Below are 122,915 nucleotides of genomic sequence, written 5' to 3'. Positions count from 1 at the left end.
TTCTTAATGCAGCCCGGTCCAGCTTAGAGGATCATTTGCTAAGCATTAAGTACATGTGCTTGAAACAGATCACGGAAAAATGGAGTAAATAGATGTGTTTCCTTGACCTTTTTGCAGCCCCATCATGTGTTAGGTGGATAAAGCCCTGATAGGCTTGCCTTGATGTTTAAACTACCTGGTTGCCTTTTGTCCCGTGCGAATGACTGCCTCTTGGTCCACATACAGGTTCTACGTGAGCACAATGGAAGTGTTCTGGAGCTCTCTTTGCCCCCAATGTTCTCCACAGTGTGTTATGGTTTGTGCAGTTGAATGCCTTTGCGTCGTCAATAAAGTGCAGGCAAACATCTTTCTCTGGTATTCTCTGGGTTCAACCAAGATCCCCCGGACATCAGCAAGGATCTCTCCTCCTTCTTGTGAATCTGGCTTCAATTTCTAGCCATTTCCTGTGGATGTCCAATTGGAACTACTTTTGAATCATACTTTAACAAAATTTTACTGTGCTAATGATACTGCCCAATGCTTGTCTGCTCCTGTCAGGTCACTGCTCTTCGGGAAGGCGAGATATCACATGGTAAGATTCTGCCTGCTGGTCAAGTGAAAATGGCTTCCTCTAGCTGATAGGTGCAGTCCACATGGCACGTCAACAATTTAGTCCTTTCGTTCATTAAGTGTTAAATGCCCAAGTGAAACACCAAGGATTCAAAGACAGTTTAAACCATCGCCCCTAGTCTAGAGGGGACACGGAGATACGGCGGGTGATACAGCTTGGAGCAACCCAGCTCCAACCATCCTCTAAGGCTAGTGAGATTTTTGCCGCCATCGGCAGCTTCCTGAGTAACAAGCACCATTGCCCCCTGGCTTCTCAGTTGTCCAATGCTGGTTGGCACTGGGCTCCAGTCCCATCACAGTGTCGGAGTGGTTTCCTGTGGCGTCTTCTCGAGGTGAGAGTAACGGCAGGCAAGACAGGGTGGTGCTGCAAGCAGTACTATAGGCCTGAGCTGTGGGCTTGACAAGTCAACAAATAACCTGCACTACTTGCAGACACCTCAGGAGAGTATGTTCTGGAACTACTAGGGGACTTCTGATGGGCGGAGTCTTTCCTTCCCTTCATCTGAATATTGTAGTGCCTAGAGTCTGCCAGGCAATAGAATACAGTAACAGACAGGACTAAGTTCTTGGTGTAGGCCGTACTTGCCCTCTGGTCGTACTTGTTGTAGGGAAGATATGAAACACAAGTTAGCAGACTCGACAAAAGTTATACATTTGTGAGGTAGAATCATGTGAAATCCAGCCACCTTTGACCTATAAAACCAGCAGTTTCTTAACAACTTAATGCCACAAGAGCAACAAGGGACAAGTTGGGGAAAGCATACTTTGATGACTAAGGATAAAAACCACACCAAACTCAGCCATCAAGTTGATGGCAATCCCTAGAGGTCCTGTGGGGGCAAGGTAAAGCTGCCCGCACGAGTTCCCGAGTCTGTAACTACGGGAGGAGAAAGCCCAAGTTTCCTCTCGTGGAGGGGAAAAAACATCCCTGGTAAGAAAGTGGACTCCAAGTTGCCCCTTAATGGAAGAGCAGGCCAGCTTCCTTTCTGCCCTCTCCTTTTGATTTCCATGACACCAAGCTCACAGCTCCCCCTGCAGGGCAGAGTAGCACTGCTCATGAGTTTCTGAGACTTGATTGTTGAAAGCCTTCTGCAGTTAGCAGCCTACTATGCAATTCCTACTCCACCAGGGCTCCTTAAGTGGAGATGGTAACTGCAAATACTGAAGAGGCCAAATGTGTGCACTGGCCTTGGAAAGGGACTGGGCAACCAGCAGCTCCGGGGCACCTGCGCCCCAGCCGCAGCCGGTCCTGTGCTGCCATCTCCTCTAAAAGCCAGAATATGCTCTCTAAAAACCAGCCACCGAATAAAGCTGCAGGGAAGATAGATTTTTTTTTACATGAAACCCAAATTTTGTAGGTCGGCTATCTGAAATGTTATTAAAAATGCTCTGCAGCTAAACAGAATATGCCTGTATGGCCTGAAGGACTCCCTTGCATACCAGCTGCACACGCTTTGGCTGAAAGCCTTCAGCACAGAGACTTCATATGCAGAGGCCTTGGGGCCAGGGCTTGCCTTATCCCAGGAGTAACAAGGAGGCACCGGGTCCAGGACTCGGGATCCAGAGGCGAGGGCTATGTTCCATGGAGTCGGAATCGGAGCCACGGGAAGATGTGCTCAAATGTCCACTGAGCTGTTCGGTCCTGGCAGACAAGATCCATGCGGCCAGGAAAGTTCAGACAAGACAAATTCAGCAGTGGGAGGCTGTGGAAGAGGAGGCGGGCAGGTACCTATGGGTTGGTTCTGATTCATAGTGACCCTGTGTGACAGAACATAGCCTTTTGAGTATCCACCGCTGTCCAGGTCTATGGGAGTAAGATGTTGGTAGGACAGTGGTGTCTTTGGAGGATTTTCTCGTCGGCATACCTCAAAATCAACGCATCCATCCATGGATTTGTGGGAGTCTGCTCTGGCTCCTAGCTCCCACTCTGTGCGGCAGAAGGAAACACTGCCCGGTCCTGTGCCATCCTCCTCCTCCTCATGTCTGAGCCCATTGTGACCACCCTTTTCTGCTGCCCTGACCCTCTCCCCCACACTTTACTACAGATTTAGAGGCCAAAAAAGAATGCTTTACATGTTACATAGAAATTGAATAGAGTGGCCGTGATCTGGTGATCAAGCCCCATCAAAGGAAAAACCAGGCTCATTCCACATGTCTGTGTGTGTGAGCCTGTAAGTCTACCACCAGCCATCATTCCGTTTGTTATGCCCTGTGTTGCTGGAAGCCATGTCAGCAGTCTTAGAAACCAGCAGGACCATCCATTGTGGAGAGGTCTTAACACAGCTTGCAGGCTAAGGCAGATGAGGAAGAAGGTTCTTAACCAATCTACTTTCAAACATTAGCCGATGAAAACTTGATGGACCACAACGGAATATTTGCCTGATGGGCAGCTGGAACATAAATTGGACTCTGGATAATAGCCACAACAGTGGATTCACTGACCAACTCTTGTGAAGTTGGCATCCTAAGGCCACACTGGGAACCTGAGCCAATTGGACAGCAGCGAGCAAACCTACCCCCACCCTGCTGGAGTGCAGCGCTCCCAGTTTCCAGAGAAGGTGACTAGTTTAAAGATGGAAAGCGTGAAGGACAGAACTTACTTCTATGCAGGTGAGAACGCAGCCTTTTCTTTGTATTGATCCGAAGCCCTTGAACTCAAGAGAAGGGTCTGGAGTCTAGACTCAAGAGATCTTAGAAATAAGATGAAAGAAAACGAGAAGGTCAAGTCAGTGTGGAAGAAAACAGACTTTGGGGTGGGGAGGGGGGTGTCACAGAAAACGCCAAAGCCAAACTCCCTGCCTTCAAGTTAGTTCTCATTCATAGTAATCCTGTAGGACGGGAGAACTGCCCCTGTGGGCATCTCAGACTTTATAGGAGTAGAAAGCCTCCTTTTTTCTCCCTCGGAGCAGCTGGTGGTTTTGCATTTCAGTCTTGGGGTTAGGAGTCTAAGCAAGGTGTAACCCACTATGCTACCAGAGCTCCTTTGGAGGGCACGGAGGTGTTCAACGTTTCCGAAACTCCGTGAGCAGAGCCTCAGTGATGAGAACCAAACTCACCTGGCCAAAAGCAAAACAAAAACCATGAGGAAGTTGAGGACCAGAGATGGTTCTTGCCTGGTAAGTTTCAGCCGTGCTGGGAACAGAGTCAAGGACGAAGGCAGCACAGTGAGCGCCGCCTGAGAAGGACCTGCACAGACGCCTTGGGGGCATTCTTATCACGTGTGAACCACCAGATAGTGTCTGAGCAGCAGGCTGATACATTCGTTTTCAGAACTGCTTGTTCCGAGTGTTTCAGTAAAATTTCAACAGTCGCCAATACTTGTTACTTATTAGAAGATGTGGAGACAGCAGCATACTTCACATTTTACAGGTGTAGGTTATTTGATTGCGTTTTTAGGGGAATAAAAAGAAACAGATTAAACATTCTTAGTGATTCTTTGAGCTACTAGGGTTTGGGCTGTGGGGTTAAAATGAAACTTCCTTCTTCAGAATAGAAAATCAGTTTAATTGTCTTTATTTTGCTTCTGTGTTAGTAGAGTCTAATTATCAAAGTAAAGGTGGGCTTTGCAGACTTGTACAAAGACCCGAGTGTTAAATACTTCAGACTATGTCAGCCAAATTATCCATCACAGCTGCTCCGCGGCTGCAGCCCGCAAAGCCATAGTCAGTCGATAAGTGCAAGGGAGTGGCTGTGTTCCAAACACTGTTTATTTGTGGACAACCAGGCTGACGTGCAAGGGAATTGCATGTGGAATCATTTATTATCCATTTTGATTTTCCTTCCATCACTAAAAGTGAGGAAAACATTTCTCGACCATCAAACGTACAGACATAAGTGGCAAGCCGTTTCTGGTCCCCTCACCTTAGTTTTCTGACCCCTAGATTCAAAGCAAAACAAGAACAAGTGATCTTCTTCCTCAGGCCGTGGTCTGGTTCTCTCACATGTCTAGTATTAGGATGTGACCATAGAGAGATCTTCAGGGTTGTCGTCAGTTTCCTTAACTTGAAAGTCCGCAAAATCATAGAAAACCTGCAAAGAATCGCGAAGACGTGCAGCTGCTGTCAGTTGACGTAGCCTCCACCCGTGTCTGTGCTTCGGCCACCTCTCCCATGCTTCCCTGAGAATCCTGCTCTCTCCGATTGACTCCACATCAAATCAGCAGTCCGGGATTCAAATTCCTTTCTAATGTTATTTGATTTTTGAGAACAACAGCAACAAATCTGCAGGGGCAAGATCCGGGCTGCAGGATAAATGGGGTCAGGCTTCCCAAAGAAATTCTCACAGGACAGTGCTTGCTCTCCTTCTAGTGCCTCTTTTGTCTTCAAAGTATCCTAATCGCCTAGCACCACCTGGTGGCCAGTCTTGGAAATGTCTTGGCTGGATAGCTTCTCTCTTTGAGAACGATCAGTGGAGATCCTCTGTTGTCCCTGTTAAGCCCTCAGTTATTTCTGTTTCCTTCCTTGTGTTCTACACGTCGCTCTTCTGTTCCTCAGTTTCCCCCTGACTGCTTCAGATCTTCCCAACATGCCCGCTATGTTAGACAGGGTTCTCTAGAGAAACAAAACCAGGACGCTTACGGTTTTATACATAAGAAATAAATAGCGAATTAATCTATAGAACAGTACAAATGGCTCAGTGCAACTCACTCCCGTGAGACAGTTGTGAGACACTGGCAGTCCTGCAAGTCTTGAGGGTCGCCGGGTAGTCCTCTGTAGAGCAATTCAGGCAATCCGGGCACAGGCAGCAAACACCAACAGTCAGCCAGATGGCAGGGTCTGACAGTTCCCAGCTCAAGAGATGTAAACTCCAATGGTGTGGTGAAACAGGTCTTGAAGGAACCTCAAATTACAGCGACACAGTCCACGGGTTAGGTGTCCCACAGGCTGTATAACTCACAAGTTGAGCCAGAGAAGCAGCTAAGGCAGCCAGCCACACACTGGTCTGATCATCAGAGCACAAGAGACTAGAAAGGCGAGGCTTGCTGAGCCATTTATCTCTCCACTCTTCAATTAATCCCACATGTGCTCATTGGCCAGGTTGGCACAATCCATGATTTCTCTTCCTTTTCTCATCCCCCTTTGCACCTTTGTATGCTGTCAACAGCCCTCAGGCCGAGGGCGAGAACGGAGAGCAAGTGTCAGCTGCAGACTTTGAAACGAAATCAGTATAATACGTGCCCTCTCTTCTAACCTTCAAAGTCCTTGAACAAGAACACTTCTGATTCCCTTTCAAGGATCACTTAAACATCTCCCAATTCATCCCGCCCGGTGTACATCTTCATGAAAATGTAGAGGCGGTTAATATAAACCTCCTGGCTTCTTGGGTCGCTTACTGCTAGCTCGGTCAAGTCTCGAGTTTGCATTACCTCCCACTGCAGAGGCTGTTTTTCCTTAGGGGTGAAACTGCCTGCAAACGGAACCGCCATCAATAGCGCGGTTTCCATGGGAAACAGCCCACTCCAGATGCCCTTTTGGTGCGCAGCCTGTGTGTTCACTAGAGACTGCTGGTGACTACTTTGCGAGTTGCTTCACCCACCAGCACAGACCCCCACTGGAGGCAGTCTTCCCGTGGACGGGGAAGTGACACACTCGCATAGATGAGTGTGGCCGCTCCCGCATCTGCTTCCTTAGTCAATCCTGACGGTGAGTCACAATCGACTCAACGGGAGTGACTGAGTTGGGTTTGGGGTTGAAAGCACTCCCTCAAGGAGCTCGGGTGCCACGGTGGTTAAGTGAATGCCTGCTAACGGAAAGGTCAGTAGTTTGAACCCACGGGCCACTATTTGGAGGCAAAGATGTGGCACTCTGCTTCCATAAAGATGTACAGCACTGGAAGCACTGAGAATGACGTGAGTCAGCTGACCATGACAGAGCAGAGGAAGTGGAGCTAAACACCGATCTCTGTAACCGCTGCCAAGCTGATGTTGGCAGAGGGAGGCGTTCTTTCTGATCTGCTTGTTTGTCCCAAGCCACGCCAGTCCTTCCAGAGGTGGCTGCAGAAGGCCGGGGAGTCGTGTGGGCACTGTTAGAAAGGATTTGGTTTCTAGGAGGCACCGCAGCCTGCTTTGAGTCCAACAGCTGGTGCCTGCAAGAAATCAGGAGAGGACTTCAAATCGAAGACTCACCGGGTCTTCAGCTTATTCTGATGCGCAGCCAGCCTGATGTGTGTGGCTTCCAGGCCTTATTGGCTTTGTGAAATGGATTCATTGCCTCAAAGGGTGGCTGAACGGTAATTTTACTTCTGCATTCTAATCATGGCATTTCACAGGTGAATTAATGTCTATATTTTTTAAGTTGGAGGTTAAAGATCAGGGAGGAGACTAGTCTGGCAATCTGGCCACCCAACAGACGTCCACAGCACAGGCAGGTGGGGCAGGCAACCTGCTCCTCGCCTGCCGCTTCCTCCTGTCCTCTTCTGCGAAATGCTTTTCTAACCTCTTGGTGTCTCTTTTGAAAGGTGGGGACCCAAACTGTACGCACTGTTCCAGATGCGCTCATGCCAAAGCAGCATAAAGCAAATGTAACCTTTAGGAAGAAGGCTCCCTCCCTCGCTAGGTAAGTATGATGGGTAGCCGGGGCCAGGGCCCTGAGACCTGCCACACTTGCCGGGATGCTGCTGGGACCGCACCAAGTCCGAGGCTGTCCACCGCAGCCAGATCACAGCCCTCCATCTCATCCAGGGCATGGTGAGGCAAAGGAGCTGGCAGAGCAACCTCCTCTATCAGATCTTGAATGCCAGCCCCCGTGTCGATCATTTGTCAGCCAGCCAAGAACATGTTCCTGCAGCAGAGCAATTTGGAGGTCAGTCAGAGTTCACTGAAATGAGGTTCTCCTGTTCGTTTTGGTGAGCTGATGGGACCTGCCACGTCAGAACGTGGAGTGAGAATCCTAATCTTTTGGGGCAACCCCCACCTCGATACCAAACCCCCCCCCTTTTAAAGCCAGATAAGCATCACAGTGAAATGCCTCTCAGATAGGGTGAGCAGATTAATTGCAGAAGTGGCTCCTCAGCCAGCATAATCGAGTGGTACGCATTGGCATTGCTTTGGCAAGATCTCAAAAATCACTGAGCAACGTGACTCGCCAGGATAACATGTTTTGTTTTTGTTTTTAAAATTATTTTATTGGGGGCTTGTACAACTCTTAGCACAATCCATACATCCATCCATTGTGTCAAGCACATTTGTATATTTGTTGCCATCATCATTCTCAAAACATTTGCCTTCTACTTGAGCTCTTAATATCAGCTCCTCATTTCCCTCTCCCTCCCTTTCTGTTCCCCCCCTCTCTCATGACCTCTTGATAATTTATAAATTATTATAATTTTGTTATATCTTACACTGTCTGATGTCTCTCTTCACCCACTTTTCTATTGTCCATCCCCCTGGGAGGGGTTATATGTAGATCGATGTGATCAGTTCCCCCTTTCTCCCCCTTTCTTTCCCCTTCCCCTCCTGGTATTGCTACTCTCATTATTGGCCTTGAGGGGGTCATCTGTCTAGGATTCCCTGTGTTTCCAGTTGCTATCTGTACCAGTGTACATCCTCTGGTCTAGCTGGATTTATAAGGTAGAATTGGGATCATGATAGTGGAGTGGGGGGAGGAGGGGCGAGGAACATTAAAGAACTAGGGGAAAGTTGTGTGTTTCATTGATGCTACAGTGCACCCTGACTGGTTTGTAAATGCCCTTTGCCTCCTAGTTCTTTCCTCTGTTTCCTTTTACTTTTCTCTTGTCCCACTGTCATGTCCAGCCTTCATTTGGGTTTCAGTAATTCCTCTCAACATTGCCCTGGATCAAGCCCTACCAGGCCTCCCACACCCTCCTTGCCATTGGTTTTGAATCACTAGTTGTTCCCTTGTCCCTGGGTTTTGGTAACACCACTTCCTTTCCCCCACCTCCCCATCTCCCATGTCCTCCCTGCCCCTGCCATCCCCCCCAACCATCCCCATGTTTTCTTCTCCACATTGTTTATCCAGCCTATCTTATCTAGATAGACCTGCAGAGATAATAATATGCACATAAAAACAAGACAGCAACAAACAAAGTGACACAGAAAAACAAAACAATGACAGCGACAACAAAAAAAACCAATGACACAAAATCAAAAAGCAAAAAAAAAAAAACCAAAAACGACCCAAAACAAAAGCCTGTAAATAGTTCAAGGTCTGTTTGTTGCCTTTAGGAGTGTTTTCCGGTGGAGTGTGATGGGGTGCCACGCCCTGGCCCCAAAGTCTATTTTTGATACTACTTCAGGACTTCTTTGCTCTGCTCCCCTTGCTGTTCTTAGTGGATGTTGCACGTCCTTAGTGGATTTGTGCCTGAGCTGGCCCCACCCACCACACCAAGACAACATGTTGTTTTTAACCTCTTTAATTTCTCTGGCAGAAGCGGTTTGACCTGTCCCTGTTCTAAATAAATGAGTCCCTGGATGTTGCAAACGTTTCAGCCCTCCTCCGCCCGCCGAGAGCTTGGGGTTGGAAAGAAGGCACCCACCAGCCCATCTGCCTCCAGAAGGTCTTGCAAACCCTGCTTTGCACACAGGGGGGCGCCAATGGTTGGAATCGACTTAATGGAAATTAATAGCATTTCTAAATAAAACCAGAGCAAAGCAGCCCATTTTGTAGATCTTAAATGTACAACCAAGTTCCCCTGACTTGGGGATTAAGCCTCCCCCCACCCCCGCACCAAAAAAAAAAAAAAGCCCAAACTCACTTCTACCAGCTGGTCCATGCTGGCTCATAGCGACCCCATAGAACAGGGTAGCGCTGCCCCTGTGGACTTGGAGACCAGCTGTTGAAGGCACAAGAAAGCCCTGTCTCTCTCAAGCCCCTATGGTCTATGGAAACCCTAACCTGAGCTGTAGGTGGATATTTTAAGATGTGGAATGAATGTCCATCCTCACAATATTGTTTTTAAAGACAACACCACTGGCCCCGCCACCCGTCACCCCCCGTGGCATTAAAAGGTGTGTTCACTTCAGGTGGAGACTATTTAGAAAAGGTGTCCTTCGTTGGCTGTGCTTTCGATTGCTCTGAAATGAGTCTCAGCTCACGCACGCCCCACTCCGACGCCCCCTTCTGTGTCCCCAAAGCCAGTTGAAGCGCTTGTGACATGTCTGTCAGCATTTGAAAGAGGGCGACTGATGGTGAACCCACTGACGTCCGTTCGGGCAAAATCCTCCACTGCAGTGGGTTCTCCAGTTCGATGTGCTGTCACAGACACCGCCTTTCTGTCTGCTTCATCTGTCTGCTTCATTTTTTTTTAAATCATTTTATTGGGGGCTCATACAACTCATCACAATCCATCCATCTATCCATCCATTGTGTAAAGCACATTTGCACATTCGTTACCCCCATCATTCTCACAACATTTGCTCTTCACTTAAGCCCCTGGCATCAGCTCCTCATTTTTCCCTCTCCCTCCCCGCTCCCCGCTCCCTCATGAACCCTTGATAATTTATAAATTATTATTTTGTCATATCTTACACTGTCCACTATCTCCCTTCACCCACTTTTCTGTTGCCCATACCCCAGGGAGGAGGTTATATGTAGATCCCTGTAATCAGTTCCCTCTTCTACTTCATCTTTCAATCACTTCTCCCAATAAAGTGGACCCTGTACACAGATCTTTCCATTTTGTTTGCTGGCTTATGAAGTTCGCCAAATTAGAAATTTTCTGCATCGATTTCCCATTTGCTTTCCAGAACGAATCCTGGGAGGCAGTTTGGCTCCCGGCTACTGCTGTCCCGTGTAGGTAGGAAAAAGAACGTGCCTGCGAGACTGGCCAGCAAAGTCAAGCTCACATGACAGGCAGAGGCGAATGCATGGCGGGATCGAGGGAGCCGGCAAGTGCTGTGTCCCTCAGCTGGAAATGCCACTCCATTGGGAACACCGTGGCTGGTGTTTCAGGAGAGGGCTAGGCCTTTTCCAAGTCACCGCTGGGTGAGTAAGCCTATGGGCTTTCCGTGGTGAAGGATCAGTGCCACGGACAAAACAAAGCTGATTCCTTTTTCCTCCGATCTAACCCCTTCCTAGGCCTCAGGCGTCAGCTTGTGACCCAATTACTCATCAGCCCCAGAGGCCGCCAGCCCGAGCTGGTGTGTTCACACTCAACAGCCTCTCTGAGGCTCCAGGTCGATTTCCTCTGACCTGAAGACCCTCTCTTCCACCCACGTCGCCCTGCTGGCCTCAGGATGGAGACGTGGCCTAGATCATGGAGCCGCAGTAAATTAGGCAAACCTCGTTTCCTGGCCACACAAGGCCACTCACTCAGCGCACCAGGTGCCGTGTGATTCATTCACAAAGGTTTGCGTGGCTGCACCAGGACTCCGAGATCTTATGTCTACACTATAATTCGGGGCCTGCACATAGCAAGATGCTCTACGTTACACTGCTTTTGAGGCCAAAAGGAAGTCTGGCTTGGCTGACAATAGTGTTAAGTTTGTGGCCAAACTCCCCCCTCCCCACTTTTCTTTCTTCAACACTTTAGAATTGGGTAAAGCTGTACAGAGCAGATGATCAGTTTTGCATTCAACAGCTCATGCACATTTTGTTTCACCTCATCCACTGTCATCCCTCCAATGTAACATCACCTACCCCACTTCCTCCCTGGGCTTCCTGCTTCTGTTTTTCCATCTCGTTCCTGTCCCTTCTGAACTTGGTCCTTGGGAAATGCTGCGATGGTGATCTCAAATGGTTGGTTATTCTAAGTGAATGCACCCCACTCATCCACTGTATTATTGGACCCTGGAGAGAAGTGTTTGGCTGAGAAACAAGCCATGTGGGCGAGACCCAAATGGGGACCAAGGACTCTGGTCTCAGGAGTTCTGCCAGGTTCTCCAACCAGTAACCGGCTCTTTTATATGGTTTTGAGTTTTGTTCCATGTTCTTTCTGATCCCGTTCTTTCTGATCCATGTCCACTCTGATCCCGTTCAGAGCAGTTGGTAGTGGCAGCTGGGCACCATCTAGTTCTGATCTCAGGGTCATGGGGGTTGATGGTCACAGGTAGACCCACTTTTTTTTCTGCGTATAATCTGTCATTGCTTTTCCTCATCAGTCTTCCATTTTTTTCCTTAAACAGAAATAAACTCAACCACGACTAAATATTAATCGATGAAATATAGAAAAGTAGTCAGGTCGTGCCCTCCCCCCACCCCCTGTTATGGTAATGCTCAAATTTAGTTTTCTTCTGTTTTGCTTAACTGTCCTGTTCTCTTTCCATATCTTCACGCAGGTCCCTGGTCCCTGAAAGGTGGCGAACTTTAGGATAAAGACAGATGAACACATAGCTGGACTTCTGAATGTGTCTTTCCCCCAAAGTTATGACTTCCACCGCTGCTGGATGGAGTATTTCCTCAACCAGGGTTCTTGCTGATTGGTCTCTCTGTATCTCTGTTGACTGACTTTCTTGCTATCATACCCTCTCTAGACTGCTCCTCAATTGTCTTTCCTAGGGACAGCCCTCTGGAAGATGGCCTGGGCTTGGGATGCTGCCTTGCACATTCCCTTTCCAAGCCAGCATCCACTGTGCCCTGTCTCCAAAAGACCATCCCACCCCAAACAGATACTTGGAGGCATCAGCTTCTGAGAATCCACTTTTTTTTCCCCCTGCATGACTAGCTTATATGGAGGGACATATGGGGGAGAGAGTCCAGCAGTTTCCCACTTATTCGAAAACTGTATGTGACTTATTTTTGGCTTTGAACCAAGAGCAAACCCAGTGGTGCCCAGCTCTGCTGACCTGCACATCTCCGGTTGGAGTCTGGAAAGAATGTTGTGACACCCTCTTCTCTGGGCGGTTTGTATAATTGTATATAATGGGCAATAAATATATTCTGACATCGGGCTGGGGCAATGACTTCCCATTGGATTCCCCGTCCCTGGCAGTAGGCAGCAGACTAGAGCAGATTCTCAAGATATGGTCCTGCCAACCATGGGGGGAGGGGGGAAGCTTGCCTACCCCATCTCTGGTCCCAATCTCCTCTGGTTTCACAAGACAGTAGCGTGGTGTCGGCCAGTGTGTGAAGAGTCAGGCCATGAAGAGAAGCCGCATCATTAATTTAGCAGGCGGTACTATTCCTGGCACTCTGCGGTAGCTCGAAAGTCCCAGGGCTGTACCGTAGGGGACTGGGTGACAGCTTGCAACATGAGTAGTCACACTGACATCCTCCAAGAATGGATTGTTCTGCTTCTAAAGTAAGTGCCAGGCGTAAGACAAAACAGCAGCAGCTCACTGCTGCGGGGTCCGTTCAGACTCATAGCCACCCCGCAGGAGAGAGTAAAGCTGCCCCTCTGGGCTTCCAGAGGTCAATCTTTATGGGGGAGAAAGCCTTGTGGTCTCGCAGCCGGCATAGAGTCACCCCTTAGAGAATAACCACACACAACATACCACCACGAGCCTGCCTTTTCACGCGTCTGCCCCGGGCCGTTTTCAAGGGGACCTGATCCATCTAATTGCATTAGACAGGCTCTTCCAGGGGCTGCATAAGCAAGTGACCTTTTTGACTTGCCAGACGTGATGGCAGGTACCTGAAAAGCAAGCAATATGCCTTCCCAAACCAGTCTCCTGTAATGATTTGAAATATTTGTCTATCGGGCTTTTTTGTTTTCATAGCTCAACTGTAGATACATATTTTGTTGTAGCTCCTTTTCCACCTGCGTTTCTCAGGTCTTTTGTTGCTGGCTAACAGAAGTGGCGCTAAGACCCGGGGAGGCCATGGAGCCGGAAGTGGGCTCCCACGGCGAGGTTCGCCTCCCCTGGATACTGAGCAAATGTAGACTGGAGGCCTCTGCTGCAGAGCATTGGGTGTGCTGAGAGATCATTATCCAAACACGTGTGCCAGCTTGAGGTTTCCTTCCACCTTTTAATAGAACCAGCAGAGAACCTGATGCTCAAGGTCAAAAGATAAAGAAGGCACAGAGAGAGCTGTTGCCTTTGCCGGCAAGACCCCATGTGACCCTTCCTGCCAGGCTAAACCACATTGCCAGGTCTCTACCTCGTCCTTCCTGGCCAGGACTGGGCATAGATCAGAAAACCAGGCCCGCTACCAGGCAGTAGGTTCCAACCCGAAGCAAACCCTACAGGGCAGAGGAGAATTTCGGAATTCCGGGAGTCGCTGAAGTTGGAAATCTTAATGGAAGCAGATGACTTCTTCTCTCTCCCACCAAGTGGCCGGTGGATTCAAACTGTCTACCTTTTGGCTAGCAGCCACGCTGTGTCACCAGGGCTCCTAGGACTGGGAACAGGGGGAAGTTATTCGAAAAGATACAAGTGACCTGTTCTGTTTGTAATGGTGTTACAAGACCCCCAAATAAAAATAACCCCAATTCATGCAGGCGGGCTGATTCCAACCCACAGTGACCCAACAGGCCCGAGAACTGCCCCAGGGAGTCTCCATAGGAAATCTTTATGGGAGCAGGTGGCCGAATCTTCCTCTCACAGAGAAGAGAAAACTGAAAACCAACTTCACAGCCATTGATTCGAGGCTGACGCATAGCAACCCCATAGGATAGTGTAGAACGGGCCCTGTGAGTTTCTGAGACTGTGACTCTTTATGGGAAGAGAAAGCCCTGTCTCTCCCAAGGAGAGGCTGGCGGTTTCAAACTGCTCACAGCGTGTAACCACGCCACCACCAGGGCCCCTCTTGCTCAGGGGGGGTTAATCTCTGGGCCCCCCAAACTCCAGAAGAACAGAAGGTTCTCAAGGCTGTCTGAGTCAGTGGGGTGTCCTATGCCAAAGTGGGCCAGCCAACAGTCTTCTGTCAGGATGAGTAAGAAATCGACACCCTCTGGGAGCCCGAAGCCTCGGGAGAGACGCAAACAGCTCAGCACCACACTCTATTCTGCTCCAAGCAGAACACAGATGAATCAGCCCGAAATGCTGGCTTTAAAACAAACCCCAGGAAATGGGTGCCATTCTGCTTCATGTTGACAAAAATTTTGAAGCGCTGTTCGGAAGTAAACATCGAGGAGTAGCTTTAAAAAAATCATTTTATTAGGGGCTCGTACAACTCATCACAGTCCACGCACACATCAATTGTGTAAAGCATATTGGTACATCCATTGCCCTCATCATTCTCAAAACATTTGCTCTCCACTTAAGCCCCGGCATCAGCTGAGTAGCTTTTTTTAAAGAATGGTGAAGCTGATGAAGGGATCTTACAAACCTTTCTTTATAGCAGTATCAACCAGAGAACTCTGCGCGCATCCATGAACAGCGTGATGAATGTTCAGACCCGAAAGACACTGGGTTCGTAGTCGGCACCGTGGGAATTCCAGACCCGCTCCCCCACCAGCCTTCCTTTTCCGTCCCTAGACCCTCCCTGGAAGGTCCTGGGTGGTACAAGTGGTACTTTGAACCACAGGTGCCCCCCCCCCCCCAAAAAAAAAGAAAGAAAGGCTTGGGGATCTCCTTTTGAAAGCGCAGCCTTTGAAACCCATTGAAATACAGGGCTCTATTCTACACCGACCCACATGGGTTCATTCTGAAACAGAATGAACTGGCAGCAGGCATCGACCGTCCCGAGGGGTCTGCCTTTGGCCCTCAGCCACTTGGAGGTGACCTCTGCCCTTGTTTGGTGCTGTCAACTCCATTTGGACTCATTGTGGGGACGTCCCGCACAGCAGAATGAAATACCACCCTGCCCCTCCACATCCACCCGCCCCCCCATCCCCCGTGTTCCTATGTTGGAGTCTCCTGGCAGCCACGTGCCAGTCCATTCCCCTTGCGGGTCTCCTCTTCACTGGCCTCCACCAACAGGAAGCCCCCTTCCTGGGCAAAGTGAGCCCTCCTAGGTCACTGTCTTTGGCCTGGGGGCTTTGGCCACCGGACAGTCTAACTGTGATAGACGATGGGGGCCTTGGGTCGTGCCTTACCAGTTGTGACCTCTCGAGTCACTGGAGATGAAAAGTCAGGCCCGCGTGCAGGATGCGATCCAGCCAACTCGAGGGCATCCAGAGGCTCAGGGGCGGGGACGGCTCACCTGGCAATATTGTCACCGGGAGAAGGAAGTACTCCCTGCTCCAGGGGACGGGTCAACCAGAAGTTCTGTTTGAACCCCTCCCAGCCTTTGCCTCGTGGTCTCGCTTCGACTCGTTCTTTTCCATCCGACAACATGGCCCTAGACACGCGCTGCACTTCCCTGAGTTGGCTGTTGTCCTAGCAGATCATCAAAGCCGAGGGCGGGTGACGTCCGGGACCCCTGACGGAGGATGGACGGCTGGTCTGAAATGAGGGCAGACGGTTTGTCTAACTTGGGGGGTGGGGGGGGTGTGCCCCGGGGGGGGGGGTGTGCCCCGGCAGAGGACGCATGGGGGAGTGTCTGCAGCCGCACGCACTTTGACGAGGCCAGGGGTCCGGAGTCCGGTGAGTGTGGAGGGCAGCTAACGGCCTGACCACGCGAGTGGCTTGAGCGTTGCCGTAGTGAAGCCCGGTCTGATGTAAAGGCCCGGGCGTGCGTGTGCTAAGGCTTCTAAGAAGGGCGCCATTGGAGGGGTCACTCCAGTCGCGGGGGGGTGGAGTGGGACTTGAAGGAGGGGAGCTTGGTGGAAAGTGGCTGCGGAAGTAAGAACTGCAGGCCTGAGTCAGAGCAGCGCGCGGAGAGGTGGTGCTGAACGTGAACTCGATTCAGAGGGCCGCGTGGAGCGGAATTCTTGACTGCGAATGAGGACAGGGCTCCGCTCTCGTTGCAAGGGGAATTTGTTTTCTCGGTGCCTATTCCGGCCCAGGCTCTGGTGCTGGGTGTCTGACACAAAGACCGTATGTAATGACTGCTGGGGGTGGGGAGCCTTCCTCTGGCCATGGGCCACTTGGCTATTTGTCACATCATTCTCGGGCCGCACTGCTCACATTCCTCGCCCCTACCGTGATGGCTGGGTGAGGTGGGAGAAGTTCTCCGGCACTGATGATTCTGTGGGCTGTATCTAGTTGTGGCACCGGTATTCCTGTGAAGACTGACAACTCGGTGCCAGGGGACAAACAACTCACTCTCTCTCCTTAGAGGATGGGGCTGGGCGTCAAGTTTAGGAGACCCATCCAAGTCTGTGCAGTGTGGCAATGGGGCACTGTTCGGGCAGGTGGGTCTCCCAGCCCCCAGGGTTCACGACATCGAGTCGCATGCCCCAGGCTGGGCCAGAGAGCAGTCAGTGAGCACCTCACTGGCCCACCTGTCCATGAGGGGAGGTGGGAAACGAAAATTGTATCTTGGCCCATATTCCTCTCTACCTAAATCTCCCCAAGGTTAGCAATTCTGGTTTTGGTCGAAGGCACAGTTTTAGTATGAAATACCGGTTTGGTTTGGTTTTGTCTTTTTTTTTTTTTTTTTACAATTTGAAGTAGCTAGGCCTCTTTAAAATGTATTTCATATCTTCTGAGAGGAAACTGGATTTCTCAGAGGACTTGTTTGGGTCAGCCATGCATTGGCCGGCCAGTACTGGATGGTCTAAGTCACTCCGGTTCTCAACCTGTGGGTCACGACTCCTCTGGGGTGTCAAACAACCCTTTCACAGGGGTCGCCTAAGAACATCGGAAAACACTTATCTCCAATGGTCTTAGGAACCCAGACACCGCTCCTCTATCTGTGTCCAGGCGGGTCTGCTCACATGCAGATACGCCCACAGAGTACCTGGCGTGAAGACTGTTACCCATGCTACATCATGCTTCAAGACATTTCATGTATTTGTCTTTAGAAATACATATTTCACATGATATAATTACATATTGTTTTGTGATTAATCACTATGCTTTCATTAGGTTAAATTTGTAACAATGAAAATACATCCTGCCTATCAGATATTTACATTACGATTCATAACAGTAGCACAATGACAGTTATGAAGCAGCAATGAAAATAATTTTCTGGTTGGGGGGGCCACCACAACATGAGGAACTGTATGAAAGGGTCGCGGCATTAGGGAGGTTGAGAACCACTGGTCTAAAAGGAAAAGAAAGTGTCCTGGCCAGAGGCAGGCAAGAGCCAGCCAGTGGCTGTAAGGAGCTGGGACCACTTCCTTCAGGTTCCTGCAATGCGGGCTCCGAGAAAGAGCGCCGTGCTGTTGCTGGCTGTGTACGTGAAGAAACAGCAGCAAGACAGGCAACGAGCCAGGAAGTCACTGACCACCCTTGCCTCCCTCGGTTGAAGAGAACAAGGTGTGCCCCTGCTGTTCTAGAGCCTCCTCACATGGCTCATCCTTAGTATTAATCTCCCCCAACAGCCTCGCGAGAACTTGTGGCTGGCTTAGAGCATTTCCTACACCGCCCTGTATTAAGACAAAGAGAAGATATTAAGAACCACTTTCTTAGGGGGAACCGATCACAAGGATCTACATATAACCCCTTCACTGGGGGACGGACAACAGAAAAGGGGGTGAAGGGAGACATCAGACAGTGTAAGGCATGACAAAATAATAATAATTTATACATTATCAAGGGTTCATGAGGGAGGGGGAAAACGAGGAGCTGATACCAAGGGCTCAAGTAGAAAATAAATGTTTTGAGAATGATGATGGCAACAAATGTTCAAATGTGCTTGACACAATGGATGGATGGATGGATTGTGATAAGAGTTGTGCAAGCCCCCAATAAAATGATTTTTAAAAACCCACGTTCTTGACATCAGTCTGGATATGGTATCTGAAATCTCTATCAAGTCTTGTTAGTGGAGAATCGTTCAGTTTCCATCCTTGCCTTGCCAACTGGGTAAACGCAGCGTCCCCAGGTAGCCTCTGGCTGGGGTGGCTGAGGGGACAAAGGCAGAAGCCCTAAACCCTTGGGGATGACATAGAACCATCAGGGGATGCTGGGACTGGTAAGGGAGCGCTGCAGTCTGCATGGGGCTGAAGGGGCTGCGGACATTCTGGGGATGGAGATGGTGGGGGGCAGGGGTGGGGACCCAGACCTTCCTTGGGCCAATGAGTGAGCCCTGCAGCCTCCAGCCCCTAACCACCTCCCTTCCGCAGTCAGTTGCTTTCCAAAGCCTTATGAAGCTGAGCTTGCCCTAGAGCATGCCTTTTGCTCCTGCCCTCAGTTTATCATTTGCAGCGTTTTAATGTGCGCCTCGCTCACGCCTGGCGCAATGCGCTTTCTGCTACCATTATTGATTTGGTAACATGCACTGCAAACGCACACATCTCCTCCCGAGCTTATTGAACGGCTTTTCATGTGGTTAACGAATTGTGTTTGCCATCGCCTGGCATCCTTTCACATGCCTATTTGAAGCAATTATTTCAACGAACGATAATTGCGTCCTTGCGCACAGGGAGTGGCAGGGAGCAGGCAGGAGAGCTTCCCAGACTGAGATGAAGAAGCCGGGCCCGGAACTTGAACATCTGTGGTGCTGGCAGGACTCTGAGGTGCTGAGGGTGCCTGACCCGGGGTGCACTGCCAGATGCCGGCCCAGGGCTGGGGACAAGAGCAGGGGCGCCCCGCTCGGGCTCTGGCGAATGCGAGTTGTTGCAGTCAGCCATTGTCTCGCTCATTCTTCTGTCGTATTCTGTTTCTCACTGAGTTCTCCTGGGGAACCGGCAAGGGAATCTGTTTGACCATCTAATTAAACTGCTCTGTTTCTCATCTCAGGCTTGCGTGGGTGCAAAGGCAGCTGCCGGCATAAAAGGTGTTGTGCTTGCAGTGGGCATTGTGGAGAGAGTGAAAGCCTTTCCAGAGACACCCGGGAAGGCCCTCTGTGCGGGCTGGAAACGGTCGAAATCAAGGTGCTGCGGCGGCTTCCCAGAACCACAAAGCAGGCCAGGGAGCAAAGGCAGGCGCCCAGACTAAAATAGCTCCTTCCTGCACAAAATCCGCCAGCTTTTCTCACCAGAGGCGGCTGGGCTTTGAGCTCAAAGTCCTCTGCTGGCTGGGGGGCTGGGGCAGGGTCATCACCAGGAGCCTCAGACCAGGGAGCTGCTCAGGCCTAAGAAGAGTCCTCCTCTGGAGGCACAGGGAATCCAGGGCGGATGATACTTCCAGGACCAGGGGTGTGAGGGGCGATACGGGGCGAGTAGAGGGAAGGAGGGTTGGAAAGAAGAAACTGATTACAAGGATCTACATGTGACCTCCTCCCTGGGGGACGGACAACAGAGAAGGGGGTGAAGGGAGACGCCGGACAGGGCAAGATATGACAAAATAATAATTTATAAATTATCAAGGGCTCATGAGGGAGGGGGGAGGGGGGAGTGAGGAGGGAGGGGAAAAAAAGGAGGACCCGATGCAGAGGGCTTACGTGGAGAGCTAATGCTTTGAAATTGATGAGGTCAAAGAATGTACAGATGTGCTTTACACAATTGATGTATGTGTGGATTGTGATCAGAGTTTTATGAGTCCCTAATAAAATGTTTTTTAAAAAAAGAATATTCCTCCTAGGCAAGTGACCTCTTCCTCCTGCCTGTGCATGCCTGGAAGCAGGGTGAAGGCGTGGGTCTGCCTAAGGCTCAAGGCCAGGTCCAGATGCCTGGTTTTCCTAGTCAGCCCTAGCCGTTCCCTGGGGTGTGTGTGATAGGGTACAGCCCTGCGTGATGACAGTAGACTCTGCTCCCAGGCTGAGCAGAGACCGGTCCCTGGTGCTGTCCTGAAGCAGAGCAGGCTGGACACGAGAGGACCCTGGGCCAGAGCGCGCTTTAAGCCGCTGCGCTTTCTGCTAGCATCCTTGTTTCTAAACTAGGGGTGATGCGAACGCTTCTTTAATTCTTTAATTTATGCAAATGCACAGGCCTGGGCCCTCAAAGGGAGCTGGGAGGGGAGGGGGCGAGGAGAAATGACCAGTGGGTTTAACCGATTACCACACTATTGGCTGTTCAAACCCACTAGCGGCTCCTGGGGAGGAAGACGGGCTGTCTGTTCCGGTCAAGGTTTGCTCTCAGAAACCCTGTGGATCAGCCCTATTTTGCTTTAGAGCAGCGGTTCTCAGCCTGTGGGTCCCGGCCCCTTTGGGGGTTGACCGACCCTTTCACAGGGGCTGCCCAATTCATAACAGTAGCAAAATGACAGTGATGAAGTAGCAACAAAAATAATTTTGTAGTTGGGGGGTTCACCACAACATGAACTGTATGAAAGGGGTGGAGCAGGAGGAAGGTTGACAACCGCAGCTTTATGGAGTGGCTACAAGTCAGAATCCACGTGATGGCAGTGCGTGGGACGCTCCAAACTGTGAGAGACGGTCCCCCAAGCACTGTCACATGGAGGACAGCAGCTGTAAACTGGAAGGAGCTGTCCAAGGGGAAAGGCCACCCCACTTTCACTTGGCATCGCCTCAAAATGCCCGCTATCCACCTGGGGCTCCAGAGCTCCGACTGAGCTGGTCACACGGGCTCTGCAAGCTGTTTCCCTCATGTCAGGGGTGTGTGTGGGGGGGGGCAAGGGGTGCTGCAGGCTTGCTGAGTGTCACCCTCGGGAGTAAACTAGAGCTCAGAAGGACCCAGCAGTGCAGTCCATGAGCTACTCAAGCGAGATTCTGTAAAGCTTCCCGTCATCATTTTTGGTATCATTTCCTTCCCCATTATGATAGAGAAGCCTTTAGGCCCAGAAGGGCCTGCACTTTAGGGGCAGCAAGGGGATAGGGTGCCAAGTTCTTTCATACTTCAGTTAGCCCTGGGTGGGCAGAAGGCCCACGGAGGGAGTCTCTTAAGATCCTGAGGGAAAAAAGGAAGGGACTCCTACCTGAGGAAGGAACCCAACCGACCAGGCACCCAAGTGCATGCCTTTCTCTTCCTGAAACAAAAGACAAGGTACCGTTCACGTCCCCATAGCTCATTTGACAACACCTGTGGCGAGAGAAGGGCTGGCCACCATTCAGTCACTTTGCTACTTTGGCTTTATTTGGAAAACATTGATTTCTCTTCTCAAATGTAATGTGTGTCTTCCTTGGGACCTGGGAGAAAGGAATCTCTCCAGCCATCTGTTTCTCGGGTTAGAAATCCCAGTTGACAAGGACTCGGGGTCCTGTGAGAATGTTCCGGTTCTAGTGAAGAAATATCCAAGTGCCACACTCTGCTAGAGATGGCCCGGGGTATACGCTGGGCATGTCGTGAGCGCTCCCGAACATTGCAGCGTTCCCACGAGAGGATGGGTCTACGGCAGCATCAGCTTGATCCGGCAGGATGCTGGGGGCCACGTCACATTTGCGTGCATTTGTGTGGCTCTTTTACAGTGTGAGGGGCCGGCCTTCTACTTTACACAGCCAGTTTATTGCCAAGGGGATGACTTTCTCTTCAAGACCCCCACTGTCCCCCAAGCCCCTGCTCAGCTCTGCCTTGCTTTTATCCTGCCCTGAGGCCTGTGAGATGCTCCTCAGGTGGCATTTGTTTCTTCTGAAGCTAGGGAGTGCAGGGGTGGCTCTAGCAAGTATCTCCCCAGGAAGGGCTCTCCTTTGCTCTCCACTCGGGCCAGAGGCAGGTACTCATGAGAGTGGAAGTGATCCAGGTGCTCCCGGGCGTGCTCAGCCCAGGGTAGGCCTCTGACGAGCAACTTCCTGCTTTATTGTAAAATGCTGACGGCTTTATGCCCTTGGCAGTTAGGAGTGCTACCCAACAAAAGTGGGTATAAGCAATTGAGCGGGTCTATTAGAATCGCTTAGGCAACACACACACACACACACACACACAGGAATCCGGGGAGTGCTGTGGGGTAGGTGTCAGTCAGTTACCTACAGAGTGGATGGTTCGAGCCCGTGAGGTGCATCTTGGAAGAAAGATGAGACTCTGCACCGAGACACAGTCTCAGAAACCCTAGATTGAGTTGCTATGGGCAATGACTGACTTTAGAAGCTGTGATGGTTACAGAATAACACCAGTTACACAGTTGTGGGGCAGGGCAGGGCCAAGGCCCAGCCTATCAACTGGGTCACACCTGATGATGCCTCTTTGGTGTTTGGTGTCATAAGCCTTTTAATATGAGAGTGACACACTGGGACCTCTCTCTCGACCCCTTCGCCTTCCTCCTCGCCAGGACGCTGCCTGCCTCCAGGGGCGCTTCCGTGTGGGCTACTCAGCTCTGAGAGCCGTCTGTGCTTTAGCGTGTTTCCTTCAACCGTGGATCCACGTGACTCCGCACCCACCGGCCTGCGATTCAACTTACGGCATCATCAGCCCCAGCTATGTGAGCGTGAAGAGGCCTAGGCTTGGATCAGACTTACAGACTTGAATTGAACTCGGCTTGGCTGCCTTCTTGATATAAAGCTCTTCTTTATACACATACGAGTGTCATTGGATTTGTTTCTTTAGACAACGTGGGCTAACACAGAAGGTATCAGCATGTGCCAGTTTTACACACCTGGATTGCTTTATCTTAACAACCCGAGGAAATAGGGCCAATTAACAGAGTAGCTAAAGCTCATGGAAGAAAGAATGCAGTAAAGGAGTCCAGTGGACATCTTCAGAGGGCAGTCTGAGATACAGTGATACTCTATAACGCAGAGTATTATAATGAAATGTGTTAAGACCTAGACTTAGAAAGCCCAAGAGGGAGAAATGGAAGGGAAAAAAAATTCAAGCCTCAAAGATTCTACGGGCAAAATACTGAATGAGGCAGGAAGCATCCAAAGATGGAGGAAGACCCAGTCAGTACACAGAGAAAAAAAGATTTAGGTCCAACCATTCCAAGAGGTTGCATATGATCACGAACCAATGATATTAAAGAAGCCCAAGCTGCACTGCAAAAATAAATAAATAAAAATAAGGCGCACCAAGAATTGACGGAACACCAACAGAAACATTTCAAGAGCTGATGCAGAAGCACTCTTCTAGGCCAGGAAAACTGGAAGGCAGCTACTGACCAACCAACTGGAAGAGACTCTTACTTGTGCACATTTCAAGAAAGGTAACACAATAGAATGTAACACAATGTCATGAATTTCACATACAAATAGAGTGTGCCAACGACAATGCAAAACCAGTGCCAGCAGTCCACAGACAGGAGCTCCCAGGACCACCGCGTGGATTCAGAAAAGGCTGTGGCACAAGGGCTATCTTTGCTGACTCTGGATGGATCTTGGCCCAGAGCTGAGAATAGCAGGAAGATGTTTCAGGTACATTGACTAGGCAAAGGCATTTGTTTGACTGTGTGGATCATAAAACTGTCAATAACATTGAGAAGAATGGAAATTCAGAACACACACACACACACACGAGGCAGTCATTCGATCAGAACAAGAGGCTACTGCCTGGTTTAAAATCCAGAAAGGTGTGCAATCAGGATTGTAGCCTTTCACCATATTTATTCCACCTGCCTGTTGAGCAGATACGTCTATGGAACTGGATTTAGAAAAACATGGCCCCAGAACTGAAAGCATGAATGAAGCACTTGCTGATGGAGATCAAAGACTATTGCTTCCAATATGGATTGCAACTCAGTGTAAAGAAAACCCAAATCTCCCAACTGGACCAACAGATAATAATAAAAACTCATGATAAACAGAGATCAAAGTGGCCGGTGATTTCATTTTGCTTGGGTCCATCATCAGTGCTCAAGGAAGCAGCCATCAAGAGATCAAATGCCATATCCCACTGGACAAACCTCCTGCCCCTCTTTAAAGCGTTGAAGAGCAAAGGGCTTCCTTTGAGACTAAGGTGCACTTGACCCCAGTCATTTTCAATGGGCTCATAGGCATGTGCATGTTGGACAATGAAAAAGGAAGACTGAAGGGTTGATGCATTTGAACGATGGTGTTGAAGTACACCGAAATCACCCTGGCTTGACAGAAGACACACAAATCAGCCTAAGGGAAAAATACAGCGGAAATGCTCCTTAGAAGTGAGGGTGATGAGGCTTTGAATCACTTTGGACATGTTTTTAGGAGAGACCAGTCTCTGGAGGTTCACATAAAAAGGGGAGATCCTCACTCGGCAAGCTATCCATACACAGTGGCACCAACAATGGGCTCTCCAGTAAAAAGCAACTGGGAGGATGGTCCAGGACTGGACAGTGTTGTGTTTGGTTCTGGAGAGGGTTGCTTTTGAGCCCCGATCAACCCAATGGCACCTAACCACCACCACCACAACAGGAGACAGGGTCAACGTGTACCTCTACTTAGTCCCTGGAGAACATCACACTTGGCAGAGGGGCTGGGGGAAAAGAGCAAGGGACTCAATGAGATGGGACTGACACAGCGCTGCACCAATGGACTCAGACATTCGGACCACGGCGAGAGGCGCAGGAACGGGTGGGGTTTTGTTCTGTTGTCCACAGGGTCGCTCTGAGTAGACGGCACCTACCGAGACAACCAGAGATGAAAACAGGGAAGGGGAAACAAAATGAGCCGGATAAAGTCAAACACGCACCGATGTTAAGAATGGAACGTGTCCAGTTAAAATCCTAATCCCTGTAACCCGCCAAGGCTTTGTTCAGAAAGAGGGTTGTCGGTGCTTGTGTGGATGGGGTTCACAAACGACAGACCATTCCAAGTGTTTATTTCGAATTGGGTGAAGGTAGAGGTTTCCCACTCAGTAATTCACACACATCGTGTTTCATCTCAGTGATTGCTTGCCCCATCAGGTGACATCACTTTCGTTACCTGGACAACCACCCTACCTTCCCGTTCTCCTAACCCTCTTAGCGTTGTCATTGGGCAAACGATGCCCGTTTCATCCCAAGTAGTTGATTATTCCAAGGCGAGCGTCTCTTGTGTTAGTGCTCTGCTTACAGACCTATTATTGGGCTTGAATTTACACCAATGGGGTGAGTTCACTTCCAGACCTGAAGGGTGACTTAAGGCTGTTTGGAAGAACAGTCACGTGGGGTGGAGGGGGTTGGGAAGCAGTCGCTATGTGAGGATCCTAATCAGAGACTTGTCAATCACTGGCCACAGTCCCTGTGAATAACCCATGCCTATGCCAGGGGCTTGATGGGGCCCCAGACCACCAGGAGCAACTCAGTGGAACGAGAAGAACCCACTCTTCCATGAGTCAGGGCATGGCTGATGCTCTCGAGCACGTAGTTTGACTTTTCTGCAGATGACGCTTCATGGCTTCCACTCTCAGAGACTGAGCCGGTGCTTATTGGGCAGAAGACTCAGGAGGCTGGGAACCTCTGAGTGTGGACCAGGGTGGGCGAGAGAAGGTAGCCGCTTTCATTTCTCAGCACCCGCACTGCCGGAGGAAGGCCCGCCCTGCCCTTTCATGAAATAAATACAAGCCACCATAAGAAAAATGCATCTTTTATTGTTTCCCCTCTCAGTGGCAGAATCACACAGGTGCCTGGATGTGGATTTCCAGCAGGTGTCGGGGACTGCTTTTGGAGGCGCAGAGCTTCCACCACAGAGACACATACAACAGAGTTAAATACATGACATCACACCGGTTTACCAGATGGTCACTCTACACATATTATTTGCATTACTTTTCCTACAAATGCAAATTGAGAATCAGATCAGAAATCCGACGATCAGCATCCAAGGACGGTTTGGGAGAGGTTAACCTATAAGCATCAGCTGAAGTCTGACCCGGAACCCTCCCACGTGGGTGGTGGTCCCTATCAGGAGGGAAACGAACAATTTCGAAGAACCGAAGAGAATCTGAAACAAGTGCTCTATAAAAATTTTTCTTAAAGTCTTTTTTTTCCTTCTTCTACGTCTTCTCCCCCAACACAGACACTGCGTTAAGCAAGGGGGCAAAAGCTTTAAATGCGCGTTCTGCAGCTCATCTGAAATACCTGGACGGGAGATGGGCAAGGGGGGCACACGGTCAAAACCGCGAACCGCTCCCCAGTTTTGTGACACTGGATAAAAACTGGCCGTGCATGTTTTCCACTGCCACGCGGGGAAACCCTTCAATGAAGAGTAAGGATCTTGGGGGAAACCCCGCTTCTGAAATGTCACGGTGTGGCTTTACCAGAAATAGGTTAAGAGGCAGCATTCAAGGAAGAAAATAAACAACAAGCATCGTTTAAACGAAACACGTCAAAGAGGTTAAGAGTTGTGTTCCAGTTTTTCTTCCAAGGATTCCTGCTAACAGGAGATGGTAAGGTTCGGAATGATCCTTGTGCTCAGCACAAGGCTTTCCCTGTAACACGAGTTATAAAGCGCTGAGAACGAACACCTTCGCAGTGCGTCGTCCTGTACAAATTTCAAGCCACACGCGATCATCTTGAGCACATCGTGAACTAGTGTCTAGTCTGTACGAAAGAGCCGGGCACAGGAAGCCAGGCTACGCTTGGTTTCTTAGTCACAGCCAGATACTCACATTGTCACTACGATGAAGCGAGTCACAATTTTTAACCTTAGAAAGTTCCATTAGGTGCGGCTAAAATACATTCACCTTCCTCGGAACCGCTTTCAAAGAACGGGGGAGCTGTCATTTATTAAGGGGAAAAAAATCCCCCCAAAACAAAACAGCAGAAAACTGGAACTGATTGATACAGTTCCGGAAATATTTTGTGGCAAACTAACTATATGTTAATTTTCCCAAATGCAAGAGTTTTTGGTCCATGAGGCTGTGGAAAAAAACAAGGATAGGTTAGGGATTGCCACCTATCAATATAAATGTCAAGTTCATGAACAAAACATTTTCATACTTAACACTAAAACATTTTGTTTTAATAAGAATACTTTTGTGGGTATGTGTCATTAAATGCCAGAAACTGTCTCTCATAAATAAAAGGCAAGAGTAAGTAAAATCACACATAAAGTAAGATGCTTTAATACGTCAGTCTCACTGTTTCCTTTTGCAGGACACTGATTCTGTCTTTTCACGGCAACTGACACAAATTTTCTTCTGACACAAAGCAGGGTTGCCTGCTTCGTGCGACGGGGTTTCCTCCCGCTAGGGTAGGAGGCAGCAAACGCCAGCCTCGAAGAGCAAGCCCGGCGACAGCTTGTTTCCTCCGGCTTTGGCCGCTGCAGCCCAGGTCAGTGGAAGCCCGGCACTCCTACATCTGACTGCAGCTCGGAGGAAGCCCGCTCACCCTCGCTACAGAACGATCACAGATAATGCCGTGCTCCTTCACTTTCAATGCTTTGGCTTCTTGTGTGTAACCCATCTTTGTGTCACACGTCGCTTTATTTTTTGGTGTGCACTTTGGAAACGTAACGTCACCGCTGAGTTCACTTCTGAACGGAAGCCTGATCTCTGTCCATACATTTGCATTTCAGGCACCCAGAAGTTTCCCAGGGCTGACAGGATAATCCAGTGGGCCAAACACCACGAGAATGGTCAGAAAACCGTACTCCCCGGTTTATCTAGAATAAGGGTGCTGAGAAATGGTTAGGCAAGCGAAAAATGGAAAACCAAATATGTTTCAGTCAATGCCATTAAATTAGGGGTGGGGGGGACAGGGTGTGCGAGTTTTCAACACGCACACACATACACACACACACAAACTACCCTCCCACTGATCACAACTGAGAGCTACAACATACCCAAAGCATATCGTTTTATAAATATATTACTGTCTATATACATATAGATACATCCATAAGAGACAGGTTAAATAATTATCTGTATAATCAATACTACTTTAAGTTTTTTTTGTTTTAAATTACATATGCTATTATAATTATCAAAATAACTCTTTAAAAATAACCAGGAATAAAACCAGAAGAGTTGCAGTCCATTCACGTGTTCTAAATCTTTTCCTTGGTCGCCTGGATCCCAGACCCAGCTGTCTACATCTCAGAGAGACAGAGTTCCATCAGGGAAAAGTAGCCATCACAAGCAAGCCCCGCCCCCTCCCCACCGATTTTAATCCTTCATAGCAAATAGGTACGTATGTATGTCTCTCTCTATATGTGTGATAGATATAAAACACTCTTAGTTATATTATATATTCTCATAAATGAATTTTGGTAAAAAACACAAAGCTCAAGTTTCCACCAAATCTTTTTTACACTGGTGTGCATTTCTTTTAAATGGCTAGGTCAACAACGAACTGCATCAGGATATACAGATCATAAAAATGCGCTCTAAAATGTATGTACCACATGCAAGAAAGAAGGAAATATACTAAGGGCCAGTATTTGGCCAGCTGGGTACTATCCCCTCTGTACTCAGACACAGAGACAATGAACCGGCTAATTGCCGCGTAAAGTACAGTCAACTGCCAATTCCTCAGGGGCAGAATTTTCCAGTTGGAGTCCTTTTCCTTCCTTCCATCAGTTGACCACTGCTAGCAATCTCGCTACTTCCTAACAAACCTCTTGCTGGTTACTTCTTAGCAAATCTGTTTAAAAAAACAAACACATTGGAGTAGGGAGACTGCTTTGGCTAAAACGAAGGGTTGGGATCAACTGTGGGCTTAATTTTGGGCTCCTTTTACTTATTGTTTCGGGTTAAGAATTGGCCCCAATCTCATTTGTGGGCCCCGAAAGCTGTGTGGGAGCCTCCGGAGAAGCGCATGTGTCCTCTTGAAAGACACAGAGCTGCCACTTAACTCCGAGGGAATCGCTGCTGACGTCACCTCGGTGCAGGTGGCGGCCGAGGACACGCTTTCTCCAACGGGTTGGCCAGCCAGTCGCTGAGACACACTGGCCGCTCCAACGCAAAGGAGGGGGTGGAGAGTGACCGCAGGCTCCCGTAGAGATCGGGGCCCGCTCTCCGTCCCCGACTTAGGACGGGAGAGCGGCCGCAGAGCCTGCCGCGGACAACTTAAAAGGGTGTGAGTTCAGACGAACAGAAGCCAAAAGAGAAAAAAAAAAAGGATTCTTAAGCCTATGACGCAAATCGAAGTCACTACACATGTGCAGGCCTACTTTTGGCACTGGGCTTGCCTCTCCACTGAAGCTTGTTCTGCAGGTAGTGGCCAACAGATCCACGGAGTGGCTTTCCCGGGAGCGGCTGCTCTCCCGACGCGCCACTCGGAACGGTGGGGGTGACGTCACCTCCACGACACGGGGGGCAGAGGGGTGCCGTTACGTCACCGCCAAGAGTCAACAGCAACAGTTGTGTCGAACACCACGTTCCTGAATTAAGTTTGCTGAACACGGTTCAGATTATTGGATATGTCGATATGCACAATGCCTTTTAGAAGCATTTACTGTATACCCAAATCCTACTCAGTGCCGCACACGGTGCCACACAAGTAGTAAAAGTGTTATCCTAGTCAAAGGTGCTTGGGCATCATTTCAGGCAGCATTTTACCTTTATTTTACGTTAACGTCACACTAGATAGGTGTTTTAGGAGAAATAAAACGCCAATGAATTCATTTCCGCAGGTTTTGATAGGAGTGTATACAACTAAGACAGACGCTTGTATTTGCCTAAATTGTGTTGCTTTTGTTGTCTACCCTAGCCTAGAGCTCAATTTCGCTTCTTAAAAAATAAAATTTGTATTTAAATAAGGGATAAAATGTTGCCCAAAAAGTCTAATGGTCTTTACACGTTTGTGTTTTAACTAGATCTACAAATCAAAATAGTTCTTAAGAGTTAAAAAGATACAATTTGTATCAACAGTAAAAGGTACTTTCTGGCTTTCCTGGGCTTCAGACCAGTTCTCAGGTAGAAAGAAATCAGTCACCAGGGCCTCTGGGCTGATGACGGAAACCGGCTTGAAGGCGATGGCGACTTCGCGACATTCAAAACCCGGAAGCATCACTCCAGGCTCTGTCCATCCCAACACCACCTGCCACTGACTGCAAAGTCTAGCTTCTAACCCACAGAAATGTCATCCCCTCTAGCAAAACCCACGACTTTGAACCAGAAATATCCCTTACTAATACTAGAACAGACTGTAGTCTGTATCTATAACTACACTATTTGTGGCAAGAATCTGGCCTTAATAATATAACAGGCCCCCCTCCCCCGAAAAGAAACAAACTACCTTCAGGAAAATGGAAAATATACAATATCTTACAAAAAAATTTTAAGTTACCATTTACAACCCCTCTGTCGCCAGTTCTATAGTGCAGCTTATCAAGCAATGTTGCATCTCCTCCGCACATAAAACCACTCAGACCAGCCTTGATAAATAGCAAGAAAGCTAAAGAGTACATTAAATAGAAAAGTTGCATTGAGAATAATTAGATTCATTAAGAACAGGCAAGTACTGTGAAAGGGTTGTTTTATCCAGCATCATTGTGCCCCCAAACGAAAAGACAGACACCTTAGAAAGACAAACTCAATGAAGATCAAGGAATTCAATTCCATTGCTACTGTCTAGAAGCACATAGTAGCTGGGTAACAAAGCTCTAAACTGTAACAGTTGTGGCTTTTGCCTTATATAAAAGAAAATGGGAAAAAAAATTTTCCCATTGATTGCATCTGCTTTCCTTTAAATCGACCACATTAAATTATCTACTTGCTCAACAGAAAGACAAGAACAAAGTCCAAACAATAAAAAGTGCCCTCTTGTAAGTCATTCTAATTAATGTAGGCTCTTACTCATTTCGACGTGAACCGGTAACTTAACATTTTGTTTAAAATATAAAGTCAGTGCTGTAGTTTCATCTTTGTTTTGTCTATAAATAATGATTCTAACACAGAGAAGCCCACTTTCCCCCAAATAAAAATAACTTAAAAAGCTGTAAAAGAGTCTAATTAAGCTTGGCTTGAAAAATAGTTTGCTAGGTCTAAGTCAAATGTTCAACATTCTGTAGGTATTGTAATTGCTTGCAATTGATAGACAAACACCAAGGTAATAAAACAGGAAACGAGGGTAAAAAGTGCTGCATATAAACCCCTGATGCACCAAAGATTAATATCAAAGATCACAGATACATCTATTAAATCAAACTGGAAAGATTTCCAGCCCAAGATATAGCTTTTAAAAAGGAAATGTTAAAAAAAAGGAAAAACGTTCGAATGTAGAGCAATCAAGCTTGTGATACTTGCGCCACGTGGGGCTATAGGTACAGGTCCCATGATACAGTGGTTCACATAAATGGATACATATAACCTCCTTGCCGACAAGGAGACCGCATGTGCTATTGTAGCAAACCTCCCTCAGCATCTGAGCTGAACAACAACAACAACAACAAACAAACTACTAAACACCACAAAGCTGCGTCGTCTTTCAATAACCCAGCTGTGACTTCTCCACTAGAATGGCTGCAGCCAGTTGCTGGGCATCGGTCATGTGAGGGTTCCGTTTCATGACAATCCTCACAAGGTCAGGCGGGAAGATGTTACACAGGTTGATAAAAATTTTTTCCCGGTTGTCTTGGTACCTCGGGGGGTCTTGTGGCATTCCGCAGTAGGGGATTCGCCAAGTGGGTTCTGGCTGCTCAGGGAGGCTCTGGAAGGTGAACTGATCGTAGCAGGGCGGGGTGGAGTTATCCGGCAGGGAGTATGTCTGCCGATAGCCATACGCATCCAGCCCGTAACTCTGCCGATCCCAACCTCCCAGGCCCTCCTGGCGGGAATAAGGCTTTCTCTGTCTTGAAGGGGAACTGTCATAGAGCCGCGAGTCAGAGATGCTATCTATCCGTGTGGCCACCAAGGACCTCCCCAGGTGGGGTACCTTCGAGTGCGCTGAACCCGGAGGAGACGGGTAGTCGCCGGGACAACTGGACCGGGCACCCACAGCCGGGTGCTGCAGGTGCATAGCTGTGTGGGCAAGAGGAGGCTTGGGATGGTACTTTGGTTCCTCGTGACTGTAACTCTGCACTCTGGTCAAGGGGTCGTGGAAGTTCTGCAGGAAGGGCTGGGGATTAAGGCGGCCGTGGGGATGCATGTGCTGACACTTCAGACTCTCTTCGAGCTGCGGGTCCGGGGAGCTGACGTAGGAGCGGTCACTGTACCCGGCGTGCGAGTCACCGCTCCCGCAGCTCACGCTCCCTTCGCTGCTGCAGTCCGAAGCGACAGAGCTGATTCTGCAATCGGTGTCTAAGGAGAAACGCCTTTCGGGACTTCGCGGGCCGGAGAGGCTCAGATTCGAATAGGCATTCAACATGGAGTAATAGCCCATGTCGACAGGCGAGTCGCATTTTGGGTACGGTTCATAAGGCATCGGCGTTCCATGAGTTTTGGTTGCCAGCATCATCGGAGGATACTGTCCCTGCGGTCTTGGGTCCTGAGGTGGGAAGTGCACTCCAGACGGAAGGCCATTGCTTAAAGATGTAGTGCTTTGGGGTTTTGCAGTAGAAGTCGTCGGTATGCTCACCAAGGAAGGTACCGACCTGGTTTCCAATTTGTTTTTGGTGGGCAGCTTTTCCTCCAGGTCCTGGTAGACCTGCGTCCGTATGCTGGGATCTGACTGCCTCTTCGGGGCGCCTCGTTTGACATCGCAAGTGCTATCCGCCTTGGTGCTACAGGGGACGCTGTTGCTCTTCACCAGGCCGCCGCCTTCATTGGTGGTTTTGGCTGCTGTGTTCCGAGACATGGCCCGGAGTTCATCTGCCACTGAGCGCTGGGGCTGGCTGCCCCTCTCGGGGTGGAAGTACTTGCACTTGTGTCCGTAGGTGCACTTCTTCCCTGTGAAGAGCAACATCGGTTAGGCGAAGGGGCACACCACTAGATCGGGACACAGGCAGGCGGCCACTCGCGGTGAACTCGTGCAAGCAAGCCACCACGGCAGGTCTGCCAAGCAAAACTATGCTCCTCACTCTTGCAAGACACCGACCGCCTCCCCCCCCCCCCCCACCCTTTGAGTTTTCCCACTCCTTTCTATCAGGAGCAGTGAGACATGATCCTCTCCCAGAGGTTTTGGCCCAAGGGGCCCTGCTGGCGTAGTGGGCGATGTCTTGGGCTGCTAAGGACAAGGCCAGCAGTTCGAAACCACCGGTGGCTCCGAGGGAGAACGACGAGGCTTTCTATTCCCACAAAGAGGTCGTCGGGGAAACCCACGGGGGCAGTTCTACCCTGTCCTCTATGAGTCTCCATGCGTTCGAATGGATGGCAGTGAGGTTTTTTGGAGCGTTTCTGGCTCCTCTCCCATTGGCCTGACTCCTACCTCTGTCTCTTCCAGGAAAGTGCTATGATCAGGCCCACCCTTCCCACAGCAGCAGGTGCTGCGGTAGAAATGCCACCGGCATGCTCGTAGGAACTGGGCCTAGCTCTAAGAAACATCCAGGTTTCTAATCCATCTGGAAGTGAACTTTATAGACTAGTGACGGATTTTTTGGGAACCACGTGTTCATTCAGGGACGTCCACTTGCAAGAAACCCATCTCAGCGAAAAAAGAATTCTTGCCCAGGGTGAAGGCGCTCTTAAGTTTCAGAACCGGAACCCAAAGACCCACATGCCGTGCCCCCCAACATTTAGAACTTCACTAGCAGAAGGTGAACAGTGATGGCGTTCTAAAGGCAGGTAACGGGCTGCTCGCAACCAAGGTTACCATATGGACAAGGCTGCTTCTTGTGTTCAGGGACGATCGGCTTCTTCCTCAGAAAATTATCCAGACTGGGGCCATGTCTGCCGAGAGGGTCGTCAGGGGGCATGAATCTGCCGCAGAGAGAATAAAAAAGACCCACAGGCATTTCAACTGAGAGGCTGATAACTTGATTCTAAAGATACAGCGTACAAATTCCAAACGTAATTTCCATCCAAATATTTGATTCAATATTTACGAGGTTTGGAAAAAAGAATAAGAAAACAAATATCCCCGGAAATGAAATTCTCTTAATGAAAACAAAATGTCAACATTTCAAGCTGAACATGCATTTGTTCTATTTCATGTAAGTTTTGAGGCTGGCATGTTCTATGTAGTTCTGCCTTCCTCTCAGATTAGGGAATTTGTAAAAAATCTTGAAAGGAACTCATGACATTTGAGGCATGCTTTATAACCACCCATCTGTCGAAGTAGTGTGAGTGTGAAGGAGGGCAGGGAGAGGTGGTGGGAACCAGTGGGAAGACTGGATCCAGTTGGTCAAGCACCCATTGCTGTTTGACACTTCTCACTTACACCACCTCATGCCATCCCAACAGCACTTTCATGGACACACTTCTGCAATGTAACCTTCGATGAGTTGCCAAAAACCCAGACCAGGCCCACTGCCCTGCAGTCAGTTTTGACTCGGGCACCCTGTAGGGCAGGGTCCGCCCAAAGGAGTTGTCAAGATCTTAATCTTTCCAGAAGTAGATTCTCATACCTTCCTCCCTCAGGGCAGTGGGTGGGTCCAAGCAGTTGGCCTGTAAGTTCTCAAGTCATTTAATCTAAGGTCACAAGCATAGGTAAGATTCAATTCTGAAGGGCAATATAACTGAGAGGAATTACTGAAACCGGAATGAAGACCGAACATGACAGTGGGACAAGAGAATAGGAAAAGGGAACAGAGGAAAGAGCCAGGAGGCAAAGGCAACTTATAGAGCTCTAAAGACAGGCATGTACATATGTAAATATATTTACATATGCGGATGGGGAAATAGATCTACGTGCATATACTTATAAGTTTAGTATTAAGGTAGCAGATGGACCTTGGGTTTCTACTCAAGTACTCCCTCAATGCAAGAACACTTGGTTCTATTTACCTGGCATTCCATGATGCTCACCTTCCCAACATGATCGCTGAAGGCAAAGCAGGTGCATAAGCAAATATGGTGAAGAAAGCTGATGGTGCCAGCCTATCAAAAGATATGGCATCTGGGGTCTTAAAGGCTTGAAGATAAACAAGTGGCCGTGTAGGTGAGAAGCAACAAATTCCACATGGAAGAAGCACACCAGCCTGTGTGATCACGAGGTGTCGATAGTATCAGGTATCAGGGGTCAGAGCCTCAGAACAAAATCATATCATTGTGAATGAGGGGGTGTGTGGAGTGGAGAGCCAAAGCCCATCCATAGGCAACTGGGCATCCCATTACAGAAGGGTCTCAGGGAGGAGACAAGCCAGTCAGGGTGCAGCATAGCATCGATGAAACATACAACTCTCCTCTAGGTTTTAAATGCTTCCCCCTATCAATATCCCAGTTCTACCTTACAAATCTGGCTACACCAGAGCACACACACAGGCACAGATAAGAGCTGGAAGCATAGTGAATCCAGGACAGAGAAATCCCTCAGGACCAATATTGAGAGTAGCCATACCAGGAGGGGAAGGGGAAGGTGGGGGAGACAGGGGCAACCGATCACAATTATCTATCTATAAGCCCCTCCCAGGGGGATGGACAACAGAAAAATGGATGAAGGGAGACTTTGGTCAGTGTAAGACATGAAGAAATAATAATAATTTATAAATTATCAAGGGTTCATGAGGGAGGGAGAAAGGAAGGGTAAAAACTGAGAAGCTGATACCAAGGGCTCAAGTAGAAAGCAAATGTTTTGAGAATGATGAGGGCAACAAATGTATCGATGTGCTTGCCACATGATGGGTGTAAGGATTGTGATAAGAGCTGTCTGAGCATCTCTTCCTTCCCTCTTTTCCTTATTCTCTGAAACGGGATTGTACATTTGAGAGGGCACAGTTCTAAGGACTCTGACAACTCATGTGTAGTCATGTATCAGTTTCCCTGAAGCTTGACCAGGAAAAGGTACACACAATTTTGAAAGTTCTTTTTAGAATTAAGTGCCCTAGTGTGATTCTGTCCTGGGCCGCTGTATTTAGTAAGGGTTCAGCTCTGCTTTCCGTTTCTCTCACCAAAGTGCGTGTCAGCACCCCATGGAAGATTCGATGGGTATGGACATAAGCCCCCCGAGGCCTCCAAACATCTTTTTGGTTGTGAACTAAAGGCCGACAAAGATGATCTCTTTCAGGTGGAAAATGTTGCGAATGAGCACAGTTTAGGTGCTGGGGCAAAGGCTGAAGTGCATGTTGTAGAGGCCGAAGCCCTGAATTAGGAAGGCAGTTCAATTAGTTACACGGGCAACTCTGAAAACGTCTGTACAGCCAACGGTCTCCCTTGGGGGCTTTGAAATGACACCAGCAGTGGTCTCACGGGGGACGTGTGGCTCAGGACCTGTGCACGTTAGTGGGCAGCTTTGAGTAGCTGTGGAGGAAGATGCAGTCAGATGATGAAGAGGAGGAGGATGTGAAACTTTTAAGTGTCTCGGAAAAGAGGTCTGCCGCCACAAGTGGTCACAAGGTTCCACAGAAAAAGGTATAAAACTTGCTGCTCATGACAGAGATGAAGATGATGCTTGTGATGATGATGGAACGGAAGAAAAAGCTCAGTGATGAAATCTATTCGGGATACTGCGGCCAAAAGTGTCCCCAAATCAAACCAGAATGGAAAAGACTCAAAAAAAACCATCAACACCAAGAGCTAAAGGTCACGAATCCTTAAAAAAACAGGGAAAAAGCTCCCAAACACCAAAAGACAGTAAAACACTGCAGAAGACAGTAAAGCAAAAATGCTAGCAAGTAAAGAAAAGGCGCAAGGAATGGTCCTGGGCACTACTGGCAAATAAAGCCCAAAGATGGGGAGAGGAAAAGGGGAAACAGATATTGTCCACAGGGAGGAGCATGCACAGTAGAGACGGAAGTCTTCTCGTGTCACCTCAATCCCTCTCCAGCCACGCCTCCTTGCAGGCGGGAAGCAATCTCATTCCGCTGTGCTTTGAATCAGCGCACCCAACTCTGCTCTCTCAGATTTACCTCACTTTTCTGATCATGTTTTTATAACCTTTGTGTCTCCTAGCTGTTCAATAAGTATTTGAATACCCCCACCACCACCAAAAAAAGAATTAAGTGGGGGAAAAATGTTCTTTATAGATTCCGTCTGCACTTCTGATCGGCAACATTTGGGCATTTTCCTACACAAGCAATTTGCCCTTTAACCACGTGTAGACTGATTATGACCAGGTTCTCTAATGAACAGACAAAAATCATACATTTAGAAAGCCAGTGAAGTTCTCAGTAGATTGCCAACAGCATTTTTTGCCCACTACTATGTTTTAAAATCTCCCTCCTCTGAAGATGGAATCTGTCCTCCATCAGCTACTAGTGTCACAGAGTTGCGCAGCCTCAGTGACTCACGAGTGGCTAAAGAGAAGGACAGGGGTCTGCCCCTATGGAGGCACGGCTGGGCAGGTTTTTGGGTTTTTTTTAACAAATAATTTTATTAGGGCTATCACAGCTCTTATAACAACTCATACTTCAATTGTATAGGTTACCACCATCATTTCCAAAACATTTTCTTTTACATAAGCTCTTGGTATCAGCTCTTCTTCTTTCCCTCCCTTCCACCCCCCCATAAATCCTTGATACATTTTAAATTATTTTTATTTTCATATATTAGACCATCCACTGTCTCCTTTCACCCAAATTTCTGTTGCTCATGCCCCTTTGATCATTGGAATCGAGTCTCCCTTTCTCCCCTATCTTCCCTCTACCCTTATAGTATCGTTACTCCCATTGCTGTTCCTAAGGGGTTATCTGTCCTGGATTCTGTGTTGAGAACTCTTATCTGTACCAGTGTACTACACCCTGGCTGACTCTTCCCATCTTTGTGACCCTTCTGTAAGGGCATGTCCAATTATCTGAGTTTTAGGTCACCACTCTGAACCCCCTCGTTTGCATCAATACGATTGTTTGCTTTGTGTTTTCTGATGCCTGATCCCTCTGACACCCGGTGATCACCCAGGCTGGTTCCATGTGAGCTTTGTTGCTTCCCTGCTAAACAAGCTTCAAGCCTTTAAGACCCCAGACACTATATCTTTTGATAGCCGGGCACCATCAGCTTTCTTCACCACATGTCTCATGCATCTGCTTTGCCTTCGGCGACTGTGTCAGGCAGGTGAGCATCCCAGGATAGCCTGGGCAGTTTTTGATGGGCACTGCCATGAGTGGGAAGATCACTTGCTGAAAGAAGTTTGTCTTGAATTTGGCCGGCTGCAAAGAGAGAGGAGCTTAGGTGTTCAGGGGAGTGAGGTCAAGGGTGTTACTTACTTATCATTGACAAACGAGTACATTAATAACCGCTCGTCTATGAACTTCTTCCACTCTGGCTTCTCGTTAGCCAAGTCCCGGTAGTTATCATTGGACACGATGATCCCGTCTGACTCAAAGGCCAGCTTCACGATGAACCTGTCGTCATAGCACACCACGCGCCGTCCCTGCACGCGGCGGGATGGCGTGAACACCAGGATTTTCTCCTTCTCTAGTTTCCGCAGGATTTCTTGATCTGCCGGGATAACAGGGGGACATTTTCAGGCACAGATACAGACGCACAGACAGCGACTTCCAGAGAGATGCAAGCTTCACCACCGGGGCTGGGCAATGGAATCATTAGACTGGAGATTCCGACTTAAGAGGTCGTGACGGTATACCATTTGTAAGCCCCCGCAATAACAGCATTGTTACTTCTCCGGCAGGAATTTCAGTAATAGAGACGCAGGTGAAAAATAACCCCGGCACCGAATGGCATGCAGCTTAAACACGTCTGAAGAAATGCTGAGCTTGAGCCACTGGCGCTATGGCTGGGTCCAGCTCTTGGCGCGTCCCCGCACACATACCACCGCCCTGACCCAGCGGCTGTGTCGGTTCCTGTGTGCAACAGCGGGTCTCCCCTCATCTCCGTGTTTCCCTTTGAGTCGTTTTCTCTAACTGCACATTAGAGATGGAGATGGGAGAGCTTCCAAAAGAGGGGCCACAGGAAAAGACTTAAGGAGCAGTAGAATGTCCAAAGGCAGCAAGAGTCAAAACGCTGGTGCTAGACACAGCCATGAGGGGTCCCATGTCTGTCCCTGTGAAGCAGGCGGTGACCAATGGGAGCTATGCTCTGGGGTGGACTAAGGAAGAGGTGGGAAACACACGTACAACAACAACCAGTGGCCACTGAGTGGATGTCAACTCAGAGCAGACCCACCAGGGCAGAGAACAAGTTCCTGTTGGATTTCCAAGGTGGAAATCCTATGGAAGCACCCAGCCACAGCTTTTTCCTGCATAACGGGTGGTGGATTTGAACTGACACGACAGTTTTTAAAACCAGAGATTAGGAGTGGTTGGAAGGAAAATACTGCGATAAGGAGGGGAAAAAAAAACAAAACAAAAAACCCACAATATTCACTTCGACTCTGTTTGGAATATGCTAATGATTTGTTTCTTGGTGAAAAAACAAACGTGCCACAAAAAACCCCGAAGGTTCATATTTTGATCAATGATAAGCTTTCCCTCTCAATGGTCACTTCTGCCTAGTTCCCCTGCATTTTGTGTTATGTCACCGTCCTGAGTTCTGCGGATGGCCAGACCCAGAGCTACAGGAGTCTTGAGTAAAACGGAGACCCACTGCTTCCTAACGGTACGCACTGGGAATGCATGCGGGGGATTTCTTTAAGGAAGACAGTCCAGTGTTTCTTTCAAAAGAAGCAGCATTTTATGGACATGTAATTCACATACTACACAAACCGATCCTTTAAATACATTTTAAAAAACTATGCAATCTTACCACACCAATTTTAGACATCGTCATTCTTACATCCGTTGTCATTAGCATCTCATTCCCCCAGACCACCTATATTGTAACCAAAATAATGAAACAAAACCGAAACACAGCAATGATGGGTCTAGTTGCTGTCTCTGTAGGTTTACCTATCTTAGGGTAAGCCATTTTTCTCAATGGAAAGTATTGCCTGCCAACTCCGCAGTAGCTCTCGACAGTTGTTAATGGTCACCAGGATTGAGAAAGACTTCTCTTTGCGGAGCTAAAGTTTTAACATGATGGGCAAACTTGCACCTGTCGCAGTAGAGGCATGAGCCAGGTAGGGAAGAAGAGGGACTGGAGGAGCGATATGGAACGGCGCTCATGCTGGTGCAGAGCCGATGCTGTTCCTAACAAATGCGCTCATCAGCACTAGCACGCGAGCTGGAGACGAAGAAGAGAGGCGAACATTGGAACCAGCAAACCATAGCTTATTATTGGTCCAGTGGCGAGGACATTTGTTTTCTTGATGTTCAGTGAAATCCATTCTGCCGGTTGTTGTCTTCAGTTTTATCAGTAGGTGCTTCAAGCACCTCTTTGGTTTCAGCAAGCGTGTCACAGGTTGTCGATGGGCCTTCCTGCCACTCTGAGGCCCTCTTCTTCCTATGGTCCACTTGCACAGATGATCTGCTCAGCATTCAGATCGAATAACTATGGGGCGAAGGATCACCACACTGATGCATATTTTCCCTGCTTTTAAACCACACACAATCACCTTGTTCCACTTGAATGACTTAGTCCATGTACAGGTTTCAAGAGCACCAAGAAATGTTCTGGAATTCCCATTCGTTCCAATGTTATCCATAGTTTATGATCCACACAGTTGAGTGCCTGAGCAGTGAGTCAATGGAAACACAAGTAACACTTTGCTTTCAGCAATAATATCCCTTGTCTTCTTCTGAATCCGGCTTGCGTTTCTGGCAGCTCCCTATCGAATTTCACTTACACGCAATAACAATATTATTCAATGGCTTTTGCATCGTGTTGCTTCACCTTTTTAAAGAATGGATTTTAAGGCTCTCTTCCAGTAGGTTAGTAGGTTAGCCAGGAAGATGTCATCGAAGTTCTGGGTATAGACCAGTGAATGCCAGCTGGCATCATGTTTGTTGAAACCTTTCTATTGGGATCCCCTCAATTTTAGAGCCATGGTTTTTGCTAATGCCTTCAGGGCAACTCCAACCTCTTTCTTCAGTACTCTCAGCTCCTGATCATATCCTCTCTCTTCAAATGGGTGGATGGGGACCAATTCTTTTTGGCATAGTGACTCTGTGTCTTCCTTCCATCTTCATGCATCAATAATTTGCTCATTGAATCCTTCATATTGGAAACAGAGCTTTCCTACACTCAGCTTAAGATACACTGCATGACTCTGCCCTTTTGATTTTGCAATTCCTGGGGCTTCTGGGCAGGCTCACATGGCCAAACCTTTGTTCAGCAGTGAACCAACCATTTGTATCACGCAAGGACTATGACCTCATATCTTTGTGTTAAATGAATAGAAGACTAGATAAAGATGCTGAGCTGAACCTTAAATTCTAAGAACTCTAAACTACTTGTTATTCAAGTTTGTTTTCTCGCCCTTGTGATGTCAGAGGAGGCCGGGCGTCACTTCCATTGCCTTTTCACACTTGGCGCACTGATTTTTTTTGAGTGAATTAAACTCAGTCATATCTCACATTTACCCCTTCTTAATCTCATGCTCTAGAAGTTTTCCAATAATTCACATTAAATACGGTTTTCTTTCTTAGTTCACTTTTCTGATTATCAAAGCCTTACATGTTCTCTGTAAGGAGAAAACACTAAGAAGCGAGGAGAAATAAAGTTCCCACACAGCTACAACTGGCAGGCTACGACTGCTAACATTTTGGTATAATTTTTTTAGTCATTTTTCCTGTAAACCTGCCGCCCCACTGTTGATGTTGGTACATGTGTATGTGGGTCTGAATGAGCGAACACATACAATTATGAAACCTGTCTTCAAAGCATAGGAGTCCTTCTGTGGCTCATTAAAACTTCTGCCCAAACCTTCTAATGCATAGTCTGTCATACTGATGACGCCTTAATGCATCGAGCCATTCCTCCAAGGACAGAAGTACAGCCGGCTTACATTTTTTCCTCGATGATACGTAATGCTGCACTGGCTGTCATTGGACAAAGGTCTCTGCTTGCGTCTTTGGGGACTGTGTTGGGAGGGTTTTCTTGAAAGCATCTTTGGGGACTGACATTTTCAGATGCCATTACTTTCCATAATGGCCGTAACAATGGACATTTCCACGGTCACGTCACAGGGTACTGGATATTATTCGTTTAAAGTTTTCCATTAATTCTACGAGTAAAAAAATATAAGCCAATCATTGTTTTCCTTTGTATTTCGCTAATAATTATCGAGGTTGAGTGTTTTGCCTTCTTGTTTGACATCTGACTGGTGTAAGTGGCTGATGGGCGTCATTTTACCATTTATGTCCTGGGGTGGGTGGGGGTGGGGTGCTTTGCGCTTGGTTTGATCCATCAATCCGATGAGTTCTTTCTGGGGCCAAGACATGGATTCTTTCTTATTTTCCTCTTAGGTGTGAGGTCCTTTCATTTTTCAGACGTCCCCCCCCCTTCGCCCCCACTCAAGACACACAAGTTTAAACTTTATGTAACAAAGGTTACATCTTATCCTTTGTAATTTTTTTCTACAATGTTTAAATTGAGAAACTGTACTCATGTCTTCAGTCAAAGACCATCGATATGATTTCTGACATTTAATCTTTCATGTAATCTGGACTTTATTGTTATACAGCATAAGTACATAAATATATGTGTGTGTACACATATATATAGTGGAGATATTCAGGAGGACATCTCCATCTGAAACTAATGTATATATTAGTCTGCTTCACCCTCACACACACACACACACACACACACACACTGTCTGCATGAAAGAACTACCCAGTGTCTTGGCACTATTGGCTGAGTGTTTCCACAGAAATGAAAAAAACAAAATAGCTGAAATATCGAGGACTAAGCCTAAGTCATCCAGACTCTGCCACTTTACATTCTTCTCTAGAACAGGGCCCGGCTGAGTCCCTGCGTTTGAGCACTGCCCTCCTTGCCTATCTGTTCTTGGTGCGAGCTGACCAATGATTTAATGATTGGAGATAACAAGAATGTGTTAAGATTTGATAAGCCAATCTCCCTCGCTAATTGCTCTTCTCTGCTCATCTTTCTAGATGATTCAGGATGATGGGGTTTTCTTTTTGTCAGGATGGTGCTGTACTTGTAAATGAATTTGTTCACATTAAACTTGGTGGGAACACACATCACTAAAATGACTTCCCATTTCAGGTATCTGCAGGCAGTTTCTTCCTTGTTTCTTCCGTGGTTTGCGTTCCCCTGGTTCCCTTGGCTGCTGTAGTGTTGGAGGCGGGGAGATGGGTGAGAAGGGCTGGCTGCTGACTGTGACTCAGCCAACTTGAGCCAAATGTTAATAAACAACCACCGTTGAACAGCAACAGAGGACAAACACCTTGGGCTGAAAGTTTAAAACATTGTTAAAAATAATGCAACATACAAAGACTTTACTGGAAACTTTCTTCCTCCTCCTCCTCCTCAGCTAGTCTTGCAGCTTGGCCTGCAATAATCAGGATCTGACCGTTACCCAGTCTACTTTCACAGAGCAGATGAGACAACTGCATCCCCTCGTGACTCGCTGTCCCGTCATCAGTCAACTGGCAGAGCCAGAAGTTGAATCTAGTTCTCCTGCCTCCTAGCACATCTCTAAAGACCTGGCTTTACAAAAGCTTTCATCCAGTCTCCACATAAATGAAAAATACAGCCGCCGATGTAGAGAGAATTGCTATTTGGTTAATGCAGCTAGATGATTCTCAAAGTTGAATAAACAGTAGCAACAAACTTTGATGTCCCATCCAAGAGCATAGCGGCAGTCCCACGGTTGGAGCAAACACCACCGGATTGGCACGCTGTTCAGCACAACACCCAAGGGTGGCAGAGAGCCGCGGGGAACACGGAACACCCCATGAGCAGCGCTCACCTGTAATAAGAGCATCCGGTCGTGACTGCTCCTTTCGCCAAGCAGGAACAAAAACGGTAACGTCTTTGTGGCCTCTTTCCAAGAACCAATCCACCGCCAGTTTTATTCCACGGCAGGAAAATACTTCTTTGTTTCCATGGCTGGAAGATTATTTGTGAACACTTAAGACACAAACAAACTGAAATTCACTTGAATTAGTCATTCATGCTTCAAGCAGATAGGGTCATGTGATTGTAAAAATAACCAAGGATTGACGATTAAGGCAGGATTGCATAGGGTTGGGGAAATAGTACATGACTTAGGTGTGGAATATGAAGATAGGTCAGAAAAAATATGCAAAAGCCCCAAGGATGATGATTTGTGGAAAATGAAAGTGCTTTTGAATTGAACCTGTCAAAGGTAAATAGAGCTCTTCTGCACTAAGACCCAGAAGCAAGACAAGGACTTCAACCACAGTTAGGACAATGGAGGTCACGAGCAACAGAGTAGTCACACAGGAAAAGTATCGGCAGCATCAGTGCAATGGGATATTTCCGACTTCCTGAAGCCTGTTTCTCAAGAACGCTGTGCCTGTATTTCAACAAAATGATCAAAACAGTTTACAGAACGTATTGGGTGGCCAACGTAAAACAGCGCACCCCGCCTCCCCCGAGGGGCGAAGCACGCACACAAGGCTTTGTGGCCTACCCGACACACTTTCCATTTCTCTGCCCAACAAGACACCTGGTCTCTGTTCAGCAGCACCGTCGGACAAGGATTAATGATGGCAAATGGGCATCCAAAATTGGATTAGCCGTCTCAGTGTCTCAGAGAAGAGGCCCAACTCCAAAGCGCACAGTCATTCAAGAAATGTCTGTCTAGCACCAGGCTTCGCTGGCTTCTACACTTGAACCTGATAATCCGATGTCTTCAGAGAATATGTCTCCTGCCTCTTTTACTGCTGTGCTCTAAGGGCTTTATTTTCTTACCTACAGATCGCTCGTCTTTACTTCGTGGGGCTGAGGAGGGCTGGGTGAGACCATGTAGGTAAATGCTCTTTTAAGTGCAACTAGGACGTCCAGCCTGAGCACACATGTTGCTGCCGAGGTTCCCTGGGAAGCACCAGACCCGTCTAACATATGGCTAGTCAGTTTTAGACCCAGGACAAAAATAGACCCCCTTGCTTTGTAGACGCTGACAGCTATCAGCACAAACCACAAAGACTGTTCTGAGTCCCCGCCTGACTGGATGGTCCAGGGCACGGGGAGAGGGTGGGCTCGGCCGCAGTGGCGGCTTCAGAACATGGGTGAAGCTAAGCGAGGGTTGAGGTCCTGCTTTCCAAAGTCAGAAAGGGGGCATGTTAGGCCGAGCAAAGCGCCATTAGGTTTCATGGAAAATAATGAAATCAAATCCATCTTCTGGGAACTGGGACTAGATAGTGTATGATAGGCATTTAGATTTGAAATCATTCATCACAAGTAAGACAAGGGCCGTGTCTCGAATGGATGCCGAGCAGCTAATGACACGGAAGCCAGCCCGTTGTCATTGGGCCAATTCTAGCACATCCTACAGAGCAGGGCAGAAGGGCTCCTTCAGGCTTCTGAGACCAGGAGCAGGCAGCCTCTTCTTTCTCCTTCCGAATGGCTGGTGGGTCTGAATCTTGGGTTGCTAGTGGAGCAATGCTTAGCCCACAGTGCTCCCAGGGCCCCAGTCGTTAGGAGGCAGTCAGTGGGCAATCTACCCCAATAGCCTCATTTGCTATACATGGGGACCATTTCAAAGGAACTCATCTATAGAAGCACCGGGCCATGTACCCTAGGTCCTGCACACAGAGGTTTAACAAGGCTGATCGCTTAAATCCTTGCTTTTGAGAGAGCCTATGCTTACTGTTTCTGAATACAAAACTCATCTTGCTGGAATCTTACTATATTTTTATTTTGTATTAATACGTTGGGATCTAAATACATATTAGCTCGTTAGTTAGTAATGATGCTGGGAGAAGTCTGGTGGTGCCCTCGGCTGCAGGTTCAAACCTGGCAGCTGCTCCTTGGGAGGCAGATGGGGCAGCGATCTGCTTCTGTGAAGATTCGCAGCCCCGGAAATGCTACAGTGCAGTTCTACCCGTCCTGCAGATGCCCTGGCTCTTGAGATTGCCCTGCCAGTCCTGGGAGGTGATGCTTGGTTTACGAAGAAAACGTTTGACCGTGTCTGGCTTTGGAGAGAGGCCCACACACGCATTTTCTTGCTGGCGACCGCGTGGGTGTTTGGTCAGGGCAGCTGTCACGCTGGGTCACTCTAGAAATAGACGTGCGTTTGCCTTCTAATTACAGAACTTACATCAGACGTGTGTGAAGAACACGCCACCTGTAAGCACGGATGTCGACACTCGGGGCTCAAGGAGAATCTTGTCCCATGACAGAGAGACGATAAAGCTGGTTCTTGGCAGCCTCTCCCTTCCCCACGTCCCTTTCTCCTTATGCCAGGAAAAACACATTGGAAGGAGAGGGCCTTCCACTAATGAACCAGGATTGCTTTAAGCTGCTCAGGCTAACCTCATGTCGGTTGGCCGGAGGCTAACCTGAGTGCCCTCTGGACAAGAAGTAAGGGGACGTGGTGGGTGGTGCGTCCCACGCACAGTGCTTGGCTCGTGGAGGGAGCAAGTGTACCTTCCTGGGTGGACAGACCAACACCCCTGCGGACAGACCAACACCCCTGAGCTTCTCGTTCCTTGAGAAAATATGACAGCCCTGCTTGTTTGGAGCATCTGTACGTAGTTGAGTATTCTGTTGTTTCCATCTTCTACACTCAGTATGCCATCAACCCAAATAAACCTGACACAGCTCTTTTACTACACCGGGGAAAAGTACATTTTCACGCAGGCCATTATTAGGGACAAAAAGCTAAAATATGATTAAAGGAGCAATTGAAAAGGAACCTATAATCCTTGTATGCACATACAAAGCCTTCACATAGTAATGAAAATATGACAGAATTACTAGAAGAAATGGACAAATTCACAATCTCACTATTTGGATGAGGGAGGAAAACAAGCCCTGAATTGGGTTGGGGATTGGTAGCTCCCTTGGATCTAATATGAGACCCTGTGTGATAGCAAAGTCTCACTCTATTTCAGCTCAGCAGGATTTGGTTTCCAGTAGAGATTTTCAAATGTCTCCTGAACATTGTGAGCTGCTAAGGATCACAGTGGGTGATACAGGCTTTGAGGTCCACCTGACTCATCACTGGGCAGAACAGAGTGGAACAAACCAGAGGTTGTCCATGGGTGTCTCTTTCATGGATGTACCTCACTCTATCATGGCTGTGATGGGTACACTTAAGGAGCTTTTCATGGTCAGAGGAAAGTTCTTTTGAGACAGACAAATTGGTATGTTCACAAAGATTTTAAAAAACAAAACAAAACGACAACAAAAACAACAACAAAAAACTAAATTAAAACCTACCAAACAACAACAGAAAAGATTATTGGTATTTCTGGATCTCAAGAAATATATGAAAGACCAATAAAATGATTTAAAAAAATACAATTGTAACTGTTCAAACACACACACACACAGAGAAAGAACTACATGAATGAATCTATTAGAAAGCCATAGAGAATGAATAAAAAACAGGAGGAACTGACTTAAGGAACCCAAAGTTCTCTGTCTCACCCCCCCCCCCCCTGTAGCTCTGAGCTCTCTAGTTGCCTCTTCTTTGCCTCAATCCGGTCTTGGCAGACAGGGACGGTGATTCTTGGAGGACGATTCTCAATGGGGGGTGGGACCTGGGCAAGGGAACAACTGCCAGCCCTATCTGAATATCCTGAAGGGATTCCATGCCAAGACTCGCCCGTAAACCATCATGCAAACCATATCTGGAGAAGTAGAAGTGCTTGAGAGGAAAGAGCAATAAGTCTGTGAATTTGGAGAAGAGAGTGTGCCGAAGAGTTAGGACTTCAGATTGGTGAGCGGTTGCCTTGGTAACTTGGATGAAAGGACATAAAGAGGAGTCAGGCTACTGCATAGCAAAATGAGACTGAAATTACAGTGCCAGACAAACCAACTTACTTTTCATCTTGACATGAAAGAAATCGGCCCTATCTCCTCCCTGGAGCTCCAGTGACTCAAATGGCTCTTTGGACTGGAGGGAGGGCCAGGCCGGGTGAAAGTGCATATTTCGCCCCCGGCTGATATTATCCATGCTAAGAGTAATTTTCCAGTGCTCTGGGGGAGACGGCAGAGATTTGGCAAGGGGCTCCAAGAACGCTTTGCATCGACAGCCCCAGGGAGCTGCATTAGTGTGGCCGCTGCAGGCACCAGGAGAGCAAAGGGGCATCGTTCTCCTAAGTAAATTCCGGACTTCAGCCAGGGACGGCCACAGGCTGCGCTCCCCACCCTGCAAACCCATCAGGAGGGGCTCCCCCAGGCAGTTCTTTGGGGGCAGGAACGCCTGACACCCTGGGCTCACGGAGGCACGTTCTGAATTTGTAGGGGTGGGTTCGGAGCAAGATCAGCAGTGACCCTGCTTGCGTCCCCTCTCCTTCTGTGGGCAGCCTTGTTGCCAGGAATTGAACAGAGAGCAGGGAGCAGAAGTCGTCCTCAGAAACAATGGGACGAGGAACACCAGAAGAAACTTCAGATCGCCAATGCCAATTGTTAGTCTTCACAAGGGGAGGGGGCACGCTGTTATCTGGGGCCAGTAACAAACAAAGAGGCATCTCCCCCTCTGCGGGAGGCCACCCGCCACCCCACACTCAGCCGCGAGTCCAGACAGAAGGTGGCAAAGGGTGCGAGCTAATGGGCAAAAACTGACCTAACTGAGGAACCCTGCTGCCGGAACGGGAATCTTATATACCTGTTTGCTTTTCCCGGCTTTAATCTTTCCTGTCCCTTGTCACTGGCACTGGCGACCTGGGATTCTGCCATTTCAACGGCCCTTTCTAGTTTGACCCAGAAAAGTATCCCAGTTACGGCTTTTCAACTGCTCTTTCTCCTCGGAGGCACTCAAGCAAATAGGTCTTCTCTTTGGAAGGCCACACCTCTCTCCAGACTCCTTCCTGTGAACCTGTTGGAAAGGAACCTGCTGTGTGTTTTTGGGGCCGCTGGAAGCAAAGCACCCAGTTTGGTGAACACGTGCCCATTCATGCTGTGGACCAACATCTGAAGACCAGAGGCTCCCTGGGAACAAGGAGAACTACATCTCCCAGGATGCTAATTGCTGATGCACACGGAGTCACTGCCCACTTCCCCAATAGCAGTCCGCTGTAGAGCTCGCACCAGACAATAACATGAAATATATTACAGGCCACACTGAGAAAAAGACGACTGAGATTTGCACTGGGGTAAATGAAGCCCATCACTCCTACCCAGAGATCCCCAGAGCCAGGTAGCACCCTAAGAATCTGAAGACAGGAAACGGAGGGGAGCCAAAATGAACATAATTTCTCTTTGAGACATAAATGCACTTTCATTATCAAAGCTTTCTTTTTAATTCTAGAAGCGCAGCCTCATAAATCTAACAAAGGTTACTCTCTTTATTCATATTTACTGTAGTCACGCCTTCGAAATGCAGATCAGATCTATGGCTCTTCCAGAAAGGCCAGTCTATCAGAAGTCACAATAATAATAATACCACACGTACTTTTCAGTGGAGGGTTAAAGTATATTTACGTGTTATACTCCAATTTAACAAATAAATGTATCAAGGTACCGTCCAGTGAATGGTAAATAAGACTGGCCCAAAGTGTATTTTGTTATGCAGAGAAAACTTCAGGAGACCACATATTTTAATGTAGCTTTCAGAAAGGACTGTGGGCCTTTTCCTGAGTCATAGGGAAAGCCACTTGTATGACCACTCCATCTGCCCTATCTAGGAAAGGCACTTCCACAGACTACACTTCTCTTTTTAGACACCCATGCACCAACGAGGCTAACCACAGGAGAGGAAGGGCTATTTTAGAATGTGACTGCTATCTCCCAGTGGTAGATAGGGGACAAATGGCAAAGCACGGGGAAAACCTAAAAAGAGAACAGAAGCATCAGTTAAGGAAGAAAGTGTCTTTTGTTCTCTGATCGTGGGAGGATGCGGAGGGAATTTTAAAAAAGAGAAACAATAAAAGGCTCTCTCATTGGCCCTTTTCTTCTTCAAATTTGGCCTTGCTATAATTTGGGTATTTGCTTTGATTGAATATATTACCTACAGTGTTTGTTATGATGAAAGAGAAGCTATTCTTAAAAACCCTTTCATAATTTACCTAAAATCGAATTCTAAAAATTGGCCGAAAGGGTTCATAAGGGAGGAAGGGTGGGAGAGGGAGGGGAAAAAATGAGGAGCTGATACCTAGGGCTCAAGTAGAAAGAAAATGTTTTGAAAATGATGATGGCAACAAATGTACAAATGTACTGGATACAATGGATGAATGGATACATTGTGATAAGAGCTGTTTGATCCCCCAATAAAATGATTTAAAAAAAACTGGACCAAGGATAGCCTGTGTAAAACCCAGGGACAAGGGAATAACAAGTGATCTAAAATCGATGGTGAGGAGGGCATAGGATGCCTGGTGGGGCTTGATCAAGGGTAATACATCTGAGAGGAATTACTGAAACCAGAATGAAGGCCAAACATGATAATGGGACAAGAGGAAAGTAAAAGGAAATAGAGGAAGGAACTATGAGGCAAAAGATATTTATAGAGGTCTAAATACAGGCATGTACATATGTAAATATATTTATATATAACAATAGGGACATATCTATGTACATATCTTTATATGTTAAGCATTAAGATAACAGATGGACATTTGGCTTCTACTCAAGTACTTTCTCAATGGAAGAACACTTTGTTCTAATAACTCAGCATTCTGTGATCACTGATATAATCGCTGAAGAAAAAGCAGGTGCATAAGAAAATGTGGTGAAGAAAGCTGATGGTGCCTGGCTATCAAAATATACAGCATCTGGGGTCTTAAAGGCTTGAAGATAAACAAGTGGCCATCTAGCTAAGAAGTAGCAAAGACCACATGGAAGAAGCACACCAGCCTGTGTGACCGTGAGGTGTTGAAGGGATCAGCTATCAGGCATCAAAGACCTAGAACAAAAAAATCATATCAATGGGAATGAGGGGGGGGGGGCAGGACGGAGACCTAATGCCTATCTGTAGACAATTAAATATCTCCTCACAGAAGAGTCACAAGGAAGAAAAAAGCCAGTCAGGGTACAGTATAGCATTGAAGAGACATACAACTTTTCTCTAGTTCTTTAATGCTTCCTACCCCCACTATCATGACCTCAATTCTACCTTACAAATCTGGCTAGACCAGAACATGTACATGAGTACAGAAGACCAGAACATGTACATGAGTACAGAAAAGAGCTCACAACACAGGGAATCCAGGACAGATAAACCCCTCAGGACCAATAATGAGAGTAGTGATACCAGGAGGGTAAGGAGAAGATGGGGGTAGAATGGGGAATCGATCACATGATCGATGTGTAACACCCTCCCAACAGAAAAGTGGGTGAAGGGAGACAGTGGTTAGTGGAAGGCCTAGAGAAATAAAAAAAAAAAAAGAATTATCAAGGGTTCATGAGGGAGGGAGGATGGGGGAGGGGGGCAAGTACGAAGGGCTCAAATAGAAAGAAAATGTTTTGAAAATGATAATGGCAACTTATGTACAAATGTGTGTGACACAATGGATATATGTATGGATTGTGATAAGAGCGGTAAGAGTCCCCAATAAAATGTTTCTTTTTCTTCAAGTAAAGGATAGCCAGTTTCAATAATCCAAACAAAAATAGTTTGTCAAGAAAACCTACTGCCATGGAGTGGATTCCCACTAAAAGTGATCCTACCTAGGCCTTCTAAGATTGCAAATCTTCATGGGAGCAGAGAGCCTCATCTCCCTCCTGAAGAGTGGCTGATGTGTGTGAACAGCTGAACTCTTAGTCAGCAGCCCAATTCATGGCCCACAGCACCTCCAGAGTCCAATCCAGTGAAAATGACATAAACTTTGGAATTAGGCATGAGCTTATGTCTTTTCCTCATCATTTTCCTGGGTGAGTTTGGGGAAGTTGCTAATTCGGGACATCAATTTTTCCATGGTAAGTGGGGACAACCCTATTCCACAGAGGGTGGCACTTAAGGAGTTGACACCAGGAGGCTGACCACGGAGCAGAGTGCAGGGGTGTGGTCACAGAAGGCTGTGGCAAACAGCACTGCCCTCTCTCCCGCAGGTCCCCTCAGTCGTACAGTTTAGACAACGGGAAAAACATGCTTGGTAATGAAAGTCACACCCATCAAAAGAAACCTGTATTAGATTTCATCTGAGCATACATAACAAATTGTGATTTTTAAAAAAAAAAAGAGCAACATGTTTGTTTGTTTTTGAGCAGCATGTTTAATGCTTGGAAATCACTGATATTTTCTTTCTAAAAGGACATCTGATCCTACCCCCCTCCCCCCAAAAAAAGGATTAAGATAATCAGGAGACTAAAATAAAATGCTTTTCAAAAAACCAAAACACATACACACACACACACACAACCAAAAGCACACCTCAGTGCTGTTGAGTTGGTTCCGACTCATGGCGACCCTCTAGCACACGGCAGGCCTGACTATTCCATTGAATTTCTAAGGGCATGAATCGTCATGGAAATAGATGGTCTGGGCTTACTCCTGGTGGGTTGAAGGGTCGTCCTTCTGGTTAGCAGCCCAGTGCTTACCTCTCATGAGACCACCAGGGCGCCTTTGCTATTCTACAATGCTCTGTGTATCACCTAAGTCCGTGAGGGGGTTAACGCAGAATTACAAAGCTTCCATGATTCGAAGGGGCCACTCTGCTATGGCACCTCTGGTAAGGAATCCCATCAGCGGGGTTCTCACTGGACTGTCTACAAAAGACCCTTTTAACCTAGCAAGCGCTAGTTGAATCTTTACGATTAGGTTCTTTCAAATTTAGATATAGTTAGCTTCATCAGATGAGAGAAAGTCAGAGCGTACTGGATATTAGTCATAGGGTAATAATGACGCTTGTCATAAAATATTTATTGAATGTTAAATTATTAATATGAAGTCCTAAATGTTAAATTATTAATATGAAGTTCAGGTACTCATCAAATATTTGGTGAATTGATAAAGTTCTAAAAAATTAGGCCTCATATATAAAGCGTATTATATATGTAAAAATAGGTTTTAATTTTAAGAAACTTAAAAAATAGCTTTAAACCTCCCTAATTTAAGTATTTAGTGATGGTTAAAACAATGTCCATTACATCTGTATTGTTTCTTAAACAGCAGTTTAAGCCACCAACCCCCTTTTTCAAGAGAGCAAAGAAATGCAGCTAAAGACCATCTTCAATAAGGAACTATTGGCTCTTCTCCTTGATCCAGAAATCATTCCTCGGTGACCAGTGCAAAAAGTGAAATGGGAACATCGGACCTTCTATCGTGGCAGTTCCACTAAACTTCACACGTTGTTTGTGGGCCTTGAACCCCATGATGCTTCTATCCCAGCTGTTCATGAGTCACGTGGGCATCTAGCCTTTTAACTTTCAGACTGAAGGATCACCATTTATTTATTTATGCTTAAATTTCACCACTCACATAGCTAACGAGCTTCATTGGTTGTGACCTCTTGTTCTGACCTACCAAGATCACTTTGAAGCTACACTTATTTCTCACCAGCTGAAAACTAGATCCGTGCTCTGTTATAGATCATTTAAATCAATGTTCATCAAATTGGACTGCAACCAGCAAGTCCACGACAGGGAACATGGACGTCCTTCAAAGAAAAGGACTGTGTTCAGTGCTGTCCAGTCAGTTCCACCTCACGTGTCTGTAGCAGGCTTCCAATGGGGCTTCCAGCTGGTAACCCTTTGATCACCAGGTCTGTCTTGCCACATCCCTCTGGGTGGCTTAGAACGACCAACCTTTTGGCTAACCCTTTTTGCTACCCAGAGACTCCAGTTCTTCTTAGAGAGCAGGGAATGGAATTATGGAGTGGGAAATTCACCCTGTGGCTGCCCTTAAGTCAATGAAAACTCTGCTGCTGTTTGTTTTAAGTACTGCACTTCCATGAGTAATTGGGGTGGATGAAACGAAGTGTGAAAAAGCACTGGTTTAAGGTAACGGAAACATTCAACACCAAAATGGCTAAGGAAGTCTTAAGATGAAACAATTTATGATTAACCCCTGGCTGGTACAGTCGAGAGAGGTAGCCTTCGCGCTGCTAAAGGAAAAGGAAATGGGAGAGGAAAGGAGAACTATTTCTCTGACCTTGGAAGACCCATGATTTCAGGCAAGATGATAGGAAATATATGAAGTACTTCTAGGTCCAAGTAGGGCATTCTGAACATGCTGAAGAGAACACATCTGTCTAGATGTAAAACTGTCTGGTTATTAACAACAATGGAAAATGTGGAGGCTAGTCCTGCTAGTCCCCTCCCCCACCCCTTCCCACACTCCATCTCTTAGGTGGAAGTCTGTAATTAACTTTATGCATATGCAATAGGATTACTAAATGTTGTGGCTTCCTGAAATAAGCACACTTGAGATAACAGGAACGTTTCCTGCCCTGGGGGAGGGGGGCTATTAGAATGCATGATATGGATTGCAATTTCAAGTGTGGCCTTAAGGCTAGCCAGAGTTACAGTGGAGTATAAATGGGGCTTATCTTTGTGAGAGTCAAAAGTAACAATTTCAAACAAATTTTTAAAAATCTAGTTTTGATTCTTGGGCTTTTTTTTTTGCAGCCTCTAATAATTTTCTCTAAACAATGAAATAAACAGGATGTGGGCAGCTAATCTGTAATACCTTTGATTCTGAGCCTAATGGGAACTAAACTGTCATTTAATTAATATTATTTCTAATAAATTGGGATTTAGTAAAGCATTCTACTGAGAGACTGGGTAATAAATCTATGACATGAAGCACAAATATAATTTTGAATGATCTAGTAACCAACCACGTTTGCAAAAGAAGTAGTTGAAATTAATTTTAGTATTGTATTCAATTTAACTCAATAGAGCAGCAATAATACTATCATAGTTCACATTTTTGCTCTAAACGATCAAAATCTGGGGCATATTTTACCCCTAGGGATGGTCGCAAGCTGAACCGGACCCATTCCAAGAACTCAGACGGCACATGTGGTTGGTGGCCACCATGCTGGCTCATACAAGGCTGCTGCGCTTAAGTTCAGTGCGGCTTTGTGGAGAGAGGCAGACTCCGGTAGCCCGCAGCTTCCCTCCCAGCCTCTGCCTGTGTCCCTAGGATGGTTTTTTCCGCTGTCCGTCTGCTCTGGAGTTGAACTGTGAACAGGGCAGCAATCTAGCCAAAGCACTGGAGGCAAACATTTAAGGCAAGGTGGTCTTCCATATGCCGATTCAGACCAGAGAGAGTTCTTAAGTTCCTAGAACTTTCCAAGTGCACCGCATGCACAATCAGCTTTGTACCTCAGGAGCGGAAGTCCTGCTCTGCTTGTTGTTTAGCCCACAATTCTTCACAAGAGGAAGCTGTCACGGCAACACATCTTAGGGTACAGCCTCTGTTCATACACTGGCTGAAATCTGTCCGGACTTTAAGAAAACCACTGCAACCCTCCCGGGGTGTTTTCCACATCCCAGGTAACACTGGGATTTGTGCCCACACCAGCTGGTTAGCCACGTGCGCCTCTCAGCCAGAGGCTGTAACTTGTCAAGACAATGGCTTACTTTTCGATTTTGTGCCATATGACTGGATCTAGAAAACGGTGATATTACTGGTGCATTTTGTATATATTTTCAAACATCAAGACCCTGGTCTCCAGTCCTCAAATCTACCCTCTAGATTTCTAGACCAATTTCACTATGTCCCCCTTCCCTTGTCTGAACTCTCTCTTCTGGTGGTTCTCTATGGCTTAGAGGGTCGATACAGGCAGGGCTCCAAGACTCCTGCAGATTGACCCCCCCCACCCCCCATCCACGTGCTGCAGTATCTCAAGTTTAATGAGGACACAGATCGTGAGGAATAGTGAAAGTTACGTAGAAGAAACAAAAACGGTAGCAGAAGAATTGCACTTCAGAAATATGACCTATACGAACCATGCTTTGTTCTATGTCTCTCTCTAGCTGGGAGACTAACTTCGTAGCAGGCCTACACGATCAACTATGCACGCTATTAAGAAAGAAGTTCTGTTTGCTGCTAAGTGGCCACATTCTTGTGGGCTTTAAAAAAAAAAGAATTGAAAGCAACTGCAGTCTTTTGTTGGGATTTGTTAGGCCAGCTCCATTCAATCTCTATTTTGTTTCGGTTTCGGATTCCAAGCACTTCTTCAGTGCTTAAGATTTTATATGTCAAAGTTTGGGGCTTTCGTTAAACTTAGTTTACTCATCTTCTACTTCCAAACACTAGGTTCTCTTTTGGGCCCACTGCCATTGAGTGGACTCTGACTTACAGCGACCCTGTAGGAGAACTGCCCCTGGGGGATTCTAAGGCTGTCACTCTTTATGGGAGCAGAGTGTCTCCTTTTTCTTCTGCAGAGACTGGTGGGTCTGAACAGCGAACCCCGCCCTCCTGGCTCCTTTTCCCATCAGTTAAACAGCTACCACAAACTCTGCCGGGCCGGGCTCCAGGTATCTAGGAACCAAGTTTTTCTTCTTCCTGTCAACTTTTGGTGACTTCTTAATTTAACATACTTACTCAGAGTCCCTATTAGTACGGCACATTTGTAAAAGCAAAATTAATACAATGCATAAGGAGGCATGCTTCACTGCAAGGCAACATGAGGGGAGCCTGTCTAATGCTTACGAACCATCTGTCACCCCCTTACATCCATCTCAAAAACCACTTCAACCGAGGCGTCGTCCCGCAGCTGGGGTCAGTTTCTCTAGAGGGGAGAGAGGAAGAAGACTATCCCAGTTGATGGCGCACACCATTGTGCTCACGTCATCTCAAATCTAGAGATGCTCCTCACAGGAGTGGTAAGCAAACCCGACTGGACGTTCAAGTCAAACCACACTGGAAATGCAAGGGAAGACGTGACCCTGCTGTTGGTGGGCAAACTGATGGAGCAACCTCCCATGGGAAAAACGGCTTACCAAAACTTTGTATACAGAAGCCTAGAGAGCATGACCAGCACTGTAACACTAACTGGATACTTTTGACCTGGCTTCTATCCGGTCTCTGGCGACCCAGCCATGGACGGCTGGGATTTTAGACTCTGTCCTTTTGAAATGTACAACATCCTTCCTAGGCCACGCCAGCAGGAGCTGATGTGGAAGCCCCACTAAGCAAACTGGGCTTTATCTTCAACTTAACTGGAGTGGAATTAATTAAGGAACTGACATACTCTCTGGGGCTTACCGCTGCACCACCCTCCCTTGTTTGGATTGTCCGCAACTATGGGCGCTCTGCTGCATATTCTGATCATGTGAATCATTCCTGGCCAATTCTGGAGTCCACCCAGCTCTAAGCATGCGCGTGACCGTCACTATGCTGTAAAAGGCATCACTGAAAACCAGTGGTGATGTGGACCTGAGGCAGGGATCATGAGAACGAGACCGTCTGTTACAGTACTACGCTTGCTAAACGCTGAGTGAAAAATGCACACAGCCCACTTCTCATGAGATGAGTTACTATGTTCTGGGCTGAGACTGGCTTTTGAATACTAATGATGAGCCCAAATAAGATAGACATTCACCTTCTTCCACTTTTGTAAACTGAGGTTTGAGAGTTTAAGTGAATTGTTAAGAATCATAGTGTAGAGAATTGAAGTTCTGTAAAAAGTCTATTTTTGTCCTTTTAATAAAATGTTGCTTGCTTTCCTATGCTCATCTACATCTGAATAGTCATTTATATTTATATCATTTATAAATTCAATGAAATGAAGAGATATTTACCTTACACAGGGAAATCTGCCTGGGAGACCAGAAAGAGAAAGAAATGGTTCTCTATACTGAACCAGCCCCCCTGAGGGCCAACATTTATTTATCATATGTAATAAGTAAACTAGGTTTGCTAAACTTACCATGTGTGAAAAACTAATTTCAAAAGCAAAAGCTTCTTATATTTTAGGCAACATTAAACAGACAAAATACCTCTGCATTTTGGCTTAATTAAGATTTGGATCTGAAAGATAGGTCTTTTTAAATGACTTTGCTACTTGATGTAGATCTTGGTAAACGGCAGCAAAGAGAAGTTTACTATGCATTTTCACGAGACGCGGCACTTTCAGACTTATGACCATGGCATTATGCTTTATTGTGACTGGCAGGGCAGCGCTGCTATAATAGATTGCATATCAACTTGTCCTCCCCCGAAATGCCTGAAGCACTTCATTGACGTTGTCAGATTAAAACACAGGGTGGAGGAAAGAAACGAGTCTGCATCGTCCTATCTTTCCATCTAAGGAAGTGGGATGGTGCCCAACTAAGATGGCAGTGCACGTTTGTTTTCATGGCCCCCGAGAACGGGTTGTGTGAGATGGCTGAATTGTGCTACCTACGTTTGTAGCAGAGCTTTCTGGGGACAATTCTCGTCAGGTGCGACGAGTAAGGGCTAGGCTTTTATGTTAACTCTTAGTGACTCAATTGCTTTTCATTTCAATTGGGAAGACGAGGTGAGGCCGACCCAATTATGGCATTGACTTACAGACGGCTGTCTATCCGAGTCACTCGGAAGAGCTCTCCCAAACCAAACGACTCAGTGCAGTGGGGTTAGTGCCGACTCTCAACTTCCCTTTAGAAACCAGGTTCCTAAACCTCAGGTTGCTTCTCCCCCTCAAAGTTTGGCCTTCTCCGAAAGTACACTTCCGTCTAATGCCAAATTCTCTTTGAGAACTTTGTTTCCAAAGTCACACTCATGATTGCTCTCTTTTTTCTCCTGTGGAGACTACCGTATAGACTCGTGTAGAAGTCGCGTTTTTCAGCAAAAAATCTTAATGCAGTTTTTGTGGTAAGATCAGGTGCCTCGGCTGGTATCCGGGTTGGCTTATACTCAAGTATATACGGTAGGTGCCGGGTCTCTCTCTCTCTCCTGAGGACAGCTGCTGCCTGAACCACAGTACCGCGAGGACACCTTCCCAACCAGCCGACTGCACGGTGTCGTCTTCGTCTTGAAAAGAGAATGAAATTCTTTCCCCGGCTCCTCTTCCTCCTTTTGCTTCCCTTTCTTTCTCAAGAGAGATTGTCTCTACTCTTTCACTTCTTATATTCAGCCTCATTGAATCAGATCCTCCAAGAGTGGACACTGAAAAGATGTATTTAAAAACACTCTGGCGATTTGGGTGTGTAATTATGGTTATAGGGGCGCCTCAAACTCTTTCCCTTGACAATTTCATGACCTTTGGGCCTTACGTATTAGCACCTCCCTAAGGTAATAAGTCACCAATGCAAATTAATACACTGAAGAAGAATCATTCAGTGGCCGAGTTTGGGAAAGGTGAAACCGAGGGCGTGTTCCTGAGGGCGTGTACTTGCATGTCATGTCGCTATAGACAACAACTCCTCGAGGCCTCCTGTACTCTACTGGAACGGGCTAACTGCGTCCATGTTGTTCTTGCGTCTAATTCCCACCTTCTCTAGGACACACTTTAAGAAGCCCTGGTGGCGTTTGCAGATGAGTGTTGGGTCACTCACAGCAAGATGAGCCTTCAAACACACCAGCTGCTCTGTGGGAGTGAGATGGGGCTACACGCTCTTGTAAACCTTTACACAGTCTCTGGAGCAACACCCCCATGTAGGGTAACCATGAGTCAGAGTCAGCTTGACGGCAGTGGGGTTTGTATAGTTTACTTTAAACACTACTGCCTGAGTATCACCAAAAGGCCCAACTTTTCCTCGACACTCTTTTACTCAAAAACTTCAATCACCCTTGAGTTACCAAGCCACATTGAAATTCTCTGGCTTGGCATTCAAGGCCTCGAAAGATCTGGTGGAAGCTTTTCAGTTTGTTTTTCTGCTTTCATTACTTTATGAAAAGAGCTCAGACCGGGAAGTCAGACATAGTTGGGCTTCATTACATTTTGTCTTCGGCAAGTAACTTAAATGCATCAGCTCTCAGTTTGCTCATAAGAGAAAGGAGGAAAAGGATGGTGCCTGCACCTGCAACGGTTATTCTGAACAGGACACAGCGGCTGCTCCTTCTTGTCTGGAAGAGCTTGCTGCCACCTACTGAACACAGCAGCTCCCCAGTGTCAGTCTGTGTCACAAAAGGAGATGCCTCTGTGGAGGCACTTCAGGAGCCGGGGGCGGGGTGCTGTCAGGTAAGTGGTGGACTGCCAGCACAAGGTCGCCCTTCTCCAAATCCCCACTTGGCTGAGGGAGAAGGACGAGGCTAGCTGCCCTTGAGCTTGCCTGTGCGGCCTGCGTGGGCTCTCGAACTGCACTGGCCATCCAAGCCACAATCGGGGGTAATTAACCGTGGTTAAGCTGAACGGAGATGCTCAATGCACTGTCAATGTAAGATTCAGAACAGAGTTCAAAGGCTGAGAATGAATCGGTGATAGCACATTAAACTGATCATTTGCACATATTATTCTGAAATAATATATATTATTCAAATTCACTGATCTGTCTCTTTTTACTCTTTAAAGTGGCTGCCAGAATTATTTAAAATGACATATGTGGGTTTGACTCAACTGAACAGGACTGTTATAGAATCTGCCTTTTCAACGAGTTCTCTAGATGGTTTTGTGGTTAATTATCCTCAGATCCCATTTGGAGAAACATGATGTGAAACGCTAATTCTTTAAAGAAGAATTAATGTCTTTATACATTTTTATTGTTCATATTAATATTCACAGTATTTTGAACATTGGGGGCAGTTAACTATATACTGATTGCAGTTTGTATTTCAAATTTTTTAGAATAAAAATTCATTCAAAAAAGTTTTTTTCTTAGCAGCTTTTCTTTTAGAACTCGGTCCCCCCACCCTCAGTTTCTAAGGAATTAGCTTTAAATTGCAATTGTTAGATGGGACAAAAACCTTGAAACTATCTTTGGTTAGTTCTAGTTAACAGTTTTTTTAAAAAAGCTTATTTTCTAAGGGAATTAGGGGGTTTCCCTCCTAATAACTAACTTCGTGAAGAAATAGGCTATTTATTTTACCAAATAAATACCAAATTTTACCAAAATTGCTGGATATTGTCATACTCAGGCGCTTTGCTTGACTAATGTTTAAAGCAAAATCTGGAATAAGCAGTTTGGGTTTTTTTTTTCCCTACAGCAATTGAGTCAGATGAAGAAAAGAAGAGACTTCTCTGGAGCAAAGGGTGCTTTTAATTAGGAGTGACTGGGTGAGGATAAGAAGTCCTGCTGATGCAGTGGGTTAAGCACTGAGCTGCTGACCTCAGGGTCAGGGGTTCAAACCCACCAGATGCTTTGAGGGAGAAAGATGAACCTGTCTTCTCCCAGTAAGACTTACAGCCTCAGAAACCCGTGGGAGTTGTACTTTCTACCCTGTGCTATGGAGCTGCTGTGATCGAAGTTGACTCGATGGCGTGGGGGAGAGGTGGCTGAGTATCCTGGAAGTAAACTGAGAGCAAAGTAGGAGAGACCCAATTAAAACTATAAAATCAATGCTGGGATGTCGTGTAAGATGGATTTCAGTGGTTGTCAGAAGAGTGTGACAAAATTGGAAATGACTTGTAAAGAATATTGGGAAATGATTTTCAGAAAACACTTTGCCACTTACCTCATTGCTACATTGCTGCCATCGATCACGATTGGTCTCAAGTTTTCCCCATCATCCGTTCCCATCTCTGGCATTGGTGACTCAGACCTCTGAGACTCCAGGGAGGAGGTTTCCCGCATGACACTGTTAATGAGACTAACGGTTTGATCAGTCTCGCTTTTATTGCCAAGTTTGACCAGTTCTCCCAGTATGTCATTGATTAAAGCCTCGGTCCCAAGTTTGTAGAGCACAAGCTGCACCTGCTCTTCAGAGTAACCCAGCTTCAGTGCAAAGTCCAGCTTGGTTTGGTATTCTCGGACCACGTCGGGGGGCTTCTTCGCGTCCCTGGATGTCGCCTGCGGCTCTTCGGGTTTAAAGCCCTGCAGGGTCTCGGTGCGTCTCAGGATGGGAGGCTCTAAACAGGGAGACCGACACAGCTGTCTGTGAGTCTTGGTATGCAAGCCCGGCTCCACGGGAAGGTTACTCAACGGCTCCGCCTCTTTACCAGAATGTGCGCTCTCCGCAGAGTCACCAGCGCTGGCGTTTTCTCCAGACACCTCTTTTTCCGGATCTTCCTTCCCGGAAGGAACTTTATCCATTGTTGGTTTTTCTACCATTGGCCAAGGGACAGCTGCACTTAAATGCGGGCCAGTTGTCTCCACATAAAGGTGACCTAGGTCGTGCGCCAGATGATCCTTCAAGCCCATGAAGCTGCTGCGTGGACTTGAGTCCACTTGGCTGCTTTTTCTGTATTCCTGAATGCAAAGTGCGCCGTATTCCTAAGAGGGGGGAAAAGTAAACGAGTTAGGATTTCATATTTCTTGCTACATTTCCGTCTTCATGGAGAAGTTTTGAGAGGGCCAATCCTCCTTTGTATATATGTCTATCCCTTCTCACCACTTTAATGCCATTGCCAAGGAAGTGCAAAGTCCCTCCCCCTGCACTCAGCACCTCCTGGTTTCTTTAGCTGAAGAAGGCATGAATTAGGGAGGCTATGTCACCCTCCCAGAGCAACAGAACAAGTCGGGAGTGGAACTGGGTTATCTTAATTGCGGTTTAGGTGGAAGTTTAGAAGCAAACCGGGCTCCCGGTCTGCAGCTGAAACACCCGTGGTCTTGTCAGTGTGGGGCGACCACCACGCTGTGCAGCGCTCTCCTCAGCCTCACCTGCGGCTCTGTGTCCACGTGCCCAGCTTTCCTGCCCTTCTAACTCTGCTATTGAGCAAATGCTACCCCTCTGGACCAAGATCCACAAGAACTGGATTTTCAACCCAGTTTGTTCAGCTCTCCAAACTCACGGTGTTCCATCTAGATGGAAGAGATTTTTCCATTTTTAAAGAAAAATTTGTTTCTAGGATGATACAAAATATCATAAGATGCACTTTGGACATGCCAATGATGGGCTCTATACATATTCTCTGACAGGATTCATGAAAAATGTTTGAGAAGGCATCAAAGAACCAGAACAAAAAAATCATATTATTGCAAATGATGGGGAGCGGGGAGTGGAGACCCAAAGTCCATCTATAGACAACTGGACATCCCCTTACAGAAGAGTCTTGGGGAAGAGACGAGCCAGTCAGGGTGCAGTGTAGCACCGATGCAACATACAACTTTCCTCTAGGTCTTTAATGCTTCCTCACCCCACTATCACGACCCAATTCTACCTTACAAATCTGGCTAGACCAGAGCATATACACCGGTACAGATAAGAGCTGGAAGCACAGGAAATCCAGGACAGATAAACCTCTCAGGACCAATAATGAGAGTAGCGATACCTGGAGTGGAAGTGGAAGGCGGGGAATAAAGGGGGAGCCAATCACAAGGAACTACATATAACCCCCCTCTCAGGGGGATGGACAACAGAAGATTAGGTGAAGGGAGACATTGGTCAGTGTAGGATATGAAAAACAATTATCAAGGGTTCATGAGGGAGGGAGAAAGGGTGGGAGAGGGAGGGAAATAAATGAGGAGCTGATACCAAGGGCTCAAGTAGAAAGCAAATGTTTTGAGAACAACGATGGCAACAAATGTACAAATTTGTGCCATGTGTTTGACACAATGGATGGATGTATGTATTGTGATAAGAGCTGTATGAGCCCCCAATAAAATGATTAAAATACTAGTACTAATAATAAGAAAGAAAGAAAGAAAGAAAGAAAGAAAGAAAGAAAGAAAGAAAGAAAGAAAGAAAGAAAGAAAATGCTTGCGAGAAAGCCCTGTGAGCTACCGGAAAATGAGAACTTTTAGTGCTTGAACATTGTCCTTGGTCCCAGTGGATCTTACTAACATCTTAAATTAAAAGAAATTTTAAAAATCACTCAAGACACCACAGCGAAAGAGCATCATCTATTCTAGAACAGCCAAGAGATAACACAACAGTTACAAAATTAATGAGACATGAATAGAGTAATTGTCCTGTGCACTCCGGACAGGGTGACAGAATATAACGTTTGACCCGGCACCACTCTTATTCAGGACCAGGGATGCCGGAGGAGAAGGAGATACTTAATTCTATGCAGATTTATGGAAAGCAGAGCATTTCAATATGTCCTGTCAAAAATGAGCAGCAAATAGCTGAGAATATGCGAGAAAGGCCTTCTGAGTTTTGTGGGTATCCCTGGGTGGCACAAGCAGTGAAGTGCTCAACAACTAACCGAAAGGTCAGTGGCTCGAACCTACTCAGAGGGGCCTTGGAAGAAATGCCTGTCCATCTGCTGCTGAACCCACTCTGCCCACACATGGTCCCCACGAGTTAAGTCGCAATTTCTTGGCAGAAAGTTTGGCTATCGTCGACTAAAAGGTCATCTTTCTCTCATTTTCACCCATATAAAAGTTTTTTACTGTTCACTTCGATTTTCTTGTGCTTCACTGCAAAGATGATGTCACAACAGGATAGGATTTGTCCCCGTTAGCTTGTCTGCTCTTAAAATGCCCCGGCTGGTGTAATGTGGTCTAGTGGTTAGGTGCTTGACTTCCATCTGAAAGGTTGGTGGGTTCAATACAACCCCCACCCCCACCACTCCACAGAACCACGTAGCAGGAAGTTCATCTGCTGCCCTAAGGATTACAACTTTGGATGCCTGATGGGGGGCACTCCAGTCTGTCCCACAGGGTTTACCATGCGGCAGAATCAACCTGACAGCCTTTTTTCTTTGTTTAAGTCCAGGATACCATTAGCATGCAGCAGGAGATGAATTGGGGGCTGTCATAGAACACCTATTTAAATAACCTATTAAAGAAATTTGGGAAAACATTTTATTCTAACGCTCTTCAACATCTTATTTACACCAGAAAGGAGCTATTATATAAATGTTAAGAGAAAAATGCTAAGCTATTTTTTTGAGATGTCACAGTTTTGAATGTGTATTTGGTAACTTTAAATAAGAGAGTGAAGCATGTCTGGATAGTGAAATAAATATTATGCACGGTTAACACAGCCATAGTTACATTGGATTACGGACCCCTGAGCGTGAAAACAGCACAGTTAAATGCCCTCTGTTGTAGAACTCCGACTCACAGCCACAGGGCTTCTTCAGGCTTTCTCTCTCCCCGAAGGAAACAGGTGACTTTACTACCACTGTTCCTCTGGTCACCGAGCTTTAAAGAAACAGCAAACTCTCGCAGCTCCTAATTGCACGATTGATAAAAACGAATATCCCTTAGGAGAGGTCTGTAGACATCTGTTCCTTTATGAAGCTCTATCCATTTCAAAAAAATTTTTCTATTAATATGGATATGCCTGAGTCCAATTATTTAGAATTAAAGGAAGGGGGTTTGAGAGCAGAGCTTCACACTCGGTGATTTATTAACTACTGTGACGCTCTGACACCATAAAGCAAGTAACAAATCACAAGAGCGTCTTAATAAAGGGATACAGTTAAAAGAAAAACCTGCACCTCGGCCTTCATGTGGCTCCCACCAAAAGGATCCTGAACAAGGGGAATCTATTGGAGGCTGGGCTGCCTGGCAACTGGAAGCTGGTTGCTAAGCTGCACGCCTTTAGCATGCCCTCATGAATGCTAGCGTAGTGCCGGAATCATTTGGTGTGAACAAAAGCCTATACAAGAGACTGGGACTTAAGTGCGTCTGGTTTACCCTCCGAGAACAATGAAGCTGCCAAACCAATCTGGAAGCTCCGACATCATTGTTCGGTCACCCCACAATCTGCTCTGCCTGCAGGAAGTGTATATTAATGGGCCACATTTTTGATCTCCCCTGAAAAGTTTGGGTTTTGCATAAGTGCTGTTGTGAGATCATTCTTCCCAGACAACGACTCACTGACCAAACCCCTGACTTGAACTAGGAAATATCATTTTAATGTTGGGCGCTAGTGCTTCCTTCTTGGGCTGTGTCACTTAAGATGAGCGACTTGTGAGAAGCACGGATGAAATCTTATACTTACAGGGTAAGTGAAATTATTCTTCATCTCCACACTTTCCATAGAAACAATGTCAAGTGCTACAAAGCTTTCACAAGAAAAATTAACTGCTCTTAAAAACAAAAACAAACCAAAAAAAAAACACAACCCCCCCACCCCCGCAATGTTCTACTTACAATCTAAATTTTTTAAAACAGTGTCAATGACCTAGGGTTATAATGATAAAGTACGAAATATCGGTTGCTTGATAATATTCTACCTGGTAAAACTCAATTGTATGCCAATACCTCTTACCTATCATGTGATAATTCATGTAAAGTCTGCATGCTTAAATAAGAAGTCACCAGCAATCGGGCCGGCATGATTTTTAAGGCTAAGCATAAGTATAAGCCTGACCTACTTTTTTTTTAAGCATGATTTTTTCTTCTAAAATATTGTGCCTGAACTTTTTTTCTCACTGATTGGTCTTCTTGTCTTCTATATTTCATTATTGGTTAGCTAAGATAAAGCCAGCCAATCCCATCTTGTAGTTGATAAGCAGTTAAGTAATTTTCAGAGCCTGCAAAGCAGTAGCCCAAACAGGGAAAGGTACAAGTAATATGAATGAGCTCATCGTATTACCAGGCCTACAAGCTGCATGTAATTTCTCCATCCCATAATACAAATTTGATATCACCTGGTTTGTCATGGCTCACATGGTCAAGATTTGGGCTTTTCAAAGGTTAATCTCTCAAATGCTCTCTTACCCACTTGTAATTAGTTACAGATTAATTGCCCTGATGTAACAGGGCACTTAAAAAACAGAATTTAGCAGTACCTTGAAAGCACTGAAAAAAATTAAGTGCTAGCCTTAAGATTTAAAAATAAATAAAAAATATTTTCACAGGCTGCAGCACTTGTCAATGTAATGGAATGCACGGCGGGTGTTATTTAAAAAATTGAGGGACAAAGAATGCTATCTATGCGACTTGTCTAGTGCCTTAAAAACGATCAAGGCAATTTTGAAAAAGATAAAAGATATTCCATGAACATCACAAAATGTATGACACCTCATCTAAGTTAGAAACTGCATTTCTTTTTTCAATCTCTAGGCCTTCTGTTCGGCTTCTGGGCTTCTGCATTTACCCAAATGCCGACTTGCGGGGCTCATCTTCACCAACAGGAGGATTGCCCTTCTTCTAACGACAAGCAGCACAAGTGTCATACACTCAGGACGTCATGGTTTACAGTCTCTTAGTCATAAAAAACGACCAGGGCATAAACTATCTGCTCAACTTTTAAACTTTACTTACATCTGGGGCCCACTGTAATCGTATTTGTATGCCATCTTCTTGCCCACAGACGGTACTGGCAAAAAGTGATGGCTTGAGAACCTATTTCTATATTTACAAATCTACAGCTGCCCCTCCAGACAATGTATCCGAAACTCAAACAATATTTCTTGCTAGTGGCCTAATACATTAAAAAAATTAAGTAACTGCATTTGTTGAAAAACGAACTAAATTTCTGTGTCACTTCAGTAGGAGACAATGAAGCACGACTCATTTGGTAAAAGTTCTCAGAAACTTGGTAGCTTTCTGCATTTGCTGAATGCAAGTTTGGGACAGGATGGCTCTTTACTATTTGTGGGTTCTTGTGTGCCCACTGACCCCCCACCCCCGCCCCCAGTGTCAGGAGCAGATTTTCTGAATGTTCTCACCACATAGCTTGGCACATCTCTCACCTCAAACCAGGTATAACAAATTTCTTTTCTTTTGTAAATAAAATGAACCCCATCCTAACCAGAACCATGACACCATAAACTTGTTCCACCGATCAATTTGTTAGTAATGTGAAGTTACAATGCCACAGAAGTGGGCTCTGCTTCTTATCCAAATGGTCTTACTGTGAGAACAATGGAAATAGAATAATGAATATGTAATAAATACCTACTGCCCTAGGCTCTGTGTGTTTAATGACCATTGTATTTCAGCAGTGCCGTTGTCTGCATCCCTCAAGCTAACAAAGGAAGGATGTGCCTTGAGCAGATTGGTTAATACTCTGGGGCAACAGATGTGTACTAGAACTGCAGGAGACCAGCAACTGGTGGCCTGCCCATCTTCTGAAACTTTCAATAGACTTGTGCATATGTTCGCACAATAGGGCATGTGGTGGAAATGAAAACCTCCCTTTAACCCTTTGGGTGCTTTATTTCCCCCCAACTGATAGACAAGTCTTTGACCTCCCCACCCCCCTCCGCCAGCCAATCACAGAACTCCTAGTCTGTGACATGACTTCTTCCATCTAATCCGGGAAAGGGATGTGAGTGAGTGCAAACAGGGTGGGGAGAAGACAGGAGGAACTGTACGGGAGTACTGACGCTGCGGATCAAGCAGCTGGATGCTTAACCATCTTGCTGAAAACAAGCCCTTGTGAAACACCTGCCCCTATCAATCCATCTCCCCAGACGTCACTCTTAAGGCAACCTACCGAATGTGAAGGACATGGGACAGCACCTCGCCAAGCTAGTGACACCTTGGCAGACAAACCACCGTTCATACATTTGTCATAACCTGTCTTTAAGTTCCAAAGGATCGCATGCCATCCTGAAAGGCTTGCAGAGGTTCGTAAAGTTCTAAGTCATTATTTGCATAACTCCCTAACATTAACAAACATCTGCCTCAGAGATCTATTTTACAGAAAGAAGGCTTTTTCCCCTGGTGCTTTGGAACTCTTAACTAATCTCAGGCAATCACTTGAAGGGCTTCCAAATCCTTCAGAGAATTCAAGTTAATACGGAACATTTTGCAAAGTTTAACTCCTAAGGCTGTAAGCAGCACAGATACTCACGTTAGTGGGGAGACACAAAGACATGGGTTTCTGTAGCAGCTTCCGCAGTAGCTCCTCAACACAGACTGCCAGGCAGGCCAGAAGAACAATGAATGGTTGAGCAGATGGAATGGCAATGTCTTTGCTTAACCTATTACCGAGTGGAAGAACAGCCAATCACAGGCCGCGTAGCACACAATTAGTTGGCCAGGCAGATGCAAGACAACCTCAGCAGCCTGTGTCAGGTTCGTAGGTTTCTAAGATAAGCAAGTTGATGTCTGCCCAGGGCAGCATGTGTATTAATGAGGGGTGTGCAGCAACAATGAGCCACACAAAGCTGACTAGTAGGCAGCTGCTCTCTGAGAGCAGAGCCATTAGGGAGCAGGCTGCCAACAAGAAACACCTGGCTTGGGTGGACTTCAGCTTCTCCTCCTTGTTTTTAATGCACGAAACAAAGAAACCAGTTACATTTTAAAGTAGTGAAAGTTGCATGTTCCCAAAAACTCGAGGCTACCCTCTCAGCGATTCCCTTTTCACATCTGCTTGAGAAATAAAGAGAAAGAGGTATGTCAGAGTAACGAGGAACCACAGCAGCGACCCCTTTTAGTAAAGGGATTTCTCTGTAAACTCGGGGGAAAGTCTAAAAATTAGTCTACAGCATGGTCTTATTAATTTGCTGCAAGATAATAACATGAGTAAAACAAAGGATGGAAGTAAAGTTAAGAAAAGTTAAGAGCCCACAAAGAAAAATGACTTTAAAAAGTAATTTTACTAGAAATACAGTTAAAATAAAAGCTTGACTCCGTGCCCCAAATTTGAGCCAGCCAAATGTGCATTTAGATAAAAACTATTTGGCTTCACCATAAAATAGCCCATCTTGTGCAAGCCCAAAGTGGTATAAAAGTCTTCGAGAAAAAAATCTACCACTACGTTTTAATATACAGTATGCTGTTATCCCTGTTAAAATTATATTTCACATAATTTATATGATGTTAAATTCAAGATTCAGTTCAGGTCTAAGTTGTTCCAGAGGAAAAGCTGTTAATTTTGAAGGATGTAAAATACACAAAAATAAGTCTTTTCAACAAAGAAGTTGTAATTCCTAACTTATATCAATATTTCAGATTAAATACATGTAGGATTTATAATACTATGGTCAACTTACTTTTGAATTGTTTCTAGAGTGGCTGCTGATTACGTAAAACATTCATTTGGAAGGCATTCATAGTGAAACTTTCCTACTTAAAAAGGTGGGGGTGGGATGTGGAAGTGGGATCTATAGATGGTCAACTACCACTCATGTGGCATAGAACACTCACGCACCCACCCACGCTTTTCATTTCAAAGTTAAAGAATGGAGGCACAGACTCCGTCTCAACATGTCATTTTATAATATAGGCTGATTTATCCAGAACTCCTATTTCTGCATGAGATGACCATCAACTCTAAAGATATAAAACTTCCCCAGGGCATCTTCAAACAATCTTTAAAAACAAACAAACAAAACCACCCTTTTCACACACAAACACAGAGAGTACACAAAATGGGGATCATTTGTAAGTATTTGGAAAAAGTAACACTGGTTTGGGACTCAAGGCCATGGTCCCTCAGGTCAATGGCATCTTCTCTGTGTGTGTCTTTACAAAGATCTACTCTTTATGCTTGCTTCCCCTAGTTATCTCCCTGAAAGCAGTTTTGATATCTACTAAAATCTAAAAAGTCCCGCTGCTTCCACAAAGAATGTTAAACTCATGTTGTAGATCAACACTTGCCTAGGATCAAGTTATTTCTCCTTGAACGAGCCTAATATTTCATGTAAGCACGCCATTCAAAAAGCATGAGAAAATTCAAGAACCCGTGAGAATAATTATTAGCTCCAAAATGCCAAGCTAACTTCTAAAACGAGGGTCATCCCTTTTCCGCTAAGTAATGTTAGAAAAACATCACAGTAATGCTAGAAAAAGCATCAGGCTCGTGGCCTGGTATCAAGCAGACTTGCCAGTCCTGTGAGCAAGCATGGAGCCGTGAGTCACAGCTCTGCAGTTCAAACCCACTGGTCGCTTCACGGGAGAAAAATGGGACTGCCGGCTCACAGAAAGATTTACTCTTGGAAACCCACATGGGCAGTTCTACCCTGCCCTTTAGGGTCACTGAGAGTCCTGGTGACATAGTGCGTTATGCTTCTGAAATCACCAGCTGCTCCGTGGGGAAAGCATTGAGGCTTTCTACTCCCATAACGTGTGAGAATCTTGGAAACCCACACGGGCAGTTTGACCCTGTCCTATAGGGTCACTATGAGTCAGAATCAACTCGATGGCAGTGAGTTTGTTTTTGGGGGGCACGTGGGTGAATGTCAAAGGGTATTAAAAATCCCAATAAAGGCTAAAATTTAGCACTTCTAGTTTACAGAGTCCTGGTGGTGCTGCAGGTTAAGCATCAAGTTGCTAAGCACAAGGTCAGCAGTTCAAACCCACTAGTGGGAAAACTGTAGTACGAAGATGAGGCTGCCTGCTCTCATATAGGTCTACTGCTTCAGAAACCCTGAGCTGGAAGTGGTTGTTAATATTATAACTGATTGAAAATTATACTGTGAATTACAAAGAATTCAATTTTATGTCTTGGATAAACATATAAAATGACAAATCAGAAAAAGTGTGTGTGTGTGTGTGTGTGTGTGTGTGTGTGTGTGGAGGAGGGGGTTCAAGCTCACTGCTGTGGAGTCTATTCTATTGCAGAGCGACCCTATAGGACAGGGTAGAACTGCCTCTGTGGGTTTCTAAGAATGTAACTCTTTATGGGAGTAGAAAGCTTCATCTGTCTCCAGAGAAGCATCTGATAGTTTCAAGCTGCTGACCTTGGGGTAGCAGCCCATGCAGAACCATCATACGACCAGGGCTCCTGTGGGACTGGCAGTTCCTAGAAATTCCAAGAGTCAATGGTATAGTGGAGGGAAGGGCCAAAGAGAGTAAAAGGTACAAACTCAAAAAGATAAATCAGGAATGCTGTTATGGTTAGCCAATTTAATCCTACTAAGATGGAATTTAGTCAAATAAGACAAAAAATTTAAAAATTAACATATCTATTTACAACTAAAACCCCCAAACTTACTAGTGATATACTGACAGCGAGTCAATATTTATGAATTCCTATTAAAAAGTAACTCCTCGCCCTCGCCCTGCTTTTGTACATACAAGGGAAACTCCTTAGTGTGAATGGCTAGGCGTCTCTTTTACCTAGGGCTTGAGTCCTTCTCTTCATCCCTTGCTACTACAGTTACTACTTGACAGCTTTAATTCAGGAGGAGGAGGATTCTCCTCACTAATTCCTGCCACCGTGAACACAAAGAATGAGAGAAAAGTACCGAGTGCCAGCGGGAAGCCTGATCTCTACCACTGGATTAAGCTTTCTTTTTTTTCTTGCAAACAGCAAATAAGAGCAGTGATCTGAAGAAGCTAATCAGATCCTGCTGTGGTATTTAGACTATCTCAGTTGCTACTATTGGATGATGTTAGCACATTAAAACATCTGTAGGTGGAAAGACGCCCCAAGTCTGGTTTCCTGAGTCATCTAGCCCCTGCCCACTTGGCTCCGCAGGGTAAACTCAGACAGCCACACGGAGCTCCAATCCACGGCTGGGAACTCTGCACAGCCAGCACTGAAAGGTAAGAGGCCCTGGTTGAGAGTCCTACTGCCAATGAGTCAATGCTGAGGGATAGTGGCCTTCTACGGGTTTTCTAGACTGTTTTGGGGAGGAAAAGCCCAGTCTTCTCCAGCAGAGCTCCTGGTGGTTTCCAAGTGCCAGCCACGTGGATCGCAGCCCGATGCAGAACCGGTACACCACCAGGGCTCCCTAGAAGACTGGATACTAACTCTTCCAAGTGTCAAGGGGAGACTTCACATTGGATGCTTCAATTTTTTGAAGAGGTTGGGTCGTGGTGGCCTTGGTGAATAAGACTTGGGCTGCTAACCATAAGGTGTCTCAAACCTACCAGCTGCACCGAAGAAAACAGATGAGGCTGTCTATTCCTGGAAAGATTCAGTCTCAGAAATAAATAATTTCACACAATCGATTTTTAGACTACTGTCATGGTGTCCCAGGAACTGGAAATATTGAGAGGCTAAGATGATCAACGGTTATTATAGAAAATGCACATATGTTTAGAACATCTTTTTAGAGAGGATTATGTTCACATCAGAGTGATAATTTAGACATGAAGAATTCTGAGCATTTAGGACAAGATCCCTTCTTAAATATGAATCATTATGTGTCCTATCTGCACGTGAATCATACTAAGCATCTGCCAATGCAATTAACTTGTAAGCTTTACAAGGGCAGGGGATTCTTGTGTTTGTCTTCTGATGTACCCCCAGGACATAGCAGAGTGCCTGCCACAGTACACTGCTAAGAGGTTATGATTCATAGTGACCATATAGCACAGAGTAGAACTGCCTCATAGGGCTTGTAGGACTGCAAATCTTCCCCAGAGCAGACAGCCTCATCTTTTTCTACTGCGGCAGGTGGTGGGCTAGAACTACCTGCCTTTCACTTAGCAGTTCCATGCTTACTCCATTGTGTACACCAAAACCCAACCCACGGCCCTTGTGTCAATTCTGACTCACAGCGACCCTGTATGTGGGACTGCAGAGATTGTAAATCTTTAGGAAAGAAGGCAGCCTCATCTTTCTCCCTCAGAGTGGCTAGTGGGTTTGAACCTCTTCTTTTGAGATTAACAGCCCAATGCCCAACCCACAGCTCTGCCAGGGCTCCTTTGGGATATAGTTGATGCCCAGCAGATGGATTAAATGACAACATCTCAATCCTTGGACCCAAATCTCTTTTCTAGATTTATTTTTTCTACTTCCCTGAACATAACCCACACTCCACCCAACTCGAGTACTCTTTCAACTTGGGTGGCACGCACACTGTAATCACCTGGAAAGAATGACCGGACACTGATTCCCTGCTCCTACCCCCTGGGGAATTGTATTCAATTGTTCTTATTGGAAGTTTGGGCAGGCTTTGGAAAGCTCCTCAAGTGATTCTACTGCATAGGCAAGTTAGAGCACTCTCGGTTCTTTCTTTTAAAATACCTTCTCCTAGTGCTTGGATCAACAATTCCCCCCACCCCCCTTAGATCTTTCTGGTCTGAAGCCTTTGCTGACAGTGTGAGTCGGAACTGACTCACTGGCAGTGAGTGGGTTTTGGGGAGGAAAGGCAATTTCTCAACATGGGATTAAATGGGAACGAATTGGTCTGAAGCCCTCTTTCCTCCACAGCTTCATTGATGAACACTATGCCCATTGTTTTTGAAATAGTTGAAGTCTTTAACATATGCTATATTGCCAAACTTTGCTATGAAATCTTTCCTAGGACACTGTTAAACTTGATCCTGAGTTATGTGGGGTTGCACAGGTCTGGCACGGTGCAAAACAGCCAGGTGTCCTTGAGCTGCTGACTCATGGCAACCTCACATGGGTCAGAGAAGAAGCGTGTTCCCGACGGCTTCATGGGATCATGGGATTTCCCCATTGTGTACTCTGACTTGGCTTTGGCCCTTTGCTGGCACCTCTGGGGGGGACTCAAACCTCCACCCTTTTGGTCAGAAGTTGCACCTTTGTAACACCCAGAGACTCCGAGCATAGGGCTGGGATTAGAACACGGCTTAATGAGGGTTTGAATGGCGAACAATTTGGGGAGTGTGGCGCATGGGCAAAACGGTCAATAACCACAGGGGGAGGGGGCTTCAAAAATGAATGACTTAATGCTGCTCATCTAGCCAACGCCTCTGATTCCCACCAAACTACCGGTCAGCACATGGGTCTGGCAAGAAGGTAGGGGGAGCTAAAGGGGTTCGCCTGTGCGTTCCCTGTGACTGGGGTTCCCTGGAGTGCCATCCTGTTGTGCATATGAGTCCTCCAAGCAGCAGAAGGGGGAATTGCATTGCCAGCAAGAGCCAGGAAGAAAGCGAGTCTTCTGCACTGAAGAGCCCTGTGCAGTGATCCTCCTGGGACCAGGCGACTGCTGTCACATCAGAGGAGCAGCAGCAGGACCAGCACGGAGCAGAGGGAGGCCCTTCCCAACCCCCAAGCGCTTTACTTCAGGAGGCTGGTTTGCTGGCTGGAGTGCCCCTGGGAAGTTGAGCTTGCTGGCTCATGGGAGTGGAGCTGAGTGCCTGCTGGCTGAGGCTTACTGGAATGGGTGCCTCTGAGCACCTGATTCAGGGAGCTGGGCTTGCTGACCCCCAGAGCTGGAGCTGAATGCCTTTGGGTGGAGGCTTACAGAGGAGTGGCAGGCCTGTTTGGGCATTTACTGGCAGACCTGAAAGAGCTTGTGACATGCCCTGAGAAACAACTCAACCCGGAGCGTTCCTCACCGGCATCACAACTTGTTAACTCCCTGCATAAACCTCTTAATTATGAATTTTGTCTCTGAGTCCCACGCAGCCACTGCAATGGATATAAGAACCCAGAGATAAAATATACAACACTAATTAAGACTACACAATGGGGAAACTCCACCATCTTTTCATTCCATTTTCCATGAGCTTCCGGGAGCCTCCTCACATTCAGCGGAGGAATGATGTGGTGCAATGCTTACGAGTGGGGCTGCCAACGGTAAGGTCGGCAGTTCGAGACCACCAGCCACTCCACAGACCAGGCTTTCTACTCCCGGAAAAAGTTAGTTTTGGAAATCCACAGGTACAGTTCTACCCTGCCTTATGGGGTCGCCCTGAGGCAGAATTCGACTGGAGAGTTTTATTTGGAGAGTTTGGGTTCTTCAAGACCTTGAACATTTTTCATGTTATTTGCCATGCTAGTTTCACTCAGTCAATGGGCGTCTATCTCCTAAGTGCCAGGTGTGGGGGATACAGGCGTGAACGAAGCAAATTCCCCATTCTCTAACAGTGGTTCTCAACCTTCCTAAAGCCGTGACTCTTTCACACAGTTCCTCATGTTGTGGTGACACCCCCAACCGTAAAATTATTTTTGTTGCTACTTCTTAACTGTCATTTTGCTACTGTTAGGAATCGGGCCACCCCTGTGAAAGGGTCGTTGACCCACAAAGGGGTCTCGACCCACAGGTTCAGAACTGCTGCACTAGGTTACGGTGTAGTATGTGCATGAAGGGGTGAGAGAAAGAATATCAACAACAGATTCATATCACTTATGCTAAGAAACTTGGAATCAAGAAAGGCTTCTATAAGGTGATATTTGGGGGGAGTCCCTGTGGCGTAGTGGCTACACTTTGGGCTGCTAACCACAAGGTCAGCAGTTGGAAACCAGCAGCTGCTCCTAAAGAGAAAGATGAGGCTTTCTACACCCATGAAGAGGTAAAGTCTCGGAAACCCACAGGGGCAGTGCTACCCTGTCCTGTACGTCGCCCCGATTCAGAATGGGCTCGATGGCAGCGAGTGAGACCCACAGGACGGGAAAGGAAGGTGCGCTACAGCGAGAGGGGGCATGGCGCAGGAAGTGCTGAGAGAAGCGGGCTCATCGTGTGTCCGGGCAACAGCAAGGGGGCCAATGTGACAGGTGGCAGGGAAGGGGAAGAGATAGAAGATGAGGTGAGGAAGGTAAGGTCAAGCAGAGCCTGGAAGGCGCACTATTTCTTAAACTTCAAAATGCACTGGCTGAGTTGAGGACCTGGAAGATCCCGATGCAGCAGGTCTGGTGCCGTGGGGTCCAAGATTCTGCCTTCAAGTCCACTCACGTAACCTGCCGTGGCTGCCAGTCTGTGGTAGCAACGCGGTAGGTGACAGTGAAGACTGGGCATTTAGCTCAGATGGGAAACCATGGACGGGTTTTGAATGATCGGATCCTAAACCCGTTTCCCAAAGTGGGAGACACTTGAATGATGGGAGGGGTCCTGCCAAAGCAGATAGCTACACTTCATCCTGGTGTATGTGCTACGGTACAAGTTTTCAATTGCCTGGGGGGCACCAAGTAACGTTTTTTTCCTGAAAGGGGGGAGGTAGGTAGTAGTCCAAATAAGTTTGGAGGGCCTCTGATCTAAATGGTGTCTAGATTTCCATGGGTGCTGCCCTGACCCATCTTATTCTATTTCTGCCCCACGCAGGAAGCCCTGCTGATGGACACTGCAGGAGGCCCCCGGCCAGCCCATCTCCCCTACTCATTTTCAGATTTCTGCCGGCGCGGTTTGTGCCTGTTGGTGCTTCTAGATGGATTTTAGACTTGTTTTGACAAGCTCCAACCCAAAAAGCTGTTGGGAGTTTGACTGAGATTATACTGCAGTAACACTTGCTTAAAAATCACTGCTGATTTGTTATGTTAACTTCTCAATCAAAAACAATTTGTAGAAATGTTCTTTATTTTTCAACAGTTACCTGGCTTTATAAGGGAGACTGGCATCTGTCATTATATTTGCCTTAAAAATAGGCCACTTTTGTTATTGATGAACAAACAGTGGTGTTTCTTTCCCCCACTGTATTTTCCGATTGCTTACTGTTGGTGCTTTACTTTTGGGGTTTTTTTAGGTACACACAATTATATAGGAGGGGTACACCACACAAAATGGAAATTAAAAAAATCATTTTATCGGGGGCTCGTACATCTCTTATCACAATCCACACGTATCATGTGTCAAGCACATTTATACATATGTTGCCATCATCATTCTCAAAACATTTTCTTTCTACTTGAGCCCTTGGTATCAGCTCCTCATTTTTGCCCTGCCACTTTCTGCTCCCCTCCCTCCCTTCCAGACCCTTGACAATTTATAAATTATTATTTTTTCATGTTTTCCACTGTCTGATGTCTCCTTTCACCCATTTTTCTGTTGTCCGTCACCCAGTGAGGGGGTTATATGTAGATCATTGTGATTGGTTCCCCCTTCTCCCTCATCTTCCCCTTCCCCTCCTGGTATCGCTACTCACATTATTGGTCATTAGGGGTTTATCTGTCCTGGATTCCCTGTGTTTCATGCTCTGATCTGTACCTATGTACATCCTCTGGTCTAGTTGGATATATAAGGTAGAATTGGGATCATGATAGTGGGGGGCGGGGGGAAACATTAAAGAACTAGAGGAAAGTTATATGTTTCATAGGTTCTATACTGCACCCTGACTGGCTCTTCTCCCAAAGACCCTTCTGTAAGGGGATGTCCAATTGTCTATAGATGGGCTTTGGGTCTCCACTCCTCACTCCCCCTCATTCACAATGATAAGATTTTTGTTCTTTGCTGCCTGATACCTAATTCTATTTACATCTCGTGATCACACAGGCTGTTGTGCTTCTTCCATGTGGGCTTTGTTGGTTCTCAGCTAGATGGTTGCTTGTTTATCTTCAAGCCTTTAAGACCCCACACACTGGAGGGAGGGGAAAAAAAAAAGAGGACCTGATGCAAAGGGCTTAAGTGGAGAGCGAATGCTTTGAGAATGATTGGGGCGGGGAATGTATGGATGTGCTTTATACAATTGATGTATGTACATGTATGGATTGTGATAAGAATTGTAGGAGCCCCTAATAAAATGTAAAAAAAAAATGACGAGGGCAACAAATGTATAAGGGTGCTTTGCTCAATTGATATATGTATGGATTGTGATAAGAGTTGTATGAGCCCCAATAAAAATATTTATTAATTTAAAAAAAAAGAAAGAAAAAAAAAAGACCCCACACACTATATCTTTTGATAGCTGGGCACCATCAGCTTTCTTCACATTTGCTTAGGGGCTCATACAACTCTTATCACAATCCATACATATATACATCAATTGTATAAAGCACATCTGTACATTCTTTTCCCTAATCATTTTCTTTTTTTTTACATTTTATTAGGGGCTCATACAACTCTTATCACAATTCACACATATACATACATCAATTGTATATAGCACATCCGTACATTCTTTGCCCTAATCATTCTCAAAGCATTTGCTCTCCACTTAAGCCCTCTGCATCAGGTCCTCTTTTTTTTTTCCTTCCCTCCCCGCTCCCCCCTCCCTCATGAGCCCTTGATAATCCACAGATTGTTATTTTGTCATATCTTGCCCTATCCGGTGTCTCTCCCCCCCCCACTTCTCTACCGTCCACCTCCCAGGGAGGAGGTCAAATGTGGATCCTTTTAATCAGTTCCCCCTTTCCAACCCACTCACCCTCCACTCTCCCAGCCTCGCCCCTCACACCCCTGGTCCTGAAGGTATCGTGCACCCTGGATTCCCTGTGCCTCCAGCTCCCATATGCACCAGTGTAAAAACTCTGTCCTATCCAGTCCTGCAAGGTAGAATTCGGATCATGGTAGTTGGTGGGAGGAAGCATCCAGGATCTGGGGGAAAGCTGTGTTCTTCAACGGTACTACATCGCACCCTGACTGACCCGTCTCCTCTGTCATTCCATTCTTGGAAATATTTTTCAAACTCATATTTTTAGATGGCTGACAGCACCTCACTCATCTATTTCTTCACCTCGTCTACATCCTCAAATTGCTGTCCTTTCACATCCCTCTTCATTTGCAAAACCAAAAAGCAGTCACACGAAGTTAGGTCAGGTGAGAAAGGTGTGTGGGTCAAGAAAGGCTTGCTGGTTTCTGGGGTGGTGGGGGGTGGTGGCTAAAAACTGGTGTACTGAGATGGCTGCATGAGCAAGTGCATTGTCATGTTGGCAAAATCAGTTCCCCATCTGCCACAAAGCAGGCCTTTTTGGTCCCACATGATTATCATGCTTTCTGTTTAGAGCCACATTCTCAACCTATGGGTCGTGACCCCTCTGGGGGGGTCAAACGACCCTTTCACAGGGGTCGCCGATTATTAACAGTAGCAAAATTACAGTTAATGGAGTAGCAACAAAAATAATTTTATGGTTGGGGAGTCACCAAAACATGAGGAATTATATGAAAGGGTCACGGCATGAGGAAGGTTGAGAGCCGCTGAAAGGATTGCGTAGCTGTTTGACCTGGTGGAGCGAACTCCAAATGGACTCTGAGGAGATATTTTTGTCGATTTGGCAAGTTGATGGACATCGGAACAAGGTTTGTCATCCATCGGCATTTCACCTTTTTTAAAATGAGAAGACCACTTGTACACTTGAGTTTTTCTCAAAGCGCTGTCCTTGTAAGCTGTGTTTAACACCACAACAGTTTCTGCGCCATTTTCCCCGGGTAGGAAACAAAATTCCATAGCCACACGCTGATCTCTTAAATGGGCCATTGCAAACAATGAGGTTTAAGTGAAAATGCTTTTACAAAAAATTCAGTGACCAGAGGAACTTCCCACAGATGCCACCGGATGCACTGACTCAGAGTGAATTGTTAGATGCTCGCCCAGCAGGAAAAACGCGTACTACAAGAGCTCTGCTCCATCCAGCACAGTTCCAGTTTGGGGGAGGGGGTTACCCCCCTCATGAAATCATCAGATTGCTTCTTCTTTACAAGTGTGTATTTCTCTTGCTCCATTAATTTGTCAGATTCATTGTAATACTAAATAAGAATACTTATTTTGAATGGTTCCTGATATAACTGGATATTTCTAGTGTTTTTGTCTTGAAGCCTTATGCTGATTGTGGATTAGGCTACACGCGCGCCATAAACAAGTGTGACAAATTAACCTCTTCAGGCCTCAGTTTCTTCAACAGTAAAATAAATAAATAAGTGGATAGAATATGGTTGTTTTAAAATGGAAACACTTGGAATAAATAAGCATATAAAATACACGGTAAATATTAGCTCTGTGTTATCATCTCTTTATGTGTCTGTATATATGTATACGCATCCCAGCATGAAACCTACTGTCATCAAGTTGATTCTGACTCAAAGCAATCCTATAGAACAGATCTCCTTAGGCTTTCCAAGACTATAAGTCTTTATGGGAGCAGACAGCCTCATCTTTCATTCATAGAGGAGCTGGTAGGTTTGAACTACCAACCTTGACTCACTAAGCCATTGGGTGTTCTTACACCACACTCTATCATGTCAATGCTGCCTCACAGAACCCTATAGGGCAGAGTAGAACTGACTCTGGGTTTTGAGACTTTAAATATGTATGGGAGCAGTCAGCTTCAACTTTCCCCAGGGAGCCACTCGTGGCTTTGAATCACCAACCTTGTGGCCAAGAGTCCAATCTTACCACGTCACCAACAGGGAGAAAAGCTATTCTGTGCAAACGTTTTCTCAACTGCAAAGCAACTGGCGAATGTACCAGACTAGATTGGGCCACTTGTCCTTTGAGACAAAATGTACTGACCAGTTCAGAATGTATCCAGCAGCCTGCACTATACTCTAGGGTAGCATTTACTCCATGACGAGGCCAAGAGGGTGCATCGGTATGATGACCCATAGCATGCCACACCCTCTCCCCAAAGCAAATCAAATAATCTGGACAAGTTCCAATTACTTAACTTTTGGTTCTCTGTTACCTCTGCTATGAAATGAGAAAAATGGTGAAACAAGTAGTCTATGGTTGTTGTGAGAAGCCCTGGTAATGTAGTGGATTACACGTAGGGCTGCTGACCTAAGGTCAATAGTTCAAAACCACCTGCACGCAGAGACAGAAAAAAGGCTGTCTGCTCCCATAAAGATGTACAGCTTGGGAAACTCTATCCTACAGGTTCGCTGTGAGTCAGAATTGACTCCAGGGCAGAGTGGTTTTTTTTTTTAATAACGAGTTTATGTTTTGTTTATAGTTCTTCGGTGCCACTGAGTCAGTTTCAACTCATTCAAGCTCACAGCAATCCTGTGTACAAAGAAGGAAACCTGCCCCGCCCTGAGCCATCCTTGCAGTCAGTGTTATGTCTGAGTGCTGGCGTGTGAAGGCCCTTTCACCGATGTTACCTAGCTGATCAAATCTTATTTTGGAATTCTGTGTGAATAATTTATTCCAAAAGCAATCCTCTGATTAGAGGCAGGATGAAAACAGCATGTTCCAGAAACCAGGAGAATTCTTCTGTCATTCTGCTGCAACTAACGAGCCTGCTACCCACCTTCTGCCCTGCAGCATCAACTCACTGCCCCTTATGGTTCCGATCTCATTTTCCCAATTGCTCTTATCAATCTGATCCCAGAGAGAGTTCTTAAAAGAGCATAGCACTCAAGGCCATCATTTTGCGAACGTTAAACAATGCTACTGTTCGGAGTTTAGTGAGACTTCAGGGGAGTTTTGATGTCATGTAACTGATCTAGACCCTAGTTCATCACGTGGTACCTGGAGGTTTAAAAGCTTCCGAGCAGCCACCGAAGACCCCACAAATGGTCTCTCTGCCTGAGGCAGTGAATCAGGAACCGGAGGGGGAAATGGCATGTGGGGCTAACAGTCTCCATGGACAACGGCCTCCTTTCTCAAGAGACTTGAGAACGGGATGGTGCAGGGCTACCATGACTGAACAAAACTTATTTCAGGATTTTGATTAGGTAGAAGTCCACCTTGACCTGTCTTGCTTACGTTTTGTTAAAAAACAAAAACAACTCATTGCTATTGAGTCAATTCTGACTTACAGCGACCCTATCTGGGGTTTCCTAGGCTTTAAATCGGTACAGGAGCAGAGAACTACCTCCCCTCCCCTGCCCACATTTTCCCCTTCTACAAATAAGCACTCTGCTAGAAAAAAAGGCACCCAATAGTTAAGGAATCACGTGCAATCAAAGTAGGAAATAAACATGTATTATCTACCTGTTACTCTAAGGAATGATCTAGCCCAAGACTCAGCACCTGGCAGCCCACTTGTCAAATTAGGATTCGGGTGTAGGTTGGCACTCAGGAGTTCCAAAGTGCTTCCTCCACCTGCCACCACCGTGGCTCAGGTGCCACCACAGCACGGGGTGTTCTCGGAGCCGAGCTGCAGCTGCCAAGTTGGCAGCTGCTCTGTAGCCATCCAGGCCAGCAGTGACGCCTCCTGCCTGAACCAGCACACAGGACTGCCCTGGGGAGACTTCTCAATTGGCTCCTGGTGGAATTTCCACCCAAATCGGATATCGAGCATCCACGAACTGTACTTTAAGCATCAGACTTCAGCATACATGATCAGATTTTAAGCATCTACGATCTATACTTCCGGTCCAATCTCTGAGAAAACCTTTCTGATTCGTGGCATCAGGATCTGACTTCAAATCTTTCCACCTCTTGTTCTCTGCTGACCTCTTCAACCATAACGGAGGTTTTAGAAAACACAGGGAACGAGATTCGAGACCCTCTCTCCTCACTGCAGGCAGAAGACCAGAAAGAATGACGAAACGTACAGGATTTCACGGCAAGTAAAACGAATCAGAGACTCGAAACTTTTCCCCCTTCTTCAAAGGAGTAAGTCTGTTAATTTCCGGATCTGCAGGAATCACACGACCTGCCACCGTTATGCATGGTCCAGATCGCGGAGTGATTTCTGTAATTCCCCTGCTCCGTTTCCATCTGCAGACCTTTCTGGGGCTCCCCCTTTTCTTTCTCGTTTAGAGGAAGAGACATGTGCTGGTCATTGTGTAATTGTCACAACAACAGCAACAACAAAAGTTACAGAGAAGGAAATCTGTGGCAGACTGAATTGTGTCAGAGTTTGAAATCAGGTATTTTAAGTGGGTCAGCTTTTATAAATAGTGGTTAAGAGTGGGCGTAGAGGTTGGCACCGTCACCTGTCACCTCTTTGATAAAGAGAAGCTTTTATGCTCTTTGGTAGCATTAAACTCCAGAGTATACTGGTATTTAGAGAAGAACAAAAATGACCCTGACCTCAAGTGCTCACCTAATAACTCCACTATGGGCTGATTGGCTTCAAGACTGAGATGCAAATAGACATCTGTGCTAGGCCTTGCAACTAATGAGCAGAACTAAACTCTGACTACCATACATAAAAACGACAAGGTGGCAGCAGACAGAGCCAACACCAAACAAAACGTCTAAACTCCCAAATCCATCTAATCTCCAAACTAACTCTCTTCCAAACAACTGTTGTGATTTTTTTTAACATTAGAAGTGGATGGCAATGAAATTAGAGTCTGTGGGAGGTGGTCAAACTGAGACACCCCCCAAAGACAAAGTCATGGCACTAATACAGTTCATAGAAAATAAGAAACAAAGGAACTTCAGCATTTCACATCTGAAGGCTGGAAATTCTCAAAATGCTCCAAATAAAATACAGACGGATAAAGACATTACAAAACCAGAAATTAAAAGCAGATATAAATTAAGAAAATAAAAGGAAAAGAGAAAAGCTAATAAAATGGACATTGATTCTAAGTAAACAACCAACCCACTTGTTAAAAATGTGATTAAGGGGTTGGGAAACTGCATAAATAAGTAACATAAATGTAATGTTTTAGAACATGAAAGAAATACTTTTTAAAATTTTGCCATAAATTAAGAATTTAGCATCAAATGTTTATGCCAAATATATTAAGAACTTAACATCAAAATGGACGTAAATTGAGACTATAAGTGTGAATAACTGTGGGAGAAATAAAAACTTGTTAACTTTATAATCCCCTCTATTCCTTCCAACAAATGATGTGCTCCATGGATGTGCTCAGCAAAGCCCCGACGCTTTCAACAACGCTTAGGTCACGTAGATTGTCCTAGGGCACCGAAGACAGAACGCAGCCCAAGTAGTTTATGAGGCAAATACAACTCAGTTGGAAAAAAAAATCCATCAAAACCAAATTTTAAAAAAGTAAGACAGCGCAATAAGATAATAATTCACATGAGTAAATAGGCTTTACTTTGTAACAACAGGTCATGTAACACTAAACAAGTCTTGTTAATCCAACTCCCTCCAACATGTATTGAGCCTCTTGTTGCTGGGTTGAATGCAGAAGATGAGAAAGGGGGCAGAGGAATGAAGATTCGAGATTTGGGGTTTGAGATTTGGGGCAGTAGGACTGAGTAGGGACGGCTCGGAAAGAGACCTATTCGGAGGAGTAGCAATTGTTTGTTACTTGTTGTCGCAGACACCAAAGCTATCCACGTGGAGATAGCCCGCTATGCATAGAAGAGGGGGACTGGAGATATAAATTTGGAATCATCTGCGTAGAAATGGTATTTCAAAACAGGGCACTGACTGGGCTCACTTTGGGGAAATGGAGGAAAGGTAACAAGTTCGGGGCGGAAATTTCCGTCTACTAAGGACAGAAGGACACTGCCTTGGCTTCTAAGCATCACATTTTGATATTTTCAATCGCCTTCGAGACACGCGCAAGCTGGACAATGGAAAAGGAAGCGCGAGGAGTGGAACATTCAAATGATGATGTTGGCAAAACACATGAGCTACAGCATGGACTGCCAGGAGAACGAGCAGCTCTATCCTGGGGCGAGTGTGCCCAGAGGCGCCGTAGACATCAGGATGGCTAGACTGTCATCGGGAGGAGTCATCACCAGAGAAAGGTATCTTGCTTGATCAAGCTGAGGGTCAGCAAAACAGAGGGAGCCCTTCAGTGAGAGGAGGTGGCACGGTGGCTACAACCAGGGACTCTAAGAGAACAACGGTGAGGAGACCCCAGGATCAGGCCTCGTTTTTATTCTGTTATATAGGGGGGGGGGGTCGAAAAGTTTGAGCAAAAACTCCATTACCTTCCTATACCATTTCCCCCCAGGAACTTTTCAAAGCCCCCTTTATAAGCTTGTTTTATGTTGGAGGCACAAAAACCATTTAAGGAAAACCTTAAGGTAATAAAAATGTTTTTAAACTGCTAGCATCTAAAAAGCACAGTTTCAGTAGTACTGCTATTTAGACGTTTGTTTAATAATATGTGCATCTGTATATACATATATATATACATATATATATATGTATATATATATGAATTTTTCAGTGCTCTGCAATCATGCTTGGGTCAGGCGGTCCCAGAGACCTTCCCCGGTGCAAAGATTTCATTTAGATAAAGGGTTTTGTTTCATGGGGGGTACTGGCTGTATCATTTATAGAACTCTAGATAATAGTGAACAGAGAGTAAGTATCAAAGTTCACATCACTGAAATAAAGAATGATTAAGTAAGTTAAAAACAGTATTTTTTAGTTGATTAGTTTAAACCCATCCAGTAAGACTAAACAGTTACTTTTAACCCACTTAGTCATTCTGTCTGTTTCAGCTGTATGAACGCTGAAGATGTATCTATAAAATAGTTAAAAGGTTCAGCAACTGAAGGAAATCCTGCTATAACATGTTACATCTATTTTCAAGTTTCCCACATTGAACTCTGGTCAATATTTCCAGGATCATATGCACATAAGTAGGTGGTATCAGTGTTAGCAACCATTAACCACCATCAGGTTGAATAGTGCATACCAAATGGGAAACCTTTCTCAATGCTAACAAGCCAAACCGCCAAACCACTGTTAGGGTGTTGATTATCACTTGTAGTGAAGCTATATAGTGCTTTCAAGGCAGTAATGCATTACCAGAGCAGAGAGCCTCTTCTTTCTCCTGGGCAGTGGCCTGTGGGTTCGAACCACTGACCTTGTGACTAGTAGCCCGACATTTACCTGACAGCACCACCATCGGTTAATCAATCCCTACAACTACAATGTCCTATGACTGTGAGTACTATGACCATGATTTTATAGATGAAGCATCAAAGGCTTAGGGAACTGATAAACAAATTGATAAAAACAGACAGACAGACAGTCCACAGCAGAGCAGGAATGACATGCAGTCTCTCCGGCTCTACAGAATGAGTGTCTTAGCTCAGTTATGCCCACTGTCTGTCCAAGAGACAGACAGGCTGAGGAGGTGATCAGAGCAGGGCATGGACTCTCGTGCATTTCTTGTGAGAATACCATCTGGCACAAGTTTCCCATAGGGCAATTTTCATGATCCCATTTAAGAATTTGCTCAAAAAAATAAAATTCACCAATTTATACACAGACCCTATTTATAACAATAAAAGCTTCTGAAAAAGTAGGAACTTGGATAACTTATAATATTTGAATATGCTGGATGTCATTTAGCCAATAAAAATAACATTTTTTTTGTTTTTTGTTTTTGACTCAAGGCAACCACACAGCACAGAGTACAACGGACCCTGTCAGTGGCCAAGCCTGTAACTCTTTTTTTTTTTTACATTTTATTAGGGGCTCAAACACTCTTATCACAATCCATGCATATACATACATCAGTTGTATAAAGCACATCTGTACATTCTTTGCCCTAATCATTTTCTTTTTTTACATTTTATTAGGGGCTCATACAACTCTTATCACAATCCACACATATACATACATCAATTGTATAAAGCACATCCGTACATTCTTTGCCCTAATCACTCTCAAAGCATTTGCTCTCCACTTAAGCCCTCTGCATCAGGTCCTCTATTTTTCCCCCTCCCTCCCTGCTCCACCCTCCCTCATGAGCCCTTGATAATCCACAGATTGTTATTTTGTCATATCTTGCCCTATCCGGAGTCTCCCTTCCCCCACTTCTCTGCCATCCATCTCCCAGGGAGGAGGTCAAATGTGGATCCTTTTAATCAGTTCCCCCTTTCCAACCCACTCACCCTCTACTCTCCCAGTATCGCCCCTCACACCCCTGGTCCTGAAGGTATCGTCCACCCTGAATTCCCTGTGCCTCCAGCTCCCATATGCACCATTGTACAACCTCTGCCCTAGCCAGTCCTGCAAGGTAGAATTCGGATCAGATATTTAAAAACACTGGAAAACGCATAGAATATACTGAATGCAAAAGTAAACCCAAACAAAGCAACTCTTCCCTCAAAAACTCCCAACTATGTATGCATCCACTTAAAAAAAGATGTTTATAGGTTGATTAAAAAATGTTTTAAAAACAAAAACAATTACCTCAAAATTTCAAGTTACCTTGAGGTGAAAATTATACATGACTGTTATTACATCCTCTTTCTGTAATTTACAAATGTGATTTCATGAACACGTTATGTTAGACTTAGAATTTAATTTTAAAGAAAAAAACAGAAATTCAGTTTAGAAAACATTTCTCCCATTTAAAACTATTTTTCCTCTACAGAGTATTGATAATTTTATTTGAAGATAGATACTTTATACCCACAATTTTTAAGTCATTTTCAGATACTTTTCTAACATAGTGAAAACAGAATAATAACTCACTTCTCTGAAACACAATCACTGCACATTTTAAGTCTTTTAGATTTGTGCTAGTACTTCAACCTTCAGCAAAATCCCAGGAACTACCTAATGCCCAAGAACCCAAACTCAAAATTTTCTGTATTTTTGTTTTGTTTGCTAAGGTTTTTCATTGCTCGTATTAAGAGTGCATTTCAGAGGTGCTATGTCAATGGAGGTCACCCTCCTGAAGCTGTGATGTGCTTTTCTGTTTTTCGGCATGTGAAACCCAGGATCAATGAACCTAGTGGGGCAGCAAGTAGAATAAGGGGTTTGGAGGAACAAGGGTGGAGGTGGGATAAGAGGATGACGATGTCATGGAGTCCATGTAGAAAAAGAATGTTTAGAAATGGAATGTGGTAGCAATTGTACATTCTATATGATGTGATTGAAATTTGGAATGATATGATGTAGGTATTAAATCCCAAATTTAAAAAGAAATAACACAAACCCAGTGGGGCTACTACAGAAAATGACGACACAGTATTAAAAAAAAAAAAAGTAGAAGGCAACAATGAGAGAGAATAGCCCAATTATATAGAAAACACATCCCTTGTAAGTGTAGGAAATAAATTATAAATAAAAAGTCAAGATCTGAAACAAGACTAAGTCACGTCCGGAATACGGATAAAATTAAGCCCACATAATTTTGAATAGGAAATGAGTACAGATGACTAAGAACAAAGAACAAAAACTAATTTTAGCTTTACCCCAAAAGACACGAATAGAATTTGAAAGTACTGTGACAACCCTACAATGTAAATTGACATCTTATAAGCTATAAAAGTAGGGTTGATTTACAGAACTTCTACATCTGGCCACTCAATTACAGGACCACTGTAATATGCAAGTCACACTTTTGTTCTCCAGCGCATATGACAGTTACGCTTACACTATACTATGGGTTGTTTATTTAAAAGGAGCCTTTGTGGTGCTGCCAGATAAGCTTTGGGCTGGAAGTTGCCAGGCCAGAGGTTCAAACCCACAATCTGCTCAGCAGGAGGAAAATGAGGCAGTCTGCTCCCAGATGAGTGGGAATCCAAATTCATGGAATGGCAGTGGGTAGGCAGCCTCCTAATATCCTGGAGGTGAAGCATCAAACTGCTAACCACAATACCACGTGTTCAGACCCGCCATCTGTTCTACAGGGAAAAGATGAGGCTGTCTGCTTCCATAAAAATTTAGTCACAGCAATTGCTGAGGAGCAATTCAACTCTATGGGACAGGGTGACTATCAGTTGGCATAGACTAGGCAAGAGGGGATTTGGTCGTTGGTTTTGACAGTCTAGTAAGTGTAAAAAAGCATTATGAGAAAGTTTGAAATTCTTGAATTGTTCGACCTGTGGATGAAGTGCCAATAAAACTGTTAAAAAGAAAGAACTGAAAGTGTGAGATATTGGGGGATTATCAAGATGTGACAGAGGGCTCGTGCTATTGGAAAAATGGCACCAAATCAACTTGTTTGATATAGGGTGGCCACAAATTTGGAAAACATGCAATATCTGAGCAGCACAATGCAGCTGAGAGCAACCAACAAGATCCACCTGTACTCGTGATACAATTCAGAGCCAGTGAGTATGCAGGCAAACAAAACAACTTCTCTGCCCAGTCCAGTCATAGTAATAAACAGTCCTTTATTGCGTGGCTTCTATGTGCCAGGTGCTTTTACACACATTATCCTGAATTAGTCAAACCCAATCTCGAGGAGTCGATTCGGACTCACAGTGACCCTAGGGCAGAGTAGACGGAATCAGTAACAGCACTCTGGAAGGGAGGCTCTGTTTGATGAATGAGAAGCCCAAGAGCAGTCGGGGGTCTTGCCTAAGGTCACAGCCAGTCGGTGGCGGAAACATGATTCCACAGTTAGAAGTCGTCGAGTAGGTTATACTTAACAGCAGCAAACACTGCAAGGTCTGAAAGGCGGCCTAGTGCTGTGCACTGGGCTTTGAGCTGCAAGGCTGGCAGTTTAAAACCAACAGCAGCTCCTCAGGAGGGAGATGGGGCTCTCTATGGCCATAAAGTTATAATCTCTCGATATATCATGCCTTCCGTGTGGCCCTTTTGTGACAGACTATCCAATGATCTTCCAGGTGGGTTTGGCGGCTCCATTTTGTTTATACCCCCTCATTTCAATTTGATTGCTTTTAAAAATTTTTCTGAATTCCTTTTCTCATCGACACCTCGTGATCGCACAGGCTGGTGTGCGTCTTCCATGTGGGCTTTGTTGCTTCCCAGCTAGACGGCCGCTTGTTCACCTTCAAGGCTTTAAGATCCCACACGGTATATCTTTTGATAGCCAAGCACCATTAGCTTTCTTTACCACATTAGAATATGCACCCATTTTGTCTTCAGCAATAGTGTTGGGGAGGTGAGTATCATACAATGCCACATTATTCTTGTACTGAGGTCAGAAGCCCAAAGTCCATCTGCTTCCTTATTGTATTTACATACATATTATATAGAGAGATAAATACACCTGTCTTTATCTATTTACATATATACACATTATATTTATACCTATATATAATTTTTACTCTCTTATTCTTTTCTCATTTTCTTTCCTCCTGCCCCAATACCAGGTTTACCCATCATTCACCTCTCAGTAATTCTTTACCCAACATTCAACTCTCAGTAATTCCTCTCGGATACATTTCACTGATCAAACACGACCAAGAATACTACACCCTCCTCACCATCAATTTTAAATCCTTTGTTCTCCCCTGTCCCTTCTCCTCTCCATGGACTCACCCCTCTTCCCCCCGCAACAACCATCAGTCCCATTGCTGTCTCTTTGGAATTGTTTACCCTGCCTATCTTATACAGATAGACACCAAGAGACAAAGAAAGCAAAAAGAGAGACCATACAAGTTCTAATCTAATGGTGGTCCTGACCCCGAGTAGATGAGTACCCCTTGGTTAACTAGAGAGCAGGCCCTGTTATAATCCACTGGGCAATCCCCATCCAGGGGCAGTATAGCACCGATGAAACACATAAATATCCTCTAGTTCTTTAATACTTCCTCCCTAACTACTCTGGTCTTAGTTTCACCTCATTAATCTTGTGAGAACTTTGTATGTTTATTCGTATAATTAAGGTCATTCGATGCATGAAATCCAAGATAGATGAAACCCTTCAGAAATAGTAATGGAGGTAATGATTCCCTGAGGGTATGGAAAGGGGGTGGGAAGAGGGGACACGGAACCGAGAGCAATGATGCCTGAAAGAAACAAAAACGAAAGGGCCCTGACAACAGAAGCATCTTTTAATGCTGACCCCACTGGGGGGAAATGAATAACAGAACTGTAGGTAAACAGTTACATTATATGGTGTAAGATACTGAAAAAAAAACCCATAATAAATAACTGAATAAAAATAATACATAATAATAGGGGTTCCTGGGGAGGGAAGGGATAAAGGGAAGCTGTTTTCAGAGTTCAAGAAGAAAGAAAATGTTTGGAAAATGATGGTGGCAGCAGTTGTATAATTATGCCTGATCTAACTGAATTATGGATTGTTATAATATCTGTAAGAGCTCCCAATAAAATGATTAAAATAAATTAATTAATTTAAAATTTTTTAATTAAAAAAAAAAGGTTAGAGTCTCAGAAACTCAGAGGTAGTTCCCGCCTGTCTGATAGGATCTCTCTGAGTCAGAATTGAAGCCGTGGCAGTGGGATTCAATTTCAGAGGCCCCGCCTATTCTCTTCATACCTTGCCACCTTTCTGTTCTTCAACATCAGCTATTTTGAGCATCCTATGGGCCATGGGCCCAGCTGGAGTCCATCTAGAGATGCCTCAGAACAAAGGCCTAGATCACTCCCGAGAAGCCAGCCACTGACACGGCTTTGGAGCGTAGCTGTACCCTGACACACGTGGGGTTGCCAGGTGTTAGACCAGATGCCACAGCAACTTAACAACAAAAACAAAGGGGCCCCTGAAAACATAAACACCTTTTAATGCAGACAGAAGGCTAGCAGGTTTCACAGCCCACCGTGGGTATGTGCTGCAAATCGGCAGTAGGAAGTTGCAAAGTTCGCAAGAGATTAGTGACCCTGAGGAGAAAAGAGAAAATCAACACACATCAAGCACTGCTGCTCCCCATCCCACAAATGGAAAACGGAAACTGCAGCGTCTTGCTGTGCCCTTGGGGCTAAATCAGAGATCTCCATGACCTCCATGGACTTACTTACCATCTCCAGGCATCCGCTCAACAGCAGGGCTGCCGCCTAAATTAGGTAATGTAATTACATGGCGCATGCGGTGATGACATGGCACTCTACTCCCATAATCCGGTACAATCTCGGATACTCAGAAGGGCCACTCCAAACTGTCCTAGAGGGTCACCAGTGAGTCCGCATCGACTCGATGGCAGGGGGTCAAGTGCTTAAAGTTGTGGCTGGGAGAAAGTTAGTGCCTGATAAGGCTTAGTGATTATTCTCTTAAAAAAAGAAAATTATAGGACTCATATTACTTGAAGGTAGAAAAGCAACATTTCTAAGCATTGCGTTGGACAAATATGCTGCAAAATAACATTAAAATATTAAAAAGTAAATATATGACTTCGAGAGCTAAGATGAGCTTGACGCAAAACCATAGCATGGTCAATGCCATCACATGCTTGCGAAAGACAGACAATGCGTACGGAGGACCAAAGAGGCACGGAAGCTTTTGAATGACCCTGTGGCAAAGACACAAAAGTAGCCTGGGCTGCAAGAAGGCCAACAGAAAACCCGTCTTGGAAGAAGTACAGCCCTCGTGATCCTTCAGAGCAAGGGAGGTGGGATTCTGTCTCGTGTACTTTGGGCATGCTCTCAGGAGGGACTTGTCCCTGGAGAAGGCCACCGTGCTTGATAAAAGAGAAAGTTTGCAGAAAAAGAAAGGAAAGCACGAGCCTCGGTCATACGGACCGACATTGTCGCTGCGCCGGTGGGTTGAATCACAGATCTCGAGGATGGCACAGGGCCAGGCAGTATTTCATTCTGTTGTACATCGGGTCTCTGGGAGTCAACACTGATTCAAACACACCTCACAACAAGAACAAAGCACACCATTTATTTGTATGTTTTTCACTGCTTTCCATTTAGATCAAAACAAAATACACTTATTTCAGGGTGGCTTGCCCAGGGTGAAGCTCAGTTAATTTAATTTCAAACTTTAAAGGAGTATAGTAAGTACTAAATGGTTCTAAGAACACTGGGCATCTCATGAAGTGAGAGGAGGAGACAACCAACTGCAGCTTGGGCTCCAGTGGCTGATCCCTTGTTCTCATCACCAGGGTCAAAGTCAGGAAGTCTGAGCTCAGCAGTGTCCTGTTTTCTCAGTACTACCCACTGAGCTGAACTACAAGGTCGGGAGGTTCGGTACCACCAGCTGCTCCACAGGAGAAAGAGGAGGCTTTCTAATCCCAGAACGGTTTACAGTTTCAGAAACCCACAAGGGTGGTCCTATCCTGCCCTGCCGTGTTGTTATGAATCAGAAGTGACTCAAGGGCAGTGAGTGAGATCCCGCCATCTCACAGCCCCAGGCACCGAGGCTCAGTGGCTAGCCAACAGGCTGGAACCCACCAGCTTCTTCACCAGGGCAGAGAGAAGGCGGGCCGCTCTTCTCCAAGATCACAGCCTAAGAACCCCCGGGGTGCAGTGACTCCTTTGCCTCACAGGGCGGTGGGAACAGAGTCCCCAGTGGACACATAATCCTCTCTCAGATCATGTTCTCCGGGTCTCTGCGCATGCACCGACGTTTCCAGCCTGCACATACGCCATCTTCAAAGTACATGGTGTTGCTGACCACGTGAAGCCATTCCAACAACACTCCGGACGTCCTTCACATACGGCATTTCAGTCTCCAGCCACGCTGCTTTCCCAAGAGCACCCTCTCACATGGTACTGGAAAGGGTGAATGACTAAGATTTTGTTGTTGTTACTGTGGCTACAGTACTGTCCTTCTTCCTTAGAGAAGACTGGATTGTTGCAAATACCCTGTTGTGCATTGTAGGGCTGTGGATTGTAGCAAATACCCTGTTGGATTGTAGGGCTGTGTTTTGTAGTAAATGCCCTTTTGCTGAGGGCGGGGGTGGGCAAACAGAGGCTCGAAGCCATGGCTCTTTCAGGAAGTACACGTGGCTCTGAAATAAAATTGCCAATGGAAATAAAGTGAATATCGTTTCATTTATAAAATGTCAAGGATGTTATTCAGATCGTGGCTGTTTCATTTGTTTACACAAGTGTACACATGGCTCTGGAATACTTTTTAAAGGATTGGCTCTCTGGTCTCAAAAGTTTGCCGGCTCTTGGTCCAAGCAGCCTGTCCCCCGTGTGGGCCAGGGACAGAGTGGCACCTTCTTCCAGGGGCCCCATTGGACTTATGCTGCACTTTGCATCAGTTACTGAAAGGGCGTCACCGGGTGCGTTGTTCTCACTCCTCCTCAACACATTTGGCTCTTTCCGCTGACTCTTAAATAAACGGTTATGCTTCTTTCAACACACACACACACACACACACACACACACAGTTTCCCTTAAAAAGTTAAAATTCAAATGCTTCTTTTTAAAAGACTTTCACCACTAACTTTTTAGAAATCTCACTTTATCTTTTTTCCCTACTCACTGGTGTAAAAAGAATCTAATAATACTAGCAAGTAAATATGCAGGGCTCTCCAAAAAAAAAATCACCTACCACTAATTTTTAAATGCTTGGCGACGAACTGTGTAGTCAGGCTGCACTGATTACGTGACCATCACCTATCCCAGGGGTCGGCAAAACCACGGCCCGCAAAGGCCTATGCGGTTCTTTCACGACTTAAGTGCAGCTCTTAAGTAAAAAAACGAAAATTTCTAAGGATGTTGTTCAGATAATGGTGATTTCATCCGTTTGAAGAAGTGTACTGGTGGCTGTCGAGCAGTTTTTAAATTGTTGTGAGGAGCCAGGCCTGGCTCTTCCATCTCAAAGGTTGGTGGGGCCCTGGCCTATCCAACCTACTAGCTTCTGCCCATCTTCCCCAACATAGGAAGTTAGCTACCAGTGGATGGCCTTGGACGATAACGCTGTGCTTATGAAACCACGTTCTGTTCTTAGTTGCTGACGAGTTGATTCTGACTCATTGGGATCCCTCGTGACAGAGCAGAAATGTCCGCAGGGTTTTCTTGCCTGCCATCTTTCCAGAAGCTGAGCCCCGACGTGGGTTCAAACCACCAACCTTCCCTTGAGCAGTTGACCATGTATTCACTGCTCCACCGGGGCTTCTTCTGAAACCTCTCCTCTGCACCAGGATCTGTAGACCACAGGACCCTTGTCCCGAGGAGCCGATGGACCACTAACGAGACCAAAAACCAAAAAGCACAGGGCTCTGCTGTAATCCATGTAGGGCTCTCCGTGCTCTATGAAGTAGGTCAGATTTTCCCCGTTCACAGATTAACAGCAGAGACAGAGAAAGCAGAACTGAAGAATAGTTAGCCTTCCTTTAATGCACACACTGTATGGAAGGATCGGCCTTATTTGGAAACACACGGGAGTAAGTAATTTTTGTCTGGGGCAGATGTATTAGGCAATGCTTGTGATAAATCCTTATTTAAAAAATCTAAGCACAGATGGTATAAAATGTAACTCTAATTCCCAAACCCACTGTCGTCGAGTTGATTCTGACTCACACACCCCTTAAGGCAGGGAACCCCTTATGGAGGGAGGCAACCCTTGGGGGGGGGGGGGGCGGAGGCTGGTGGTTTCCACCTACCAACTTTCCAGTTAGTAGCCACCGCCCCAACAGGACTCCTAAAGTGTAACTGCAGGAATAAAAAGGTGTCGGGATGACAAGAGCTTTCCAGAAGTTACATCAGAGCAAGGAGGTTCTACGGCTTTTTTGAAAAAAAAAAAAAAAAAAGTAAAAACATGAGCACTCATCTCATAAATTGTAAATGATTTTAAAAGTTAGTATTTAGTGGTGTATCCTAAACATGGCGAAAAGACCAGCATTCTCTCTTTGCTTCTCAGTATCCACAGCTGTACAACTTTTCTAGAAAGTTCTTTATAGTCATTAAAATCCTTAAAGCCTTTTATCCTTGCTCAAAACATCTATGAGTCCATACTAAAGATGCAGATGCAGAAGGGATTTTTTTTGGTTTTATTTTTAAACCAAGTTCCATCACCTGAAGCATTAGGACATCAAAACATCAGAAGGAAAATAAATTTCAAATATGAAAATGACTAAATGAAACAACACGCTCTTAGGAAGAAAAGGTTTGACAACTTAGAAAAAGATGATGGCAACAGATGTACAGATATGCTTGATACCACTGATGCAGGAACTCTTGTAAGACCTGTAAGAGTTCCCAATAAAGTGATCTTTTAAAAAATTCATTATTATTATTTTGGTTTGGCATCTTTTTAATGTCACGAGAAAATTCTCAGTGTAGCAAAATTGGGGCAGGAAAGGCTGCAAACCGCTACAAGCAGTGTGTCTCCATTGGTTCAGGAAAAAGATCTACCTTTATAAAAGCAACACCGGAGAAAGATAATTACACTAACTCGTTTTACCCTCACAACAAGCACATCTATTAGCGCATCTCAAGTTAGAGAGATGCTAAGACGGTGGTTAAGGACAGGGACTCGAGCCTAAGTTTGAACCCTGGCACTGCCATTTTTCCCAGAGACATTGAGCGAGTTATTAAACCACACCGTGGTTCCGTTTCCTGGGAACCCAGACATCCACATGTTTCATAGGGAAGCAGTACGGATCAAATGAATCAAAACTGGAAATGCACTCAGAACAATTTGTGCTCAATCCATGTTACTTACTATTATCCATCTTAAGCCATAACGGAATAGACCAAATGATATCTAAGCTGAACCCTGAACACTGAGGTGCGCATCAGGCAAAGGGTAAGGTGGTCAGGAAAGGGATGTTCTAGGCAAGAAGGTAGATACTGGGCCCTGCTCATAAAACCAAACTCACAGACATGGAGTCGATTCTCACTCCCAATGACCCTACAGGCCAGGGAAGACCTGCCCCTGTGGGTTTCCAAGATTGTAATTCTTTATGGAAATAGAGTCTCATCTTCCTTCTGAGGGGCCAGTTGGTGGTTTCGAACTACTCATCTTGAGATTAGCAAACCAAATCATAACCACTAAGCCACCAGTGCTCCTGCTACATATTCCCAATTTACCCTTTGGGATTTGATCATTATCTTACAGGAAGAAGGCTCTGAATAGCCAGATTTCTGCTTATGAGCTTTGCTCTAAGCTACTGTACAGGGCACAAGACCGGTGGCCAGTATTGTAACATACTGCCGTTCAGACAGTAATTTATGGGGCACAATTCTCTTTCACCTTAAGAAAGCAAAGGAAGCCAATGTCAAAACATTACTCAAAGATTCACCATAATTTAGTTATCAGCCTGTGTTTTCACAATTTTGTGTACTTTTCTGTTTTCTAAGCTGTCCACAATAAATATATTCCATTTCTATAATCAAAGATAAGAGTTGTGGGGGGGAAATATCAATGAAAAAAAATGAGGTTTTCACTAAAAAGTGAAGTACCTTGCTGTTAAAACATTTGCCGCACCGGGCAGAAACTGTGTTGATGTGTCTTCTAACTAGATGTAAACAGCATGCTGAAATTAGTCAGTCTTTACCTTCGACCAATCTGGCCACAACCAGATGTTCTGTATCACCTCACAGAGAGAGTGGGGTATGCAGTTCCCTTACCTTCCAGACCCATAAAACCGATCACTGTGCATTTTTCAAAAGTCTCAAATGCTGTTTGCCAGCACACGAACACGTGTCTCAAGACATCTAGAGAATATGCCAAAAATAGGCCCTAGGGCGATGGAGCTGCACAGTGCTTACGGACTGGACTGTCAAGTCAGACCGGCGGCATTCAAATCCCCTTTGGCAAATCACTAGCAGTATGGCTTTGGGCAAGTTACTTAAATTCCCTGAGTCACAGCTGCCTTGTGGAGACAGTAAGGATAATCAAGTGCAATGGATAGGGATGTGAAAGGGTTACGTGAGATGAGCCATGTCGCAAGTGGGCTTAGCATGGTGCTTGGTTCCTCAGTGCTCAAGACGTGCTATCTAGTATGATGGGAGAGCCCCGGGGAAGGGAACCTGGCTAATGTGCTTCGCTGCTAGTGGCTAAGTTACAGGTTTGAGCCCATCCCAAAGCACTGCAGAAGGGCCGGCACAATGCTTCGGAAAAGTGCAGCCATTGAGAACGCAGCGGAACACAGTTCTATTCTGACAGATGGGGGTGTGGGCGGGGGGGCACATGCAAACTGACTCAGAGTAGCTGGATTTTAAATTAGTATGTGAGCTATAAAAGCCAAAGTGAGGATGTTGGTGTTGTGTGCTTTACGTCCACTCTGGTTCATCAACCCTATAGGGCAGAGCAGAGCTGCCCTTAGGGTCCCCTAGGCGGGCATCCTGGCAGATGCAGGTCACGAGGCCATTGCTCTCACCCAGCCACCCCATGGGTTCGACTCACCTGCCTTTGGCTTAGGAGCCATTGTACCACCTTGCTCGTACAAAGCACAGTTTGAGAAGTGAAGCCTCCACTTCACAGATGTGAACGCCAATCCTTTATCTTTTCCGAACCCAAAAAGTACGCCTGGCAACATATACTTTTCAGATGGCTGCCTCATTTAATTTGCACATAAAAAAATCCTGCGGTTCCTCCCTCACACCCGCCCCCCCACTCTTTCCAATCCAATAAGACCAAGAAATTAGAGATGTATTTTGGGATGAAATAAGATTTAAAGAAATAATTGTCAATCATTCATCATTTCCCTGAACAGCAGTTGTTCAATCATTGCGGCAGGCTCGTTGGTACATCTCACCATTTTTGCTTTCCAAAGGCACGAGAGCTGACGCTGCAAGGCCACGAGGAGGCAGGTTGCTGTTATTGGCCCTCAAGTTGGCTTTGACTCCGTGTCTCTTCCAGAACCGCCCGTCGGCTAGCTTCACTGTCATCTTCAGAGAAGCCCCAGGCCTTCGCAGGGGGCTCAGCAGCACTTACAACACTGGCAGCCTTGTTAGAATATTTGGTAGATTTGAGACTGAACCCCAGAATCTCAGTATTTTATGTGTAAATTTAGAACCCTGATTTCATAATTATTTTTTTATTCACTGGCCATCTAATATATTCAATTATTTCTCATTAAAATTAACTTCCCTTCCCCAGACGATCCTGGCCATTATAATCTCTCCTAATCCCACTACCTCCACAGGCTCTAGGCGCACTGGGCCGACCACTCACTGCTCGCTTTCCTGCGAGGACTCCGAGTCACAGTAAACCCAAACCAGCCACAAGCAAGGCCATTTCACTGGGTGGCGACCCCATAGGCATCAGAGCATAACAGTGTGCGCCACAGAGTTGTCAATAGGTGATTTCCCTCCCAACCCCCAAAGTAGATCATCAGGTTTCCTCTCCTTTCCCCCACCCCACCCTCACCAAGGTGTCTCTGGTGCTACTGGAACCTTCAGCCAGTTGAGCATGTTAACCAAAGGGTTACCCCCAGGGATCCCTTGGCTTACAGAACTCCTGGGGAACCCGGCCACACCCTCACCCTGGCATTTGTGGCCTTCCTTGAATGTAACTGAATCCCCTCTGTTTCTCACAGCACTGAGTACATTCCACCCTACCTTATATTCTATCTGTTCAGGATCCCCTCGGAGAGGTTACAGCACTCAGATGGATACTAATTAATTCTTTGCTGCTCAAGACTCTGCAGCCAGCCCTGGTGGTGCAGTGGGTGTGGGCCGGCTAACTAAAAGGTCAATGGTTCCGATCCACCAGCTGCTCACGAGGCAGCCTGCTTCCTTAAAGGGACAGGCCCTCTCCTACAGGGCTGCTGCAAGAATAGACAGACAGCAGAGGGCTTGGGTATTCTGGGTCTGGGTGAGTGGAACATCAGCTCCAGAGCATCTAGCAGCAGCAGCAGCAGCTAACCTAAAGGGTGGTGATTCTAAGCCACCCAGTAGGTACTGTGGAAGAAAAGGCCAGGCCATCTGCTGCTATTAATAATCAACCTAAACCAAACCCAGTCCCCTGACTGCAACTCATAGCGAGCCAACATTGGGGTCCGAGACTGTTAGTCTTCACAGGCGCAGACATAGCCTCTTCTTTCTCCCCAGGAAGAGCTGGGGGGCTTGAACCACTGGCTGTGCAGTTAGCAGCCCCTTGCTTATCCCATAGCACCACCAGGGCTCCCAGGAAACCCTAACACGCAGTTCAACTCTAAACACACGGGGCCTCTGACCTTCCGCATCCAATGAATGACAACTGACAGTCGTTTGCTGACATGATTGAAGAACACCGGCGTGCGACGAATGAGCATGAACCGCAGATTAGTCTATTTCTACATTCCAAACACCTAAATGATACAAGACTCCCGGGAGGGGGGAGGTTCTAGTTCACATCTTATGTGTCAATTTCTTAAAAACAGTATCAACAACATAAACTGCAGTGTACCAAATCAAAAATGAAAGAATCCTACTGAATTTATGTGCTTAAACCCTAAGAGGGTACAAAATGATATAAACTCAAACTCAGTGCCATTGAGTTTATTAAAACTCACTGAGACTCTACAGGGCAGTAGGATCCCTGTGTGTTTCCGAGACTATAACCTTTATAGGAGTAGAAAGCCTCATCTTTCTCCCGAGGCGCAGTTGGTGGTTTTGAACTGCTGACCTTGTAGTTAGTAGACAATGAGTAACTCACAACACCACTAGGCCTCATATAAATTGATATAGCCACATGTTTATAATCACTCGAGGAATAAAAATCTTGTGACCCACTGTGCTCTGCTAGAATCAAGGAACGATACACGAGTTGTAGGATGAGGAAAATGCTTTGAGCTTTAGTTTTCTATCAGTTGCTAGGTGCCCCATTTGACAGACAACTCACGGGGACACAGCTTTGGAGAAGCCAGACATCTAAGATAGGGGTTTTATTGGTCCAGAAAATCTAAAACAGCGTCAAAGGCTGTGACTAATAAAAACCACTATCGGTACGCAAACCTTCCAAGTTTCAGTTTCCAGGCCTTCAACACAGTCCAATTTACATGCAAAGTCCCACTCGAGTTCCACTATTAAGTTCGGGTTAAAAAAACCGACGTGTGTGTGTGTGTGTGTGTTGTTGTTGCCGTTTTGCTTAGAGGTTCATTTTACTTTGGTTATAATGTTCAGGTACTCTGAACATTTATATGATCGAAGGCCATCTGGAAGATCATCATCTACCAGAGGGGATCCTCACTTACTTGGAAAGTAAAACCCAGCTTTAAGGAAGAAGACACAATGAAACATTTTGAATTACAGACAATGCAGTTATTTGACTATTCTGAGGATTTTACTGTTCCTTCAAGTGGTTCTCAACCATCCTAATGCCACAACCCTTTAACACAGTTCCTCATGTTGTGGTGATCCCCAACCCTAAAATTATTTTCTTTGCTACTTCATAACTCTAATTTTGCTACTGTTATGAACCGGGCGACCCCTGTGAAAGGGTCGTTCGACCCCCAAAGGGGTTGAGACCCACAGGTTGAGAGCCGCTGCTTCAAGTGGTCAGATTCAGCTTCTTAAAAATTACAATTTGGAAGAAAACATGTGACTAGAGGGCGCGTGTCCATAACATCTTCCTACGCAGATGTTCCAGCAAGATAATGGCACAAATCTTTCTGGAAGCAGTCTCTATATTCTAATATCAAAGAACACGGAACTGAGACAGTTGTGCTAAAAGTAATTATATACAAAAGAGATTGAATCCATGATCCTCACTCCTTGGTTTAAGATGAAAAAACAACAACAAAATCCAAAATATACTCTATCCCCTGACTTGTGGTTCTTGGAAAGTCCAAAAGAATATAATTGAGGCATTTAAAATGTTTTCATTCATAACATGGCATTGGGGGTTTAAAAATGCAAAAGACGAAAATATCCGTAGCAAGTTCTCCTCTTTCTAAACCTGCCATCAAACCATAACCAAACCCACGGCCATCCTCCTAGCGACCCTATAGGGCAAGGCATTAAGCCATTGTGGTCCCAAGGCCCTAAGTCTTTAGGAAGCAGCCTGCCACATCTTTCTCCCCCAGAACTCCTGGTGGGTTCGAACTGCCACCTTTTGGTATCCCAGATCTTAACGGCTGCGCTCCCAAGGCTCCTGAATAGCCTGTACTTGGCCCCACATTCTTATCTCTGCATTTCTTCCAAGTGAATTAGAAACATGCGAATCAAGATGCGGACGGGGCTAGAGATACTCCAACACAGTCTCCCAACCAATAGGAAAACTTTCCTTAAATCGGGATTAGTGTTTCATCTCTTTATCTCAATACCCAGGAACACACACTGGGACTGTCAACGCAGGATGCCCAAATGCAAGCAACACAGAGCAGCCTGCCCTTGGATGCGAAGGCTGTTTTTCAGGACTTGAAAGGGTCAAGCAAGAGCCCCTTTGGAGAATAAACGCGGGGGATCGTTTTCTCGGAGTTGTATGTCTAGCATCTTTGTAGAGGGAGGTGGAGGACGTGAACTAGCCGTCCCCCAAAGAGCGCAGTGTGCCTGTGCACTGGGGAATCGAGCCTGAGACTTGAGGTATCTCCTTAGGACTGGCCTGGGGGTGGGGGAGGCGGTTGGAACGGAGGGATGAATAATCACGGAACCTGGCTGGAGCTGCATCCGAGATGTTGGAGGATGCTTCGCCCCATCCTCAGCGCGCCAGGGAACGAGGCGAGAGAGCCGCGCGCTTGGTCCGTTTCCACCTGGGGCGCTCGAACCCGCCTCCATTGGCCGGCCGCCGTGTCCCCGCGGGCGGGCCGGGACCCGTGCCCTAGGCCGCGGGGCCGAGGAGCCCGGGCTCCCCTCGCCCGCAATCGCGGCGGGGCCGGCGCTGCCCGCGGGGAGGATGAGTCGGGCTTTCCGCTGGGCTCCGCCCGGGGCCGCGGCGCAGGGCCCAGAGCGCGGCGCTGGGGACCTCGGGCGCCCGCCGTGCCCGGGGCCTGGAGCTCGCCCTGGAGGCCCCTCCGCGCCCCCCGACCCCACCCCGCCGGCCCGGGGTCCCGCTCCCGCTGGGCCCCTCCCGCCGCCGCCAGCGCCCCCGCCCCGGCCCCTTCCCGAGCCACCCACCTGGGGGCCGCGACCCGGCCTGGCCGACCCCGCGCGGACGCGGCGAGCGGGCGGCTGGGCCCGCGGCGACCGGTCGCTCCGCCGGCCCGCGCGGCGCCCCCTCCCCGGCGGGCCCCGCTCCCGCCGCCCGCGCGCGCCGATCTGTTGCGCTACCTACTTGGAGCCTCTTGTCCGCAGCCATGGCCACATGCCCTGGAAGCCCGGCAGCGCCGGGGCCCTGCGGCCGGCCGCCGCCTCCCGCCTCCGCCCTGGGCCGCCGCTACGGTGCGGGGCGAGCGGGGGCCGCCCCCATGCCGCCCGCCCGCCCGCCCGCCCGGCCGCACCGCGGGGCCCCGGCTCGGGCGCGCCCCGGGCCTCGGCTCGGCCGGCCGCCCGCGCCGCTCCTCCGCCGGCGAGCGCGATCCCGGCTCCCCGGCCGCTGCCTCGCCGCCGCCGCCGCCCGCCCGCAGCCGCCGCAGCCGCCGCCTCCTCCCCTTCCCAGCTTCCCTTTTCCTCCTCCTCCTCCTCCTCCGCCGCCGCCGCCGCCGCCGCCGGGAGCCGAGATTGGCAAACCAGCACCTGCTGCTGGAGACGGCCGCGAACTGAAACAGGAAACCCCGGGCCAAGGGGAAAACCCGGGAGGCGTGGAGGAGGGTGAGGGGAGCTGCGGGAACCGGGCGGGCCCGACCCGACCCAGCGGCGCGCGCGGCCCGAGGCTCCCGCGCCTCCTCCCCTCGCTCCCATTCCTCCCCACCCCCATCCCGCGCAACCTGGGGTCTCCACGCCCCCCCCACTCCCTCCTAGCCCTAGCAGGTAGGGGCACAGGAGAGGGGTGGAGGCTCCGCGCCGCACCCCCGTGCTCCCCCAGTCCATAGGCGCCCACCATCCCCGGCTGGGACGTGGAGAGGGCCGCCTCCTTAGGACTGGCTACCGGCGGTCGTTTGCTTATTGTCAGTATTCCGTAACGAGGCAAAACCACACCCGGCATGAGCAAGACCAATAAGGGGACATTTAAACAAATGAAGTTGGGATCTCGTGCCGGGGAAGAACTTCTATCATCAAGGAAACGAATCTTGTTGGGACTGGCAAGCGTGTCAAAATTGCAGTTCAGCCCACAATCAATCCAGCTCTTCCTGAGCAAAAGGCGCCCAGGAGAACAAGGAGCCTTTTTACTTGGGGAGCTGTAGAGGTCAACCTCTCAGAAGCAGCCCCGAACCTATTCACCTGCCTGCGGCATCGTCACCGGGGTGCACCTCCCTGCTGGTCTTGGGTGCTGTAGTGACAAAGACTGGGACTTTACAGGAATTCTGCTCCTAGTGCCTTGGACTAGGCAGTCTTCACTGGCACCACCGTTGTTGCAAAGGATGCCCCGAAATCCCTCGCCTCGCACCCCCTTTAGCTCGTAGAAAACCGAGTCTAGAAAGGGTATTTGACATCGCCAGCTGGGATATGAAGAATCCAGATCTGTTTCCGAACCGCTTATTCCTACCACGGGACCAGAGTTCAGGGTTCATGCTTTCTGAGTGCACGGGTTTACCTTTAACAAAGGGATTTCTTGACCCTCTTGAGTTGTTTTCTGCAGGGCATCTGTTGGATTTGTTTTGGGAGTCGATAGTGTGGATATTTCTTGGGGCTCAAACTGTCTTAGTCTCCAGTTTACTGTTGTCAATCAAAAAATCTGCTTGTTGGACTTAATTGAGCAGCAGAGGCCTCCCCGCCTCATTCTGGTCAGTAGCCGCTGCTGATGGGGTCCCAGCTGAGAGCATCCTGCTGGCTGGTACCCATGGGCGCCCTGATACAACCTGTGCAAGGAAAGTAGGTCTTCCTTGGCCTATTTTAACTTCCTTGGGCCACTCTTTTCTTTACCCAAAAGAGGTCGTGTACAGCAGATGTCCCCAGTGCTGTTCCCGTGAGCATGGAAACGCAGGGTGTTCCTTTGAGAACGCGGTGTTACTGTGGCCTCACCTGACCCATGCTATTTATAACCGCCTCGTATGCATGTGCCATGGAATAAGGAAGACCTAAGGAGACTCGATGTGTTTAAACTGTGGTGCTGGTGAAGAAGATTGAAATGAACCTGGAGGCAAGGATGGTGAGACTTCCTCTTACATCCTCTGGGCATGTTGTCAGGAGAGATCAGTCCCTGGAGAAGGACATCGGGCTTGGTTTTAAAGCAGAGAGGCAGCCACAAGGAGGAAGCCCCCAAACAAGATGGACTGACAGTGGCTGCAACAATGTTCTCAAGCACAGGAACCATTGTGAGGACGGTGCGGGCCCAGGCGGCGTGTCCTTCTGTTTTGCACAGGGTGGCTGTGGGTTTGGAGCCCACCTAACAACAGCAACAGGTCTGTCTTGTGGGCTAGCAAAATAACAGAGAGGTAGACTTCTCTTGGGGCATATGACTGCTCTTTGGATGACATTTTTTCCTTCCACCTTTAAGGCCTCTCTAGTTTTAGGAATTGAATTGTGTAAATCCTAACCTCTATGCCTATAATTATAATCTCATCGGGAATGGGTTGTCTCTGCTCTGTTAATGATGCAGGATTAGGGTAAGGTGTATCTTGAGTCAATCTCTCTTGAGCTATAAAAGCGATTAAATACAAGCTGGCAAGCAGAGACATGGAAAGAGAAATGCCAAGCCACACAAAGACTGCCCAGCAGCAGATGCTTAGAGGAGACAGGGCCCTTACTCCTGAGCTGATGAGAGACAAAGCCGCCTTCTAGAGCCAGCACCCTGAATTCAGCCTTCCTGCCTCCTAAACTGTGAGATACTAAATTCCTGTCGGCTAAAGCCACCTACGTGTGGCACTTCTGCCACAGCAGCACTAGATAATGAAGACGCTTGGGAAAGCTGGCAGCCTGCTCTTTCTGGCCAGGTCAGTTTGTACTTCCAGGAAGGGAGAGGTATACTGGGAAAGCACCCCTGTACAGTAGGCCGTGTCTTCAGAAATCTCTTGAGCAGTATTAGGGAGTGGCAGAGACTCAAGGGAGGCTGGCTGGCTGACAGCAATAAGTGCCAGCATCTGCGGTCTGGTTTTCCAGGCCAGGAAGTTCTCCATCTCTGCTCGTAGGGCCCCCTTCCCTTACTTCCCACCATTCATTCCACTGAATCCCATTCCACATTGTATGGAGCATAGATCAGGGCACTCACTGTACGAGGTCCTATCACTTTGTTACAGGTAATGTTTAGTGAACACTCACCAAGAGCAATGGAATCCTGGTGGTGCAGGGGATTAAGCAGTGGTCTAACAGAGCTGCACCACCGGGTTTCTGGAAGAAAGCGGCTTCATTTAAACTGTGGACCTTTGGTTTGGGTTTGGGTTACTAAGCATGCTCTGGGCACTCTTCTAAGCATAATGGATGTGTTATCTTGTGTCACATCCACAAAACTGTGAGGGAATATTCTTTCTTCCCTTTTTATATGTTATCAGAAGGGACCAGGCCCTGGAGAAGGGCCTCATGCCTGGGTCAGAAACGAGAGGAAGCCTCTGCAAGAACTAGGAGGACACAGCGGTGACATTAGCGGGCTCAAACAATTTCCAGGACGGAGCTTTGTTCTGTCGTCCGTCCATTGGGTCACCACGAGTAGAAATTGACTCGACAGCGCTCGCACCTGACAGCAAACAACAATAGCCACAAGGACAAGTCCAGTTTAAAGATGAGAAAAGCCCAGAACAACTCAATGAGTCTTAGTCTGGAATCAGGCCCCATGTGAATAAGATAAACGAACTCTCCCTGAACCTGGCTTACTAGCAGTTGCAGAGTTAAGAGCAAATGAAGGTCAACAGAAAACGAAGAAGACGCGAGATTTTATATGTCAAGCGTGTGTCACAGCAATGACCGTCCCGAGGGTTGGGGGGACAGGAATGGTTTTAGGTTGTAGTGGTTGGGGTGATTTACATAGGTGATGGTGGATTTCAAAAGAATGGGGGGATTTAAGCAGGGTCATGTATTTTGATAGGTGGAAAAGATCAAGAAGACCCCATCAATGAAGCTGACAGCGTAAGACTGAGGGTCAAGGACACTAGGCAAACGGAGAAAAGAAAAAACTGGAGAGGAAAAGTAGGACCAAATTGTACAGAGATTTACAAACAAGAGAGGAACACACACACACACACACACACACATACACACATTGGGGGTTGGGGAGCAGAGATTTGATTGGATTCAGTGTGAAAAATCAAACAACCAAACTGCCACTGAGTCCAGACCGACTCGTGGCAACCCTACAGTACAGGGTAGATCTGCCCCTTGGAAAGCCCCGTCTTTCTCTGGTTGAGTGACTGGTGCTTTTGAACTGTCCACCTCACAATTAGCAGCCCACTGTGTAACCAGCACAACTCCAAGACTCTTCTTGGGTTCAACATAGCATACAGATAATGAGGAATCTGAACAGAAGGTGATGTGGAGAGCATCCCTTTTAGGAAAACCCATATTGGGGGCTTTTGAAGGTTCAGAAAATCTCCCCTATCTTGTCACTTCCTTCCCATTTTGAGACCTCCTTGTATTTTCGTGATTATTGGATGAAGAGCAAAGGGGAGAGCGTGGAGCAAGGAAACACTCTGAAGGTCAATGTTGGGCAAATGACATGGAGGAACTAAGCAAACAGGGAGGGAGGAACATAAAGCAGGGTCAGTGAGATATTGTGACTTAGCACTCCCCCCAAGACTTGGCTAAGTAGGCGTACTTGCTGGAGATGGGCTGCAGAAGAGGGAGGAGCCCCAAATAACAGCACGAGTCGTGAATGTGAAACCTCTACTTGTACTAACTGGCGACAAAGGGGCATGCCTGGGGAGAGGGGGACTGCTTTTCATGAGCAAACGTTTAGAATAGGTTGGGTTTGGGCATGTGTTTGTGGAAATAGCTGCACATGGAGAAATGTGCTACAGTGTCATCTCAACAGAGACTTGGGCAGATGAGGCTCTTACCTGATTTCAAAAGGAGTTGTGAGAATTTAAAACGGTCACTATTAGAACAATAACCAGCCATAGCTGTCCTTCCTAATAATGGAATGAACTTGAAAGGAAAATTCTAATAAATAAAATAGCTCTCAGGCTCTGAGTAAATGGGCTTTAGGGATTTTTTCTTATATCATCTTCCTCTAAATTATATTTATGATGTCCACTTAAACTACACTTACAAAGAGATTGTATTTCCTTTAAATTTATTTACTGTACTTCAATTACACTTACACAGATTATATTTACTTACACACAAGAAGCTACAGAGGAAAGCAGTTTTCACGGAGTTAGAGAAGGCTAGACAATGAAAGGAAACCGAGAGACTGCTTACTCTCATCCTGGCTTTCATTTTGTAAATGGTGACATTCAGACTCAAAGTTTGAGTGTCTCATTTATTTGAAGCTTTAAAATAGTATTAGGCAAGTATGACACCTTCGCTGTCGCTGTTTCTGGAATGAAGACATTACACACCACGATGAAGTCTGGCTTGACCCTCAGCATGTACTTTACATTACTTTAGAGAACTAGAGGGTCCTTCTTTGGAGCAGCGGCTCCATAGTAGGTGAAGACTTGGAGCAACAAGTTAAAAACAAATGGAAGATAGAGAAGAGAAACCAAGGAGTAGGTAACAGGTACGCCGTTGTGGGTGCTGCTGGGGGTGGTTAGTTAGTATCTTAACTTGTTGAATGCAAAATTGATTATCTGAAATGTAAACATCCACGTGATGTATAATAAAAGTTTTATTAGACACACACATGCTTTGGAAAAAAACAAGTGAGGGAAGAGTGAACCTAAGGAAACATGTCATAAAACATGGCTCACAGGAAGATGACCACACACCCAGTGTCTCATCTGATCCTTGAAAGACAGTCTTTCCCACCAGGGTGGGACCTTGCAATTTCTCAGCAGGGTTTTATATTGGTGAAGGCTCTAGGGGGTTCAGAAGTGATGGCTTGCAGGCCACCTCCAGGCTCAAAATTTACCAGATGCCCGGGGCAACCGCTCCTAATTCTAACCAGGCGTGTCCTAATGGTGCCCTTAGGAATTCTTTCACAGAATATGTCTGGACTTAGTGGCTACGCTTGGGGTTGCAAGAAGGTTGCTTCTGCTGTTCTGTCTCACGTCTCTACCATTTCTGCCAAAACACGTACCTTATTCGAGTCCGTGCCAATCGTTTCCTCGATGTGTCTGCATGGCCCGCTGCCACCACCACTGGATGTCGTCTTGCCGAGGGACTGCTCACACAGAGCCCGGTGACTAGCGTGGTTTTTCATCCAGTTTCTTTGGTGCCTTTTCGAGACGTTCTGATGCGTTTCAGCAACATCTACCAAACGGTACGCTTCCTTTCGTGTGATTACCCTTAGCCATGACTTACTCAAGACATGAACTCGGTAAGACAGGCTCACAGGAGAAAACCCCTCCTTGTCTGGAGAGCGTCAGTGACAGCTGAATCACCGTGGCCTGTTTCATGCCGGCTTCTTGGGGAAAGGAAACCAGATGACAGATATATGTGTGGTTGACCAATGCCAGGGCTCTTTCTTTTGATGAGTTACCGCAAACGCACACGGCACCCCCATGGCTGTCCCCACCCCCACCCCCTGCTTAGTGTTTGTGGGAGGTCACAAGATAAGGAAGGGCCTGAGCGGGAGAGGTCTGGGTGCTTCAGTCATGGGGTCATGCGCTTTATGTTCTACTCCCTGAATGAGACAGCGAGACTGACCCACTTCCGCCACATTTACCCGAGGAATTCTGAGCCCAAAGAACACTCAATGTAAGGGGAAAATGCATTTTGTCACCGCGGTGACATTAGGGTTGGTGTGTCCCCCAGTACAATAACTCACTGTGTCAAGCCCTCCTCCCCTCATAGACATCCTCCTGTACCAGACCATACTGAATCCTTAATAGTGATCAATTCCAATCATGGCATCATAGGAGATCAACGTGTAATGAACTGCAGAAGTGGGGCATATTTCATTGAACATGAGGATGCTAACAGCAACATCAGGGGAAAGGTAAGTCTCCCACCTCCCGTAAGCAATGTTTCAGAAACAAGGGGCAGTTCTGTCCTGTCCTCCAGGGTCCCTATGAGTTGACATTGACTTGATGGCTGTGAGTTTGTTTGTTTGTATTTAACCGCCAAGTTGTTTTGTAACTGAATTTTCCTTATAAGTGAGTTGAAAGCTTTGTATACTTCCATCCTTCTTTCCTTTAATTACTACTTTATTCTAAAAAAAAAAGGCATTGGTCTAAGTTCACGAATATTAATCCACACAGTATTGTAGCGAAGTCCCGGGAGAACTGGCCCGAGTCAGCAGCTGTGAGGAACACCACTGGCAGGAAGGAAACGAGAGAAGGCAAGATTAGGACGGGCAGTGAAAACCACGTGATTGGAATTGTAACAACAAGCGCACAGCAAGAAGATAACCAAGTGAGTTAGCAATGTTTTTGCCTTGTCCGTCGACTGAAAACTGTAAGCCGAATTTATGACAAATACGGGGATATTTTTATGACCACGCACTTCTGCTGAGTCGCCGCACACAGGCTTACATGGACAGTCACTTTGGTGTCTCTGCTCTGATGACGTCACCCGGGGTGGCCGGTACCTTGCATCACTCCCTTGCGATGTCACTGCTGAGCCAACTTGAGAAAACAAAACTAAAAAGCAAACTCACTGCCTTCGGGTCAGTGCTGACTCATAGCGACCCTCCAGGACAGGGTCGAACTGCCCGTGAGTTTCTGGGACTGGGACCCTTTACGGGAGTAGAAAGCAACCCTAGGATTTGTCCCTACATCTGTGACTTTGGTCTCAGAGGGGACTTCCGGGGGTACTAGACGCCTCCCTCTCATCTCTTGTTGCTTCAAAAGGAAATGGATAAAATACAGAAATTGTGCTTTATATCTACATACTGTATCTACAGAGTACATCATGGAAAGCATCAAAACAGAATGATAGAATTTAAAGGTTGGAGTCCATCTTATGTTAAAGATTATTTCTCTGGAATATGGACGTTAATTGTTTGGTAAAGGAAAAAAATTAGCCCAAACCCAAGTGTCCATCAATCAGGAACAGGCTGAATGCCAAGTGTCCATCAATCGGGAACAGGCTGAATGCCTTGTGGCAGAAACACCGGACTGCTAACCAAAGGGAGGCCGCTTCAACCCACAGGCTGCACTGTGAGATGTGGCGCGGTCGGTTAAATACATCATTTCACATCAAAATACAATTTGATTGTTAAAATGAATTAAGTGGCTCTCTGTCACTGCCATCGAGTCAGTGTTGACTCATGGAGACCCCCTGTGGGTTTCTGAGACAGGAACGGTTTAGAGGAGTAGAAAGCCCAGTCTTTCTCCCTCAGTGCTGATGGTGATTTCGAACTGCCGGCCATGCAGCCCAACGTGCAAGCTGGCCACCAGGAGCCTTGTCAGTCACTCTCTGGGTGTGGCATAAGCCTCAAGGTATGTTGAGTGAAAAAGTAAAGTGACAACCCATGTGCATAATATGTGACTATTTGTGTGAAAGAAAGTGTTCGACCATTGGTGTGAGATCTTTGCCCAAAAGCCCATCATATAATGTTTCCAGAGACAGAGGCACATGACAGACGACAGACACATGAGACAGGCACCAGGGACTGCCCCTCCTGGTAGGGGAACTGGTGATCAGGGGAAAGCGATGGGAGAGGGATTCACTTTTTACTCGACACCTTTAAAATTTTAACCCAGTTCTTTAATTTCCTATGCAAAAGTATTTCTTACAAAAATCATTAAAGTGTTTTCTTGCCCCGCATTTTCATTTGGTGCTATAAATAACCAGATTGAAAAAAATTTTAGAAAAATACCCACCGCAGGAGGAGGAAGTACAGTCTCGTGAGTGGCTGTGCGGAGGCCCTGGGGCTTCCCAGACTGGGAATGAGCCTGGGGGTGTGCAGGTACCGAGAGCCCCTCATCGGAAAGGAGCCCTGGTGGGCATGACTGGGATTCCTTGCTGTTTTTACAACCAGCTTATCAAAAGTTCCCACCCTAGCTTCCTTGAAAGACTTTTGATGGGAGCTGTTATCAGTTAGGGATCTGGGAGGGGGATTCTCATCAGCAGACACAGGAGGAAGTTCCCATAAGCGGGAGGCGTGGCAGCGCCTCAGGAGTATGCACCAGGGGAGCCGTACACACTTTCCTCAGGAAACTCATGACCAGAGTGGTGTTTACTTGTGTTGTTTGTCCTGCTACATTGGAGGGAGGTGGGCTCCGTGAAGGCAGGGGCCCTGTCTGTCTGTCACGTTCGTTTCCCCGGAGCTTGGCACGAAGGAGACACGTGCGATTGCTAGGGAAACTGGACCTGGGGACCATGACCATATCACCCCAAGACTCACCAACAGGGGACTACGTACATCGGCCTTAATCTGTAAGAGATTATAGCCAGGACACTGGAGTCCAGGATTCCCATCTCAGAAAGGGTAGGGTTCCCAGGAAGACCTAATTCAAACCTGAAAGGAACTGGGGAAGTAGAAAAATATTCTTGTGTGTGTTGGAACAAGCTAATAAACCTACTACTGGGCTAGTAGAACAACACAGAGAATTGGTTAATTAAACCAGCAGCAGCAACAACAACAAAACCTAACCACCACCACCCACCCAATCAATCAATAAAGAAAAACAAAACAATGCCATCAACGGCAGAGGAAAGTCCCAGCAGCAGGGCTGCATTTTACAGGAAGGGCAGGATGATCGGCCACGCAAATCTGTTGCTGACTCACTGCACCGCCAGAGACTTGGGTGGTTGGGATGGGACCAAGCTGCCTCAGCTCAGGTTCTGCGTTGACTTCCGAGTCTAGTAGCCAAGGTCAGAGGGATAGAGGGCAACAATATAGTTCGAGGTCCTGTGTTCCAACCTCAGTGTGGGAGCCAGTGGAAAATTCACACCGTGAGCTATTTTTGTTTGTCTGCTAAAACTTCAGGGATCCTGAAGGAGTCGGAAATGAAGAGCCCAGGTAAGAGATATCTGCTACTTCCCCATTGGTCCCATAAACTTGTGCCATGGGTCTGGGTGAGGACCTAGGCCAGCGGTTCTCAACCTGTGGGTCATGACCCCTTTAGGGGTCAAATGACCCTTCCACGGACGTCACCTGATAACATACAGTAGCAAAATGACAGTGCAGAAGCAGCAATGAAAATAATTTTATGGTTTGGGGGGTCACCACCACCTGAGGAACTGTGTGACAGGGTTGTGGCGTGAGGAAGGTTGGGAACCACTGCTCTAGGCCACTGTGCGCTGATGGCTTTTGATGGCTTTGGGAGGTCACAGGTCATGTTCGGAAGTTCGGGGAAGCTCACTGGAGGTATGTAAGTGGAAGAGGAGGTACTGTTTTTCTCCCTTTCCTGAGTTCAGTCCAGATCACACAGGGTTAAATTGAGAGCCAGAGGCAGCAGTCAGGTGATACTGTGGGATACAATTGAGTCATCGCCTTGCTCTGTGTCTCAGGAGCCTTCCATTTCCATCCAAACACCACTTTTGGAAACAGTGTCAGTAGTCTCTTGAAAACTGTCCTCAGGTCTTTAGTCATCCCGTGCCTTCCTCTGGTTTTAGGGTTTTATGCACAGAGGACCAGTCCCACCCCCACCCCCATCATTCTGATAAGCATCTATTTTTCAAAAGCGAGCGTCATCTGCCTTGAGGAGTGCCTACTGGTAAAGAAATCCAGAAATGTGATAGCTTTATTTTTAATAACAACAAGAGGCACTTGACTGTTTCCCCAGCTTTGGCAAGGACAAATTGCTTAGGTGAAACACTGTCCCGGTGAAATGGTTTCGCACACTTTCAAAGGTCTCTGCTAAAACAGGTGTGTTCAAGAGCATTTTAGAGTGTTGGTAGAATTAAAAACTCACTCACTGCCATTGAGTCAATTCTGACTCATAGAGATCCTCCAGGACAGGTTTCCCTATAGGAAACCCCTGTGCATTTTTGAGACTGTAACTCTTTATGGGTGTAGAAAGCCCTAGTTTTCTCCTGAGGAGCCGCTGGTGAATTTGAACTACACCGTAGCATTTATACAATCTACTTTCAACTTGAGGAAGGGGTGGAGTCTATCTAGCCTGCCACCCAGGTTGCAGCTTGATGACCTCATTTGGAGGTGCGAAGGAGATAAATATCTCACTGGAGGCCAGACACACCCTCTCCCTGCTTCATCTTCCTGCTGATAAGCTACATGGAGCTATGCTGATGGAGCGAGGAGCCCTGGAGCTGGAGGAGCCATGTGGAGACCCACGCCAGCACTGAGATGCTTCCAATAGCCACTGAATCCGCAAGACTTTCCACCCACTGGCCTGTGATCTTCCTGTGTTCAGCATCATTGCATACATCTCCTGAGTCTGAAGAGGCATTTACAGACTGGTATCAAACATATGGGCTAAATAAGACTTACGGAATTGAACTGGACTGGGCTGGGATGTTTTGTTTAAATATACAATTGCTCTTTGATATAAAGCTCTTTCTTATACACATATGAATATCTCTGGATTTGTTTCTCTAGTCCACCAGGACCAATACACAGACCTTGCAGTTAGCAGCCCATGCTTAGCCACTATGCCACCATATATATATCCAATTACTTGCATAGTCTCGGCGACAAATTCTTTATGTACATAATGTAGCTGCCATTTTTCAAGGCTCTTTGGCATATTGAGGGCGGCCTGGTGGTGTCATGGTTGTGTGTTTGGTTGCTAACTGCAAGGTCAGCATTTGAAGAATACCAGTGGTTCTGTGGGAGAACGATGGGGCTGCCTACTCTCATACAGAGTTACAGTCTAGGACACTCACAGAGGCCGTTCCACGCTGTCCTACTGGGTCACTATGAGACGGCATTGACTCCTTGGCAGTGGGTTTGGTTTTTTGGTCTCTGTCTATCTGACCAACAGTGACACTGAGTCTGAAGTGCTTAAGCTGGACAGATTTCCACAAGGGTTGATGCAGGTGGGTTTCCCATTTTATACCCCAATGCATAATACTTGATCATTGTAGAAAAATTTTAAAGCACCTAAAACCCATAAGGTTTCAGATCAGATAGGAAAGAGAGCAGCACATTTATGTTAAAGGAGGGATTTTACTTGTAGAACTGGTTGAGTTGGTGAATATTCTATGGGGAGTGTCCTCCTAAAGAAGAATGAAATCAGTTACTTACAAACAAAATCCAAAGTCAGTGTAAAAAGGGCCAGGGGGTGACATCTGACCTCCTCTGACTACACAATGGAGGAGAATCAAATTCATCATTAGCCCACGGTTGATTCCCGTGAGACAGAAGTCACACATGCCTTCATCCTCCAACCCGGTTTACCAATGCTGACACCAATCATTTCCACGGTTTCTTAGCTGGGGGGCAAATTCATTGCAATGGCCACACAGAATTCACAGGCAATACTCACAATTAGGGATTTATTAGAGAAGTGAACAGGTTACAATCGGGATCAGAAATTCTCAGGATACAATTCTTCCAGCGGGAGCCTGTCCCTGGTCGTTGGCCTATCAGTCACTTGATCGTTTCCCTGCTCAGGCAAGTGTTACAAATTCTTTAGTGCTGCTGCTAAAATCATTTGCTAGAAGAGGCCGAATAGCACTCTCTGTATGGAAACTTGCTTACCCGACGGCAGAGAGTGCAAGCCAGTCCACCATGAGCTTCAGCCTGAAGGCACTTGGCCCCTCCTCCGTGGGTAAGTAAGCCTAGCTCCCTGGATCTACTACCAGGAAGGATCCCGTTCTAGATCAGCTGAGCCTCCTGTCCAGTGTGAGCCTCCTGTCATCGTCCTCTCTTGTGCTCTAGTTTCTGTTGCTGCCCTTTTTCTGCTGCCACCACTCACCCTCCACTTCTCCAGTGTCGTAGTTCTCCGTCTCTGGACCAAGGGAGGTCAGCACAAGGATCTTGGGATCCAAAGGACATGCTCCACTCCTGCCTCTTCTTCCTTTTTGGTAGCAAAACCTCCTGTTCTTGCTCGTAAAATGGCTCATTTTAAACCTAGTGGGATGGCAAAACTGATCAATCCCCTATTTGAGTCCCATGCCTTGCACGGTCCCACCTAATCATTTGATAATTCACTATGCTGCAATCTGGTTTCAAAAATACCAGCCATCTCTAATGCCCCCTCCCCCCACCCAGGGAAAGCTAACCATCATATACTTGTCAAATTCTCTCCCATTCGCTATTCCAATGCTCTTCCCAATTTAACTTAGTCAAATAAGGATTCACTGAATGGCAGGACTGTGCTTGGAACAAGATAAAAGGTGTTCAGACCTTACATAAACCAAATTTCCTCTTGGAAAGATAGGACATATATTAAAAGAAATACACAAATAAGAGAGAGAGTAAAGCTAGGGAAATAAAGAATTAGATAGGATCAAATGCCAAAATGTATGTTGCGATAGGTGCACACTAACCATGAAGAAGGAAGGACCGGTGTTTAATTAAGGGAAGAGGGGAGATTTCTTTAGCAAGGTAGAACTTGCCTGAATTCACAGTTTTTTTTCAGGATCACTCTGAGCCTAAACTGATTCTAGGGGCAGGGATTTGAAATTTTGCTTTCAATTTGGTGAGATCCCCCCCCTCCCCCACACACACACTGAGATCTCAGGGTAATGCTCGATCCACTCTGGGGAGTTTTTCATTCAGCGAATGTTTGCAGAGTCTCTAGTATGTTTCAGGCGCTGTCTGGGTGTGCGGCTTGCACAGCTCCCAGCTGCAGGCATGGCTCCCATCACCTCCTCTGCAGTCATTCTGCGCCCCACTCACGCGTCCCCCGCCTCGCTAGCCTGCTGCTTACTGCCCCGGCATTTCTAACCTCAGGGACAGAACGCTTCTGTTCTTTCTCTGGAACATTCTTTCCCAGATATCCATAAAGCTTCTTTGCACGCCCATGGCCTTCAGGCTTTTGCTCAAATGTCACCTTATTAGAGAAGCTATAGCTCTATCTCATATTTTGCATCGCACACCCACCCACCACTGTGACCACTATCCGTCCCCTTATCCCACTTTATGTTTCCTTGATCCTTGTGATCACTGAGCGTTTATGTCATTGCTGGTAGAGAGGCCTGGAAGGAGCTATGGCGTCAGAGTCCACGTACACAGGGAGAAAAGGGCTCGTGATAGGATCCAGACTGATGGGCTGGGGACAGGATCAGAATATAAGAGTGAGAGATTATGTTAATTAAAATATCCTTTGATAGCAGAGGCTGAGTAGCACTATCTGTCTGCAAATATGTTCCCGGAGAGTGCGGGAAAGTTTATTTGGTTAAGGTTTAAAAAAGACCAGGCAAGATTGCCCCATTGCGACCTCTCACCGGAGACCAGACTGGGAGACCAGGAAGGCTCTCCTCTGAGAGGGTCCCAAACTAGCACAGCAGAGGGACAAAGTAATGCGACACGTCTTTTCCAATCAGAGTTCAGCTCCTGTGATAACGAGACAGACGCAGATGCAGACGGTTGATTCGAGTTTGGCTTCCCAGTGTAGACCTGCATGATTCGGTGATACCGCCCCTTCCCTGCTCGCCGCTCCTACTCAGCGCTTTTCAACTACATCTACATCTGCAAGGACTTCTTCCTGAATTTTTGGCTCCACACAGGCGCTCAGGGTTTCTCACTATTTCTGTGCCATCCCCGGTAGCAGGAGTCCCTCATATGGTCCAATGGTGACCATGTTTGATGTGAAGGTTGGAGCTTTGTGAGCTGAGTCAAGTGCCTTGGAAGAAAGTCCTGGCCACCCACGTACTTACTTCCCAACCAGCCTCCAGTCACTGCCCACCTTATGGGGCACAGCTGTCCTCGGACACCCGTGAGGGCTCCACGAGTCAGACTTACTCAGCCGCATCTTGTCAGCTATGTCCCGATGGTTGTCCAAACACAAAACCCCAACTCGCTGCCATCTGGTCGGTGCCGAGGCACAGAGAGCCCAGCTCTGAAACGCACAGTGTGTGGCGCTGGGTAGGCACACAACAAAAACACATTTCGTTTATTCAAAATGACCATGCAAAAAAGACAAAGAAAAAGGAAGGCTCATTGGCTCCCTGCTAGGGGTTAAGCAGGAACCGGGATTAACACGCTTACCTGCTAACTGCAAGGCGGACGGCCTGCCCCTGCGCCACGGGAGAAAGATGTGGCAGGCCGCTTATGTGAAGGTTTGCAACCTTGGCCACCGAGGGGCAGTTCTAGTCTGCGCGAGCGTGTAGCTATGCGTTGGAAAGCAACTTGATAGCAGCAGGTTTGGTTGTTTGGTTTTGCTGTGTGTCAACCATCATTATAGGTGCTGGGAAAGTTTCTGGCTCCAAATGAACTTATTTCTATCTCCAGCGTGCAGGAGAACCCATACACAAACAGACAAGCAGACAGTTGAGCAGAAGAGTTCCCCATAGTCGTCAGTGCCACATTAATGGTCAGGGCTGGGAAGAAACACAGTGGGGAGCTACAGAGGGACTGGAGCAGTCTGGTGGGTGGTGGTCAGGAAAGGCCTCTTCTCAATTTCATTTCGGCTGACATGACACAAAGGAGTCAAGCACACGGGTCCTGTTCCAGGTAGACCAAACAGCAAGGGGAGGGGACACAGGACAGTGTGAGTTCAAGATGGAGAACGAAGCGTGAGTGCGGAAGCTTGGAAAGTGAGGGCAGGGTTTGAATGGAGTACCAGAGGTACCCCAACCCCAAACTGGATTTTTCTCAAAGCCATGTATTTACATTAAAAAAAAAAAAACCAAAAAACCTTATCACCTTCACAATAGTCTCCATTACACGCAATACATTTGTCAAACCTGTGATTCCATTTTTGGAAACGGTTTTCAAACTCATCTGTTTGGATGGCTGACAACACCCACCTCATTTTTGTCTCACCTCTTCTAAGTCATCGAATCGCTATCCTTGCATGCCGCTCTTCATTCACGGAACCCAAAGAAGTCACACAAAGCTCAGTCAGGTGAGTAAGGTGCGCAGGCAAGAAAAACATGCTGGGTTTTTTTTTGGGGCAAAAGCTGGTGCATTCCGATGACTGTGTGAGCAGGTGCATTGTTATGGTGGCAAAACCAGCCCCCGCCCTCCCTCCCCCCGTCTGCCACAAATCAGGCCTTTTTGTCCCATCCTGCCACACCATCTTTTCAGAACCTCTAAATAGAAAGCTTGATTAAGTCTGACCTGGCGGAACAAACGCCAAATCTACTATCCCCCTCACATCAGACAAACAAGTGAGCATAGTCTTGATCTTTGATTTCACTTGGCGAGCTTTTCTGGGCCAGCTGAGCATGGCTTCTTCCACGGCCTTGGCTGATGTTTGCTTCCAGCAGCATCAGAATAGCACCATGTCTCCTCACCAGTAATGACCTGAGGAAAAATGTCTGGGTCGCTGCGGAGCTGTTCTTCCAAAGTACAGCATGTTCCCACTCCACGCGCTTTTTCCTGCTCAGTCAGAACCCCAGGCACAAATTTCTCAGCAACCCTCTCATGTTCAAATCTTCCATTAAAATTTGCTGAACTGAACTCTAAGATAGTTCAAATAACTTCCCCATCTCTTCAGTGGGGTGCCATCCATCTTCAAGGACAAGTGCACGGATTTGTCCACATTTTCATCCATTCAGGAAGTGGATGGACGTCCAGATGAGGTTTGTCATCAATCAACATTTCACCATTTTTGAAATGAGGAAACCACTCATCCACTTGAGTTGTTCCCACAGTGCTGTCCTTGTTAGCTGCGTTCAACATCACAACAGTTTCCTGAGCAGGAAACAAAATTTCATAGCCACAAACTCTTCTATTAAATTGGCCATCATAAAAAATGAGGTTTGAATGAAGCTGCTTTTATGAAAAAATTCACTGTGGCCAGAGAGAACCTTCCCTGGTGATACCACTGGGTGCACTAACACAGCAAGTTGCTCGATGCTTTTTCCATTTTTTTTTGGTGGTGGTGGTGGGGGTGGTTATCCCCTTGTACTTTGCCATGGAGCTCACAGCCAGCTCCGCACTGCTTCAATCAAGGTCATCCACACTTATTCTAAAGCTTCCCTGCCTTCCCTGGTGGCAGTCTCTGTCTGCAACCCTTCGACGGTCTAGTTTCGTGGCTACTTCATCACTGTCATTGTGCTACTGTTATCAATCATAATGCAAATATTTGATACCCAGGAAGAATTTTCATTGTTACAAATGGAACACAATTAAAGCAGTGATTAATCACAAAGCAATATGTAATTACATATTGTGAACTATTTATTTCTAATGACAAGTAAATGAAATTTTGTCTTGGAGCACGGTGTAGCATGGGTAACAGTCTTCACATGGGGTACTTGCATGTGGACGTATCTGCCTGTGGACGGACCTGCCTGGACATGGATAGAGGAGCGGTATCTCGGTTCCTGAGACCATCGGAAACATGTGTTTTCTGATGGTCTTATTTGACCCTTGTGAGAGGGTCATTTGACCCCTAAAGGGGTCATGACCCACAGATTGAGACCGCTGCTCTAGACCATGTTTCCATCTCCAAGCAACAAGGAAGCCTGGAAAAGCTACTTCTCGGTGTTTCAACTGCTCTAGGGTGAGGTGTAACAAGGGAAGTTAGATGCCGAGGAGGCCAAAACATAAACCATTGCATACAGAATTCGATTGCTATGCATACACTTCACTTTCATTAACACAAGGCACTTTGGCAGGTTGCTGCTGTTAGCTGCTGCTGGTCAGACTCCCACCCATGGCAACCCCGTGCCTGGTGGAAGAGACACGCTTCCCGCTTTCTTGGTTGTCATCTGTACTGATGCAGCACACCAAGCCTTTCTTCTTTCTTCAGGTGGGCTCAAACCGCCCACCTGAAGGCTCGCAGCTGATTGCACACTGCATACAACTCCCAATATCGTAGGCATTTCATTCTTGATTCTCAATTCTCTTGGCAATCACTAAGAAATCCCCAAGGAGGCAAAGATAACACCGATTCATTGGACATTAAAAAAAGTTGTTTTACTGGGGCTCGTACAGCTCTTATTGCAATCCATGCATGCATCCGTTATGTCAAGCACAAACACATTTAGACATTTGTGTCCATCATCATTTTCAAAATATTTTCTTTCTACTTGAACCCTTGGTATAGGCTCTTCATTTCCTCCCTCTCTTCCCCACCCTCACTCCCTCATGAACCCTTGGTAAATTATAAATGATTATTATTTTCTCATGTCTTACACTGACCAATGTCTCCCTTCACCCACTTTTCTGTTGTCCGTCCCCCCGCGAGGGGGTTATATGTAGATCATTGTGATGGGTTCCCCCTTTCTCCCCCATCTTCCCCTTACCCTCCTGGTATCACTACTCTCATTAATGGTCCTGAGAGGGGTTATTTTTTCTGGATTCGCTGTGTTTCCAGCTCTTATCTGTACCAATGTACATCCTCTGGTCTAGCCAGATTTGTCAGGTAGAATTGGGGTCATGATAGTGGAGGGGAGGAAGCATTAAAAAACTAGAGGAAAGTTGTATGTTTCATTGGTGCTTTACTGCACCCTGACTGGCTCATCTCTTCCTTGTGACCTTCTGTAAGGGGATGTCCAATTGTCTACAAATGGGCTTTGGGATTCCACTCCCGACTCCCCCTCGTTCATATTGATACGGTTTTTTGTTTTGAGTCTTTGATGCCTGATACCTGATGATGCCTGGACACCCCTCATGACCACACAGGCTAGTATACTTCTTCCATGTGGGCTTTGTTGGTTCTCAGCTAGATGGCTGCTTGTTTATCTTCAAGCCTCTAAGACCCCAGACGCTATATCTTTCGATAGCTGGGAACCATCATATTTCTTTATCACATTTGCTTATGTACTCATTTTGTTTTCAGTGATAGTTTCGGGAAGCTGAGCATCACATATGCCAGGTTATTAGAACAAAGTGTTCTTGCATTGAAGGAGTACCTGTGTAGAGGCCCAATGTCCATCTGCTACCTCACTACTTAACATATATGTACATAGATCTATTCCCCTATTGTTATATAAAAATATATTTACATATGCACATTCCTGTATTTCGACCTCTCTATATAAATACCCATTTGCTTGGTTCTTTCCTCTATTTCCTTTTACTTTCCTCTTGTCCCACATCATGTTCAGCCTTCGTTTGGGTTTCAGTAATTCCTCTTGGTTAACATTGCCATTGATTAAGCCCTACCAAGCATCCCACGCCCTCCTCACCATCGATTTTAGATGACTGTTGTTCCTTTGTCTCTGGGTTTGTTAACACCCACTTCCTCCCCTCACTCCTGTGTTGTGCCCCCCACCCCAAAACCATTGGTCCAATTGTTTTCGCTTCCGAATTGTTTATCCAACCTACCTCATCTAGAAAGACATGCAGAGACAAAACAAGACAGAGAAAAAGCAAACAAAAATAAACAAACTGAGGACGACAACAAGAACAACAAAACTCAACGACAAAAAGGAAAGAAAAAGAAAAACCTATAAATAGCTTCAGGTCTATTTTTTTACCTTTAGGGGTTTTTTCCAGTCCAGTCTGATGGGGTGCCTTGCCCTGGCCCCAAAGTCTATTTTTGGTATTCCCCGGGGACTTAATTGCTTTGCTCCCCTTGCTGCTCTGTTGCACACCCTTAGCATTTCACCCTGATGTGTTGGGGTCAGATTGGGCATAATTCCTGCACTATGCCCCCTCCCCCCACCCCATGTTGTTCCTTATATTGTTATGGGCCCATGAGGAACGGACGTCATGTCTCATGATGGGCCCGGCCCTATGGTCGTCTCTGTGCATTGGCTACTCTGAGCAGGGATATCGTCCTCAGGGCTTGGTGGGCCAGGGCGTGCTCCACTCTCTCTCCTTCCCTCTTCATTTCCTCCCGTGTGCTCTGATCAGACGCGCCCCTCTCCCCGTGCTGAAGCGTCAGTGCTGCATTGGACATTGTTTTAACCTAGGTATTTCCCCCTCCTGTGCAATATTATACAAGTGTTTTCAGTTTAAACTTTCAAAAATTAACCAGCATGAAAAACCAAGATGTACTTCTTTATTGCACAAAGATACTGGCTAATAGATTAAATAATCACCCGTGAGAATAATGAATGGGTTGGAAGGTAAGCTTATGCATTATAAATTACTTTCACACTTAAGATAGGCCACGATTAGATAAACAATCATCTTAATTAAATACTGAAAGAAGAAGTAACAACACTGTGTATTTTATTCATTCTA

The 122,915-nt window shown here is 46.5% G+C and overlaps 1 protein-coding gene across 2 annotated transcripts; it reads right to left on the bottom strand.

The window, feature by feature from the left end:
• Positions 1–25,732: 25,732 nt before the first annotated feature.
• ZC3H12C (zinc finger CCCH-type containing 12C) lies at positions 25,733–103,098 on the bottom strand. Of its 2 annotated transcripts, none has more exons than XM_075546563.1 (6): positions 102,957–103,098; positions 61,502–62,259; positions 43,853–43,992; positions 38,283–38,517; positions 33,797–33,903; positions 25,733–32,934 (listed from the first exon to the last, which is right to left on the bottom strand). In XM_075546563.1, the coding sequence occupies exons 1-6, from the start codon at positions 102,978–102,980 to the stop codon at positions 31,535–31,537; spliced, it is 2,664 nt and encodes an 887-aa protein (XP_075402678.1). In that variant the 5' UTR covers positions 102,981–103,098; the 3' UTR covers positions 25,733–31,534. The 2 variants fall into 2 exon arrangements, with proteins under 2 accessions (XP_075402678.1, XP_075402679.1); XM_075546564.1 differs by lacking the exon at positions 102,957–103,098 and adding an exon at positions 91,640–91,714.
• Positions 103,099–122,915: the final 19,817 nt, after the last annotated feature.

This window comes from Tenrec ecaudatus, chromosome 4 (genome assembly GCF_050624435.1).
Source record: "Tenrec ecaudatus isolate mTenEca1 chromosome 4, mTenEca1.hap1, whole genome shotgun sequence".
In the NCBI taxonomy this organism is placed as follows: domain Eukaryota; kingdom Metazoa; phylum Chordata; class Mammalia; order Afrosoricida; family Tenrecidae; genus Tenrec; species Tenrec ecaudatus.
Note: the sequence above shows the minus strand (reverse complement) of the source record. Positions and strands in the feature narration are given on the sequence as shown.

Excerpts from the sequence above, each read along its gene's own strand:
- ZC3H12C (XM_075546563.1), bottom strand. The coding sequence starts at position 102,980 with ATGGCTGCGGACAAGAGGCTCCAA. Across the intron at positions 43,993-61,501 it reads GGCAGCAATGTAGCAATGAG|CCATGGAAACAAAGAAGTAT; the intron begins GTAAGTGGCAAA and ends ATAATCTTCCAG. Across the intron at positions 38,518-43,852 it reads ACCGGATGCTCTTATTACAG|ATCAAGAAATCCTGCGGAAA; the intron begins GTGAGCGCTGCT and ends TTATCCCGGCAG.